Source organism: Aristolochia californica, unplaced genomic scaffold, assembly GCF_029961685.1.
Source record: "Aristolochia californica isolate CCGP_79_NKW_82.1479 unplaced genomic scaffold, dmAriCali1.0.hap1 SCAF_2, whole genome shotgun sequence".
Taxonomy (NCBI): Eukaryota; Viridiplantae; Streptophyta; class Magnoliopsida; order Piperales; family Aristolochiaceae; genus Aristolochia; species Aristolochia californica.
In genome coordinates this window covers 34,557,997-34,702,175 of record NW_027181881.1, presented here as the reverse complement: position 1 = coordinate 34,702,175, position 144,179 = coordinate 34,557,997, and the positions used below count along the sequence as shown (strand labels likewise).

Here is a 144,179-nt window from a genome sequence, read left to right as displayed (position 1 = left end):
ATTCCAAAAGAACTGTATGCACCAAAATAATTCCCGTATACTATCTTGAATTCTCTGGCAGCCACATTTGCAAAAGAAACCTTCAAACTTTTATCCTTCTATTCCCATGTAGGAAATCATTCAATCTCACCCCCCGACATGCCATTTCCGGCAATAACATTTTGGGCCTTGTTACCGGCAATTGGAAATTCATGAACATAGACATGTACCTTCTTGAAAGTCCCATGAACATAATCAAGTTCATATAAAACAGCATCAAGAACATTCTCATCCTCCAAGAAAATCCCAGCAAAATCTTTGACGTTGTCCACCTCCCTTAGGAGTTCCACTCTGTGAGCTGATGGGGTACATTCATCTTGGTCATCTTCGTCCCCGCAAAATCTATGCAAGAATGCATCCTCCGACATGAATGGTTTCAGATACGTATCAACCTCCCAAGGAAATTCTCCATTCCTATCAACTGTATGCTCTGGATGGAGATGATTGAGCAGATCCATAGTATTCTGGAACGTGAGCCGACAAATCCAACATCTAATTCGCAATATGAACTCGTCACTCTGAACAGCCTCTCCCAAAACCCGTGAGACCAACTGTGGGATAAATTTGGCTTTGAAGGTGGATCCAATATCATAAACTTGGTCCATTTGATTCTGAATAATCAGTAGTGGGTGCAGCAGCAGCACTGTTGGCAACACTGGATTCTGCAGTGCCACAGCCGCAAAATCAGGAGCACCCAGTCGTCCTCCGTGAAGGATTTCACCCAGTAACTCAGAGAAGATCGCTGTCATCTCCTTGGCAATCCCTGGATCCTCGTTGTAACTCTTCCATTGACCACCGGTTTGTACATTTGGACCACCCCGAAATCCTTTTTCTAAATCAACTGAGAGAGGATTTTTACTGGTGGAAACTACATTGGAAGTCGATTTCTCATCCTCTACCTCCGACTCACCAAATTCCCTAGTCAAATTTGCTAACAGCCTTCTCCTAACAGAGAATCGATAAATCTTGTTTCCTTTCTGACTCTTAATTGAAGAAGGTGCTGATTCTGCTCTCGCCAGACTTGGTCTTTCTTGACCTGAAGAACCCTTTTTTTCTCCATAGAGAAAGTGGTCATTGTGGCTGCCATTAGAGGGATTGTCGGTGTGGTTGAGTACTCTCCATATCTCATTCCAGTAACTATCCGGTAAAGAGTTAGGGGAAGCTGAACCAGAAGAAAGACTGCAACCTCTGGAAAATGTGGGCTTCACTGCACCAGAAATACTGGAGGAAAGAGATGAACAGGTATTAGCTTCCAGTGTTAGAGCTTGGAATGACTGTGCCTTGTCTATAACTTTCTTCATGTCGACATTCTCAGGGAAATTCATTAACGCTGGAGACATGTAGGACCATTTTCTGTTGTAAGAAGAGAGGATCTTAACTGCAGAAGCAATGAAACAGCCAGTGCTGCAATGAATGCTCCTCGAGGAGATGTTAAGACAATAAACTGGAAACTTGCAAATTCTTTCAGCTGCTCAGCATCTATGCTGTCATCCATGTTCTTCAAGTACATGTTAGGGTACCTGTCTACAATCTCCAGATTATTCTACTCAAACCTTCCCTTCAATCCCATCTCTCTTACTGAATTCTGCAGAGCCTTCCCAAAATCCCACTCCTTGTCATCAAAGTGTTTTCCATGAAGGCCCTCAACGGCAAGAGCAGCTGCAGTTGCATTGTCAAAATTAACCAATCCAAAACATGGGAATGTCTCATTGCTGTCTCGCATTACTACAGACATGGGACCCCAAAAATAAGCCCTTCAACAGTTAGAGCAGCTGCTGCCGCCTTCTCAAAATTGACGTGCTTATAATACAGGAGCATCCCATTAAGCACAATTATATATAGGACATTCAGCCTGCTGGTGAACTCGTTAAGAGAAAAATTAAATAGCTGCACAGTGTCAAGTGGACAACGAACATATGCACTGGTGCTGTGCGCAGCAACAGAACAACCAAGCCACCCGAAACAAAAATTCAGAAGTCCCCAAAAAAAAAAAATTCAATGGATTCTGGCATCCTCCAAAAAATTTCATCTCGAACTGCATACCCCCAATCCGAACTTCCATCAATTGGCCATTGATTCTCTGCTTCACGACACAGAGAACTTTCGTTTCTAATTTTCAAGCAGCGTTGCTACTGTTCAGCCCCTTTGAGCCACATCAATGCCCTGAAAGACATGTTTTGATCTAAAAATCGAAGGAGTTTCCGAAGCTTACCCCCAATTGCAATGAAGATGGTTCCCCGTTGGACTGCCAAGAGAGAGATTGTGATGGAGAGGTGGAGGCCGGAAGTCCAATCCCATCGAACTTGTTTCCGACGGCACCGATAGAGCCTCCTTGGTGTTCGGTGGCGAAGGGCAGCCCTTTGGGGCTTCGCCTCCTGTGTCCTAGTCGGAACCGTCGCCAGAAGATTTGCTAGCCGTGAGTAGAAGTGGTTTGAGTTCGAAATTTTTGTGTCCCATTGCCCTGCTCTGGATTTTTACGTGGGATGTTCCTGCTTGGAAATTTCCCTTATCCCCAATTTCGGAATTGAGGTCTCCCCCAAATTGTTCAGTGCCGATGATTTTGGAATTGCCCCTGTTCGGATTTGTATTACTTCCCCACTATTTGGCTTTGAATTTCTCTACGTCTTCGGTTCGGAGAGACGCACGGCGTCCATTGGGAAAGGACTTGATGCCGAACCCCATTCTAAAGAGACAGAGCGCTCGCTGATTGTTGGCGTCTCCTACCCATCCGAGACAACGTCTCAATCGGCTACCTTTAGTTTGGTGTGTATTTTGTGCTCAGAAATATTGGAATTTCCCGGCCCTTGGCCTTTATGCTCGTCTAAAATAGCGTTTGAGTCTTCTGCACATATGTCGTGATCGGAGATTTGAGGTCGTATGACCTTTTCGGCGGCCATTTGCTTCCTTACAAGAAATTTTTTTATGCAATTTGCACGCCGTTCCCATATTTTTTTCTCTTCAATGCCAATCCACCGCATTTATCTCATTTCTCTGAGCATCACCATCCATTCTTCTAGGGATATTTCTCTGTGCATCGCCATCCATTCTTCTGGGGATATAGAATGGCTTATTGTGTTCACGCTCTGATACCAGTTGTTAGGGTCCCAGATCTGACACAAGAATTCGTAGGGATTCATAGGGAGGAAGAAGAGAAAACGAAGATCAAGCCAAAGGGAAGCTTGAAAATATTAGAACTCGTAAGCAGAACTCCAAGCCTATTTAACCTAAAATTAACCTAAATCAATGCTTCCCTTTCTCATTGCTCTTACCCCTTAAATAGGGGTGACATCAAGTCGAGCCGAGCCCGAACCTTGTTCGAGCCATGCTTGATTTAAATATTTTGAGCCGAGCTTCGAAGCTCGGCTCGAACCTCATGTTGATCCTAAAATTGTTATCGAGATCGAGCCCAAAAATTTTAACCGAGTTCGAGCTGAGCTCGAGCTTCAACATACATTTCAAACTTTTCAAAATATATATATAAAATAAATTTTATATAAAATTATGCATATATTTTACATAAAATTGGGCATAATTTTTATATATATAATACATGTACAAGATTGGGTATGACCTCTACATAAAATTGAGCATAATCTATGTATATCATACTTATATAAAATTTGGCATGACCTCTACTTAAAATTGGGCATAATCTATATACATAATACCTTCATAAACATTCCATAAAATTGTCTATACATTCCATAAACACTCCATGATATTGTTTATACACTCCATACACTCTATAAAATAGTCTAAACACTCCATACAATGCATAACATTATGAATAAACTCCATACAATAATCAAACACAACAAAATTAAATGAAATGTCACTATCAATTTACAATCACCCAAATAAAAACTATAAATCCTTTAAATAAAATCCTATTACTATTAGAGACTTACTATAAAATTACAAGAAATATTTTAAATTTTTCTTAGGAAAGTTAAATGGACCTTTTATTACCTTTTCTAAGGAAACAAATAAAATTGATAATTAATCTAATATATTATTATACTTATCGATAAATTTTTATTCAAATAAAATGTCAAACACAAAATTGCTATGAAAATTGCCTCATGCTAAAAGTATTATACCATCAACTGTCAAATACTTATTCAAAATTTTTCTGTACGGTTTTCGAGCCCATCTTGGTAAGAAAATCTTACTTTAAAAATTATATGATTTTTTAACAAGAATTTATAATTAGAAAAATATTTTCAAAAAACATGAGGCACTAATTTTCCCTATATTTCTACTAAAAATGTCATTTTCGACATTTATTGAAAAAACCACTAATAGTCTCTAGAAACGTATTTCTACTAAAATATCTTTTCAATTTCTTCAAGAGCATTTAGGAAGGGACAAAGAGTTTTTTTTTTCCTTGTTTACGATCTCGCACGTAGGGGTGGGTTCGAATAAATTATATATAACATTATGCATACATTTAAAAAAAATAATGATAGGGGAGGTTCAGGATTGAATTTCAATAATGGATTAAAATGCACCAATATTAATCTTTTTTACTCCATTTGTTGTCTAGCTTGTTTTGTAATTTTTGAATCTGGCCATAAATTTACTATGGCCTCCTTAGTGCCCCTAGATGAAAATTTATATTCTAGGAAAAACTAGAAATATTTTCCCTATGATACATATTCCCAAAAAAACCTTTAAATAAAATCCTATTACTAATAGTGACTTATTAGAAAATTACAAGAAATATTTTAAAATTTTCTTAGGAAAGTTAAATGGACCTTTTATTGCATCTTCTAGGGAAATAAATAAAAATTAATAATCAATCTAATATATTATTATACTTATTGATAAATTTTTAATCAAATAAAATGTCAAACACAAAATTGCAATGAAAATTGCTTCATACTAAAAGTATTACAGCATCAACTGTTAAATACTTATTCAAAAAATTTCTATTCGGTTTTCTACCCCATCTTGGTAGGAAAATCTTACTTAGAAAATTATATGATTTTTAATAAGAATTTTTAATTAGAAAAATATTTAAATAAAACATGAGACACTAATATTTCATTGAAACTTATTTCTATAAAATGCATTTTTAATTTTTTTTCAAGAGCTATGAGGAAGGAGAGTTACTGGTTCAGGTTTTTCACCGAGACGATGCGGAGGGAAGGGGGTTAAGATGTCGGGGAGAACCTGTCACTGGGAATGACGGCTGTGACAACGACGACGGAAGCAGCAGTGACGGAAGCGGCGAAGATGGAAACAGAGGTGATGACGAGGAGAGGAAAAAATCGAAGGAAGAAATCAAACAAACATCCACATAGGTGGCCGGCGAGCAGCTGTCGACAGCGGTAGAGGCGGCGACAACAGCCGACGGGAGGGGCTCGACGGTGACGAGGGGAGGAAAAAAATTTCCCCCCTCGCTCTCGCTCATGCTCCCCCGCTCCTGGCTCGATACCGATCCCGACTCACCTCGAGCAGGCTCGCGATCCGACGAAGTGAACCTGGCTTCGGTCGAGCTCGGCTCGTTAAGGTAAACAACCCTATTTCAAAGCTCGAGCTTGACTTGAGCTCGATCGATAACGAATCGAACCGAGACAGCACCGAGCCGAACTCGAGCCACTCGTGAGTCGGCTTGGTTCGAAGCCACCCCTACCCTTAAATAGGGTCCCTGATAGGGTTCAATATAAAATATTACAAAAATACCCCTACAAATGAAATATTCCAAAAATACCCATATGGCCTAAAACCAAAATAAATAAAGTAAATTAAAGAAAAACAATAAAAATAATAATGTTATTGTGTGCGTAGCACTCGCCCATGAACCGCTCCCGAATCTGGTTACCGATCGAGGTGCTTAATCTTTTCAACGTCACCGATCACAAGAAAGACATCCACCATTATGGTAGTCTGTTATGCATGCAATAATATTATTAAGTTATTTAGAGTCTAATTAATTATTTTTCTTTGATTTACTTTATTTTATTTTAATTAAAGAATTAATAGGCCACAAGGGTATTTTTGTAATATTTTATCTTGAACCATGTAAGGGTGAACCCTATTTAAGGGGTAAGAATTATGAGAAAAAATAAGTATTGATTTAGAGTAAAAAAGCGTTTTGAGTTCTCCTCAATGAGCTCAGAAGTGTGCGTTCTCCTCAAAGAACCTAAGGTTTTCAAGCTTCCCTTCGGCATTGATTTTTTTTATCTCTTCTTCCCTACAAATCGTTGTGTTAGATCCGAGACCATAACAACTGGTATCAGAGCTGCGTAACATGGGGAATTACTGCAATGGGGAATTAAGAGAGTTGCTGATATGAGGGCTGATTGCCCACGGAGAGGCATAGGCAGAAAATGAGAGAAGGTTTGATTAGATCATGCAACAATTGGATCTAATCCCAATTATTAAGTAGAAACTCCAAAGAATCAAAAGGGCAATGGCAGCAATGCGTGAAGGGGCCGTAGTGTAGAGAAACGTCTTGGAGCAAAAGTCACGAGCTGATGCTGTCTTGAATGGGAGGAAAAGCCACGACCAAGAAAAATTAACAATTTCCGCGTAGGGAAATCAAGAGCCGAAGTCCAGCAGCAGGGAGCCAGGAAATCCAAAATCAGTCTAAAACCTCGAATCCAAAATCGTCCAAAACCTTGTCGGAATTGACTTGCTCGGGCCCTGTTTGTGGAAAATTTTCATTCAGGTGGGAGTTCTGAATATGAGAAGGTAGCCAACGTGGGAAAAATTGGAGATGAAAATTTTTTGGGTATTCTGGTAATGATCGAGAGAATTCTATGGGGGATGAATTATTTTTTGTGGTTGGTTTGAATAGTAGGATGAATTATTTTTCTATGGCTGTTATTACAGTGCAGAAAGGGGCTCCAATAGATAGACGGGTTGGAGATAATCTAGAGGAGATAAGAAAAAGGGAAGATGACAAGCAGTTGTATGATGAAATGCCTGGCAGAAAGGGGGAGTACAACAATTCTCTACTTAGTAGTTAGGGTTTTTTTGGAAAAGGTGAAAACTATGATGTGGGGGATGATTTTTATTACTATTGATGGTATTCTGTCATCTGCATTTATGGTTGAACTCCCGGTGGCTTCACCTATATTTGCATCATTGGCAAAGATCCACAATCCATTTAGGCTTATTGGGGTTGGATTACCAGTCTGGACTTTAGTTGTAGCTAGTTGTGGTTGTTCATTTGACTTTTGGTCCATTGCCATATGCCACATGTTGGTTGGCTTTTGAGAAGCTTTATTTATAAGTCTTGCGGCTCCATTTATTGATGACAATGCACCTAAAACTCAGAAAACAGCTTGGCTTGGAATATTCTTCATGTGTATACCAACGGGGTGGCTTTTTGATTAAACCTTTGCAGTTGAAAGGTTTTGCTTCATCTGGATAAAAAATAGTGTTGGAACCTATGGAGAGTGGTGTTATAGAAGTTCAAGATGCTAATACACCTAAGGACACAATTGATGGTGCTGAGGAACGTTTTCCCTTATCAAGATGGACAGCTTGTGCTTACGCTCATGGGTTCTTCAACTAATTTTTTTGTGCTGCGACTGTGGCACTGTAGAAACCAGTGCTGACAACACTGTGAGTAGAAGCAGTAGTGACTTATGAAGCACAATTATCTGTTTTTGTGGGCACGATAGATAATCCTCTGCAGGATGTAGCTAATTCTGGCCGAAAAGGGGCAGCAGCAAATGTAATTACTGTTCTTATTGCATGTGCCATTCGTGGAGCTCTTGAGACTGAGATGATGCTGAAATTTAAAATTGTTGATGCTATTGCAGTGAAGAAAGGTGCAAAACATCATAAAATGCAAACTGAGAGTCAGGATTTGGATGCAGCAGGTGTCCTTCGTCATTTTGGAAAAAACTGACTGTTTGTCATCAGTGGCAAACTTGGGTCCTCCCGTGGAACAAGGGACTGTTGGTGGCACTGCATTTCCTTCATCTATGAATGTGGAGGAGGAGAATGTGTGCTGCAATGGGAACAAGGATAACATGCATGAACATGTAAGTGGTCATGACACGGTAGAGTTGCATGAAGCAAATGTCCTTTTGACTGCTGTCTACAAAACAGTGCTGCCAGACAGCCAAGAAAACAATGCTGCTGTGAAAATAGTGCAGAATCCAGTCCTGAATACAGTGGCAGTGCAGAAAACTGTGCTGAAAACACTAGTAGTGCAGAGCACACCGCTGCTAATTTAGATGGGAGGTGCAGAGAACATTTTGCACTCTATTTTAAGGGGAAGGCTTCAACTTGCCAAGACCATGAATCCCAACTTCCTTCCTGCTGCTATAGCAATTCACCAGAGCGCACTAATTGCTCTTCATGAGTCCTATCAACAGAATTACAGCAACGTTGCTGCTACCAACTCTAGAGGCGACTGGCCCTTCCTAGAGGCTATTATTTATATGTTATGTATGCAGCATGTTGGCCAAGGTGGTGAACTTGGCCGGGCTCCGCCGACTGAAAAATAATGACTACAGGGTGGCTGTTCTCAATACAGCAAAATATGCACCTAATAGGCCACCTGAAGAGGCTCATGGGTTCTTCCACAATTTGCTGTCTGCAGCCACGTTAGATCGTCATGGATACTTAGACGACGCTGCTGGTTTTCCAGCCCATGTTGGCACGCGGGTTTACAGGATGCAAGCATTCTATGCTGGTTTCCCAGAAACGGTGCCCATCATAACTGTGAAACAGCGAGGTTCTTCTAGCCTTCTGGCTGTTACCACTGTTACTTCAGCTATACAAGCTGGCTTCGATGACATAGGAATGGGAGCTGGATTAGATTCGATGACTGCATATACTATGGCATGGGAAGGCTCAATCCACCCTATGATAAAGAATTTCCAGCAAGCTCCAGATTTTCTTCCTCTGGGTATTATTTCTGAATATGTTCTTCAACGAATTGGTGTCACCAGGCAGCAGCAAGACCACTCTGCTGTTCTTTCCCAAAAGCATGCTGCTGCAGCAACTACATCAGTGGCTACAAAGATCATTGACACTAATAATCAGGAGGAGAAAAATGTTGTGCTTTCTATGGATGATGGCTGCCTTCATAATGTATTTGTGTCCGACTGGGTGAAGCAGAAAACTTTTTTCAAGAAGGATGGCACGACCACTGCTGGTAACTCGAGCCAAGTAGGTGATAGTGCTGGTGAAATCCTCTTTATTGGAAGCTTAGTTTCAGAGCAAAAGACATTACCAATTCTGGTGTATTCAGGAATTTTACTGCTGTTGGTGTGGACCCTTCTGTATTGGCCATAGGTCCACCTATGGCAATTTCTGTTGCGGTGAAGGCACTGTATGTATTGGGGTGTGCTACAACAAGTGATGTTGGCAGTGTCGGTAAAAAAAAATTGCTTCTCGGGTGGAATGTTCCAGTTTTATCATCCAAAGGGCTGACACAGATACTGCGAATGCTACTTGGAAACAGGTGGAGACATCGGCAAGGGCAAGCAAACTCTACCTTCGAGCTTGAGGACAAGTTCTTTCTCCCAGGGGCTGTAATGTTATGAATGCAATAACATTATTAAGTTATTTAGAATCAAATTAATTGTTTTTCTTTAATTTACTTTATTTTATTTCAGTTAAAGAATTAGTAGCCCACAAGGGTATTTTTTTAAAATTTTATCTTGAACGTTGTAAGGGTGAACCCTATTTAAGGGGTAAGAGTAATGAGAAAAACAAGTAGATTTAGAGTAAACAAGGGTTTAGAGTTCTCCTCAACGAGCTGAGGAGTGTGCATTCTCTTCAAAGAACCTAGGGTTTTCAAGCTTCCCTTCGGCTTGATTTTCTTCTTTCTCTCTTCCTCCCTACAAATCGTTGTGTTAGATCCGGGACCATAACATAGTCACTGGCTCCATACCGAGTGGTTACAGGCTCTTCTGAAAAAGAAATTGGTCCAAGATTCAAGTGCTTTTGTTGCGACTCGTGAATCATGATCTTGTACACTTTGGCAGCTAGAGATTTTGGCAAGAAGGATGAGCTGGATCTGGAGATTGGAGAAATGTTGTTGTGGATATTCATGGCGATCCTGCTACCATTTATGCAAAAGTCTAAGTTTTCGCTATTGTTGCACGAAGCCCAGTAAGCTTTAAGGCCACGTTGGAGAAATGAACTGACATCAACGTCTGTTACAATGTGGGACCCACCATGATGCACAAGATGGTGGGACCCACCATGAGGACATGGGATGCCAAGAAGAGTTCTCATCCAAGTTAGCACGAGTTAAGAAGATAAGAAGCACAAATTGAAATGAGTTAGAAGACATGAAGATCAAGTGGGACCCACAAAGATACCACGAGTTGGAATCTTATCAATATGAGCTGGAAGATCACGTGGGACCCACAAGGATAAGACCTCAAGCTCACCTCCTCCCTTATTTCCATATTATTGAAGAATATTTACAATTCTACTTATATTAGAACTCTATTAGATTGTGTTATCCTTTCAAGGTAGACTTATCTTAGAGAGTTAGAGTTGGAATGTAATTAGGAGATTTAAAGGTTAATTGTATAAGGACTCTATCACTTACTCTACTATAAATAGAGGTGTTGTAATTCGGAATTAATCAAGCTCTACAATTTTTTCTTGAGTAAATCTCTCTCTCTTTGCTTGGTGCACACCTTGTTCCTCTTCTCTTCTTCTCTCTACCCGAGAGCCTTCTTCCCCTTTTCTCCTTTTTTTCTTTCTCTCTTCCCTTGCTTGGAATATTGGAAAAGGGATCCTAAATTCAACATGGTATCAGATCATTAAATTTAGGATCCTACATAAAAAAGGAATGCTCTGAGAATATATGATCAACAACACTCATAGAAGGCTCCTTGTGAAGGAAGATTTAAAGGCTTGAGATACGTTTCCTTCATTTTTTTTTATTTCATGTTACTGGTTTCAAGATTTAGAAGATGATTTAAAGCTGAGTATGTAAATATTTTTCATCTTATGAGATTGTGGATATGAATGCCTCTCGATCTAGAAGAACCTATCAAAGCAGTTTTGTCGGTTTGGAATTTCTGTTAACTAAGACCAGCCCATGATCAGATTGTTGAAATTTTTTTTGTGGAAACAAGATTCCCCTGATATAGAAGATTTATATTGAGTCCATTATCAGTGGTTATTTACTCAAAAAAAATCAGAATAATGATTGTTTAACATCAATGCTAAAATTCTCCATGCACCAAGTTGTTTGAAGAATACTAGTTGGATATTTTGATTAGACTTTTTTAGAGAATTATTTTCGTTGAAGGGCCTATTATTGATAAAGGAAATGTGAGTAGCAAAGGTGGTATACTCAGAATTACCACAATACCCTTACGAAGGGTATCAAATTTTATGAGTTGGTCAACATCGATTCGGAGGTTTCTTATAATAAATGACCTACTTGGTTATCTCACCAACCGTGGACCACCTGTTGATCAAGAGGACATTTTTTATAAAAAAAATGGTTAAAAAATGATACCATTGTGATTAGTTGGCTAATTAAAATCATAGAAAAATTGTGGAAAGAAAGCACTCACTATGGGAGATATGGCCACTCTATCGATACATGCTATTACAAGGAAAGGAGTTATAGTGGAAAAAATGGTCACTATGGATAAATATGTTATAATGCCAACAAACACTCAGACATTTTTCCTGGATAATTGACTCAGGAGCCTCCGAGCATCTTACTGGTAACGGACATTTATTACATTCTGTATCTTCGTGTCTTTCACATAAGTTTGTTACCATAGCTGACGGTTCTCAAACCAAGGTTCAAGGGAAAGGATCCACTTCCGTTACACCATCACTTCCGCTCAATGATATTCTATTTGTTCCTACTTCCCTTTGAATTTATTATCTGTTAGTCAGCTGACAAAGTACTTTAATTGCTCTATCACCTTCTCACCCACTTTGTGTGTATTTTAGGATCTTATAAGGAAGCAGGTGATTGGTGGAGGCCATGAACAAGGGGTGTTATACTACCTAGATGTGCCAAAAATAAATACAGTTTCCACTAGTGAAAATGAGACAAGGCTATGGCACAACCAGTTGGGACATCCATCTTCACAATCTCTTCATTATATGTTTCCTACTCTTAAAGTCAGGTCTGAGTTTCATTGTGAAGTTTTTCAACTGAGTAAACATCAAAGGAGTATATACTCACCTCGTCTAGAAGTCAAAAGTATTACTCCATTTTTATTAATTCATACCGATGTATGGGGACCCTTGAGCGTCTCAAATATTTCTCAAGTCAGGTATTTTATTACATTTATTAATGATTTCACTCGTACCACTTGGTTGTTTCTTTTTAAGGAGCATTCTGAGATACCATTGATTTTTAAGTCTTTTCATACTATGGTACTCACTCAGTTTGGTCAGAACATAAAAATACTTTGTTCTGATAATGCCAAAGAATACATTTCCAAAGAACTTGACTCTTTTTGTCAAGAAAATGGCATTATCCATCAAACATCATGTGCCTACACTCCTCAAAAAAATGGTGTAGCCGAATGGAAAAATTGTCATATTCTTGAGGTAGCTCGAGGTTTAATATATGCCATGAAAGTTCCATACTTTTATTGGCCTCATGCAATCCTGACCGCATGTTTTCTTACAAATCGACTACCATCTTCCATTCTTGGTAATAAATCTCCTTACTCTATATTATTACCAAATGATGATCCCTGTTCACTGCCCTTGACAATCTTCGGGTGTCAATGTTTTGTCCATATTTCCTCCCCAAAACACAGTAAACTTGATCTTAAATCTATCAAGTGTATCAATCTAGGATACTCTCGTACACAAAAGGGCTATGTTTGTTATAATCTCACTCTTCAACGTTTACTTGTGTCCAGGGATGTCACATTTTTTGAAGAATCTCCATACTATTTTGACATTGCACCTCCAGGTTTATCTTCAGTACCAGGTTCTCCTCCACCGGTTGTGCCCCATGCTATAGAAACTTCTCAGCCCCTAGAAACACCGACTGACACCACACCTGCTCAGTTTACGGATCCCACTGCGGTAAATCCATCTTCTCCAATTGTTTTTGGCCCACAATATGATACTCGTCCTATCGCACAAATATAGAACCCAGATCATGCACCATACCCTCTATGTCTCATCCCATATCAAATTTTGTGTCTCATCATCATTTGTCCCCTGCATGTTGTCAATTTCTCTCTGCTATTTCTTCCATATCTGTACCACAGTCCTATCAGGAGGCTCTCAAACATTCAGGGTGGAAGACAGCAATGGATGAAGAAATGCAGACCCTTTATGAAATTTCGAGATGGGCTCCAGTTCCACTTCCATTAGAAAAGAAACTTGTTGGTTGGAAATGGGTGTTTACTGTGAAACACAATCCGGATGGATCTATGGCTCGGCTCAAGGCTCGCCTCGTGGCTAAAGGCTATACGCAATGTTATGGAATTGATTATGAAGAAACCTATTCTCTGATGGCAAAAATGAACTCGGTACATGTGTTATTATCTCTGGTAGCTAACTCTGCCTAGCACGTATATTAACTTGATGTGAAAACTTCCTTTCTGAATGGGGACATCAAAGAAGAAATTTATATGCAACAACCTGGGTATGTGGTTGAGGGGGAAGTCAGTATGTTGACTAAAAAAATCTCTGTATGATCTAAAGCAGTCCTTCGTGCATGGTTTGAGAAATTTAGTCAAGCCCTCATATGGGCAGGATTTTATAGATGCTCTGGAGATCACTCAGTTTTTATTAAAAACACACATAGAGGGAAGGTAATTATGGCAGTATATGTTGATGATATCATTTTAACGGGTAGTGATTCTGAGGCCATCCAGGAAACAAAAGAAAAAATATGTGCTGAATTCAAGACAAAGGATCTTGGACTACTCAAATATTTTTTGGGTATTGAAGTATTACAATCCAAACATGGGATTGTGCTATCCCAAAGGAAGTATGCCCTAGATCTACTGGAGGAGATAGGAATGCTGGGATGCAAACTAGCAGACACACATTACATGGAGAAGCAAGAAGCAAAATGTAGTAGCACTGTCCAGTGCTGAAGCAAAGTACAGAGCCATGGCACACACTGTTACTAAAATCCTATGGATAAGATCTCTTCTCACTGAATTGGGATTCTACAAAGATGTTCCGATGGATCTATATTGTGATAATCAAGCAGCTATACACATTACATCGAATCGAGTCATTGTTATGGTCCCTAGCCATGGATCTAGTAACTTAGTAAGGTACTAATGAATCCAGCACTGTCTGAGGGTTCTAGATCACGTAACTGTGAAATGAACTCTCTTTTCTTCTCTCTTCTTCATTATACTTGGAAAAGAGTTTCCTTTTCTCAATTATAGGTATAACCAAGGGATCAAGGGACATTTAGATAGCCCATGCATAAAACCTCCCTTGTAGGATTCACATCAAGATACAGGGTTTCCCTAATATGCCAATACTGATCATGCACGTAAAAGAATAAAATTATAACCTTTCTCTACTCGGAAAGGAGTGTAGGATTACCTCTTTGACGTAAACACCAGTCCAACAACCTGAAGGTCTCCTTCTTGCAGCAAGACTCCCCGTAACCCTTTCCCTCTTTTTGATTTCTGAGAAAGAGGTAGGGTTCCTCTTCTAGCTCGGGAAAGAGAGTAACTCTCCTCTCTTCTCTCTCGATCACACCAAATCTCCACCAATGTAACTCCAAGAACAATGCACGTCAAGGACTCAAAGATAGGAACTCGACAAGGGATCTCTCTAGTCTAAATTACTCTAATTTAAGACTTGCTTTATTTCATTTTCTTTAACTCTTAAATAGTGTATTGCAAGTCATGATAGTTTAGGGCTATCAATCCCAACTATACCCTTACGTCCAAGCTTATTACATAATCAATGAAAATTTAACTAAAAGAAACATAAAGAATGAAAGTTAAATTAGATGACTCGGTGAGTCATTGTCTCGTCCTCTGAGTGACTCGGTGAGCTATTGAGTCCATAACAGTCTTCCATGAAAGAAAAAAGCATATTGAAGTGGACTGCCATTTTATACGAGAAAAGTTTCAAGTGGGTCTTTTATCTCTAAAGCATATATCATCACAAAGTCAAGTTGCAGATATTCTCACCAAGCCAGTCAGTCATAAGATTATGTCTACCATCTGTAGAAAGTTGGGCATCTACGATATTTTCTCACCCCCATCTTGAGGGGGAGAATTACAATGTGGGACCCACCATGATGCACGAGATGGTGGGACCCACCATGAGGATGTGGGATGCCAAGAAGAATCCTCATCCAAGCTAGCATGAGTTAAGAAGATAAGAAGCACAAGCTGAAATGAGTTAGAAGACTTGAAGATCAAATGGGACCCACAAAGATACCACGAGCTGGAATCTTATCAATATGAGCTGGAAGATTACGTGGGACCCACAAGGATAAGACCCCAAGCTCACTTCCTCCCTTATTTTCATGTTTTTGAAAAATATTTAGAGTTCAAATTATATTAGAACTCTATTAGATATTGTTATCCTTTCAAGGTAGACTTATCTTAGAGAGTTAGAGTTGGAATGTAATTAAGAGATTTAAAGGTTAATTATATAAGAACTCTATCACTTCCTCTACTATAAATAGAGGTGTTGTAATTCGGAATTAATCAAGTTCTACAATTTTCTCTTGAATAAATCTCTCTCTCTTTGCTTGGTGCACACCTTGTTCCTCTTCTCTTCTTCTCTTTACCCGAGAGCCTTCTTCCCCTTTTCTCCTTTTTTTCTTTCTCTCTTTTGTTGCTTGGAATATTGAAAAAGGGATCCTGTTGATTTTCAGGACTCCATGAATTTAGCGCATGGAGAAAAAGGGAAAGAAACCCATTGGGAGAAAACTAGAGGAAGAAGGGTTATGGAATTTGATTGTTCCTTACCCTCCCCCTGAAGCTCTATTTATAGATTTATGAAACTACTATATTACTATTATACCCTTGAACTTAGGGTTTAGGGTTTAGAGTTTTAACCCTGGAACTTTAACATAATTACATCAATACCATCTCTATGAGATGACCCTTTATTTATCATCCTGCCATCAATGTATGTGGACCTATGGGCCTTCTCCTTGATCTATGGGCCTTGAGCCCGTCTTCTATTTCTCCTGGATGCATGGGTCTTCCTTGGTCTTATGGGCTTGGGTCCATATTCTAATACACTTTGATATGTGTGCCTTCCTTGATCGTGTGGGCTTGGGCCCTGTCTTCCAACACTCCCCCTCAAGCTGGGGGTGAGAGAACGACATGAACTCCCAGCTTGCTGCAAATGATGTATAAAATATTTCTTTCCAACACTCCACCTCACGCTGGTGCTCTCATTTATGAGGCTCAGCTGGTATAATATCATTGAGAGTAAATCACTCCTAGCCACGAAGACATTGCTCTGAAGTGTCTACCTCCACCACCGTGTCCCTCAACAGGACAACGACTTTCAAGTGGTAGAGTAAAATATGATATTAATGGGGGGAAGTAACATAAATATAACAATAAGTTCCTCTGTCAAGGACTTCCAACCACAAAAAACTGATATTTTTTATGGGGATGAAGTTCCTCTGTCATGGACTTCCAACCAAAAATATTTTGATATTTTTGACAGGATAAAGTTCCTTCGTCATGGACACCCAACCACAAAAAATTGATATTTTTGAAGGGGTTGACAATAAATATAACAATAAGTTTCTCCGTCATGGACTCCCAACAAAAAAAAATTGATATTTTTTAAGGGGTTGACAATAAATATAACAATAAGTTCCTCCGTCATGGACTCCCAACAAATTTCTTTTTGATATTTTTGACTGGATTGACATTAAATAATGGTATGAGGCTACCTCTTCTTCAATAATACTGTCTCATCAAAAGAGACACAATAGTAGCAGCTTAAATGGGTTTGGCTTGGACCCACTTAACACGACCCAAAACAATTCTTGTAAAATAACCTATAAAATAGTCCAATGCACATATCTAGACCAAATAATATGATGACCAAGGAATAATCTATCAATTCTTAAAAAAATATTAATCCAGCCAAAAAACAAATTTACCGAGTAACGGCAAAATGTTTGGCATGCAATCCGAGGCAAAAATTAAGTGGCCCAAGTAAGGTTGACCCAAACCCGAGTTGGTATGGGTTGACTCGGTCTGAAACGAAAGAGTGGTTGGCTGAGTTAACTCAGCACTGGCTTGACTCGGGCGGGCTGAGTTGACTCAGGTGAGTCCGGGTTGCATACGTTTCCTAAGTTAGGAAACATTTAATTTTTAAATAGTAACATTGTCTTCCTCCCTGCTTTCGGCAGAAACATTGCTTGGAAGAAACTCCAGAGGAAAGTTTCCATTCCTCTTCTTCCCCGACGCAGAGCTAGTGCTGAGCATAAATGGGACAACAACGAGAGACTTCCCAAAATAAATCAATCCAGAAGATTAGTTTCCAAAAAATCTGCAGAAGAGCTTTCCAAATAATTCTTTTCGAAGATAGCCTAGCAGTAGAAGGAACTCGGATGATTTTCCGCGATGTTCTGCCAACCAACAAAACGGAAACAGTAGACAAATAGAAAAATCCAACAGAGACTCTTCCTGATTGACCGCCATAATGTTTCCAAATGGCAGACTCATACAACGAATCGGGGGGACAAAATAACAACAACGCTAATAGCGATTTCTAGCCGAGGGAGCAGGACAGGTTCCTTCCGCTCGCTAACATGAGTCTAATCATGAAGAAGGCGCTGTTGATGAACGCGAAGATGTCCAAGGACTCCAAGGAGACGGTGTAGGAGTGCGTCTCGGAGTTCATTAGTTTCATCACCGGGGAGGCTACCGAAGAAAGCCAACAGAGAAAGCAGTCCCAGCTAGCAAACATAACACGAAGAGACAGAGCTAGATCTTTCCGAGTAAAGGAAGGGCTAACGAAGGTATGACAAGGCCGATTATTTTCCAAACAAGATTTATGCATTGATGGCAAATCAACAAAGACCAAATACCAGCCTTTCCGACCAATGATAAACTCCCGTCAGTAGCAGAGACGGTCGGATCCAACAACGAGCAAAGATATGCAAGACAACAATAATAACTAGCAAGAAGAGAAGAAGACAAAAAAAATTAAGGAACTAGCAATTGCTCACGAAGAGAGTAGCAATAGAAAAAAAGGATCAAACAGAAAAAAAAAAAAATATCAACTATGGAAAAAAAAACACAACGGAGAATGATCCTGAAAAACCATAGCAGGAGTCTTGAAAAATCGAAGCTCTGATACCATGTTGAATTTCAAGACTCCGTGAATTTAGTTCATGGAGAAAAAGAGAAAGAAATCCATTGGGAGAAAACTGGAGGAAGAAGGGTTATGGAATTGATTGTTCCTTACCCTCCCCTTGAAACTCTATTTATAGATTTATGAAACTACTATATTATAATAATACCCTTGAACTTAGGGTTTAGGGTATAGGGTTTTGTGGAATTTAGGATCTCATGAAAGGAACTTTAGATCAACAAGGAAGAAGAAGAAGAAGAGAGAAGGAGAGGAGAAGAAGAAGGACGTGGAAGGAGAGAGTTTGGATTAAGGGAAAAGAGGTTTGCGTCAAAGTGAAAATGAGGGCTAGACGAATTTGTGGAAAGAGGGGAGAGTGCTTCAATGCTCTACCTCTTAGCCAATGCCTTTATTTATAGTCATTACAATGCCCTTAGGGCTACAACTTGTTGAAATAAAAAACATAAAAAAAACACATATTTACACCTCTATGCCATCTTTAAGTGAAGTATCATAATTCACACATGTGAAACTCCTTTGACGTGTGAGTTTCTTGCCTTGAGCTTGTGGGCTTCAGCCCATCTTCCAACACTCCCCCTCAAGCTAGAGGAGAAAAGACATAAAAAATACCCAGCTTGCCACATATAAACGATAGGATTTTAGATGTAACAGGTTTAGTGAGAATATCAGCTACTTGCTCTTGAGATGACACATGTTTGAGAGAGATTATTCCTGCTTGAAACTTCTCCCATATAAAATGACAATCCACCTCAATATGTTTAGTTCTTTCATGAAAAACTTGATTTGAAGTAATATGAATGGCTGCTTGATTATCACAATGCAGACCCATGGACCCTTTTTTATCAAAACCTAGTTTGGTAAGAAGGGTCCTGACCCATAAAAGTTCACTAACGGTATGGGCCATAGCACTGTATTCGGCTTTGGCGCAAGATCTTGCAACCATATTTTGCTTCTTACTTTTCCATGTAACCAAGTTTCCTCCAACCAAAGTACAATATCCTGATGTAGATTTTCTATCAACAGGTGATCCAGCCCAGTCTGCATCTGAGAAGCCTTCTATATTGAAGTGCCCATGTTTTTTATACATCAAACCCCTTCCTGGAGCTCCTTTTAGGTAACGTAATATTCTCTCTAAAGCTTGCCAGTGGGTAATTTGTGGTTTGTGCATGAATTGATTCACCACACTTACAGCATATGATATGTCTGGTCTAGTTACCGTGAGATAAATCAGTTTTCCCATGAGTCTTTGATATTTGCCAATATCAATATCTTCTTCATTTGTGGCACATAATTTTACATTTGTATCCATAGGTGTGTGAACTGGTCTACAACCCTTCATTCCTATTTCTTCAAGGAGATCCAAGACATATTTCCTTTGAGATAATATTATCTCATGTTTGGATTGAAGAACTTCTATACCCAAAAAATATTTAAGCATACTAAGGTCTTTAGTCTTGAATTCTTGACATATCATCTTCTTCACCTCTTGTATGCTCAAAGCATCATCACCGGTTAAGATAATATCATCCACATATACGGCCAATAATATTTTTCCTTTGAACGTATATTTATAATATACGGAAGGATCAATCGAGCACTGATGAAAACCAAACCATAGAAGCGTTTGACTAAATTTATCAAACCACGCCCGAGGGGACTGCTTAAGCCCATATAAATATTTTTTTAAATGGCATACTGACTCCCCCTCAACCACATAACCAGGTGGTTGGACCATATTTCCTAACTTATATCAACATTTAAAAAAGCATTTTTAACTTCCAATTTATAGACGGGCCATGAGGAGTTAGCAGAAATAAACAAGATGATGTGTACCGAATTCAATTTTGCAACAAGAGAGAAAGTCTCCTCATAATCTATCCCACAACACTACGTATAGCCCTTAGCAATGAGTTGATCTTTAAGACAAGCAATCGATCCATCCGGATTATATTTTACTGAAAAAACTCATCTACAACCAATCGGTCTTTTACCTTTCGGGAGAGATGTTAAGGACTAGGTTTGATTTTCGTTTAAGGCATGCATTTCTTCATCCATAGCCGCCTTCCATCCTGGATGCCTCAGAGCCTCCTGATACGACTATGGAATTGAAGTAGAAGAAAGAGACGCAAGGAACTGAAAACACTCGGAAGACAAGCGATGGTGAGACATAAAATTTGAGATATGATGTGAAGTAGTACAAGAACGACATTCCTTTCTTAAAGAAATAGGCCAAGTATCAAATTTAGGCCCATACAGAGGAGGAGAAGGACTTACCTTTGGTGGATCCGACAACTCCACAGGTGAAGATACGGCCAGTGCATCAGGGGATGGGTTAACTTCAAGATTAAAAGGCACAAGCGGACAAGGAGTAGTAAAAGGACAAGTCCATCCTGGAGGACCATCATGGGAGGAGTAGAAGGAGGTGTCCTCAAAGAAAGTCACATCCCTAGAGATAAACATCCTCCAAAGGGTAGGATTGTAACAGACATAACCTTTCTGGGTGCGAGAGTACCCCAAAAAAATGCACCTCATAGACCGAGGATCAAATTTATTTTTATGTGGGGATGCAACATGAACAAAACACGTACATCCAAACACTTTCAAAGGAAGAGAAAAAGGATCTTCACCATTAAATAACATAGAGTAAGGAGTTTTATGATGAAGGACTGATGAAGGTAACCTATTAATAAGAAAGCATGCTGTAAGTATAGCATGAGGCCAATAGAAATTGGGTACCTTCATGGAGTAGAGGAGGCCCAAAGCAACTTCAAGAGGATGACGATTCTTCCTTTCAGCAACACCATTTTGTTGAGGTGTATAGGTACATGATGTTTGATGAATAAGCCCATTACTCTCACAAAATGATTTGAATTCATGAGACATGTATTCCTTAGCATTATCAGATCTAAGAATTTGAATTTTTTTTCCAAATTGTGTCAAGACCATAGCATGAAAATTTTTAAACAAAGGAAGAAATTCTGAACGCTCTTTAAATAAATATAACCAAGTCTCTCGAGTAAAATCATCAACAAAAATGAGAAAATATTTAACTTGAGAAATATTTGAGACACATAATGGTCCCCATACATCAGAATGTATTAGCTCAAAAGGAGCAGTACTTGTAGTTGTAAGACGAGGAGAATATGTACTCCTAATATGTTTACTTAATTGACAAACCTCACAACTGAAAATAGAAAGTTCTTTTAAGGACGGAAGCAAAGAACGAAGTGAAGGGGTAGACGGATGACGAAGTCGGTTGTGCCAAAGTTGGGCCTCGGATGTAGTGGATGATAATGCAGCTAATGGTGGAAGAGTGAAGTAGTACAAACCCCCCTTTTCATGGCTGCCACCAATCACCTGCTACGTAGTGAGATCCTGAAATATACAAGAAGATGGTGAGAAGGTGATAGAGCAATTTAAATGTTTGGTTAATCGACTAACCGAGAGCAAATTTAAAGGAAATTGAGGGACAAACAAAACATCGTGAAGGGGAATAGATGAGGTAAGAGAGGAGGAACCTTTGCCAAGGACCTTGGTTTGGGTACCATTACCAATAGTAACAATTTTTTGACGATAACAAGGAGACAAGGACTGCAACAAGTGTTTGTTACCTGATAGATGTTCAGAGGTCCCGGAGTCGATGATCCAAGAGGAAGAGGAAGAAAGCATACTTGAGGCAATAGTAGTGGCAGCAGTAGATGATGAGGGAATAGATGATTCCATGAAGGACTTCATTTTCTGAAATGCAACATAGTCTTCAGTAGTAAGAGTCACATTTCCAGAGGATGATTCAGCCTTATCTTCTTGTTTCTCAACGCTAACAGAGACTGGGTTAGCCGTGGTCCAATCAGGCTTGCCATGAAGTTTCCAACAGGTTGCCACAAGGTGGTTTTGACCACCACAGTAAGTGCAAATTTGAGGCTCAGTACGGGAAGAATTTGGACCCGTTCTACCACCTCTATTTTCAGCCCCTCTCGTAGTTCGACCCCCTCTCATATTTCTGCCCCATCCGAGGTATGAGGAAGAAGTACCCCGATTGCCGGAGAACATCGCCGATGGGGCATCAATAGGAGAAGGAGGGGATGGATCTGGTATCCAAAGTAATGTAGCACTAATCTCATTGAAGGATGGAAGAATAGAAGAACTTAGAAGTTGAGTTTTGGCAACCTCAAGGTAAGGTTTAATATTCGATTAGCAAATGGCTGCTGCCAAAGCTTCTCGTTGTCATTCTTGAACGGCAATATTAGTGGAGCACGACTGAGCTAGTTTCCATTCTTGGAGAAGGCCTCAAAACTGTGCTAAAAATTCGTGAATATTATCTCCAAGTCTCGTATGCAACATATTTTGTAAGACATCATATATTTTTTGTAATGATGCAGTACTTGAGTAAAGCTTAGCACAAGTGTCCCATATGTCCTTGGCGGTTTCCAAGTGGACCATATTGTTGGCCACATGCTCTTCCATGCTATTGATGACCCAACTTGTCACCATGTTATCATCCTTAACCCACTTGTGGTAGGTCTCATCTTCTTCATCAATCGGAGGAGAAAATTTAATAACGTGGCTTAAGAGGTCATGAGTAATAAGAACCCTCCGAACTGATTGTGACCAGCTCATGTAATTGGAGAGACAACTAAGTGGAATTTTAGTAATATGGAGTATATCACTCTTATTACTGTTGTGTCCACTCTCCATGATGAGGAAAATCAAATGTGGAGGTCAAGGTAAGGGGCCTTCTTTGTAGAACAATTACTCAATGTAATTTGAAGAACCCGTGGACCAAATTAGTAACCAAAAAAGAGAACAAGAACCAATTTCTTTCACAAGAGCAAGCACCAAATTATCAAAAAATTTGTGCCTTTAGCAAGTGAGAATAACATCCAGCCATCACTCAACTCCTCTTGTATTCTTAAAAACAAATAGAAGAAGGTAGATGCAACCGATTAGGCCTTAATCCAAACTCCAACACAAACAGACAGATAGACAAAATATTTAGAGAAGATTTAAAGGCAAATCAAGATACTTGGAAGAAATTTATCTTCAACTCATGGGATACTTCAACGTAAAAAAAAATTCAATTGTTGAAGTTCAAAAGGAACTACAAAGGGTAAATGGCTTCTGGAATTTCACCAAACATATAGTGGGCATCCAACAACATAACACAAACCCATGAGCAACATTAAGTAGGAGAAGTTACAACAACATGTGCTGGAAATCTACCTCAAATGACATTGATCCAAGTTACATAAAGGTAATTGAATCTCACCCATCAATCTTAATAAGACGCAAACAATAAATGATCTTGATCACATTGTAATTAATTTACAAGAAGATCAAGATTATAACATCAATTTAGTCATAAAAATAAATCTTCACAATATATAAAAATTTATCTTGACTTGATGTGATTCAAAGTTCAAGAAGTAGAAAAAAAAAATTAAAGAGGAGTATGTAAATAAGGAAAGGAAATAAAATGTAAATAAGAAGAGAATGAACTTATCTCTTCAGGACTGAACTCCTTTTACAACTTCTTGAACAGATTCCATAATAACTTCATCAAGAGATATCCTACACTCCTTGCTCTGATACCATGTGGAATTTAGGATCTCATGAAAGGAACTTTAGATCAACAAGGAAGAAGAAGAAGAAGAGAGAAGGAGAGGAGAAGAAGAAGGACGTGGAAGGAGAGAGTTTGGATTAAGGGAAAAGAAGTTTGCGTCAAAGTGAAAATGAGGGCAGGACGAATTTGTGGAAAGAAAGGAGAGTGCTTCAATGCTCTACCTCTTAGCCAATGCCATTATTTATAGTCTTTAGAATGCCCTTAGGGCTACAACTTGTTGAAATAAAAGACATAAAAAGAACACATATTTACACCTCTATGCCATCTTTAAGTGAAGTATCATAATTCACACATGTGCAACTCCTTTGACATGTGAGTTTCTACCCTTGAGCTTGTGGGCTTGAGCCCATCTTCCAGCAGGTTTTAACCCTAGAACTTTAACATAATTACATCAATACTATCCCTATGAGATGACCCTTTATTTACCATCCTGCCATCAATGTATGTGGGCCTATGGGCCTTCTCCTTAATCTATTGGCCTTGAGCCCGTCTTCTATTTATCTTGGAAGCATGGATCTTCCTTGGTCTTATGGGCTTGGGCCCATCTTCTAATACACTTTGATATGTGTGCCTTCCTTGATCGTGTGCACTTGGGCCTTGTCTTCCAACATATCCTAAATTCAACAATGTCTTTGACTTAAATGGTGGGGGTAGCGGCCTCGTTTGCAATATCATAATGTTCTTGCCTATGGCACCAGCCACTATCGTCATTATCATCATGATGGGGCATCACCTTTGCAAAATCCATCAAGTTGAGTTAAAGCACAAAGATGGATTCAGTGAGGGATGGGTCGACTAGGAGGCGACCTTCGGCGACTGTGATGGGTTTCTCCGAGAAGCCATCCATTCTCTCCCAGGGCTGTAGAGAATAGAGGGCACTAATTTTTTGGGCAATCCTGCTGCTGTTTGCTAGCATCAGAGTGGTGTTTTTTGGTGTAGTAGTTTCTGATATGGTACACAGTAAGCAGAGCTCCACCACTGCCAGTGAAGGCACGGTCGACGAAGGGGCTGACGGTTGTGGAGCTTGAGAAGCTACCGGTGTCGGAGGGAACGAAGATGGAGGAGACTGAGTCTGCAGTTTGCTTGGATGCGGTCAAGCAAGGAAAGATGGCTCGCCTTTTGCCATTGTTGGAAGATGGGCCCAAGCCGACACGACCAATGAAGGCCCACAAGTGCAACTATGTTAGAAGATGGGCTCAAGCCCATACGACTAAGGAAGGCCCATACACCCAAAAGATGTAGAAGACGAGCTCAAGGCCCGTAGATCAAGGAGAAGGCCCACAACCCCATACAATGATGGCAGGATGGTAAATAAAGAGTCATCTCATAGAGATGGCATTAATGTAATTAGGTTAATTTTCCAGGGTTAAAACCCTAAACCCTAAGTTCAGGGGTATTATTATAATAATGTAGTTTGATTAATCTATAAATTGAGCTTCAGGGGAAGGGTAAGGATCATCAAGTCCATAACCTCTTCTTCCTCCTGTTTTCTCCCGATGGGTGTCTTTCTCTTTTTCTCCAACATAGTATTAGAGCATTGATTTTCAGAATTCACAGGTATGGTTTTCAAGATTCCAGACCATTTTTTCTTTCTGATATTGATAGTTATTTTTTATAGTTTTTGGAATTGGTTTAGAATTCATTTTTTTATTTTATTGGTCGTTACGTTCTCCTACTGCATACTAGTTTTCCCTGTAACTGAGTTGAGCCGAGTTGACTTGGCATAACAGCATCATACTAGGGTCGGATTCAAAGCCCTTTTGTTTGCACTGCTTGCGACTGACGCGAGAAGGCAGAGCCACCAGCTCGAACTACTTTTCCTTCTTGTTGCCATCATGCTTCTAATTGCCATCACTTGCTTTGGCAAGGTTGTGAAGCTGGCCGATTTGTCGCCACAGAATTGAGCCATGACTGGGAAGAAAGCTTGGAAGATTGATTTGTATTACCTTCGGGACATAACCTGATGGAAACTCTCTGGTGATCTTGTTCGGTGATCTGTTCTATAAATCAACTTGATTGGTTTGGCAGGATCCTATGGAAACTCTCTACTAGACTGATATTATTTTTGGAAGTTCTCCACTAGCAACCGGAGCTGGAAAGTTCTCATCGTTGTTTCCATCTGAAGCTTGAAAATCAAAATAGTATTAGACATAAACATACTTTCCACGTCTCTTATGTCGATGTGTGACTCGCAAAGAATGCCATATATCTCGTGTCTAAATAACACAGTGATGAAATGATCTACTCTCGATGATTTGCAAGCATAAATGAGATATGATGACAACTAGACCATTTGAGAGACGCTTTCTCAAAATTTCGTTGTGAGAGTTCTAAACTGATCTGCCTCAAAAACAAAGGCTTGATTTCTTCACAAGATCTGAAGAAAGATAAACCACTTTGCTGTGTAAAAAGAGAAGAGATGGGACAGTAACAAAGAAAACTTCTTATCTGGGTACCCGGATTTCAAAAACTGTAGTGAAGAACTCCAATTTGTGTACCAAAATGCTAGCCAACAAAATTTTTGAAACAAAAGATGAATTTTGAAATGATGGTCTATGGGGGAAGAGTAAGTAGTAGCAGCAGCAAAGGCCCGCCAGCATCAAACTCCTTCTATACCCCTCAATTCAGAGTCTTCGGACTACAGAGTGGGTAGTCGATGCAGTTTGACTCAGACAAAACAAGACTCAACCTTGACCAGATTCAGATCAGACTCAAACTCGGACCAAACCAGACCAGACAAGACGCACCCTGGACCAGATTCAGACAAGACTTGACTTAGACCAGACTCGGCTCAGACCAAAACTCGACCTGAACTAGATTCGGACCGGACTTGAGTCAGACCTATCCCAGGTCATCGAGATGTATATATCATGCAAAGACAAGATGGGGTATTTGAACGATGATTTCCTTAAATCTCCTTTACTCGTGGTCGAGTAGACCACAAGAATGACTGAAGCTTTGAGAAAAGCTTCAACCCTGACCTTGACCACCAACATTACTATTACATATATTGATGGCAATGACACCTCCCAAATGTATGATCTGCAGTGACATGTGACACCGGTGACTATCTTGAAAAATTGTACAATTATCTCGAGGGCCTAAGGCGTGGAATAGATTTCCGCCGATCGAACTCGATGGAGCGCTGAAGAAGAGCAGATATATGATCTAGACCATATCTGACCATGGAAAAAAACCTTTGAATCTAAAATAATTTTATTCCCATTTCTTAAATCTAAAGATTAGTTAGCTGACATAATTACAAAAGCAGTCTGCAGTAAAAATTCATACAACTCACTTGGCAAGGTGGGCATCTGAGATCTATACGCACTAACTTGAGGGGAACAGTTGGCATGAGATCCTCCGTAACACCAACTTTGGAAATGATCTATGAGACCAGAATTAATATGGTGGATTTTTACATGAGTCCCACATAAAGAGGTCTCAGTTTAAAGATGTTTTAGTTATGTTAGTTTTCTATTTAAGTTGAGTTATTTAATTACGTTAGGACTTATCTTTAATTGTTAGATTTGGGAGTAATTGGGACACGGGTAGTTTAATTGTAATTAGATTCTACTAATTTCCTCTATTATAAATAAGGCTTCATGTACTCATATTAGATCAAGTCAATGAAGTCTTTCTCTTTTCCATAAATTCAACATGGTGTCATAATAAGTTCTATGAGTAGACTCGGTCAACCCACTAAGATAATGTGATCCTTTTTTGATCTATTATCTCTAGCAGTTTAGGTTCATATCTATATTTTTTTCTTTCTTTGACAGAAATTCCCATTCTTTCTCCCTATGTTGTGCTTCCTAATGCGAACCCAATTTTGAAATCTCTCGCCTTTTAGTCAAAATCAGATGCCTTTCTCCATCGCATCAGCCTCATCGGCCGACCGATGCCTCTCGCCTATGAACCGCTCCTGGATCTTGTTATCTGTTCAATGTCTCCTACAACAAGAAAGACGTCCACCATTACAGTAGTCGTTCTCTCCATACAGAGTAGTTGCGGGCTCTTATGAAAAGGAAATCAGTTAGAGATTCAAGTGCCTTTGGTGTGACTCTTGAATCGAAATCTCGTACTCTTTGGCAGCTGGAGTGTTCTGTGAGAAGGACGAGCTGGATCTAGACATTGGAGCCATGCTATTGCGGATATTCTTGGTGATCTTCCTGCAAAAGTATGTGTTTTTTTGTTTCTACACGAAGCCCAATAAACATTAAGCCACAACGGAGAAATGAACCAACACTAACGTCTTCGACTTTAGTGGTGGTAGTAACCGCCTCATTTGCAATATCTTAATGTTCTTGCCTACGACACCAGCCACTGTCGTCGTTGTCGTCCTGAAGGGGCTTCCCCTTTGCAAAATCCAACAAGATAAGGTGAAGCTCAGAGATGGATTTGATGAGGGAAGGGTCGACTAGAAGGCCACCTTTAGTGACGATGATGGATTTCTCTGAAAGACATCCATTCTCTCCCATGTCTATAGAGAATGGAGGGCGCCAATTTCTTGGGCGATCCTGCTGCCATTTGCTGGCATCGGGGTGGTGTTTGTTTTTGTGTACTTGTGTTGGATATGGTATAGGTGTTAAATTGGGTCCAAGGCCCAACCCAAAACGACTATCCAACTTAGGAAACCTCTTTTCCTGCTAATAAAATCAAGATCTTTGTACTCAGTAATCCATGTGGGACTATTCCTTAACATTCCCCCTCACGTGTAGACCCTCTTTTGTGGCTCTACAAGTGGATAATTTAGGAGTAGGCAGTTAGGTGTAGGTCTTCTTTTGTGGCTCTGCAAGTGGATAGTTTAGGTGTAGGCCCTCTTTTGTGGCTCTACAAGTAGATACTTTTTTAGATGTAGGCCCATATAAGAGAACCTGGCTTTGATACCATGTGGAATTTATGGAAAAGGGAAATACATCATTGACTTCATTGACTTATTATAATCAGAGTACATGAACCTCTTTTTGTAATAGAGGAAGGTTGTAGAGTCCAATTACAATAAAACTACCTTTGTCCCAATTACTCCCAATCTCTAACACTTAAAGATAAGTCCTAGCATAATTAAATAACTCAATATAGATAAAAGACAAACATAACACATAACTAAAACTAAAACTCTTCTAGGTCATGACATACGATAAAGATACCTTTGTGAGTCCTTCTTGATCTTCCAACTTATATGATAAGGATGCTAGCTCATTGTTATCATGGTGGGTCATACTTTTTATGTTCATGGGCCCATCTTGTGGGCCTTCCTGGGTCATGTGGGCTTGTGCCTATATTCCAAAACTTCCCCTCAAGCTGGGGGTGAGAGAACAACATGAACTTCTAGTTTGCTGCAAATGATGTATAGAATCTTTTTGTATAAAATGGCACATCTTTCAATATGCCTTCATCTTCCAACACTCCCCCTCACGCTGTTGCATCCTTCTATGAGGCCCTACTGGCATAATGTAAGTGAGAGTAAAAATCACTTCTAGCCAGTAAGACCTTGCTCCATACTCCAGTCCTAATGCTGCATGTAGGGCACACTCCATCCTTTGTAGGTAGTGTGTCTATCGGCATTGCTCTGAAGTGTCCACCACCGAGTCCCTCCATAGGACAACGACTCACAAGTGGTAGGAGTAATAAAAGCCAATACAGGGGGGTAGTGTGTTTATTTATAATGGTGTCCCAATCAGGATAACGACTCTCATGGTATCCCAATCGTGATATTTTTTAGAATTAAATTTATCATGGTGTCCTAATTCGGGCACCGACTCTCATGGTGTCCCAACCGTGATATTTTTGAGAGTCACATAAATTATGGTATGAGAAAAAGGTACTGAGGGCACCTCTTCTTCAATAATAATGTCTCGTCCAAAGAGACATAATAGCAGCAACTGTAATGTAACACGACCATCTTCCAACACATATAACACGAATCAAAATAATTAACCTTGTAGAAGGACCCGTGAAATAATCATAATCCGAAATAAATATTTTTTCTTAGATGCAGAAGCTTCATCTTTTGTTTCCCCCCCCCCCCCCCCCCCCCCCCTTTCTTGAATATTTTGGTCACATAAAATTATCCACAACATATGGAATAAAATACCTCTTTCTTGTACTTTTTCTACTTCTCCCCCTCAAATTGGGATGGAATGGCAATGATCCCAACTTGAACCAAATATCAAAGATGTAGTAATAAGCCCAAATAATAGAGGTATTGTAATATGCCCTTAAAGTAGGGAGAAATGAGATATTTTCTTGATATAGCAACTCAAACAGTGATGCAAAACAATCACCTTAAATTCGAATTTTTCAATGCAACAGGATACCAACATGACCTTTAATTCTTCCAATGCGAATATATATTAAAATATAGATCAGATTGACATGAAATTTTTTCCTTTTGTAACTAGAATTAAATACCTTTCATCCAAGTATAAATTATCTTCATAAAATATAAATATAATAAGATAAATAATCTGATAGATTTCGATCTTTGTCATCTAGCCGAATTAAGCAATGTTTCTCTTTTTTTACAGCATGACCATTGACTCTTCCAAGATCAATATCTCCTTATAAAAAACTCAGATCGAGAATTGCTTGAATAGGTAAGAAAATATACTTACATATATTTATTTTGATATACAATTCTCCATATAAAGTCTCTTTCTTGATAGCATAAAATACCTCGAAAGTTGAAGCTTTTTGCTGCTGCTCAAACCTCTTTTGCAATATGACCTTTTTTTGTTTGAAATATAGATTTATCTTTGTAGATAACTTAGATAAAAAAAATTTTGAATAGGTAAAAGAATATAATTATAAATATTTATTTTGATTTATATTTCTCCATATAAATTCTAGATCTTGTGAGCATAAAATACCTCAGAATCTTAAGCTTTCTGCTGCTGTAGAACCTCTTTTGCAATCTGCTCTTCACTCATTCAAATATCGATATCTCTCTGTAGATAACTCCAATTTGAAAAATCATTTTTCCTTGGAAAGTACACTTAAATATCTTTCCTTAAATATATAATTTTCAATATGAAAATCTCGTTATAGAGGTTAAAAATGCAAAGAAAACTACAGGTGTAGGGACTAAAAAATAACTATGAACCTAGACTTAGGGTTTAGAATTTAGAGAAAAGGATCTCATTATCTTTGTGGGTTGACCAAGTCAACTCACAAAACCTGCTCTGATACCATGTTAAATTGGGTCCAAGGCCCATCCCAAAATGACTAGCCAACTTAGGAAACCTCTTTTCCAGCTAATAAAATCAAGATCTTTGTACTCAGTAATCCATGTGGAACTATTCCTTAACAATAGATAAGTAGAGCACCGCCGCTACCAGTGAAGGCACGGCCGATGAAGGGGCTGAGAGCTGTAGAGCTGGAGAAGCTACCGGTGTCAAAGGAGACGAAGATGGAGGAGGCCAAGTGCATAGTCTGCTTGGATGCGATCAAGCCAGAACAGACGGCTCGCCTTTTGCTGTCATGTAACCATGCTTTCCATGTCTCTTTTGTTGATGTGTGGCTCGCAAAGAAGGTTGTTGGAATATTTTTTTGTATCGACCGGGCCAGTCCTTGTATAAGATCCGTGGGGTTACTTTCCTAAGAGGTTCAAGCCTTTTATAGCACTGGTTTCTACATGGTATCAGAGCAAGGAGTTTAGGATCTCTCTTCATGGAGTTATTATGAAATTTGTTCAAGAAGTTGTAAAAGGAGTTCAGTCATGAAGAGATAAGTTCATGCTCTTCATATTTACGTTTTTTTTTTGTTTTCCTTTTCTTATTTACATACTCCTTTTTAGTGTTTTTCTTTACTTCTTGAATTTTAAGTCACATCAAGTCAAGATAAATCTTTATATGTTTTAAAGATTTATTTCTATGACTAAATTGATGTTATAATCTTGACTCTTTGTAAATCAATTACAAGAGTGAACAAGATCATTTGTTGTTTGCATTTTATTAAGATTGATGGGTGAAATTCAATTACCTTTATGTAATTTGGATCCATCTCATTTGCGGTAGAATTCCAGCACATGTTGCTGTATCTTCTCCTACTTAAGGTTGCTCATTGTTTGTGTTATGTTGTTGGATGCCCATTATATGTTTGATGAAATTCCAGCAGTTATTTACCCTTTATAGTTCCATTTTTTTTAACTTCAACATTTGAATTTTTTTTTTTTACGTTGAAGTCTCCCATGAGCTGAAGATAAATCTCTTCCAAGTGTCTTGGTTTGCCGTTAAATCTTCTCTAAATTTGTGTCTATTGCTCGTTTATGTTGGAGTTTGGATTAAGGCCTAATCGGTTGCATCTACTTTCTTCTCTTTGTTCTTATGAATACAAGAGAAGTTGAGTGATGGCTGGATGTTATTATCACTTTCTAAAGGCACAAATTTGTTGATAATTTGGTACTTGCCCTCATGAAAGAAATTGGTTATTGTTCTCTTTTGTTGGTGACTGATTTGGTCTACGGGTTCTTCAAATTACATTGAGTAATTGTTCTTTGAAGAAGGCCTTTTCCCTAGACCTCCATATTTTACTTGCCTCATCATGGAGATTGGATACAATAGTAATAAGAGTGATATACTCCGTATTACTAAAATTCCACTTAGAGGTCTCTCCAATTATATGAGTTGGTCACAATCGGTTCGGAGGGTTCTTATTACTCATGACCTCTTGAGCCACGTTGTTAAATTTCCTCCTCTGATTGATGAAGAAGATGCGTCCTACCACAAGTGGGTTAAGGATGATAACATGGTGATAAGTTGGCTCATTAATAGCATGGAAGAGCAGGTGGCCAACAATGTGGTTCACTTGGAAACAACCAAGAACATATGGGACACTTGTGCCAAGCTTTACTCAAGTACTGTTTCATTACTAAAAATATATGATGTCTTCCAAAACATGCTGCATATGAAACATGGAGATAATATTCATGAATTTTTGGCACAGTTTTCAGGTCTTCTTCAAGAATGGAAACTAACTCAGCCATATTCCACTGATATTGTCGTTCAAGAACAACAAAGAGAAGCTTTGGCAGCAGCCATATGCTTATTGAATATTAAACCATACCTCGAGGTGGCCAAAACTCTACTTCTAAGTTCTTCTGCTCTTCCATCCTTCAATGATATTAGTGCTACATTACTTCGGATACCGGATCCATCCCCTCCTTCTCCTATTGATGCTCCATCGACGATGTTCTCTGGCAATGGGGGAACATCTTCCTCATCCTGAGGAGAGGGTAGAAATATGAGAGGGGGTTGAACTAGGAGAGGGGCTGAAAATAGAGGTGTTAGAACGGGTCAGAATTCTTTCCGTACTGAGCCTCAACTTTACACTTAGTGTGGCCGTCAGAACCACCTTGTGGCATCATGCTGGAAACTTCATGGCAAGCTTGATAGGGCCATAGCTAACCCAGTCTCGGTTAACGTTGAGAAAAATGAAGATAAGGCTGAATCATCATCCGAAAATGTGACTCTTACGGGTGAGGACTATGCTGCATTTCAGAAAAAGAAGTCCTTCATGGAATCATCTATCCCCTCATCATCTACTACTACCACTACTATTGCCTCAAGTATGCTTTCTTCCTCTTCTTCCTCTTCATCTTGGATCATGGACTCCGGGGCCTCCGAACATCTATCAGGTAAGAAACATTTGTTGCAGTCCTTATCTCCTTGTTATCCTCATAAATTCATTACTATTGCTGATGGTACCCAAACCAAGGTCCTTGGCAAAGGTTCCTCCTCTCTTACTTCATCTATTACCCTTCAAGATGTTTTGTTTGTTCCTCAATTTCCTTTAAATTTGCTCTCGGTTAGTCAATTGACCAAACAATTAAATTGTTCTATCACCTTCTCATAGTCATCTTGTGGCTTTCAGGATCTCACTACGAAGCAGGTGATTGGTGGCGGCCCTGAAAAGGGGGGTTTGTACTACTTCACTCTTCCACTATTAGCTGCATTATCGTCCACTACATTTGAGACCCAACTTTGGCACAACCGACTTGGTCATCTGTCTACCCCTTCACTTCGTTCTTTGGTTCCATCTTTAAAAGGACTTTCTAATTTCAGTTGTGAGGTTTGTCAATTAAGTAAACATGTCAGAAGTACATATTCTCCTTGTCTTACAACTACAAGTACTGCTCCATTTGAGCTAATACATTCTGATGTATGGGGCCCTTTATGTGTCTCAAATATTTCCCAAGTTAAATATTTTGTCCTTTTTGGTGATGATTTTACTCTAGTGACTTGGTTATATCTATTTAAAGAGTGTTCCAAAATTCTTCCTTTGTTTAAAAATTTTCATGCTATGGTCTTGACACAATTTGGGAAGAAAATTCAAACCCTTAGATCTGATAATGCTAAGGAATACATGTCTCATGACTTCAAATCATTTTGTGAGAGTAATAAGCTTATCATCAAACATTATGTACCTATACTTCTCAAAAAAATGGTGTTGCTGAGAGGAAGAATCATCATCTTCTTGAAGTTGCTCGGGGCCTCCTCTACTCCATGAAGGTACCCTATTTCTATTGGCCCCATGCTATACTTATAGCATGCTTTCTCATTAATAGGTTACCTTCATCAGTCCTTAATCATAAAACTCCTGACTCTGTGTTATTTAATGGTGAAGATCCTTTTTCTCTTCCTTTGAAAGTGTTTGGATGTACGTGTTTTGTTCATGTTACATCCACACATAAAAATAAACTTGATCCTCGGTCTATGAGGTGCATTTATTTGGGGTACTCTCGCACCCAGAAAGGTTATGTCTGTTACAATCCTACCCTTTAGAGGATGTTTATCTCTAGGGATGTGACTTTCTTTGAGGACACCCCACCCCCTTCTACTCCTCCCATGATGCTCCTCCAGGATGGACTTGTCCTTCTACTACTCCTTGTCCGCTTGTGCCGTTCAATCTTGAAGTGGATCCATCCCCTGAAGCACGGGCTGTACCTTCACCTGTGGACTTGTCGGATCCACCTGAGGTAAGTCCTTCTCCTCCTATGTATGGGCCTGAATTTGATACTCGGCCTATTGCTTTAAGAAAAGAATGTCGCTCCTGTACTACTTCGCATCCTATCTCAAATTTTATGTCTCACCATCGCTTGTCTTCCGAGTGTTTTTAGTTTCTTGCGTCCCTTTCTTCTACTTCCGTTTCGGAGTCGTATCAGGAGGCCCTGAGACATCCAGGATGAAAGGTGGCTATGGATGAAGAAATGCATGCCTTATGCGAAAACCAAACCTGGTACTTAACATCACTCCCCAAAGGTAAAAGACCAGTTGGTTGTTGATGGGTTTTTTTGGTGAAACATAATCCGGATGGATTGGTTGCTTGCCTTTAAGCTTGACTGGTTGCTAAGGGCTATACACGGTGCTATGGGATAGATTATGAGGAGACCTTCTCTCCTGTTGCAAAATTGAATTCAGTACACATCATCTTATCTATTGCTGCTAACTCTTCATGGCCCGTCTATCAGTTGGATGTTAAAAATGCTTTTTTAAATGGTGATATCAGTGAGGAAATTTATATGGTTCAACCACTTGGTTATGTGGTTGAGGGGGAGTCAGTATGCAGGTTACAAAAGTCTTTATATGGGCTTAAGCAGTCCCCTCGGGCTTGGTTTGACAAATTTAGTCAAACACTCCTACGGTTTGGTTGTCATCGGTGCTCAGTTGATCATTCCATATATTATAAAGATATGGTCAAAGGGAAAATACTATTGGCCGTATAAGTAGATGATATTATCTTAAACGGTGATGATGCTTTGAGCATACAAGAGGTGAAACAGATGATATGTCAGGAATTCAAGACTAAAGACCTTGGTATGGTTTAATATTTTTTGGGTATAGAAGTTCTTCAATCTAAACATGGTATAATATTGTCTCAAAGGAAATATGTCTTGGATCTCCTTGAAGAAATATGAATGAAGGGTTGTAGACCAGTTGACACACCTATGGATACAAATGTAAAATTATGTGCCACAAATGAAGAAGATATTGATATTGGCAAATATCAAAGACCCGTGGGAAAACTGGTTTATCTCACGGTAACTAGGCTAGACATATCATATGTTGTATGTGTGGTGAGTCAATTCATTCACAAACCACAAATTACCCACTGGCAGGCTTTAGAGAGAATATTACGTTATCTAAAAGGACCTCCAGGAAGAGGATTACTGTATAAAAAACATGGGCACTTCAACATAGAAGGCTTCTCAGATGCAGATTGGGCTGGATCTCCTGATGATAGAAAATCTACATCAGGATATTGTACGTTGGTTGGGGGAAACTTGGTTACATGGAAAAGTAAGAAGCAAAATATGGTTGCGAGATCTAGCGTCGAAGCAGAATACAGAGCTATGGCCCATACCGTTAGTGAACTTTTATGGGTCAGGACCCTTCTTACTGAACTAGGTTTTTATAAAAAAGGGGTCCATGAATCTGCATTGTGATAATCAAGCGGCCATTCATATCACTTCAAATCCTTTTTTTCATGAAAGAACTAAACAATTCTGGTGGATTGTCATTTTATACGGGAGAAGTTTCAAGAAGGAATAATCCTTCTCAAACATGTGTCATCTCAAGAGCAAGTAGCTGGTATTCTCACTAAACCCGTTATATCTAAAATCCTATCGTTTATATGTGGCAAGCTGGGTATTTATGATGTATTTTCTCCTCCAGCTTGGGGGGGAGTGTTGGAAGATGGGCTCGAGCCCACGAGCTCAAGACAAGAAGCCCACACATCATAGGAGTGGCATATATGTAAAATATGGTACTTTCCATAAAGATGGCATAGAAATGTAAATATGTGTTCCTTTTTTGTCTTTTATTTTATCAAGTTGTAGCCCTAAGGGCATTGTAAAACTATAAATAAAGGCATTGGCTAAGAGGTAGGGCATTGAAGCACTCTCCTCTCTTTCCACAAATTCATCCAGCCCTCATTTTTGTTTTTGACATAACCCTCTTCTCCCTTAATCCAAACTCTCTCCTTCCTCGTTCTTCTTCTTCTCTTCTCCTTCTCTCTTCTTTTTCTTCTTCTTTCTTGTTGATCTAAAATTCCTTTAATGAGATCCTAAATTCTACACTTTCCAAGCCTTACATTCAACCTAAGATATCGAGCTCTTTCAGCAATTATTTTTTTCATCCTTTCTGTCACACTATTCTGTTATGGTGTCTTGCGTACTGTGAAGTGTCTCTTAATCCCATGCTACTCACACAACTCCTTTAACTTTGAATCTATGTACTCAGTTCCATTGTCTGACCCGAGGCATTTAATCTTCCACCCTGTCTAGTTTTCTACTTCAGCTTTCCACAACTTGAACTTGGTAAACGTTTCTGACTTGTGCTACATGAAGTACACCCAATCCTTTCATAAGTAGTTATCAATAAAGGTCATGAAATACAAGTGTCCTCCTCATGATGCTACTCTTACTGGCCCCCATATATCTATATGAACATAGTCAAGAATCCCCTTTGTCTTGTGTGTGGCTGCCTTGAACTACACCTTATTCAGTTTCCCAAGAACAAAAAACTTGCAGAAATCAAGTTTGCATGTTTTAACAACCTTCAATAGATTTCTCTTATGAAGATCCATCATCCCATGCACACCCATATGACCTAACCGCGCATATGCTATAAGACTGTACAAGCAGACTCAGACTCTAAAATTGGAACTCCACCAACAACTGTGGTACCTTGTAGTGTATAGATATTTCCTAATAGTTTTTGCCCCTTCATCACTGTTAAGACACCTTTACTCACTTTCATTACTCCACTAGCAGACTTGTAACTATACCCATTACAATCTAAAGTGCCCAATGAAATCAGATTCTTCCATAGATCCGGTATATGTCTAACATCACACAATGTTCTAACCACACCATCAAACATTTTAATTTTGACACTCCCTATTCCAACAACTTTGCATGAAGCATCATTACCCATCAGAACAGCTGCAAAGATTACTAACCTGTAGGTGTGAAACCAATCTTTGTTGGGTGTCATGTGATAGAAGCATACTGAATCCAGAATCCAAGAATCTGTGAGATGATCTAAACTGGATGAAACAGAAAGCATATCCCCGTGACCACTCTCTGAGCCTTCTTCTTCGACTACATTTGCAAACTTTGGTGGACCCTCTTTGTTCTCTGCATTCCCTTTCTTTTTCTCTGGATAGTCTCATTTTATGTGCCCCTTTTTTTCGCACATCAAACACATTATATCCTTCCTCTTCCTGGATTTAGATTGAGATTTGTTGTTACTTGATCCACTCCGAGACTTGTTTCTTCCACGTTCCTGGTTAACCTTCACCACAAGTCCTTCACCTTGTGAAGTCTCATCATTAGTTTTCTTCCTATGATGGAAACCTAATAGAGCACTTGTGATATCCTCCAATTCAAGAGTTTCTTTTCTCCACATCAGAGTCGTAACAAAATTTTTTACACAGGAGAATTTGGTAGGGAATGCAATAACATTAACGCCTTGTCTTCATCTTCAAACTTCACATCAACCCACCTCAACTCACTAATGAGCTGATTGAAAACGTTGATATGTTGACTCAGATCTGAGCCCTCTGACATCTTAAGATCATATAGTTTCTACTTAAGATAGAGCTTGTTCATCAACAACTTGGACATATACCAACTTTCTAGTTTCAACCAAACTTCCACTGGTGATTCCTCATCCATGATGTGATACATCACATCACCAACTAGACAAAGCCAAATAGTCTCCACAACCTTCACTTCCATTTCTTTCCAATCCATATCATTCATTCTTACCGGTTGTTTTCTGTATAACGCCTTCAACATGCCCTACCTCACTAACAAGTCCTTCACCCTCCTCTACCATAATCCAAAATTCCCAATTCTGTCAAACTTTGTCATGTCAAATTTTGTAGAAGAAACCCCAAACATCATAGCCGATCTTGGGCTTTGCGTCGAAGGCCTGGATTTCGAGCACTGCGTCTGCACTAAGAAGCCTCGGCATCTATGCAGAAGGAGGCCTCATCAGGTGCGCACAAAGTGCGTCTGATGAACTAGACGGATGCACCTGCGGATTGATAATCTCGATAGATACGCCAGATGCGTCAGATACTCCAGATGTGCCCCCATGATTTGCCAATTTCTGATTTCTAGAAGAGAAGATTTCCCACTTCGAATGATTTTTTTCACGACGGGGTGAGATGGTATTCGTCGTCCACGGCAGCGATGGTAGTACTCCAACAAAAGTAAATTCAACCATGTTATGATATTTCCCCTAAATTAGCACATTTTTTTCACATTTGAAAAAAGGTTGTTAATATACTCTGGAAAGTTGGAGTAGAAAGTGAAACCAATGGAGAAAATTACAATGCATAAGTGGTTAAAGGAACTTGGTTGATATTCACTTCACCAAGAGAAAGTGATCTCCTACATTCTTCATAAAACTAGAGAAATGAAAAGTCCATACTGAGAGGTGGAATTGCACATTCCATCTTCATCTATCTAATGATTGACCATGATCATTAGATACGTCATGGTAAAGAGGCACACCAGAAGAGAGGAGGTGGAAGCCCTCCCTCTCCTCCCAGACAGTATTTAATGGTGTAGTACATTCATGATTTCCTTCCTTAACTCAACTCACCATTACTACATTTCTCCTGACAGCCTCATCATAAATCCATTTTATTATTGAATTCATCATACACTTCCCTTAGGTTTACACTAACACCAAAAAGTAAATTCTATAAAACTTTCCATAAGACATGCTAGCATAAAAAAGTAGACTCCCCAGTAAATGTAGATCATCCGAGAAAAAAGAATACTACATAATGATTTGATTGTTTGCGTACCTTTACCAAATTGAGAGTAGGACATACAACTTTCTCCATTGAATTGAGAGCAGACTCACCTATTAATCTTACTCAGCAAAGTGTCCATACGATCCCTGAAACTTTTAGAGGCTCCCAATTCCAAATGACTGGAAATCAACTTAGCTGCAGAGATTTAGCATAATTGCTAGTGATAGAAGCAGCCAACTCTCAAATCTTTGAATCTACTTTTTGGAAACTAATCTAGGGTAGTGGCAGGATTCCTGTTTTATTAAAGAGGGTAAAGGTTTGGGCCAACTACATGATTTTAGATATCATATTAAAAAAAAAAAATTAAAGGAAGTGGTGCTTACATGTCTATTAAAGTATTTGGAAGATTTTATGAAAGATGCCATTTGTTAGGTTTCTAGTCATTTGTGGAGGGATAACATGAGCTTTTAAAAACATTTGAGACATGTCTATACCTATTTTCAAAAACACATGGTATTTGGAGGTTTTACAAAACATTCCACCTCGAATTTGACAAACTCACTTTTGCCTATATCTTAGTTTCAACTTGGTTAAGAGGAGTTTATGATGTCAAAGAATATGTTTGACCATCTTAAGATGTGGAGGGACAACACGAGCTTTTACAGACATTTGAGACATGTCTATACCTATTTTCAAAAATGTTACAATGTGGGGCCCACCATGGTGCTCGAGCTGGTGGGACCCACCATGATGCTCGAGCTGCTGGAACCCACCATGAGGACGTGGGACATCAAGAAGAGTCCTAGAGTATGTGGTACACCAAGAAGAGTCCTCACCCAAGTAAGCACAAGTTAAAGAATCAAGAAGCTCAAGCAGAATTGAGTTAGAAGACTTGAAGATCAAGTGGGACCCACAAATATCTCACGAGCTGTCATCCTTATCAAGATGAGTTGGAGGATCACGAGGGACCCACAAGGATAAGGCTATGATCTGGCTTTCTCCCCTATAGTCAAGTGAAGAAATCAAGAGTTCAACTCATATTATGCTTCTAGTAGTTTGGTTTAAAGAGACTTATCTTAGAGAGTCAGAGTTGGAATGTAATTAGGATTGAAAGGCTAATTGTATAAGGACTCTACCTCCTTCTCTAATACAAATAGAGGTGTTGTAATTCGGAATTAATGAAGTTACACATCTCAATCTCGAGTTACTCTCTCTCTCTCTCCCTTTGCTTGGCACAACTTCTCTTTGCTCTTGTATTTTTTCTTCTCTCTACCCGAGAGCTCTTCTTCCCTTTTATCTTTTTCCTCTCTTCTTTATCTTGCTCAGAATTATGGAAAAGGGATCCTAAATCCAACATGGTATTTAGGATCCTTCATCAAAGGAATGCTCTAGAGAAGTGATGATCAACACCACTTAAAGAAGGCTCTTTATGAAGGAAGAACACAAGCCAAGAGATAAGTGTTCAAATTTTTTTTTTTATGCTAATAGTTTTGGAATTTAGAAGATGATTCAAGGATGAATATGTGAATGCTTTAATCTTATTATGTTATGGATATGCATGCCTCTCTATCTAGAAGGAGCTATCAAAATAGTTTACCGGTTTGGAAATTCTATTTATCGAGACCAGTCCATAATCTGATTATTGGAATTTTTTTTTTTGTGGGATAAGAGTTCCATGATATAGAAAAATATTATTGAGCCTCTTATGAGTGGTTTTTGGAAAAAAAAAATAAGAATCATAATTTAGCATTGATGCTAAATTTTCCCATACATCGAGTTGATTGAAGGAGTGCTACTTGGTGTTATTATTAGAATTTTTTTTTTTAAGAAAAGCCTATCATGGCTGACAAAAATATGAATAACAAAGGTGATATACTGAGAAACACCACCATACCCTTACGTGGGGTATCAAATTTTATGAGTTGGTCCACATCGGTTCAGAGGTTTCTTATAACAAAAGACCTACTTGGTCATCTCACTACCAGAGGACCACCTATTGATGAAGATGATATTTTTTATATGAAATGGCTGAAGAATAATACTTTGGTAATTGGTTGGCTAAAAAATAGCATGGAAGAACATGTCTCTAGTAATGTTATTCATCTTGATACTGCTAAATAAATTTGGGAGACATGTGCTAAACTATACTCATGCCCGGATACACTACATAGACCCTATGATATTCTCCAAAGAATGTTGAATACTAAACAAGGAGAAAATATTCATGAGTACTTGGCCCGCTTTAGAGGCTTTCTTCAAGAGTGGAAGTTAGCTCAGCCCTCAACCACTGATATTTCTATCCATGATAAACAGAAGGAAGCCTTAATTACTACTATTTTTCTTGCAAATATTAAACCTCATCTTGAGATTGCCAAGAGTCAACATTTGAGTGCTTCTGCTGTCCCAAAGTTTGATGATGTGTGTGCAACACTACTTCGTATTCCAGACACTTCTTCCTCCACTACTGATGTATCATCCGCTACGTATTTTAATCATAGAGCTGACCGCGGCTAAGGCCAAGGTAGAGGTTATAGACGGGGAGAGGAAGAGGTGGAAGGACTGGTGCTAGCAGAACAGATAATACCAAATGTACACATTGTAAATTTTTTGGCCACACTATAGATCAGTGTCGTTACAGGGCATGGACTTACTGTGGAAAATATGGCCATTATAAAGAAATATGCTATAAAGCAAATGAAAAGTCAGAATTGACAAGGGCGAATCAAGCCTTTATGAGTGATACAAAAGAAGAACATCCCACAACAACAACTGCACAAAAAATATTACTGACGAAGAGTATGAGCTATTTCAAAAAATGAAGACCATTAGGTTCTTCTCCTAGTTCCTCTACAACTACTATTGCCACTACCACTTCACGTACGCTATCTGCCTCATCTTCATCCTGGATAATTGATTCAGGAGCCTTCAAGCATCTTACAGGTAACAAAAATTTATTCCATTCTCTATCTCCGAGTCTTTCACACAAGTTTGTTACCATAACTGACGGTTCTCAAACCAAAGTCCAAGGGAAAGGTTCCACTTTTGTCACCCTATCACTTATGCTCACTGATATTCTTTTTGTTCCTAATTTTCCTTTAAACCTATTATCTGTTAGTCAGATTAAAAAATATTTTAATTGCTCGGTTACCTTCTCACCCACTTCATGTGTCTTTCAGGATCTTGTAACGAAGCAGGTGATTGGTGGAGGCCATGAATAAGGGGGGCTTTACTACTTGGACATGCCAAAAATTAATATGGTTTCTACTACTTAAAATGAGACATGTTTAAGGCACAATCGATTGGGACATCCTTCTGCATTGTCTCTTCATTATATGTTTCCATCCCTAAAAGTCAGGTCAAATTTTTGTTGTGAGGTTTGTCAATTGAGTAAACATCAAAGGAGTACATACTCTCCTCGTCCAGAAGTCAAAAGTGACCCTTCATTTTTGTTAATTCATACTGATGTTTGGGGCCCTTGAGTGTCTCTAATATTTCTCAAGCAAAATATTTTATTACTTTTATTGATGATTTCACTTCGAACTCTTGGTTGTTTATCTTTAAGGAGTGTTATGAGATACCATACATTTTTAAGTCATTTCATGCTATGGTACTCACACAATTTGGTCAGAAAATAAAAATTCTCCGGTCTAATAATGCTAAAAAATATATTTCCAAAGACCTTGACTCCTTTTGTCAAAAAAATGGCATTATCCATCAAACATCATGCGCCTACACTCCTCAACAAAATGAAGTAACCGAACGGAAAAATCATCATATTCTTGAGGTAGTTCGAGGTTTGTTATATGCCATGAAAGTTCCATACTTTTATTGGCCTCATGCCGTCCTTATGGCTTCATTTGTTATTAATCGTCTACCATCTACTATTCTTGGTAATAAATCTCCCTACTCTAGATTATTACCGAATGATGATCCATTTTCATTACCGTTAAAAGTCTTTGGATATCTTGTTCATAACTCATTACCTAGACAAAGCAAACTTGATCCTAAATCTATCAAGTGTATTTTTTTGGGATACTCTCTCACAAAAGGGTTATGTTTGTTATATTCCTACTCTTCAACGTTCATTTGTGTCCATGGACAAAACATTTTTTGAAGACTCCTCATATTATTTTGATAGAGCTCCTCCTAGTCTATCCTCAGTACAAAGTTCCCCTAGATCGGTTGTGCCTCATGATACAAAGATCATTCAACCACCAGAGCAAGTGGTCGACACCACACCTATCGAGTTAATAGATCCACCAGAGGTAAGTCCTTCATCTCCGACTATTTTGGTCCTCGATATGATACTCGCCCTATTGCTATACGGAAAGAACCTCGATCATGCGCTCAACCTTCTACTTCTCATCCTATTTCCAATTTTGTGTCTCATCATCACCTCTCACCTTTATGTTGTCGGTTTCTTTCTTCTATTTCCTCCATATCTGTTCCACAGTCATATCAGGTGGCTCTACAAAATCCAAGGTGGAAGGCAGCAATGGATGAAGAAATGAAGGCACTTAATGACAATCATACATAGTCATTGGTTCCTCTTCCCATAGATAAAAAAACATGTTGGTTGCAAGTGGGTTTATACTATCAAACACAATCCGGATGGGTCCATTGCACGACTGAAGGCTCGAATGGTTGCAAAAGTTTATATTCAGTGCTATGGAATTGATTATGAAGAAACCTTCTCTCCAGTGGCAAAAATGAACTCGGTATGTATCTTATTATCTTTGGCTACCAATTCATCATGGCCAATATATCAACTACGTGTAAAAAATGCAATTCTAAATGGTGATATTAAAGAAGAAAATTACATGCCACAACCACCTGGGTATGTGGTTGAGGGGGAGTCCGTATGCCACCTTAAAAAATCTCTATAAGGTCTAAAGCAATCCCCTCGGGCATGGTTTGAGAAATTTAGTCAAGCCATCAGACGGGCCGGTTTTCACGGATACTCTACAGATCACTCAGTATTTATTGAAAATACAGCGAGAGGTAAGTTGATTCTAGTTGTATATGTTTATGATATTATTTTAACTGGAAGTGATTCTGAGGGCATTCAGAAAACAAAGGAAAAAATATGTGCATAATTCAAGACGAAGGATCTTGGATTACTCAAATATTTCTTGGGTATTAAAGTGTTACAATCATGACATGGGATTGTCCTATCCCAAAGGAAGTATGCTCTTGATCTACTACAAGAAACATGAATGATGGGATGCAAACCAACAGACACTCCTATGGACGCAAATACAAAATTATGTGGAGGCACTTGAGAATATGTAAATATTGGAAAATATCAAAGACTAGTGGGACGACTTATTTACCTATGTGTAACAAGGCCAGATATTTTTGACACAGTAAGTGTGGTAAGCCAATACATGCACAAACTACAACTTAGTCATTGGCAAGCACTTGAAAGAATACTACGATAACTAAAAGGAGCTCCTGGAAGGGGGATTCTATATAAAAATCATGGTCACTTCAACATCGAAGGATTCTTAGATGCAGACTGGGCTGGATCCCCAGATGACTGGAAGTCTACTTCGAGATTTTGTACGATGGTTGGAGGAAATCTGGTTACATGGAGAAGCAAAAAGCAAAATGTAGTAGCATGGTCGAGTGCAGAAGCAAAATATAGAACCATGGCACACACTGTTAGTCAACTCATATGGATAAGATCTCTTTTCACTGAGTTGGGATTCTACAACGAAGTTTCAATAGATCTATACTATGACAATCAAGCAGTAATACACATTACATCGAATCCTGTCTTCCATGAAAGAACAAAGCATATTGAAGTGGATTGCCATTTTATATGAGAAAAGTTCCAAGTTGGTTTCTTATCTCTGAAACATATATCATCACAAAATCAAGTTGCAAACATTCTCACTAAGCCAGTCACTCACAAGATTATGTCTACCATATGCAGCAAGTTGGGCATTTGTGATGTCTTCTCACCCCCAGCTTGAGGGGGAGTGTTACAATGTGGGACCCACCATGGTGCTCGAGCTGGTGGGACCCACCATGAGGTCGTGGGGCACCAAGAAGAGTCCTAGAGGATGTGGTACACCAAGAGGAGTCCTCACCCAAGCAAGCACGAGTTAAGGAATCAAGAAGCACAAGCAGAATTGAATTAGAAGACTTGAAACTCAAGTGGGATCCACAAAAATCTCACGAGTTGTCAACCTTTTCCAGATGAGCTGGAGGATCACAAGGGACCCACAAGGATAAGGCTATGATCTGGCCTTCTCCCCTATACTCACGTGAAGAAAGCAAGAGTTCAACTTATATTATGCTTCTAGTAGTTTGGTTTAAATAGACTTATCTTAGAGAGTTAGAGTTGGAATGTAATTAGGATTGAAAGGCTAATTGTATAAGGACTCTACCTCCTCCTCTACTATAAATAGAGGTGTTTTAATTCAGAATTAATGAAGTTACACATCTCAATCTCGAGTTAGTCTCTCTCTCTCTCCCTTTGCTTTGCGCAACCTCTCTTTGCTCTTTTATTTTTTCTTCTCTCTACCCAAAAGCTCTTCTTCCCTTTTCTCTTTTTTCTCTCTTCTTTCTCTTGCTCGGAATTATGGAAAAGGGATCCTACATCCAACAAAAAACATATGGTATTTGGAGGTTTTACAAAAGATTCCACCTCGAATTTGACAAACTCACTTTTGTCTATATCTTAGTTTTAACTTGGTTAAGCGGAGTTTATGATATCAAAGAATATGTTTGACCATCTTAAGATGTGGAGGGATAACATGAACTTTTACAAACATTTGAGACATGTCTATAGCTATTTTCAAAAATATATGGTATTTGGAGGTTTAACAAAAGATTCCAACTCGAATTTCACAAACTCACTTTTATCTATATCTCAATTTCAACTTGGTTAAGAGGATTTTAACATATCAAAGAATACGTTTGACCATCTTATGATGTGGATGGAAAATACTAGCTTTTACATACATTTGAGACATGTCTATACCTATTTTCAATAACATATGGTATTTGGAGGTTTTACAAAAGATTTCACCTCGAATTTGACAAACTTACTTTTGTCTATATCTAACTTTTAACTTGGTTAAGAGGAGTTTATGATATCAAAGAATATGTTTGACCATTTTAAGATGTGGAGGGATAACACAATCTTTTACAGACATTTGAGACATGTCGACACCTTTTTTCAAAAACACATGGTATTTGAAGGTTTTACAAAAGATTCCACCACGAATTTCACACACTCACTTTTGTCTATATCTTAGTTTCAACTTGGTTAAGAGGAGTTTATGATATCAATGAATATGATTGGCCATCGTAAGATGTGTGCCTTTGCGCTGATGCACATACTGTGAAAAAGATTTACATCATAAGAAAGATCTATCCATGTATATGTATGATATTGCAAGGCACCAACAACTTGTCTGTATTCTGAAAGATTTTGTAAGAGCTAGCCATCCTTAGAAGATGAATGAGTATTGATAGCAATGACAAAATGAGGTCTACGACGGTGAACCAAGGCTGACGGATCAGCCAAGACCAGAGTTCAAGGTCTGGTTTTCCCGGGGATGGAACCACCTCGTCACTAGACTGACGTCACAACCCAACAGAGAGCACTCAGCTCTGATGGTGGTGGACAGAACCACCACAATCTCTAGGGACTTACGGTGTAGTCCAGACAGAGAGCTTCACGCTCTCTGGTTTCTCAACGAGGGAGATGAAGAGATTTCTGGAATGGAATCCATTGCCTTCCCTTCTTTATTTTTCTATTTAAACTTAGGTCTTAGGAAGCTTATTACATAATAGCCCATGGGCCCAATACAATGCCACCCAGCCCATTAAGCCCTATTTAATTACCCTATGTACATAACACAAATTATACAACTAGTATTAACATAAAATCTATCTAATATACATCCCAATATATCGTAACATCCTGCCTCAAATTGATGTTGGTGAGTCAACCAGCAACAATTTGCCAACCAGAAAATTATGCCGGGGTTGAGACAATGCTTTGGTGAAGACATCAGCCACTTGAAGATCCAAAAAAATGTATGGAAGAGATATTACCAGGTGCTCCAAAGTGTTGTGGATAGAGTGATAGTCAACCTCAATGTGCTTGGTGCTCTCATGGAAAATAGGGTTGGCAACAATCTGAATAGCACTCTTATTATCCGCATGAAGTGGTGTAGGTGAGGTCTGAGGAAACTGAAGCTCAACAAGAAGACCGCGGAGCCAAATAACTTTAGAACATGCAGTAGACATGACTCGATACTCGGCCCCGGTGGATGACTTGGACACCCAGTCATGTTTCTTACATTTCCAAGAAATCAATGTATCCCCTAAAAACATACACCAGCTTGTAGTAGAATGATGGGTATCGGGGCACCCTACCCAATCAGCATCACTATATGCAACCAATTGTAGCGCGGAGCTTGTAGGAAAGAATAATTCACGAGTAGGAGAACCTTGCAGATAGCGGATGATGCGTCGAACTGCCGCAAGATGAAGGTGCCGAGGAGAAGACATAAACTGATTGCCCTAATGAACAACATAGGAGATGTCCGAACGAGTAGTGGTCAAGTATATGCAACTCCCAACCAGTCATCGATAGATAGTAGGATCATCAAGAAGAGCCCCTTCATCTTTCTTGTATTTGACAGTGACCTCCATAGGAGTAACAACCGAAGATGTGTCCTCCAATCCAGCTAGAGTAATAAGATCTTGAATATACTTATGCTGGTTTAAGAAAATACCGTTGGGTCGGTGGTGTACCTCCAGCCTTAAGAAGTATGTGAGCTGGCCAAGGTCCTTCATATGAAAGGTGGCATGCAACACCTGTTGAAGCTTGGTAATCAAGCCATAGTTAGTGCCATTAATGATGATGTCATCCACATAAACCAAGAGAATGACCATGCCCACGACACACTTATCATAGAAGAGAGAGGAAGCATACTGACTCTGTGTAAACTTGTGGAGAATAAGTGTGCCGCAAAAATCAAGCTCGAGGAGCTTGCTTAAGTCCATACAGAGGACGGCGTAGCTTGCAGACATCTTTAGGAGAGGAGTTAGTCATACCCGAGGGGAGCTTCATGTAGACATCTTCCTGTAGGTCACCATGTAGAAAGGCATTCTTCACATCCATCTGATGTAGTGGCCAGGAGTGGGAGGCTGCAATGGCTAATATAGTGCAAACTGTGGTCATCTTGGCAACTGGCGCAAATGTTTCCTCATATCAATCCCATATTCCTGGTTGTTCCCCAGGGCTACAAGGTAGGCTTTGTACCAATCTAACGATCCATCTAAACGCAGCTTGATAGAGAAGACCCACTTACTCCCAAGAGGCCGAATAGCAGGGGGCAAGTCACAATGTCCCAAGTGTGATTCTCCTCTAGCACTTGTAGTTCTGTTTGCATTGCCTTTTGCCAACACTCATGTGCCATAGCCTGTTTGTAGCAAAAGGGAATGGAAATAGAGGATAAAGTAGCCGCAAGTGATACAGGGGAGGGGAAACCATACGTATCAGGAGGGAAAGAAGGACGAGTAGACCTGTGAAGAGTGATGGGGATAGGAGCAGAGGGATGATCAGGAGTAGGCACCAAGTTGGGATCGGAAGGGAGCAGTGATGAATTGGTGCAAGACTCATCAAAGCTAGGCAGACTAGATAGAGATGCAGATGGTAGTGTAACTTGAGATAGAACGAAATATTGATTTTCAAAGAAGACCACATTCTGATAAATATGAACTCGATGCGCCTGGGGATCATAACAAACATAGTCTTTTTGAGAAATGGCATACCCAAGAAATGCAAACATAACTGATTAGGTTGTAAGTTTATGTCGTTCATGATCAGGTAGATGCACAAAACAAACACAACCAAATGTTCTAAGATCAGTGTATGACAGAGAATAACCAAATAAGTTAATGAATGGAGAAACATGATTCAAGGTAGGCGAGGGCAGGTGATTGATTAAATGAACTGAGGTAGAGAATGCTTCACACCAAAAACAGGGAGGAATGGATTATTCAAGTAGAAGGGTACGGACCATATCAAGAAGGTGACGATTTTTCCGCTCAGCAACCCCATTTTTTTGCGGTGTCGAGGGACAACAACGGTGAGAGATAATGCTTTTGCTTTGAAGAAAATCCTGGAATTCAGTAGACATGTACTCATCTTCAGAGTCAGAGCGCAGTATCTTAATGTGAGCAGAGAATTGTGTTTCAAGAAGCACAAGAAACCTCTTAAAGACAACAAAAACTTCATACTTAGCCCGTAAGAAGTAGACCCATGTAAACCGCCTAAAGTCATCAATAAAGGTAACAAAGTACTTATATTGCACATGGGAGACAACAAGAGCAATTCCGCAGATATCACTATGAATAAGATCAAAACAGTGGGAGGCATGCAAGGCATTATGAGGAAATGGTAAAACTTTACTTTTGCCAAGTTTGCATGATGAACAGTCAAAAGAAAGATCAAGAGAGGTGCATGTTTGACTGCCTAATAAACCAGACTTAAACATTGCACAAAGAACGTCCGAGTTTGGGTGGCCTAGACATCTATGCTACATCTTAGTGCCAGAGCTAACAACATTACATACAAAAGAAAGTATAGGAGTACGGGGAATAATGGTGGATAGAAAAATTTTAAGTGGAAATAGCCGTCCCACTTTAGGCCCTCGTGATCACCTTCCCCAACACTTGATCTTGTACGACACAACTAGAGCGAGAGAACTGAACATTACAATTTTTATCAACCAGTTGACCAACGGACAAAAGGTTTGTCGATAGGTCAGGAGACACAAAGACATCAGCTAAGGAGGGGGAGAGATCACCAATAGCATTGATAGGCCTCTGCCATCAGCACTGTTGATGTGAAGGTTTCCATCGTACTTTTTGACATTAGAAAGAGACACTACATTGTTGGTCATATGGTTAGAAGCACCGTAATCAAAATACCATGGCTGAGTAGAGACTTTCTGCTTACCTGAGAGACAAAAAGTAGAAAAGACAGATATGATCATCTATTGTACCATTTCAGGAGTGAGTGTGTTTAAACTTGCAGGTGTTGGAGGAATAAGAATTGTAGTAATCAGGACGGCAGTCGGCAATGCTGCAGAACTAGAAGTACCAGTGGAGGCATGATAAGTCATATTCTTCTTCTTTTCATGGTGAATAGGGCAAGCTGATATGAGATGACCCAGCCTCTTGCAGTAGTTATAGGACTTGTTGGGGAATTCCCGAGCAAAGTGATCATATGACTTGCAGTGGAAGCACTGGACAAAACTCATGTCCCAACCCTTATTTTTCCCTTGTGCTGCATAGGCCACAGGAGCAGAGGTATCAGCCTGCACTCGATGTTCCATGCCAGCCTGAGTAGCAATGCACTGCTCCTCCCTAAGAAGTTCACTCAAACAGGCATCCAGAGACGGCACTAGATGACGATTCATCATATGTGAACGAGCAATCTCAAATTCTGGACAGAGCTTCATCAAGAATTGATCCCTCTTACTGATTCCATATACGGCTTGGATTGTAGAGAGAGCAACAACTGGGACGTTCTCATAAACAATATCTGTATATTCAGCCTACAGATTTTGGAAAGCCGAAAAATATTCTTCAATGGAATGTCTTCCTTGCCTGAAATATTCCATTTCATATTCGACTTGAAATCGCCCGTTGGGCCGTGTTATTTTGATGATAAACCTTGTGGAGGTAATTCCACTTATCCGTTGTAGTTTTGTAGAGCCTCAGATTAAGGACTAGATGAGAATCAATGGATCCAATTATCCAGGTCATGACCATAGCATCCATGGTGGTCCATTCTAACAACACTTCAGCCTCGCGAGGTGTCGGATCACACCCATCAATAAGACCCCATAAATCTTTTCCCATGACAAATAATTGAAACTAACATGCCCAGGCACTGTAGTTCTTACCCGTGAACCGAAAAGGAAGGAAATCTAACTCGTCCGTTGATATACCACCCCGCTAAAAATTTCAGATTTACCCCTACTGCTGCCAAAAATTCCAGATCTACCCCTGATGTTGCTGAGAATTCCAGATCTACCCCCACAATATCAGAAACTTCCAGATCTAGCTCCGCTGTTGCTGAAAATTCCAGATCTACCCCGATAATTTCAGAAATTCCACATCTACCCCCCATAATTTCAGAAATTCCAGATCTACCCCCACACTTTCCAAAAATTCCAGATTTACCCCACAGTTTCTGAAAATTTCAGAAACCACCTTATGCACATAATATCAGCCCAGAAATCCAAGCTCGGAGAGAAACACCCACCTGGCCATTCACCTTCCCGGAAAGAATCTGTCACCCCACCCCTCTGAGCTGAGTCGTCAGATGGAAGCTCGTCGGACAGAACTTCTTAGAATAGGAACTCTTCGGATGGAGTGAGCTTGAGCTCTAAGCTCACGTTCAGCACAGGGAAGTTGAACCACTAAGTTCTTATACCATGACAAAATGAGGTCTACAATGGTGAACCAAGGTTGACGGATCAGCCAAGACCAAAGTTCACAGTCTGGTTTTCCCAGGAATCGAACCACCTCGTCACGAGGCTGATGGCACAGCCCAACAGAGAGCACTCGGCTCTAATGGTGGTGGACGGAACCACTACAACCTCCAGGGACCGATGGCGCAGTCCAGACAGAAAGCTTCACATTCTATGGTTTATCGGCGAGGGAGACGAAGAGATTTCTGGAATGGAATTCATTACCTTCTTTATTTTTCTTTTTAAACGTAGATCTTAGGAAGCTCATTACATAACAGCCCATGGGCCCAATACAATGCAACCCAGACCATTAAGCCCTATCTAATTACCCTATTTACATAACACAAATTATACAACAAGTATTAACATAAAATCTATCTAATATACATCCAAATATATCATAACAAGCAAGAGATGTAGAGCAAGGTTTACTATTCTACATATTAAACTTCACCAATAACTGAGAAACATACTTTGATTGAGTTAGAAGCAAATGATAGTGCTGGCAAAATCTCTTTTCCAAGAAAATAATGCAACTGAGCAAGATTTTTGATAGGAAACTCGTGTTGAAGAGTGGAAATCAAGGCTTGTAACAAATAGGAAGAGCTGCCTATAAGCACAATATCATACAAATAAAGGAGGACCAAAATCATTCCTTCAAATGAATTCATACATAAACATGGAGGGATCAGCTGGGTTCTCTTAGCAACCAAGTTCTTGAAGAAAGCTTGCAAACCTATTGAATAATGCCTAAGGAGCATATTTACAGAGCTTTTTTCAACTTGAAAATTTAACCCGGATGCTGGCAATGTAAAAAGCCATGTTTTGTCTCATGTATACCTCTCCATTCAGATGACCTTGCAAAAATGCATTTTTGGCATCCACTTGTTCAAGAGGCTACCACTTCAATAGTGCATTGACTAGTACGACATCCACTCATCATAATCAATTCCATGTTGTTGCTTATATCCTTATGCAATGAACCAGATTTTAAGACATTCTCCATTGACATTTGCATTTTTTTTTTTAACTTAGACACCCACTTGCAGCCAAAGACATTGCTAGAAGCTAATGAGGGAATCAATTCCTATGTATGATTTTTTAAGGGTATTGTAAATTAATCCACCCAAGTATATTTTGAAGAAGAGGAACATATTCTTCAGCCATGGCTGCTCTCCAAGCAAGATCATTAAGTGCCTCACAATAGCTCTTGGATTCAAAAGGAAGATCTAAAATAGAATCTGCCACTAAGGGTATTGTAAATTAATCCACCCAAGTATATTTTGAAGAAGAGGAACATATTCTTCAGCCATGGCTGCTCTCCAAGCAAGATCATTAAGTGCCTCACAATAGCTCTTGGATTCAGAAGGAAGATCTGAAATAGAATCTGCCACTAAGGATGAAACGGCAGAAAAGGCTAGTCTCACTTTTGAAGGAGTAAACACAGGATGAAGTCTAGTAGAAGATGAGATGGGTTGGACTTGTGGCTTAACGTGGATCCATCACTAGGTTGAATAGCTTTAGCTGGACCAGCACTATGCAGATTCAAACCAGCCTCATTATGTGGACATGATGATGAAGTAACCACATGTTGTTGATGATAATCAGCAGGAAGAGACTATTGCATAAAATCAGCAGACAGAACATTTGAATTTTGAATAATAACCATCTCATTTTGTGGATTCAGAGCATTCTGATTCTCCATGAAGAAGGAGATAAAGTAGTTGTTGCTGTAACTGGAATAAAGTAATGAGATAGACCAAGATTCTAGTTGTCTCATGCCAAATTACAACTTCCTACTAATTAAAGTACCTTCCATAGACAACGCTGTTTGGACCATGAAGTGGTTAAGTCTCGCTGCTTCATGCTAGGATCAAACAGAATCACCGTATGGAAGTTGCCATCACCAGCATGAGCAATGACCGTACTGGTGTTTTAAAAGATATGGATATAAAAAAGAGAGAAAAAGAATAAGAAACTCTATCAAGTCTTGGAGAGCAGACTGTTAGTATGTTAAGAAACAGCCAGTCTAAAACTCATGGGCACACCTAAATCCCTGTAAAATAGCAAAGAAGGGAATAATCGCGGGTCCAGACAACCAGATTCAAAAAGATTCATTACGGAATAATTGTTTGGAGTGTTATCTGTTAAGACTTACAATTGGATGATCTGAATGTTATGTGCTCTTCTTTGTATATTACTTATATGGTACTAGCAGCATATAGGCTCACATGTCTCACTCTTAATTGCAGTAAATAACAGGAAAGGTGTGGGTAGGAATCATAAGATCAGAACAATATGTCTCCTTGCATGCAAAGGGGAAGTTGGTTCCACTACCCATTTTCTCTAAATGAGAATATTTGCTTTCTGCATGTATTTCAGATTTCAAAAGTGTAACAGCCCCTGAATCTGAAATGTCAAATTCATAGAAAGAGAAAAATACTAGCATTTTATTAGTGATCAAGAAAACCCATACCAGACCAGTGGTGAAGCCTCAAGCTCTTTCTTCGAAACAGATATGCATTCTGCTAATCTTGACACGGAAATGCAAACATTCTGTAAAAAAAAGATTGGTGGAAGGACCAAACAGAGAAGTCCTTCAATAATAATGTCTCAGCTGATTCTAATAACGAACAACTTAAAACATCATCCACGTTCTATTCCCTAAAAACTTTTAAAGTGAATGAACCTTCCACACAAATCCAGCTAACCAAAATTAAAAAAACGAACATATTAGGAAATGAAGCAAGCTGAATTGAGAGACAACTTACACTAAAAAATCAACGCGACGTCCAACAAGAATGCAGCCTTCACGTATAAAATTGGATAAAAAATCAGAGAGAGAGATAGAAAGAGAGAAGTAAAGTAAAGAAATGATTGATGGAGAATCGATGCGTGTGCATTTCAGCACCTTTCGAGTTCAAAGACCAAAACAAGCGAGAGGAATTTGGTGAACGAAGGCTCGGGATTGGTTTTGCATCAGATGCATCGCCTTCACTGCACATATAAAGTAATTTGAAGTTGCCAACATTAAAACTTCCCGCCAGACTGCTACAAGTTTGTAGTCGATGGCCCGCGGTGTACTAGTTTCGATGGTTTGTTTAACGAAGACCATAAGAAAAGATTTGACGATAAATGACTTAAATAATAGGGGAGACATCAAGTGGAGCAAAGCTCAAACTTGCATGTGTTCGAGTTTGGTTTGATCTGAATACTTTGAACTCCATCTCCAACTCAGCCTCGAGACTAAAATTGAAATCAAACTCAAGCCAAAGAATTTTAATCAAGTTTGAGCCTGAGCTCGAGCCACGTTCGAACTCTAACCTACTTTTAAAATTAAAAAAAAAATTAAAAATTATAGAAATAAATAAAGAGAATATATTGATGTGGACTTAGTACCATTGAAATTGCAGGTCTTAAATAGGCTAACGAACTTTTTGATTAAGCAGGATGTTGAGGATGGGTGCAAGTTTTGATACGCATACGTCGTGACAATAACGCGGGCCCACACTATTTTTCCTGGCATAATAGTAAATAAGGTTACCTCGTTAGACTATTTCTTATTCTTTGTGTCTCACACCTCATAGAATAAGGGATATACATTTTAAGAGTGTCAAATTCACCTATTTATTTATTTTATTTATTAATTATTTATTAAAAATAAATTAAATTAAATTAAAATATTTACTTGGTTGATCATACCCAATAGCCTGGTTACTCAATTATTTTAAAGGTATATAAGAGTAATTTAGTAAAAAATTAATATAAATTATAAAAAAAGTCTTCCACAACCTTTTAATTTTTAATAGTGTGTACAGGACGCATAGCTACTAGATGTTTTGGTGAGTTTTTTAGAGTGGTATTTTTTAGATTACTCGATTGTATGAATTTTTCTAAGTTTTTGAGATTGTAATAGATTTCAAATTTTATTTTGATATTTATTCATTTATTTACCCAATTACTTATTTTATATTAGGTAACGGAAAAAATAAATGGAATATGGAATAAGTATAAAATAATCTGGTAAAACGATATACAGAATATGAGATGGCATAGTCAGATAAAATAGAATTTTATCTATATATAAACATAATGTAAACTAAATAAGCTACTTTGTTCCATTTATATACCATCTACATTCTTAATTCTCACACTAATTTTCCAGGTTAAAATAATTTTTTGAATGATAGGTCAATTTGTGACTTTGAGATATGTTTTGGTTTAGATGTTATAAGTTAGGGTAGTTGATCTTATATATATGGGTGACTTTAATTATGTCTCATATATTGAGAAATGACTTTATTTTTCTCTATAGAAAATTTCTAGATAAAAATAATATAGACATCTTATATGACATTTAATCCTATTAACAATTTTATTGGCAAGATTATATTTGTTTGTTAGATTTAATTCATAAGTGTACTTGTCATTGAGACGTGCATGAATGGACAACCATGATTTTGTTTCATGTTGAAACCTAGATTATAGAATCTACAAGTTTGGATAACCATGTTTTACTCTCATGCCGAGATACAAATTCGAAAACTCCAAGTTAATTTGTTGGCCTTAACATGAATAATTTTTATATTTTACCATTTAAAAATATAGATAAAATATTATAACCATAAGTTGTGACATTTTATTTCATTAGGAACACTAATAGTGTTATACTTGTTTCTTAGAATTATTTATCAGTCCATCTTTGAAAATGTTCAACTTCAAAAGTCCCATGTAAAAATATGATAAGCCCTAATCAAATTTCAAGGTTGCCTTTTTAAATTTAGCTTAATTTTCAAGCCACCAACTAGGAAAGAGACTATCTGTTGAAACAGTTTTTGGTGACCTATAAATTTTGTATGCAAGGTTATTTAGCTTCAATTAGGTAGGGAGCTTGTCAAAGTAATCGGGTTTTCAGAAACTCAACCCCGCTCTTACCCTACAATAAGGCTTCAGTTTCAACCCCATCTTAATCCTACCCCACAAAATTTTGTCCCTTCTTTTGCCCAACCCTTCTCAATATTACACTCAGCCTAACACAACCTATAAGGTCATGAGAGACACCCGTCCCACATAAAAGTAGTCAAATTGGTTGACTTCACCATTGAACTTGTCTCAATTCCATCATTTTCGACTACAAAAACTTTTGTATAGGCCATTGTTAAATTATTTTCTAGGTCAATTTCAAAGGGCTGAAAATAAAGGGGCATACCAATTGGAGCTTAATCGAGATTAAAAGATTTTTTAAATCATTTTCATGTTAACTGGCATAGACCAGTTGAACCCACATAAAAAAATTAGAAAAATTTGCACAAGAAAAGAAAATTAAATCCAATTCTAATCAGTTAAAGATTTGTTCTTGTCAAATTATGGATCTAAATCAGATTTAGAATATATAGAAGCTCAAAATCTCCCTATAAACAATACTTGAGCATCAATAAATTTTCTTCAATTTATTGTCTATTGTTTTGAATCACATTAAATTTTCCAGTGATCCCCTTGTTTTTTTAAAAAAAATTTTAAGAACCAAAGCATTAGAATTCAGGTTTGATTTATTTCATTTTTTTTTATCTTGAAACAATTATTTTATTTTTTTATTTTATGCATTTTATTTTAATATCTCATTTCAACTAGAGGGGAATACTATTTTTTGAATGTTTTGGTGATAAAAAAAAAAATCACTCCATTGCAAATTTTTAGACACTTAAAAATAAATGCATTTGAAGGTTTTAACTTGTTGCTCTAGTTTGTCACCAAGGTGGCTTGAGTAAGTGGTGGAAGCAATTGAAGTTTGTAAAATTCTTGCATTAAAAGTCTAAGCAACTCAAGTGATCCAGTTTCTATCGTCACAATAGTGTTTTACATGGTTAAGGTTATTCTACAACATCTTGCTCCCTTGAATATGATGTTAAGATAGTTTGATAAAAAATAGATCTTTCTGGGAAATTGATACGCCTTTTAGGTTGGAACTTTGAAAGAACCCTCCTAAAGACCAAATTGAGAAAGAAGATAGATCATACAAGCAAAGTGAATTGTTTTCCAAGAAAACTACACACACATACACACAAAGGAACCCCCCTAAAGACCAAACTGAGAAAGAAGATAGATCATACAAGCGACGTGGTCCAAGAAAACTACACACACACACACAAGTTTGTTAAGCGTTTGTGATAAAAGTTTAATTGACTCAAGTTATCAAGTTTTCGTCATCACAATTTTGTTTTTAAGGGTCAAGGTGATTCAAGATCATCTTGCACCCTTGAACATGATATTAGCGTAATTTGATGGAAAATGAGTCTTTCATGGAAAATAGTACATCTTTCAAGTCAAATTTGAAGGAACCTTCCTAAGGCCCAAATTGAGAAAGAAGAGAGGTCATGGAAGCAAAGTTCTCGTTCCCATGGAAACAACTGATTTCTAGTACCTCTTAATAGGATCCTCTTTACACACACACTCACACACACACGAGTTTGTTAAGTGTTTGTGATAAAATTCTAATTGACTCAAGTTATCAAGTTTTCACCATCAAAATTTTGTTTTAAGGGGTCAAGGTGATTCAACATCATCTTGCACCCTTGAACATGATATTAGCGTAATTTGATGGAAAACAAATCTTTTAGGGAAAATAATACATCTTTCACGTTGAATTTGAAGGGACCTTCCTAAGACACAAATTGAGAAAGAAGAAAGGTCATGGAAGCAAACTAAACTAGTTGTATATAACCAACTCTTCTCTTTCCCACGGAAATAATTGCTCTCTAGTTCCTATTAATAGGATCCTCTTCAGCTTTGAATAAAATAAGAGGAAGAATGTTAGACAATAAAATCAAGGGGGCCTGCATCATGAAGATGACGGCCTGATGAGCCTACTAATAGGAGCATTCTTCCTATTACAGTCATGGGGGGAGAGGAATCCTTGGGTGATATGTAGTATTTTATGTTAGTATGGTCTATAGAAAGTACAATAGAATTTAGATTTTGTGTTAGTTAACTTTATGGCAAATGCGGATGGAATTTATTAAAAAACTAGATTGATGATAAAATAACTAAGAAAGAGGCATTCGTCCTATTATAAGTCATTATATATTAGAAATTCTTTTAATTAATTCAGATAAATGTGGTATTGACTATCTTGGTTATAAAATAATTTCTTAAATTCATAAAATTATTTTAAATCATAAAAATAATGAAGAATTCAATTCACATTAATGTTATATAATTAAAGTATTCAATTAATCAAAATTAAATAGAAATTATGTAAATTTATTTACAATTATAATATGATTTTCAATTAAATAAAAATAATCTTAACTTTTTAGATGGTCGATGAACTTGAATACCTAGGAAGACATCTAGAGAACTTAGACTTTTGACTAAAAAAGTATCATACAAGGATTTTTTGTAAGTTCTAACGAGTGATGTCTTATTTGAACACAAAGAAGGAGATATAAATAGTTAGAATAAGAATGATAACAAAAAAATAAAGGATCTACTTTTCTAGTTTGAAAACCAAAATAAAGTAAAAAATCACTAAATAGAGCATACCAAACTCGAAGTGCTTGTTTAAGACCACAAATAGCTTTTTTTGAGCCTGCATACATGATATGGAAAATGTGAACTTTGAAACCAAGAGGTTGATGCATATATACTTCCTTGCAAGAGATTTGAGAAGGAAAACATTGTTTACATCAAATTGAAGTAATGACCAACTATAATAGAGGGCTTGGGTAAGAACTACTTGAATCATTTGAGGACAAACCATAGGACTAAATGTTTGATCATAGTCGATTCCTGGAAGTCGCCTAAGTCCTTGAGCTACAAGATGAGCTTTGTATTTTTGGACAATTCCATCCTTGTTGTATTTGGTTCAAAAATTCCATTGAGATCCAACAACACGCATATCAGATTGTTTAGGAATGAGTTCTCGAGTGTTATTTCATTGAATAACATTGTATTCTTCTTTCAACGCATCATGCCATTGGGGAAGTGATTGTAGGAGATTCTTGAATAGTTAAAGAAGTTTGTGGTCGGTCCCTCATCTGAATGATAGTAGGAGAACTTGTTCTAGAAGATCCTTGATGTGGTTGAGATACATCCATGAATGAGAATGTCCCCCTTTTGCATGGCTTGCATGAGCGAGGTGGATGTCTCCTTTGCATTGCTTTGCATGGGTGTGGATGTCTCTTCTTGTTGATTTTCCTTGGGCATGACTTCTTTGTTAATACTTTTTTGTATAGGTTGAGGTTGTGTAACTGATTCACCTAGACCAATTTTTTTTCTATTTCCATAAGTATAATGAAGTATATAAATGAAGTAATATGTTTTTTGTTTTATTTAGTTTTAATGGAAAGGTTATTCTCAAAAAGAACAATGAAGTTAGTAAATTATACCTAAGATTACTTAAGGATGAGCTTATCATTGATCCATATTTTGGATTAAAAAATAGTGTTCCATGATGTATAACATCCAACGTGTCTCAAATTTCAAGGGTACAATTACATTAAACATCTTTGGGCATAACAATCCTACAAACAAGCATACATAATGTGTAAAGTCATTTACACTTTGAATTTTGGGTGATTTAATATGATGTCCCAAACTATATGTTTAAAAAATCTCTCTCTAAGATATTATAATTTTTGAGCTCGACTGCCATTGTTTACATACTGAGTGGATCTAATAAACACCATAATTGAATTCTCTCATAGAAATCCTAATTTTGTTAAGGGGTGAAAGGTGGGTTTATTATATAGATTTATAAAAAAATTTTAAAAATTTAAATTGTTTAAGTGATTATCTTATTAATGAATAGTTACATATATATTTTTAAAGATTAGTCACACATGGATCAGTGAATACACGGAAAGATTTTTGAATTTGTGTAGTAATTTTGGAATAGGATCATTTGGGTTTAGGGTTTTGGTTTTAAGAACCATTTTGAGGTGGTACTTTTTTAGGAAATGCAGCTTATATGAAATTGCAGACGGCGGTATATTGGAGGCTTCAATTGGCTTCCTCCATAGCAATGTCATCGGATAGAAAAAAGACTCCTAGCTATTTGATGAATCAAAGTCGGGCAGGCTATTTCAAGGTTCCAACCAACCCAACCCTCCTTGTTTTGATCAATTTTTGTAGTGGAAACTAGGCCCCCATTGTTGAAAAATTGAAAGCATCGGAAGGATGAAACCCCCTTGACTTTTGAGTGTTTATTTTGTCTGGAGCCGTGTGAGTTGCCTCTTCACAGTTACTGACGCATTTATGCATTTTGAGTTGTTGTCCTCTTAGGGTTATATCATCGTGGTGCTTTTTCAAATAGGGATCAATTTAGAGGAATTCAATCTCTCCAATAGCTTAGAGCAACTGTTCAATGCATGTTTTTCTGTTTTAAAAAATAGTTCTTGTGATTATACAAACACTGGATAGTTTGAGGGTATCGAAAAAACCAATCAAAATGGAAATGGCAAAAGAGGAAACTTTTATGTAAAGGAGCAATTGGGGCCAAGGAGCACGGTCAAGCATTCCTCCTCTTCCCAAAAACAGTTCTGATTTTCAAAAACTACCAGCTCTTCCTGTCCGTATAATTGCACCTACTCGGTTCTCCACTCCTTTCAGTACTATGTAACAAATAGACGAGAGTCATATGATTCAAAATTGTTTCTATTCAAGAAAAACTTTACACAGACTCAGGAGGCAACTACTGGCATCACCAACAATGGAGAAGCCCTTTCACCTTCGCTAATCCCAAATGAAGATGAGCTTTCAAGAGGTTGAATGCTGACTGCTAAGCGATGAACCGTCGACCGTGCAAACTAATGAAGAGAGAGTTATTGATGAGTTAAATCAATGACCTTCTCTACCAATAGTCAACAATATTCTTGTGGAAGACCAAAATATATCCATCAATTTCAGCCTAAACATTTATTAAAGCAGAAATGCAAGATATTAGATACGATATATTGTATCAATTCTCCTAAAATCCAACCATTATCTAAAACTACCAATACTATATACACATACATCATTAGACACATTTGCTGAAAGAGGATCCAAAGCTCTTACCTTAGATAGGAACTTCCAGCAACAACAATAAGCCTCAACACATCTTCTCAACTGCTGAACCAATTTTTGGAGACATCTCATGGTGGAGACATGGAGAAAGCTTCAACTTTGGCCTGGACCTCGAGATATGTTGAAGAGATGCAAAACCTCCTCATATTTAAGGCAAAGCAGGGAGGGGGCGGGGGGGAATCTATTTATGATTCGTGGTTACCAATTAGAGTCATTACCTGCCATAGAAACATTGTGCTAGCTTGTTAGCTAGGTGGATTTCCACATTTGACTTCCTATGTTCCCAAAGAAGAGTCATTCCATGGTTGTACCACTTATTGCCAATTAATACTTGCCAGGAAAACATAAAATGAGGACTCTTAACTGTTTCTCTTTCAACTATGAACAAACATTTTCAAAATGGGATATTTGCCCACTTGCTTATAGGCATCTTTTATTCCTCCCCTACTCTCCTGAATACCTTCGGTGGGTTGGAAATGGATCAACATGCTAACTCATCAACAATTATTCTAACAATCAAAATCAAAATAAAAGATAATCGGTCATCCCCGAACTCTCTTAATGGACATCTACATCTTACTAGGTTGGGATTGGATTATGAAAGCATTCATCATTACTAAAAGTTAAGCAAAATCATACATAGGAAAATATTAGGAGATGAAGTAGATCGGTCTCTGGTCGTGTACTCCGCATTTCTCATAGAGAGAGGGGAGTTGTTCTTTCTTTTTAATATAATTGTTTTTAATTTTTTTTAAAATTTTTATATAAGGCTGCTCCATGAGGTTTCTATAGGAAAATCTATTGAATCAGGTTTGTTGATTTTCAGGAATCCAGGAATTTAGCTCGTGGAGAAAAAGGGAAAGAAACCCATTGGGAGAAAACTGGAGGAAGAAGGGTTATGGAATTGATTTTGCCTTACCCTCCCCCTGAAGCTCTATTTATAAATTTATGAAACTATAATATTACAATAATACCCCTGAACATAGGGTTTAGGGTTTTAACCCTAGAAGTTTAAAATAGTTACATCAATGACATCTCTATGAGATTACCCTTTATTCACCGTTCTGCCATCAATGTATGTGGGCCTATGGGCATTCTCCTAGGTTTGTGGGCCTTGAGCCCGTCTTCTATTTCTCTTGGATCCATGAGTCTTTCTTGGTCTTATGGGCTTGGGCCCATCTTCTAATACACTTTGATATGTGGGCCTTCCTTGGGCGTGTGGGTTGGGGCCCTATCTTCCAACACTCCCCCTCAAGCTGGGGGTAAGAGAACAACATGAATTCCCAGCTTGCTACAAATGATGTATAAAATCTTTTTTTTGTATAATGTGTCTCCATCTTCCAACACTCCCCCTCACGCTGGTGCTCTCATTCATGAGGCCCAGTTGGTATAATATCAGTGAGAGTAAATCACACCTAGCTGCTAAGACATTACTCTGAAGTGCCCACCTCCACAGGACAACGACTCTCAAGTGGTAGAGTAAAATATGATATTAATGGGGAAAAGTAACATAAATATAACAATAAGTTCGTCTGTCATGGACTTCCAACAAAAAAAAAATTAATATTTTTTAAGGGGATGAAATTCTTTCGTCATGGACTTCCAACCACAAAAAAATGATATTTTTGACGAGGATGAAATTCTTCTGTCATGGACTCCCAACCACAAAAATTTGATATTTTTTATGGGGATGAAGTTCCTCCACCATGGACTCCCAACTACAAATAAATTTGATATTTTTGATGGGGATGAAGTTCCTTTGTCATGGACTCCCAACCACAAATAAATTTGATAATTTTGACGTGGTTAACAATAAATATAACAATAAGTTCCTCCGTCATGGACTCCTAACCAAAAAAAAATTGATATTTTTGACTTGGTTGACAATAAATAATGGTATGAGGCTACCTCTTCTTCAATAATAATGTCTCATCAAAAGAGACACAACAGTAGCAGCTTAAATGGGTTTGGCTTGGGTCCAATTAACACGACCCAAAATAATCCTTGTAAAATCACCCATGAAATAATCCACAACACATATCCGTATCAAATAATATGCTGACCAAGGAATAATCTGTCAATTCTTAAAAAATAATAATCTAGCCAGAGAAAAAGTATATCGAGGTAGGTTGACCTGGACCGAGTTGGTCTGAGTTGAATTGGTCTGGAAAGTGCAGAAGTAGCACTCTCTGTCCGCGGGGAAGGGTGGTTCTTTGCTCGCTGGTCTGAGTTGACTCGGGCAAGTCCGAATTGGCAGAACACGAGCGGGCCAGGGCACTGATTTAATTCAAGTTTCCTAACTTAGTGGGAGTTAGTCAACAAAACGGATTTTTGAAGTTCATGTTCATCTCCAACATGAAGATCATGTCAGTCATCTACATGAACTTCATCTTCGCACTTGGTGTTAGTGTTGACGACTTCATGTGCACTAGAAAACAATTTCCAATGTTAGTGCCCCCAACATGAGAAAAACATAAAAAACAAGAGAATCCCTAAACCCTTACAGTACACTTAATTACAACATAATTCTTAAACCCCAAATTAGGTAAAACAACCATTATTACTACACGAATAAGTTATTTAATGTATAATTAAATATATTAATATATTTATTAATTGAATTAGATATTTTATTGTGCATTAATATGGTAATTACATGAGCCAATGAAATACGCACATGATTAATTACAAGTAATAAATAAATAACGTTATAAATAAAAATATGAAAGTAATACGTTTAGTTATTAATTTATTAATAACATATGATATACATTAACCTAAAAATGAATGATTTAAGAGAAAAAATTGATCTAATCATAATTTTAACACACTATATATTTGTACATAATATATTTTATATATTATTAATTAATAATATACTGTCACAAAATTTAAAACCATTGGTTTAATTAATTATAGCAATGGGATAATTAAACGAAAATAATTTATCAAATATTTATTTTAACAATATTTTAATTATGACTATTAAATCACTATTTAATATAGTAATTATAAAATAAAAATATTAAATAAATAAAATAATTATTTTATAAATAAAAATTATAAATTAGTGATTTTTACGACAATAGTTTAATTTTCCCTAACTTAGGAAAAATTAAACCATCATCGATGATTTTACTTGTTTCTCTTGGATATTTCTTATGCATCGAAAATCAGACTTTTATTCTATTTATGTTCAATTTTGTATTATGGTGAGAACCCATTTTTCCACTCACATTAAATTTTTTTGCTCTAATTCGGGTGGTGAATATATGTCATCATTATTGAATGATTTTCTTAAGTCTGAGGGCACTATTCATCAGTTGTCTTGTCCTTATACGCCTCAGTAGAATGGTGTTGCAGAATGCAAACATCGTCATCTTATTGAAACTGCTCGGTCTTTACTACTCCATGCATCTGTCCCTTCTAAATTTTGGGGGGAAGCCCTTCATACTGCCACTTATTTGATTAACTGTATTCCTTCTTTTGTTTCTGGCCGTATCTTACCTTTTGAACGGTTGTATGGTGTTCGTCCTACCTATGAGCATTTACGTGTCTTTGGTTGGGCATGTTTTGTTTTATTACCCCCTTCCTGTCACACTAAATTGTCTGCAAAATCTGCATTATGTGTGTTTCTTGGTTATGGTTTCGGTCAAAAAGGATATTGATGTTATCATCCCGAGTCTGGTAGACATTTGTTTCTCAAAATGTTAAGTTTTGGGATCAGTTCTTTTACTTTCGCATTCCCTTGTGTACTCCTATTTTGCATGATACAGAATTGTTTCACATTGATCCTTTTGTGTCTGATGAGCCCCATGATGACAAATTAATTAGTTACCATCCGTCCACTGATTCACCACTGCATCCTGAGTGTTCTCCTCATTTACCTATTGTTTCCTCTGACTTACCTGCTCCTATGGTGCCTCTCCCTCTCGACTCTCTGGACTCTTGTGATCTGCCTTCTACCACACCTCGCGTTTCCACTCGTGTTCGTCATCCCCCTTAGAAGTATAGTCCATCTTCATCTTTTTTCGCTTCCACCTATTTGAATTTTTTGTCTAAGATTCACTCTTTTGTTGAGCCTAAGTCATACAAGGAAGTTGCATCAGATGCAAATTGGCGACACGCCATTAATGATGAGCTTACCGCTTTGCACCAAACTGGTACGTGAGAGTTAGTTCCCCTTCCTCTAGGTAAGCATGCTATTGGTTGTCAATGGATTTTCAAAGTAAAAACTAAGTCTGATGGTACACTTGAGCGATACAAAGCTCGGTAAGTGGCTAAAGGATACTCACAAACCGAATGACTTGATTATGATGAGACATTTGCTCCTGTTGGTCAAATGAAGACAATTCGCACCTTGATTTCTATTGCTGATGTTCACAAATGGCATCTTCATCAAATGGATGTTAAGAATGCATTTTTAAATGGTATTTGGCCGAGGAGGTATATATGCGGCCACCACCAGGCCTTCTTTATACTTCTGGTCATGTTTGTCGTCTTCGACGGGCTTTATATGGTCTCAAGCAAGCTCCTTGAGCTTGGTTTGAGAAGTTCAGATCCTCTTTGATTCGTCTTGGATTTGTTGCTTCAAATTATGATCCTGCCATGTTCATTCGTAAAACTGTTGTGGGGCATATTATGGTTCTTCTTTATGTTGATGATATGATTGTGATTGGTGATGATGATAATGGGATTGCAGACCTTAAACAACAACTTCATTCTATGTTTTAAATGAAGGATCTTGGGTAGTTACGGTATTTTTTGGGTATTGAAGTTGCCTATTCTCCTAAAGGTTATATTTTGTCTCAATCGAAATACACCTCTGATGTGCTCAGTCGAGCAGGATTGACAGATGATCTGATTATGGACTCTCCTATTGAACTCCATCATTGCCTTAGCCCTACAGATGGTGAATTGTTATCTGATGGTACACGATCCAGAGAAGTAGTTGGTTCACTTGTTTACTTGACCGTAACACGTCCTAACATTACCTATGTTGTTCATGTGGTTAGTCAGTTTTCTTCCGCACCACGTACAACACATTGGACGACCATTCTCCATATCTTACATTACTTACATGGCACTTTGCATCATGGTTTACTTTTGTCTTCCGAATCTGATTTGATTCTCACTGGTTACTCTGATGCTGACTGGGCTGGTGATCCGACAGATCGCAAATCTACTACAGGGTATTGTCACTTTGTGCGACATCACTACGTACAAGACTCTCACCTTGCCCCATGTTTCCTTCACATTTCAACTTGTGGATGTCTTCACGAAATTGCATACCACTTCTCGTTTTCTTCATCTCATAGGAAAACTTATGTTACTTGCCTCGTCATAAGTTTGAGGGGGGGGGGAGGGTGTGATAATGTAAATAAGTTTATGTAGATAGGGCATTTTTGTGTTTTTCTTGTCTAAGGGTATACTTGTCATTTTCTCCTGGTGTTCTATATAGGGTTTCTGGTGAAACATAGTGAAATGGTTCTGACTTTTACAGAATATAGAAAACACTCTGATCTGAAAAATCAAAGTAATTTACATAACCATCTTAAGATGTGTGCCTCTGGGCTGATGCACATACTGTGAAAAAGATTTACATCATAAGAAAGATCTATCCATGTAAATATGTGATATTGCAATGCACTAACAACTTGCCTGTATTCTGAAAGATTTGGAAAGAGCTAGCCATCATTAGAAGATAAATGAGTATTGACAGCAAGAGATGTAGAGCAAGGTTTATTGTTCTACATATTAAACTTCACCAATAACTGAGAAGCATACTTTGATTGAGTTAGAAGAAAATGATAGCACTGGCAAAATATCTTTTATAAGAAAATAATGCAACTAACCAAGAACTTTCATAGCAAACTCGTGTTGAAGAGTGGAAATCAACGCATGTAACAAATAGGAAGAGCTGCCTATAAGCACAATATCATACAAATAAAGGAGGAACAAAATCATTCCTTCAGAAGAATTATACATAAACATGGAGGGATCTAATGGGTGCTCTTAGCAAACAAGTTCCTGAAGAAAGCTTGTAAACCTATGGAATAATGCCCGAAAAGCATATTTGCAGAGCTTTTTTCAACTTGAAAATTTAACCCGGATGATGGCAATGTAAAAAGCCAAGTTTTGACTCATGTATACCTCTATGATCAGATGTCCATGCAAAAATGCATTTTTAGCATCCACTCGTTTAAGAGGCCACCCCTTCAATTGTGCAATGACTAGTACGACATCCACTCATCATAATCAATTCCATGTTGTTGCTTATATCCTTATGCAATGAGCCAGGTTTTAAGACATTCTACATTGACATTTGCATTTTTTTTACCTTAGACACCCACTTGCAGCCAATGACATTGCTAGAAGCTAATGAGGGAATCAATTCCTAAGTATGATTTTTAAGGGTATTGTAAATTAATCCACCCAAGTATATTCTAAAGAAGAGGATCATATTCTTCAACCATGGCTGCACTCCAAGCTGGATCATTAAGTGCCTCACAATAGCTCTTGGGTTCAAAAGGAAGATCTGAAATAGAATCTGCCACTAAAGATGAAACTGGAGAAGAGGCTAGTCTCACTTCTGCTAATCTGGACAAGGAAACACAAACATTTTGTACACAAAGATTGGTGGAAGGACCAAACATCAAACAAATACATCAGTGATACATCATCCATAACAAAGAGTTTTAATTGGAGTCACAAATATTGTGTTCAAAAAATATTTGTAAGAGTACTTCCTTTTTTGTTGAATTGGCTTTCTTACTTGGTTGTGCATGTTTTTCTTTATTACCCCCTTCCTGTCACACTAAATTGTCTGCAAAATCTGCATTATGTGTGTTTCTTGGTTATGGTTTTGGTAAAAAAGGATATGGATGTTATCATCCCGAGTCTGGTAGACTTTTTGTTTCTTGAAATGTTAAGTTTTTGGAACAGTTCTTTTACTTTCGCATTCCCTTGTCTACTCCTGTTTTGCATGATACAAAATTGTTACACATTGAACCTTTTGTGCCTGACGAGCCCCATGATAACAAATTAATCAGTTACCATCCGTCCACTGATTCACCACTGCATCCTTAGTGTTCTCCTCATTTACCTATTATTTCCTCTGACTTACCTTCTCCTATAGCGCCTCTCCCTCTCGACTCTTTGGACTCTTGTGATCCGCCTTCTGCCACACTTCGCGTTTCCACTCGTTTTCTTCGTCCCCCTCAGAGGTATAGTCCATCTTCATCTTTGTTCTCTTCCACCTAATTGAATGTTTTGTCTAAGATTCACTCTTTTGTTGAGCCTAAGTTATACAAGGAAGCTGCATCAGATGCAAATTGGCGAGACGCCATTAAAGATGAGCTTACCGCCCTGCACCAAATTGGTACTTGAGAGTTAGTTCCTCTTCCTCCAAGTATGCATGCTATTGGTTGTAAAATGATTTTCAAAGTAAAAACTAAGTCTGATGGTACACTTGAGTGATACAAAGCTCGGTGAGTGGCTAAAGGATACTCACAAACCGAATGACTTGATTATGATGAGACATTTGCTCCTGTTGCTCAAATGAAGACAATTTGCACCTTGATTTCTATTTCTGCTGTTCACAAATGGCATCTTCATCAAATGGATGTTAAGAATACATTTTTAAATGGTGATTTGGCCGAGGAGGTATATATGCGGCCACCACCAGGCTTTCCTCATACTTCTGGTCATGTTTGTTGTCTTCGATGGGCTTTATATAGTCTCAAGCAAGCTCATCGAGCTTGGATTGAGAAGTTCAGATCCTCTTTGATTCGTCTTGGATTTGTTGCTTCAAATTATGATTCTGCCATTTTCATTCGTAAAACTATTGTGGGGCATATTGTGGTTTTTCTTTATGTTGATGATATTATTGCGACTGGTATGATGACAATGGGATTGCAGACCTTAAACAACAACTTCTTTCTATGTTTGGAATGAAGGATCTTGGGTACTTGGGGTATTTTTTGGGTATTGAAGTTGCCTATTCTCCTAAAGGTTATATTTTGTCTCAATCGAAATACAACTCTGATGTGATCAGTCGAGCAGGATTGACAGATGATCGGATTATGGACTCTCCTATTGAACTCCATCATCGCCTTAGCCCTACAGATGGTGAATTGTTATCTGATGTTACACGATACAGAGAGGTAGTTGGTTCACTTGTTTACTTGACGGCTGTCCTGACATTACCTATGTTATTCATGTGGTTAGTCAGTTTTCTTTCACACCACGTACCACACATTGGACGGCCGTTCTCCGTATCTTACGTTACTTACGTGGCACTTTGCATCATGGTTTACTTTTGTCATCCATCTCTGATTTGATTCTCACTGGTTACTCTGATGCTGACTGTGTTGGTGATCCAACAAATCGCAAATCTACTATAGGGTATTGTATCTTCCTTGGTAATTCTTTGATGGCTTGGAAGAGTAAGAAACAATTAGTTGTCTCTCGGTCTTCTGCCAAGGTAGAATATCGGGCTATAGCAACCGTTGCTGCTGAGTAAATTTGGTTTCATCGATTACTTGAAGAACTTGGCTTCCCTCAACTGTCTGCCACACCTATGTTTTGTGATAATCAAAGTGCCATTCATATTGCCAAGAATCCTGTTTTTCATGAGCGTACGAAGCATATTGAGATCGATTGTCACTTTGTGCGACAACACTACTTACAAGACTCTCTCAACTTGCCCCATGTTTCCTTCACATTTCAACTTGCGGATGTCTTCACGAAATCGCATACCGCTTCTCGTTTTCATCATCTCATAGGAAAACTTATGTTACTTGCCCCGTCATAAGTTTAAGGGGGGGGGGGGGGGGGGTGTTAATATAAATAAGTTTATGTAGATAGGGCATTTTTGTCTTTTTCTTGTCTAAGGGTATACTTGTCATTTTCTCCTGGTGTTCTATATAGGATTTCTGGTGAAACCGAGTGAAATGGTTCTGACTTTTACAGAATATAGAAAACATTCTGATCTAAAAAATTAGAGTAATTTACATGATCATCATAAGATGTGTGCCTCTGGGCTGATGCACATATTGTGAAAAAGATTTACATCATAAGAAAGATCTATCCATGTAAATGTGTGATATTGCAATGCACCAACAACTTGTCTGTATTCTGAAAGATTTGGTAAGAGCTAGCCATCTTTAGAAGATAAATGAGTATTGACAGCAAGAGATGTAGCGCAAGGTTTACTGTTCTACATATTACACTTCAACAATAACTGAGAAGCATACTTTGATTGAGTTAGAAGCAAATGATAGTGCTGGCAAAATCTCTTTTATAAGAAAATAATGCAACTAACCAAGATCTTTCATAGCAAACTCGTGTTGAAGAGTGGAAATCAACGCATGTAATAAATAGGAAGAGCTGCCTTTAAGCACAATACCATACAAATAAAGGAGGAGCAAAATCATTCCTTCAGATGAATTATACATAAACATGGAGGGATCAGATGGGTTCTCTTAGCAACCAAGATCCTGAAGAAAGCTTGTAAACCAATGTAATAATGTCTGAGGAGAATATTTACAGAGGTTTTTTCAACTTGAAAATTTAACCCGGATGATGGCAATGTAAAAGGCCAAGTTTTGACTCATGTATACCTCTCCATTCAGATGACCATGCAAAAATGCATTTTTGGCATCCACTCGTTTAAGAGGCCACCCCTTCAATAGTGCAATGACAAGTACGACATCCACTCGTCATAATCAATTCCATGTTGTTGCTTATATCCTTATGCAATGAGCCAGGTTTTAAGACATTCTACATTGACATTTGCATTTTTTTTACCTTAGACACCCACTTGCAGCCAATGACATTGCTAGAAGCTAATGAGGAATCAATTTCTAAGTATGATTTTTTAAGGGTATTGTAAATTAATCCACCCAAGTATATTCTAAAGAAGAGGATCATATTCTTCAACCATGGCTGCACTCCAAGCTGGATCATTAAGTGCCTCACAATAGCTCTTGGGTTCAAAAGGAAGATCTGAAATAGAATCTGCCACTAAAGATGAAACTGGAGAAGTGGCTAGTCTCAGTTCTGTTAATCTTGACAAGGAAATGCAAACATTCTGTACACAAAGATTGGTGGAAGGACCAAACATCAAACAAATAAATCAGTGATACATCATCCATAACAAAGAGTTTTAATTGGAGTCACAAATATTGTGTTCAATAAATATTTGTAAGAGTACTTCCTTTTTTGTTGAATTGGCTTTCTTACTTGAGAGGATTTCCAAACTAGGAGAATTGCATACTACCACAAAAATTCTCAACTATAAGTGGTCATTTTCTTTAGAATTGGGTATGTTGATTTTCAGGACTCTATGGATTTAGCCCATGGAGAAAAAGAGAAACAGACCCGTTGGGAGAAAACAAGAGGAAAAAAAGGTTATGTACTTATATCCTAACCCTCTCCCTAAAGCTCAATTTATAGATTGACCAAACCATAATATTACAATAATACCCCTAGAACTTAAACTAATTACATCAATGCCATCTCTATGAGATGACTCTTTGCTTACCATCTTGCCATCACTATGTGGGCTTGTGGGCTTTGTCCTTGGTCTGTGGGCCTTGGGCCTATGTGCTACATCTTTTAGATGTGTGGGCCTTCCTTGGTTTTATGGGTTTGAGCCCATCTTCTAATACAATTGGATATGTGGACCTTCCTTGGTCATGTGGGTTTGGGCCCATCTTCCAACACTCCCCCTCAAGTTTGGGGGTGAGAGAACATCATGAAATCCGAACTTACTGCAAATGGTGTATAGGATATTCCCATATAAAATGGCAGTCCTCCATATCTTCCAACACTTCCCCTCAAATTGGTGGTCTCTTCTAGGAGGTCTAGCTGACATAATATAAGTGAGAGTGAAATTACTCCTAGCCATAAGACATCGCTCCATACTCCAGTCAAATGGTTTATATTGGATATTGGGCACACTCCTATCTTCTGTAGGTAGTGGATCTATAGGCCTTGCTATGAAGTGTAATAAAACTTCTCCATCATCGTGTCCCTCCACACGTTACCGACTCTCAAATGATAGGAGTAATAAATGCCAATTCAGGGGGTAACGGGTAATCACTCGGAAGATAATATTCTGGGACCACCATATGCTTTCTTCTTCATCAGAATAACCAATGCTGACAACAGTCAGCTACTGAGAAGTCTTTCAATAATAATGTCTTAGCCGAATAGACATAATAGCAACAACTGAAATATGTTTGGGTCATCATCGTGCTCCATCCTGCGTTCAAACCCCTCTCTTGTTTAAAACCCACAAATATTTAGAACATAAGCTTCCCTAAGCTAACTTTTCTTCTTTGGATTTTCGCTGCGGTCAAGGTTTTCATTCAATATGATTTTCCTTAACTTTGCAACTAGAACTGCCCAAGAACAGATTCACACTCTGAAATGTTAAAATAGATTCACAAAACTTGTGTACTGGATCACTTAATTTGGATTAATTTTATACCACACTTAATACACAATGCTTATTCTTGACTTTTAGGGTTTTCAGCAATAATTTTCAGCTAAAATGTTCAGTCAATCTACCTCCAAAGATAAGAGAAAGAAACAGTGCAAGACATAAAGTCACTCACCGACAAGATAGAGTTAGATAGAATTAAGTTGCTATTTATCATAAGCTCATGATCTGAGCGACTTCTTTGTTTAGTTTGACGTAGCATTTGAACTGTGAACTAATGAGAGCACTAACTCCATATACCTTCACCAGGAAATAAGAGGGAAAACTATAATGATTTATTAAGACATAACCTGAGAATATACGTGCAGCTACCACATGTAAATGGACTTACAAATTTGCACATTAAAATGTCGGCAACCACTACTGAGGCATACACAACTTGTTCATTTTGGTTGAACATGCCAGCCAATGAAGTCATTCCAGCCAGGAAAGAGGAAACCTCATAGAATAGAAATTTCATGATCTAACAGCAATAGTCGGAAAGGAAGTCTCAAATAACTGTTCTGCTGCTTATTTTCAAGGGAAATAGAACCACGCGTATAGCATTAGTAGGTTTCATTCATGCAAACTGGAAACAGTTTCAACTTTGGCGGCCTTTGTCTCATAAGGGAATTAGACTTGGAATTTTAGGTCGGTCGGGATGTGGTTTAACAAAATCTATATACACTATTAATTTGTCTTGTGGTTTCAATGTCATTTATTTTAATCTATAAGTTCAATAAAAAAAGGATGACCAAATCCAGGAGAAGTTTCAAAGAAAATAAATAACGAAATCAAGTTTAGGTAAAGAGCTGCACACAAATCCAGCTAACCAAAATTAAAAAAATGAACTTTATTTTTCTCTATAGAAAATTTCTAGATAAAAATAATATAGATATATTATATGACATTTAATCCCATTAATTATTTTACTGGCAAGATTATATATGTTTGTTAGATTTAATTCATAAGTGTTGTCAGTGAGACGACAACCATGATTTTGTCTCATGTTGAAAGCTTGCTTATAGAATCTACATGTTTGGATAACCATGTTTTAGTCTCATGTCGAGATACAACTTCGAAAAATCCAAGTTAATTTGCTGGCCTAAACATGAATAATTTTTATATTTTACCATTTAAAAATATAGATAAAATATTATAACCATAAGTTGTGACATTTTATTTAATCAGAAACACTAATAGTGTTATACTTCTTTCTTAGAATAATTTATAAGTCCATCATTGAAAATGTTAAGCTACAAAAGTCCCATGTAAAACTATGATAAGCCCTAATTGAATTTCAAGGTTGCCTTTTTAAATTTAGCTTAATTTTCAAGCACCAACTAGGAAAGAGACTATTTGTTGTAACAGTTTTTGGTGACCTATAAATTTTGTATGCAAGGTTATTTAGCTTCAATTAGGTAAAGAGCTTGTCAAAGTAATTGGGTTTTCAGAAACTCAACCCAGTTCTTGCCCTACAATAAAGCTTCAGTTTCAACCCCATCTTAATCTTACCCCGCAAAATTTTGTCCATTCTTTTGCCCAACCCTTCTCAATATTACACTAAACCTAACATAGCCTATAAGGTCATGAGAGACACCCGTCCCACATAAAAGTGGTCAAATTGATTTACTTCACCATTGAACTTGTCTCAATACCACCATTTTCGACTACAAAAACTTTTGTATAGGCCATTCTTAAATTACTTTCTAGACCAATTTCAAAAGGCTAAAAATACAGGGACATACCAATTTGAGTTTAATAGAGATTAAAAGATTTTTTAAATCATTTTCGTGTTAACTTGCAGGGACCAATTGAACCCACATAAAAAAATAGAAAAATTTGTACAAGCAAAGAAAATTAAATCCAATTCTAATCAGTTAAAGATTTTTTCTTGTCAAATTATGGATCTAAATCAGATTTAGCATATATAGAAGCTCAAAATCTCCCTCTAAGAAATACTTGAGCATCAATAAATTTTCTTCAATTTCTTGTCTATTTTTCCGAATCACATTAAATTTTGTGTGATTTTTATCTCCCTTATTTATTTATTTTAAGTACAAAGCATTAGAATTCAAGTTTGATTTATTTAATTTTTTTTTTGAACCAATTGTTTGATTTTTTTAAATTATGCATTTTATTTTAATATCTCGTTTCAACAAGCCTAGTGAATTGTTGTCCAAGAAAACTACTCACACACACACACACACACAAGTTTGTTAAACGTTTATGATAAAAGTCAAATTGCTTCAAGTTATCAAGTTTCGTCATCACAATTTTGTTTTAAAGGGTCAAGGTGATTCAACATCATCTTGCACCCTTGAGCTTGATTTTAGCGTAATTTGATGGAAAATGAGTCTTTTAGGGAAAATAATACATCTTTCAAGTCAAATTTGAAGGAACCTTCGTAAGGCCTAAATTGAGAAAGAAGAGAGGTCATGGAAGCAAAGTTCTCGTTCCCATGGAAACCACTGATTTCTAGTACCTCTTAATAGGATACTCTTCACACACACACATACACACACACACGAGTTTTTTAAGTGTTTGTGATAAAAGTCTAATTGACTCAAGTTATCAAGTTTTCGTCATCACAATTATGTTTCAAGGGGTCAAGGTGATTCAACATCATCCCCTTGAACATGATATTAGCGTAATTGATGGAAAACAAATCTTATTAGGGAAAATAATACATCTTTCATGTTGAATTTGAAGGGACCTTCCTAAGACCCAAATTGAAAAGGAAGAAAGGTCATGGAAGCAAACTAAACTAGCGGTATGTAACCAAATCTTCTCTTTCCCATGGAAACAATTGCTCTCTAGTTCCTATTTTTTGAATTTAGGATCCCGTTTCCATGTTCACGAACAAGAGAAAGAAGAATGGAAAAAAGAGAAAAGGGGAGAAAAGCTCTCGGGTAGAGCAGAAAAAATAAAAAAGAAAAGAGTGAGCTGCGCCAAGCAAGGAGAGGGAGAGAGAGAAACAACTTGGGATTGAATGTGTAACTTGATATATTTCGACTTACAAGACCGCTATTTATAGTAGAGGAGGAGGAAGAGTCCTTATATAACTTATCATTCAATCCTAATTACATTCCAACTCTAACTCTTCAATATAAGTAAGTCTATTTAAACTAAACATCTAGAAGACTAACTTGAGTAGAACTAGGAGTCCTTTATTATTCACGTGCACATAATGGATAAGCCAGCTTGTGGCCTTATCCTTGTGGGCCCCTCATGATCCTCCAGCGCATCTTGATAAGAGTGTTAGCTCATGAGATCTTTGTGGGTCCCACTTGATCTAGAAGTCTTCTAGATCAATTCAGCTTGTGCTTCTTGATTCCTTAACTCGTGCTTGCTTTGGGTGAGGACTCTTCTTGGTGTCCCAAGTCCTCTAGGATTCTTCTTGATGGCCTACGTCCACATGGTGGGCCCCATATTGTAACACTCCCTCTCAAGCTGGGGGTGAGAAGACATCATACACGCCTAGCTTGTTGCATATGGTAGACATAATCTTGTGAGTTACTGGTTTGGTGAGAATGTCTGCCACTTGATTTTGTGATGATATGTACTTCAGGGATAAGAGACCAGCTTGGAATTTTTCTCTAATAAAGTGGCAATCTACCTCAATATGCTTTGTTCTCTCATGGAAGACTGGATTCGAAGTAATATGTATTGCTGCTTGATTATAATAGTATAGATCCATTGGAGCTTCTTCATAGAATCCCAATTCAGTAAGAAGAGATCTTATCCATAAGAGTTCACGTATAGTGTGTGCCATGGCTCTGTACTCTGCTTCTACACTTGAACGAGCTACTACGTTTTGTTTTTTACTTTTTCACGTAACCAGGTTTCCTCCACCCATCGTGCAAAATCCAGAAGTGGCTTTTCTATCATCTGGAGATCCGGCCAAGTTTGCATCTGAGAATCCCTCAATGTTGAATTGGCCATGTTTTTTTTATAGAGGAGCCCTCTTCCAGAAGCTCCATTTAGATAACATAGTATCCTCTCAAGTACTTGCCAATGACTAAGTTGTGGTTTGTGCATGTACTGACTTACCACACTTACTGCATATGAAATGTCTGGCCTCGTTACACACAGGTAAATGAGTCGTTCCACTAACCTTTGATATTTGCCAATATCTACATCTTCTCCAGTGCCTCCACATAATTTTGTATCTGCATCCATAGGAGTGTCTACTGGTTTGCATCCCATCATACCTGTTTCTTCTAGTAGATCAAGGGCATATTTTCTTTGGGATAGAATAATCCCATGTCAGGATTGTAGGACCTCAATACCCAAAAAGTACTTCAGCAATCCAAGACCCTTCGTCTTGAATTCAGCACATATTATTTCTTTTATTTTCTGAATGCCCTCATAATCATTCCCAGTTAAAATAATATCGTCAACATAAACAGCTAGAATCACCTTACATCTTGCTGTGTTCTCAATAAATACTGAGTGGTTTGCAGAGCATCTATAAAAACCCGCTTTTAAGATGGCTTGACTTAATTTCTCAAACCATGCCCGTGAGGATTGCTTTAGTCCATATAGAGATTTTTAAGGTGACATACGGACTCCCCCTCAACCACATATCCAGGTGCTTGTTGCATATAAATCTCTTCTTTGATATCACCATTGAGAAATGCATTTTTGACATCCAGTTGATATATGGACCAAGATGAATTAGCTGCCAACGATAATAATATACGTACCGAGGTCATTTTTTCCACTGGAGAGAATGTCTCATCATAATCAATGCCATAGCATTGAGTGTAACCTTTTTACAACCAGTCGAGCCTTCAATCATGCAATGGTCCCATCCAGATTATGTTTGACTGTATAAACCCACTTGCCATCAATGGGTTTTTTATCTGTAGGTAGTGGAACCAGAGACCATGTGTGATTATCACTGAGGGCGTTCATTTCTTCATCCATTGTTGCCTTCCACCTTCGATGTTGTAGAGCCTCCTAATATGACTGTGGAACAAATATGGAGGAAATAGAAGAAATAAAATGACAACATAAAGGTGAGAGGCAATGATGAGACACAAAATTGGAAATAGGGTGAGAAGTAGAAGGTTGAGTGCATGATCGAGGTTCTTTTCTTATAGCAATAGGACGAGTATCAAACTGAGGACCAAAAATGACTGGTGGTGAAGGACTTACCTCTGGTGGATCAGATAACTCAGCAGGTGTGGTGTCGGCCACTGGCTCTGGGGGTTGAGCAATCTCTGTATCACGTGGCACAACCGGTCGAGGAGAACTTGGTACGGATGACATACCAAGTGGAGTGCTATCAGAATAATATGAGGAGTCTTCAAAAAAGTTACATCCCTGGACACAAATAAATGTTTCAAAGGAGGACTATAGCAAACATAACCCTTTTGTGTGTGAGAGTATCCCAAAAAAATACATTTGATAGAGTTAAGGTCAAGTTTGCTATGTCTAGGCAATGTATTATGAGCAAAACATTGACAACCGAAGACCTTCAATAGTAATGCAAATGGATCATCATGTGGTAATAATTTAGAGTAGGGGGATTTATTCCCAAGAATGGTAGACGGTAGATGATTTATAAGAAAACATGATGTAAGGACAACATGGGGCCAATAAAAATATGGAACTTTCATGGCATATAATAGACCTCTAGCTACCTCAAGAATATGACAATTTTTCTGTTCGACTACACTGTTTTGTTGAGGAGTGTAGGCACATGATGTCTGATGGATGAGGCCATTCTCTTGACAAAATGATTCAAGGTCTTTTGAAATATACTCTTTGGCATTATAAGACCAGAGGAATTTTATTTTATGACCAAATTGTGTGAGTACCATCGCATAAAAATATTTAAAAATAGATATTTAAGAATAGATGATATCTCATAAGGCTCCTTAAAAATAAATAACCAAGTTGTGCGAGTGAAATCATTAATAAAAGTGATAAAATATTTGGCTTGGGAAATATTAGAGACACTCAAAGGCCCCCAAACATTAGTATGAATCAATGGAATATTACTTTTGACTTCTGGACGAGGAGAGTTTGCACTCCTTTGATGTTTACTTAACTGACACACCTCACAACTGAATTCTGACCTCATCTTAAGAGATGGAAACATATGATGAAGAGATTGTATGGAAGGATGTCCCAACCGATTGTGCCATAATAGTGTCTCATTCTCAGTAGTAGACACCATATTGATCTTTGGCATGTTCAAGTAGTTGAGCCCCCCTTGTTCATGGCCTCCACCAATCACCTGATTCATTATAAGATCCTGAAAAACACATGAAGTAGGTGAGAAGGTAACTGAGCAATTAAAATATTTTGTAAGCTGACTCAAAGAGAGTTAGTTTAAAGGAAAAGAAGGAACAAAAAAAAAATCATTGAGCGGAAGTGATAGAGTAACAGAAGTGGAAACTTTTCCTTGGACTTTGGTTTGAGAAGCCTCAATTATGGTAACAAACTTGTGTGAAAGACTCGGAGATAAAGAATGTAATAAAGTTTTGCTACCTGTAAGATGCTTGGAGGCTTCTGAATCAATTATCCAGGATGAAGAGGAGGCAGATAGCATACCTAAAGTAGTAGTGGCAGAGGGGCTAGGAGAAGACCCTAGCATGGTCTTCATTTTTTGAAATAGTTCATACTTTTCATCAGTAATAACCTGGGATGGTCTTGCGCATCACTTATGCGGGCTTGATATGCCATTGTCGAATCTGACCTGTCATTAGCCTTATAGTATATTTCTTTATAGTGGTCATATTTACCACAGTAGGTGCATGCCCTGTAATGGCACTGGTCTATAGTGTGGCCCAAAAATTTACAATGAAAACATTTAATATCATCTATACTGCCAGCAGTATAACCTCTTCCACCTCTTCCTCTGCCCCCTCTATAACCTTTTCCTCGGCCTCGGTCGCAGTCAGAGGATGATCCTCTATGATCAGAATATATAGCGGATGACACATCAGTAGTGGAGGAAGTGGTTTCTAGAATACGAAGTAATGTTGCATGCACATCATCAAATTTTGGGACAACAGAAGAACTCAATAGTTGACTCTTGGCAATCTCAAGATGAGGTTAACATTTGCAAGACAAATAGCAGTAATTAATGCCTCCTTTTGTTTATCCTGGATAGAAATATCAGTGGTGGAGGGCTGAGCTAACTTCCACTCTTGAAGAAAGACTTTAAACCGGGCCACGTACTCATGACTATTTTCTCCTTGTTTAGTATTCAACATTCTCAGGAGAATATCATAGGGTCTATGCAGTGTATCAGGGTATGAATATAGTTTAGTACATTTCTCCCAAATATGTTTAGCAGTGTCAAGATGAATAACATTACTAGATACATGTTCTTCCATGCTATTTATCACCCAACCAATTACCAAAGTATCATTCTTCAACCATTTCATATAAAAAATATTATCTTCATCAACAGGTGGTCATCGGGTAGTGAGGTGACCAAGTAGGTCTTTGGTTATGAGAAACCTCCTAACTGAGGTGGACCAACTCATAAAATTTGATACCCCACGTAAGGGTATGGTGGTGATTTTCAGTATATCACCTTTGATATTCATATTATCATTAGCCGTGATGGGGTCTTCAAAAACTTCAAATAATAACACCAAGTAGCACTTCTTCAATCAACTTGGTATATGTAATATACAATCAATGCTAAATTATAATTTTTTTTCTTTAGAAAACCACTCATAAGAGGCTCAATAGAAATCTTTTATACCAGGGAACTCATATCCCATGAGAGAAAAATTTTCAATAATCTAAGTATGGACTGGTCTTGGCAAACAGAATTTCAAAACCGATAAAAATGTTTGGATAGCTCCTTCTAGATAGAGGGGCATGTATATCCATAACATAATAACATGAAAGCTTTCACATATTCATACTTAAATCATCATCTAAATTCGAGAACCAATAGCATAAATTTTTTTATTTTGAACACTTATCTCTCGGCTTGTGTTCTTCCTTCATACAAGAGCCTTCTTTTAGTGGTATTGATCATCACTTCTCTAGAGCATTCCTTTATCGAGGGATCCTAAATATGTTGCTCTGATACGATGTTGAATTTAGGATTCCTTTTCCATAATCACGAACAAGAGAAAGAAGAAAGGAAAAAAGATAAAAGGGGAGAAAAGCTCTCGAGTAGAGCAGAAAAAATAAAAAGGAAAAGAGCGAGCTGCGCCAAGCAAGGAGAGGGAGAGAGAGAACCAACTCAGGATTGAATATGTGACTTGATATATTTCGAATTACAAGACCTCTATTTATAAGTAGAGGATGAGGAGTAGAGTCCATATACAAATTATCATTCAATCCTAATTATATTTCAACTCTAACTCTTCAATATAAGTAAGTCTATTTAAACTAAACAACTAGAAGACTAACTTCAGTAGAACTAGGAGTCCTTTATTATTCATGTGCACATAATGGATAAGCCATCTAGTGGCCTTATCCTTGTGGGCCCCTCATGATCCTCCAACGCACCTTGATAAGAGTGCTAGCTCGTGAGATCTTTGTGGGTCCCACTTGATCTTCAAGTTTTCTAAATCAATTCAGCTTGTACTTCTTGATTCCTTAACTCGTGCTTGCTTTGGGAGAGGACTCTTCTTGGTGTCCCAAGTCCTCTAGGATTCTTCGTGATGGCCTACATCCACATGGTGGGCTCCACATTGTAACACTATTAATAGGATCCTCTTCAGATTTGAATAAAAGAAGAGGAAGAATGTTAGACATTAAAATCAAGGGGGCCTGCATCATGAAGATGAAGGCCTGATGAGCCTATTAATAGGAGCATTATTCCTATTAAAGTCATTGAAGGGGGGGGGGGGGGGGGGGGGGGGGGGGGTGGCACGGATTTACTATCCCTTTAGAATGTACAATTTTATGTTAGTGTGGTCCATAGAAAGTGCAATAAAATTTAGATTTTGCATTAGTTAAATTTATGGCAAGTAGGGATGGAATTGATTAAAAAACTAGATTGTTGATAAAATAACTAAAAAAGAGGCATTCGTCCTATTATAAGTCATTATATATTAGAAATATTTTTAATTAATTCAGATAAATCTGGTATTGACTACTTTGGTTATAAAATAATTTCTTAATTTCATAACATTATTTTAAATCATAAAAATATATGAAGAATTCAATTCACATTTATGTTATATAATTAAAGTATTCAATTAATCAAAATTAAATAAAAAATTATGTAAATTTATTTACAACGATAATATGATTTTCAATTAAATAAAAATAATCTTAACTTCTTAGATGGTCGATGAACTTGAATGCCTAGGAAGACATCTAGAGAACCTAGACTTTTGACTAAAAAAGTATCATTCAAGGAGTTTTTGTAAGTTCTAACGATAGATGTCTTATTTGAACACAAAGAAGGAGATATAAATAGTTAGGATGAGAATGACAACAGAACAATAAAGGATCTGCTTTACTAGTTTGAATACGAAAATGAAGTAAAAAATCACTAAATTGGGCATAGCAAACTCGAAGTGTTGTTTAAGAATGTAAATACCTTTTTTTGAGCTTGCATACATGATCTGGAAAGTGTGAACTTTCAAAACCGGGAGGCTGATGCATATATACTTTCTTCCAAGAGATCTGAGAAGGAAAACATTGTTTACATCAAATTGAAGTAATGGCTAGCTATAATAAAGGGCTTGGGTAAGAACTACTCGAATCATTTGAGGACAAACCACATGACTAAAGGTTTGATCATAGTTGATTCTTGGAAGTTGTCTATGTCCTTGAGCTACAAGAGGAGCTTTGTACTTTTGGACAATTCTATCCTTATTGTATTGGGTTCAAAAATTCCATCGAGATCCAACAACACGCATATCAGATTGTTTAGGAATGAGTTCCCAGGTGTTATTTCATTGAAGAACATTGTATTCTTCTTTCATCGCATCATGCCATTGGGAAATGATTTTAGGAGATTCTTCAATAGCTAAAGAAGTTTGTGGTCTGTCCCTCATCTGAATGAGAGTAGGAGAACTTGTTCTAGAAGATCCTTGATGTGGTTGAGATACATCCATGAATGAGAACGTCCCCCTTTGCATGGCTTGCATGAGCGAAGTGGATGTCTCCTTTGCATTGATTTGTGTGGGTGTGGACGTCTCTTCTTGTTGATTTGCCTTGGGCATGACTTCTTTGTTAATATTTTTTTGTATAGCTTGAGGTTGTTTAACTGATTAACCTAGACCAATTTCTTTTTCTATTTCCATAAATATAATGAAGTATATAAATGAAGTAATATGTTTTTGTTTTATTTAGTTTTAATGGAAAGGTTATTCTCAACATGAACAATGAAGTTAGTAAATTATACCTCAGAATACTTAAGGATGAGCTTATCAACGATCCATAATTTGGATTAAAAAAATAGTGTTCCACGATGTATAACATCCAACATATCTCAAATTTCAAGGGTACAATTACATTATGCATCTTTGGGCATAACAATCCTAAAAACAAGCATACATAATGTGTAAAGTCATTTACACATTTTAATTTTGGGTGATTTAATATGATGTCCCAAAATATATGTTTAAAATTTCTCTCTAAGATATTATAATTTTTGAGCTCGTCTGCCATTGTTTACATACTGAGTGGAGGTGGTACAATTACATTATGCATCTTTGGGCATAACAATCCTAAAAACAAGCATACATAATGTGTAAAGTCATTTACACTTTTAATTTTGGGTGATTTAATATGATGTCCCAAAATATATGTTTAAAATTTCTCTCTAAGATATTATAATTTTTGAGCTCGTCTGCCATTGTTTACATACTGAGTGGAGGTAATAAACACCATAATGGAATTCTCTCATAGATATCCTAAATTTGTTAAGGGGTGTGGTGTCTTGAAAGGTGGGTTGATTATATAAATTTATAAACTTTGTTTTTAAAATTAAAATTTTTAAAGCGATTATCTTATGAGAGAATAGTTACGTATATATTTTTAAAGAATAGTCACACATGGATAAATGAATACATGGAAAGATTTTTGAATTTGTGTAGTAATTTTGGAATAGGACCATTACGGTTTAGGATTTTTGTTTTAAGAACCATTTCGAGGTGGTAATTTTTTAGGAAATGCAGCTTATATGAAATTGCAGGTGGCAGTATATTGGATACTTCATTTGGCTTCCTCCATAGCAATGTTATCAGATAGAAAAAATACTCCCAGCTATTTGATGAATCAAAGTCGGGCAGGCTGTTTCAAGGGGCTGACCAATTCAACCCTCCTTGTTTTGATCCATTTATGTAGTGGAAACTAGGCCCACGTTGTTGAAAACTTGAAAGCATCGGATGGATGAAATGCTCTTGACTTTTGAGTGTTGATTAGCATCTGCAACCGCGTGAGTTGAGTCTTCACAGTCAGTCGACTCCTTTATGCGTTTTGAGATGTTGTCCTCTTAGGGTTATATCATCGTGGTGCTTTTTCCAATAGGGATCAATTTATAGGAATTCAATCTCTCCAACAGCTTAGAGCAACTATTCAATAAATGTTTTTCTGTTTTGAAAACAGTTCTTGTGATTATACAAACACTGGATAGTTTGAGGGTATCGAAAAAGACAATCAAAAAGTTAATGGAAAAAGTGGAAACTTTCATGAAAAGGAGAAATTGGGGCCTAGGAGCACGGTCAAGCATTCCTCCTCTTCCCAAAAACAGTTCTGAATTTCATGAACTACTGGCTCTTCCTGTCCATATAATTGTACCTACTTGGTTCTCCACTCCTTTCTGTACTATGTAACAAAAAGATGATAGTCATATGATTCAAAACGGTTTCTATTTTCAAGAAAAGTTTAGTCAGACTCAGGAGGCAGCCCCTAGCCTCGCCAACAATGGAGAAGCCCTTTCACTTTAGCTAATCCCAAATGAAGATGTCCTTTCAAGAGGTTGAATGCTGCCTGCTGAGCGATGAACCATCGACCGTGCATACTAATGAAGAGAGGATTATTGATGAAGTGAAATCAATGACCTTCTCAACCAATAGGCAATGGTAGTTTTGTGGAAGACCAAAATATATCCATCATTTTCAGCCTAAACATTTAGATATGATATATTTTATCAATTCTCCTAAAATCCAACCATTACCTAAAAATACTGATACTATATATACATACATCATTAGACACATTTTATGAAGGAGGATCCAAAGCTCTTACCTTAGATAGGAACTTCCAGCAACAAAAATAAGCCTCAACACATCTTCTCAACTGTTGAACCAATTTTTGGAGATATCTCATGGAGGAGACATGGAGAAAGCTTCAACTTTGGCCTGGACCTTGAGAGATGTTGAAGAGATGTCAAACCTCCTCATATTTAAGGCAAAGAGGGGGGGAATCTATTTATGATTTGTGGGTACCAATTAGAGTCATTACCATCCATAGAAACTGTTATGGACTCCATAGCATCACAAGTTACCAACAGGCGTAGGAATTAATGAATGTGTTTTTCAATTTCCATGTAATTGTTTTTGGTTTGGTTTTATCTTTGGTTTGGGTTGGTTTAGCATTTATTGGTTTGAACCCTTGACCCAAGGGATCTTTAGTGTTTTGGACCTCAACCCTATTTAAGGGGACGGCTAGGGTAATGAGAGATATGAATTGAGTCTACTTTAGCTAGAGTAAATTAGATAAACAGGTCAAGAGCTCCTTCAAGCTCTCTCCCTTTTTTTCCCCAATTCTTTTCCGAAATTCAATCTCCATCATTCCCTCATTCCATCTCAATGTCAAGCAAGGTAATGGAAGGAAGAGAAGAGAGGTGGGTGACAAGATCCATGACTCGTGAGGATCCTAACAACATGGTATCAGACAGGTCCACCCTCGGTGATTCCTCTTCTCCAGAGGACATGTATGTCAAGTACTTTCAGAACTTCAACAACGATCCACTCTTCAAGGTACTGAAATTTCTCACATCAATAATACATTACATACACTGGAATCATCTCCCCAAACAGTCATCCGGCAACTTGCTGCACTTCAAGCACCAACGCCACCACCAACCACCAATTTTCAACAACAACCAGTACATCAATAACAATTCATGCCACCACCAAATCCACCCCTGCGCCAACCACTGGTTCCCATGGCTACTTTCATCCATGGTTCAGAAGTACTTTAAACTTAACTTTCCTACATATGATGGCTCTAAAGATCCCTTATTGTAGTTCACGAAATGTGAACAATTCTTCTATCATCAACAAATAGTGGAAATGGACAAGGTTACTTTGGCCGCCTACCACCTGCTCGATGAAGCGCTCATGTGGTTCAATCACTACCGAAATGTCCATTCCACTCAGGATTGGCTGCACTTTAAACATGCTTGCCAGTTGAGGTTTGGAACTCCAGCTAGCAGTAACCCAGTGGGGGAATTGATCAACTATAAACAGACAGGCACCTTAGAAGTTTACCAAAAAACGTTCCAAGAAAGGTTGGCCCGAGCTAGTGAATTTGTTCCTCCTCACCTACATGTTCAGATTTGTAATGGTGGATTGATAGAGGCGGTTAGATTGGAAGTGGAATTACTTGGTCCGACAGATTTGGACTCAGCAATGAATTATGCCAGAGCTGTGGAACACAAACAGAGAGTTCTAAAAGAGTCTTTACACCGAAAACCATTTTGGAACAACAGAACACAAGGTACTGCATTTGGTCCACGTTTTGGGTCTGCCCCTAACCGAGCAGATCAGTCTACCAGTGTGCCTCCACACACTCTGCCACACAAATTTTTGACTAAACAGGAAATGGAAGCTAGAAAGGCCAAAGGCCTATGTTTTAATTGTGATGAACAATTCCTTCCAGGTCATACCTGTAAACGCTTATTCAGTATTAAACTGTTGGAAGAAGATTCAGAAGAGCTTCCTGAACATGAATTTGTTGAAGAGGTACAACAAGAACCAGAGCTCTCCCTCCATGCCATGCATGGCCTGCGTAATTCTAACACCATGCAGGTAAAGGCCAGGTTACATCATCTCATGCTACTTGCTTTAGTTGATTCGGGCAGCACACATAATTTTATAAGTGAACCAGCCGCACAACAATTGGGATTGGGCATTCAACAGCAAAGGGGACTCTCGGTTTCAGTGGCCAATGGGGCTAAAATTGCAAGTGTGGGTTTATGTGCAAACACACCTTTAACCATTGAGGGACATTCATTTCAAGCAGATTTACTAGTTATTCCCTTGGGGTCAAATGGCTTCAGTTATTAGGACCTATATTATGGGACTTTCAGGCTTGGACTATGACCTTTACAGCACCACAGGGTCAGATTACATTACAAGGTATTATGGCACAGGTCCCTAACGCACTTCACACTTTACAGCTTCAGCACAATGGTGATGGTCAGTTAGCTCCTTTACTTACAGCATTTGCGGATTTATTTAATGACCCTACGGGTCTACCACCAGTGCGTCACTGCGATCACCGCATTCGTTTAAAGTTGGGAACTGATCCAGTAGTGGTGCGGCCTTATCGTTATCCACATATACAGAAATATGAAATAGAAAGACAGTGCATGCATATGCTCGCTCAAGGCATGATCCAGCCCAGTCAATCTCCTTTTTCCTCACCAGTGTTACTAGTACATAAAAAGGATAAATCATGGAGGTTTTGTGTCACTATAGGAAACTCAACTTGCAGACAATTAAAGACAAGTTCCCCATTCCAGTAGTGGATGAATTGCTGGATGAGTTACATGGTGCTACAATTTTTACCAAATTAGATTTGAAATTGGGCTATCATCAAATAAGAGTTCACCCGACAAATGTGGAGAAGACTGTATTCCATACACATCACGGTCATTTCAAGTTCCTTGTCATGCCCTTCGGTCTCTCCAATGCACCCTCCACCTTTCAGGCCCTCATGAATGAGGTATTTTCATCACTTCTGCGCAACTATGTGTTAGTCTTTTTTTATGACATTCTGGTCTACAGCAAAAATTGGGAAGAACATCTCCACCACCTTAATCAGGTACTTACCATTCTACGCTCTCATCATTTGGTTTTGAATAAATCAAAATGCTCTATGGGTACATCTGAGGTGGCATATTTGGGCCACGTCATATCAGCTATGGGCGTGAAAGTTGACCAAAGCAAGATACATGCAATAACAGATTGGCCGATTCCCACCTCCATCACAACATTAAGGAGATTTTTGGGCCTAGCAGGATATTACAGAAAATTTATCCAATCTTATGGCCAGATAGCAGCACCACTCAACAATCTTCTAAAAAAACATGCCTTCCATTGGTCTTCGTCAGCGGAACAGGCCTTTCACCTGTTAAAAGAGGCCTTAGCCTCAGCGCCAGTCCTACAATTACCAAATTTTGAGGAAGACTTTGTGGTGGAATGTGATGCATCCGTGGGAGGTATAGCCAAGGCTGTCCAACATTGGCGACCTTATCTCTGGGGATGACCATTTCTCATTCGTACAGATCATTTCAGCCTCAAATATCTTCTTGAACAACGCCTCACCACATCACCACAACAGCATTGGTTAACTAAACTCATGGGCTTCGATTTTACGGTTCACTATAAGCCAGGTAGTTCGAATTTGGGGGTTGATGCTTTATCACGTCGGGATCATTCAGCCACACAAGTTTATGCTATCAGTCACCCATGTTCACTGGTATTAGATTCTATTCATGAGGAAGTACATCAATATAGGATATTCAACAGGGGACAGCAGCTCCTCATTGGATGATTCAGGATCATTTCATACTCTACAAAAAAAGGATCTTTATGCATCATACGTCCCCACTTCTTCACACCATCCTGTCCTCTATCCATGATAGCACACATGAGGGTCGACAGAAAACATATTTCCGAATCAGTCGGGACTTTTACTGGAAGGGAATGAAGAGCACAATTGCTGATTATGTAGCTGCTTGTCAGATTTGTCAACGAAACAAGGCCGAATCTTTAAGTCCAGCAAGCCTACTGCAACCTCTGCAACTACCGTCTCAAATCTGGTCCGACATTTCCATGGACTTCATTGTTGGCCTTCCCGTTTCATCAGGTAAATCTGTGATATTCGTTGTCGTTGATCGGTTTTCAAAATATGGTCACTTCATTGTTTTGGCGCATCCATAAACTGCTGCTCAGGTCGCTGAATTATTATGGACAACATTGTCCGATTACACGAAATTCCCTCATCCATTATCAGTGACAGAGATGCCATTTTTACCAGTATGTTTTGGAAGGAATTATTCAAATTACAGGGCACCCTGTTGGCATTTTTGTCTGCATATCACCCACAAACGGATGGACAAACAGAGGTTGTCAATCACACGATTGAAATGTATCTTCGTTGTTTTGTGGGGGACGCACCTAGACGGTGGGTGAAATGGCTTTCTTGGGCAGAATTTTGCTATAACACATCTTACCACACAACACTGGGAACTACACCTTTCAGGGTCGTTTATGGCAGAGATCTACCTCGTCTGTTACCATATGAACCAGGGGCATCCAAAGTGGTCACTTTGGACCAAGCGTTAGTTGAAAGAGACGCTATGCTCATTGAGGTATGCACTCATCTACAGGAGGCCCAACACTCTATGAAACGCTATTACGATAAGAAGCACCGAGAGGTATCTTACTTCCCTGGAGACTATGTGTGGTTAAAGCTTCAGCACTACCGCCAGCTGTCTATGACTGCATCCAAGTGCCATAAGCTACCTCTAAAATATTATGGTCCATTTCAGATGTTGGACAAAATTGGGCCCGTGGCATACCGCTTGCAGCTACCACAGGATTCAAAGATCCATATTGTATTTCACGTCTCCCAATTGAAGCCCTTCCAGGGTGACTCGCCCCTACTGCACACTCCACTGCCGCCACTACATGAGGGCAGAGTCCTCTCTATTCCAATTCAGGTGGTAAATGCACGCCACATTCAAGGTGATTGGGAAATTCTCGTCCAGTGGGCAGATGCTGACCCCAGCGACACACATGGGAGCCGTTATCAGCATTTCGACTCTTATATCCTTCCTTCGAGCTTGAGGACAAGCTCTTTCTCCAGGAGGGGGTGATGTTATGGACTCTATAGCATCATGAGTTACCAACAGGCGTAGGAATTAATGAATGTGTTTTTCAATTTCCATGTAATTTGTTTTGGTTTGGTTTTATCTTTGGTTTGGGTTGGTTTAGCATTTATTGGTTTGAACCCTTGACCCAAGGGGTCTTTAGTTTTTTGGACGTCCTCAACCCTATTTAAGGGGACGACTAGGGTAATGAGAGATATGAATTGAGTCTACTTTAGCTAGAGTAAATTAGATAAACAGGTCAAGAGCTCCTTCAAGCTCTCTCCCTTTTTTTCCCCAATTCTTTTCCAAAATTCTCCTTTCCGAAATTCAATCTCCATCATTCCCTCATTCCATCTCAACGTCAAGAAAGGTAATGGAAGGAAGAGAAGAGAGGAGGGTGACAATATCCATGGCTCGTGAGGATCCTAACAGAAACGTTGTGCCAACTTGTTAACAGGGTGGCATTCCATAGTTGTACCACTTATTGCCAATTAATACTTTCCATGAAAAGATAAAATGAGGGATCTTAGCTGTTTCTCTTTCAACTATGGAAAGACATTTTCAAAAAGGGATATTTTCCCACTTGCTTATTGGCATCTTTTATTCCTCCCCTACTCTCCCGAATGCCTTCGGAGGGTTGGAAACGGATCAACATGCTAACTCATCAACAATTATTCGAACAATCAAAATCCAAATAAAAGATAATCGGTCATCCCGAACTCTCTTAATAAACATCTACATCTTACTAGGTTGGATTGGATTACGAGACCATTCATCAGTACTAAAAGTTAAACGGAATCATAAATAGGAAAATATTAGGAGAGGAAGTAGATCCATCTCTGGTCGTGTACTCCACATTTCTCGTAGAGAAGGGGGAGTTGTTCTTTCTTTTTAATACAATTTTATCTCTGCGCCATGAGGTTTCTATTGGAATCAGATTCATCCTACATAAACCTGATTATCTTATCAAAGCAACTTAATAAACTATCTTCATAGAAAATATGGATTAATGTTTCAATTGTCAAAGAGAATACCTAATGTCATTATGAAAATTCCCATCAATAATATACAACAACTTACTTTTTTTAATTAGAACCAAAAGACTTCAAGGTGGCCCTTAAGGATGTTTATTAGATTGAAGCAATGTAAGAGAAACTAAACTAGTTCACTAGGAGCAAGGTTTGGGACTTATTCCCTTATTGCTCCTAGATTATTAGATAAAATTGGCAGTTAAAAACAAACTAGATAAAATGTGTAAGGTAGTTAGGAATTGTAAGGCTAAATTAGTAGCTCAAGGATCTTCTCAAGAATAAGGTATTAACTACGATAATACATTTGACCATGTGGATAAATTGGAAGCCATTAGAATTTTTCTTGCTTTTGCATGCTTCAAGGATTTCACACTATATCAATTGGTTGTGAAATCAACATTTCTAAATAGTCTAATAGAAGAAGAAATATATGTTGCACAACCCCCAAACTTAGAAGATGCCACAAAACCAAACCATGTGTTTAAACTTTTGTAGGCTTTGTAGGGCTTGAAGCAAACACCAAGAGTATGAAAGGCTTAGTGAGTTTCTAATTGCTGATGAACATTTTAGAGGAAAGGTTGACACCACGTTGTTTATTAATAATAGAGGATCTCACAACCTAGTTATCCAAATTTATGTTGATAATATTGTGTTTGGTTCTACAAATGAATAAGTTTGTAAATTATTCTTTGAATGCAAAGTGAATCTGAAATGAGCTTCAAGGTGTAGACATGGAGAAAGCTTCATATATAGGCTGGACCTCGAGAGATGATGAAGAGATACCTAACCTCTTAATATTTAAGGCAAAGAGGGGGGAATCCATTTATGCTTCGTGGGTACCAATCAGAGTCATTACCTGCCATAGAAACGTTGTGCCAGCTTGTTTGCTAGGTGGCTTTCCACATTTGACTTCCTATTCCCCCAAAGAAGAGTGCCACTTAGTTCCAATTGATACTTGCTAGAAAAGCATAAAATGAGGGCTCGTAGTTGTTTCTCTTTCAACTATGGAACCCAACTCCCCCGAATGCCTTCAGAGGGTTGGAAATGGATCAATATTCTAACCCATCAACAATTATTCGAATAATAAAAATAAAATAAAAGATAATGGGTCATCCCTGAACTCTCCATATGGAAATCTACATCTTATTATGTTGGGATTAGATTACTATAGCATTCATCATTACTAAAAGTTAAGTAGAATCATAAATAGGAAAAATATCAGGAGAGGAAGTCAGTCCCCAGTCATACACGCCGCATTTCTAGTAGAGAGGGGGGGAGTAGTTCTTTCCTTTTAATAAATAATTATATTTTTCATCCATTTTTAAAATTTATATGTTAGGCTACTCCACGAGGTTTCTATGGGAAAGTCTATCTAATCAGATTCACCCTACTTAAACTTGATTATCTTATGATTTTATTTGAAAAATATCTTCATAGAAAATATGCATGAATGTTTCAATATTCATAAAGAATACCTAATGTCATTATGACATGTCAAATTAATTAATAATGCATCAAGAAAGGAGTTTGATCCCTAATTGTATACATCGTGCCACTTGTACAAACAAGGAGGGAGAATTGTCGCTGCGGTTTTATGTAAAATTTGTTTTAAAATTATTTTAAATATATGACGTCGATAGCTTCACAAGTTTTTTTCTTATAAATTCTATTGAGCTGGATCCAGAGTACGTAAACCACATTATCTGATCAACACAATTTAATGGACATGCCTGTTAAAACTTAAGCAACAATGGTAGGATTAAGGAGGAGCTTCAATGCACAACAACAAGCCTTCAACCGTCAAGAGAGGAAAAAATGAATTATTTTATTGAATTCGATGTGTAGAGGTTAGAGTACAAGGACTTATATAGTTTTTCAAAGTCCCCAAAAAAAAGGAAATAAAGAGGTCTAAAATGCCACATATTGAGGTGTCTTAGTGTCATATAGTGTTATGGACTCCATAGCATCTAGAGTTACTACTAGATGTAGGGGTTAAATTATGTCATTTCCAGGTTTATGCAAATAGCAGGGTTAGATGTAATTTTCTTTAATTTGATGGGCCATTGTGTGGCCTTTGTTTGTATGCGTCATCCCTAATCCTCTTTTATAAGGATGACGGGTTCTTGAATGAAGATTAAGCATTGATCAAAGTAGATTAGCCAAGAGGTCGATTCTCTCTCTAACGAGGTCCAAGGTGTGAGCTTCCTTCGAAAGTTCAGTGTCTCACAGCCATAGGGCATTCCAAGAATTGTAAAGCCTCAACGACGCAGCCCAATCTGGAACCAAGAGGAGATCGTCGGGTGACAAGATCCATGGTGAGGGAACTTAACGACGTGGTATCAGATAGGACCACCATCGGCGACTCATCCTCTCCCACGGATTTCCGTAATTCTATTGAGGAAGTTTGGATTGAATCACAAACTCAAATCACAGCAATTCGTAATGATAATGCAGCACTCCGAAATGAAATTCAGGAAATCAAGGAGTCTCTTCTCCAAATAAATCTTCGAATGGGTGAATGGTTTGCAAGGGATGCTCCTCTTCCCGGAAGTTCCAACAAGCCTACTAACCAGCCATCTCTTCACCCACCCCAAAGCCTCCTATGCGTCCAGCACATCCTATTCCAGGGGGGCTCACGGCAACAACAATTCCACCGTGCCTAGGTATACCAAACTCGACTTTCCCACTTATGATGGGTCTTCCAACCCTCTGATATGGTTGGATCGGTGTGATCAATTCTTTTGGAATCAAAGAACCCAACCTAAGGACAGGGTTCCTTTAACTTCCTTGCACATGCTCGACGAAGCGCAGTTGTGGTACCATCAATTTAATTATAAACATCACATCTATGACTGGGAAATTTTTAAAGATTATTGCATGTTGAGGTTTGGTCCACCAGCCCAAAGTGACCCTTTGGGAGATTTGGTCAATCTCAAACAAACGCGTTCCATAGAGGTTTATTAGAAACAATTTCAGGAACGGCTGGCGCGCGCCAGTAGGTATGTGAATCTGACTCAGTATGTTCATTTGTTTACTGCTGGACTAGTAGAACCACTTCGCCTAGAAGTGGAATTACATGACCCCGAACTTCACACATGCTATGAATTTGGCACGTACACTAGACACCAAGCAAAGGGTTATGAAAGAATCTTTGGGGTGTAGACCCCCATGGCCAGGCCGAGTGGCTACTGGAGCCCCACAAACACTTAACTCCCCTCTGCACCAAGGCTCATATCCCTCCCATTCCTCAGAGGCAACCAAGTCAACACCACCAGCACAATACATCCGATGCCTTTCCAAATCAGAGATGGAACAGAGAAGGGCAAAAGGGCTATGTTATAATTGTGATGAGCAATACCTGCCAGACACTTATGTAAACATCTATTTTGGTTAGAGGTGGAGGATTCAGAGGATAGCTGTTATGGACTCCATAGCATCACGAGTTATCAACAAGCATAGGAATTAAATTATGTCAATTTCCTTTTAATGTAATTCCATTTGGTTTGGTTTTGTTTAGATGTAATATGGCATGAACCAATTGACCCATGGGTCTAATTTGTAATTCCTTCCTCAACCCTATTTATGGGGACGTCAAGGTGAAGGAAAGCAAGTATTAAGAAAATTAGAATTAAACAGGTCAGATTCTCCCTCAGAGGTCTAGGTCGGATTCTTCCTTTGAGGTCCAGGTTGAGCTTCCTTCAAAGCTCAATCATTCTATTCCAAATTCCACCATTCCACATTCTAGAAACAAGAATCCTCTTCCAGCGTCAAGATTCAATATGGAGGGAAGAGAGGAAAGAAGGGTGACTCGATCCATGGCTCGGGAAGAACCTTACATCTTGGTATCAGACAGGCCCACCCTTGGGGATTCCTCCTCCCCTGAGGATTTGCAACAATTATTTGAGGACAAACGTTCAGGCTCAATCCCTGGACGAAGTGCGTCAGATCACATTTGACCAATGTGAGGCCATCAAATCCATGGACGCAGCAATCCAAGCCCTCCTCCGGAGACAAGACGACAGTGGACTTCGCGCGCCACCACCGGCAGTCTACTATCCACCGGCCGACCATCATCACTACCAGCCACCACCACCTCCTCCACCACCAATGGCCATAACAATCCCCATCTGGGACCTGCTGCACAGGGACCAAATACGGTTCCCAGGTATTTCAAACTCGATTTTCCTACATCTGATGGGTCTAAGGACCCCTTGATTTGGTTAACCAAGTGTGACTAATTCTTTTATCAGAAAAAAACACCGGCGGATGAGAAGGTTTATTTGGCGCATACCACATGCTCGATGAAGTGCTCCTATGGTACCACCAATTCCGAAATGACCAATTGGTTCAGGATTGGGCAACCTGTAGACAATCATGCATGATGAGGTTTGGTCCTCCAGCTAGTAGCAATCCATTCGGAGAATTAATCAATTATAAATAGAAAGGATCACTAAAGGTGTACCAAATGACCTTCCAGAAACGTTTGACCCGGGCTAATGAGTTTGTCAGTCACTCCCAGTATGTTCACATCTTTACTGCTGGTTTGACAGAAGCTCTGTGGCTGGTAGTTGAATTACATGGTCCTACAGATTTGGACCACGCTATGAATTTAGCCAGGTCAATTGAGCATAAGCAGCGAGTTCTGAAAGATTCACTAGTCAGAAAACCAGGTTGGCTAGGAACGCACAATGCCACTTCGCCAACACCATATTCTGGGCCTCCACATTTTGGAGCTAGTGCAGGACCGCGACTAGAAAGTTCTAACTCTATGCCACCAGCTCCTTACTTCAAAAAACTGAATAGACAGGAGATGGAAAGGCCAAGGGCCTTTGTTTTAACTGTGATGACTAGTATGTCCAGGGTCACATATGCAAAAGATTATTCAGTATATGTCTGTGGGAGGATTGTGAGGACATACTACAAGAGGAAGAGATTGTGGAGACAGACCAAGAGGGTCCAGAGATTTCACTTCATGCCATGACTGACCTGCACAGTTCTAACACCAAGCAAATTAAAACTCAGTTACATCATCTACAATTACTTGCTTTAGTTGACTCTGGCAGCACGCATAATTTCATCAGTCAGCCAGCGGCAGAACAACTTGGGTTAGTCATCCAGCAGCAGACAGGCCTGTCTGTCTCAGTAGCCAATGGGGCTAAAATTACCAGTGTGGGCATCTCTCCAGCCACCCACTTTGATATTGAGGGACACTCCTTTATTGCAGATTTCCTGGTGATCCCATTGTCAGGATTTGATTTGGTACTTGGAGTTAAATGGCTCCAACTATTGGGGCCTATTTTATGGGATTTTCAGGCTATGACCATGACCTTCACAAAGGACCACCATCAGATCATATTGCATGGCACCCAAGCACCAGTGCCCTGGGCACTACAAACTGTTCAAGTCCATAACACCGACAACTGTAAGTTATCTCAATTACTTACAGACTTTGAGGATATATTTAATGAACCTACTGATCTTCCGCCTATTCGGCACTGTGGTCACAGTATCCATTTGAAAACAGGCACTGAACTTGTCGTGGTGCGGCCTTATCATTACCCCCACTTATAGAAGGATGAGATTGAAAGGTAGTGCAAAAATATGCTCGCCCAGGGAATTATTCAGCCAAGCAGGTCTCCTTTCTCCTCCTCGGTATTACTGGTCCGCAAGCATGATAAGTCGTGGAGGTTTTGTGTGGATTACAGGCAACTGAACGCACACACCATTAAAGACAAATTTCCCTTACTAGTGGTGGATGAGTTGCTAGATGAGTTATACGGTGCTACTATATTTACCAAGCTAGATTTGAAGTCTTGCTATCATCAAATCCGCGTTCATCCATCAGATGTGGAGAAAACTGCGTTCCGCATGCACCACGGTCATTTCGAGTTCCTCGTGATGCCATTTGGTCTTTCAAATGCGCCTTCCACATTCCAGGCCCCCATGAATGAGGTATTTTCCTATCTCTTGAGGAAATATGTTTTGGTATTTTTTTATGATATTTTGGTGTATAGCAACAATTGGAAGAGCATCTTTAGCACCTTCACCAGGTATTTACTCTTCTCCGCTCACATCATTTGGTTTTAAATCAGTCCAAATGTTTTATGAGTACCTCAGAAGTGGCATACTTGGGTCATGTTATTTCAGCAGTAGGGGTGAAGGTTGACCAGAGTAAGATTCAAGCTATCACAGATTGGCCTCCTCCCACCTCCATTACAGCATTAAGGGGATTTTTGGGCCTCACTGGGTATTACAAGAAATTTATCCGCAGCTATGGCCAGATTGCAACACCGCTCAACAACCTACTCAAGAAAAAGGCCTTTACCTGGTCCGAGACATCGGCTCATTCCTTTCAGCAGTTGAAAGAGGCATTATCATCCGCACCGGTTTTGCAGCTACCGGACTTTGATGAGTCCTTTGTGGTGGAAAGTGATGCTTCAAGGGGCGGTATTGGTGCAGTGTTACACCAACAAGGACACCCGATCGCTTATTTTAGCCGCCAGCTTGGCCAACACCACCACAAGTTAGCAGCTTATGAGAGGGAACTGATCAGTTTAGCGAAAGCAACAACATTGGTGGTTTTATCTTTGGGGGTGCCCATTTCTAATTCGCACCGGTCATTGCAGCCTCAAGTATCTTCTCTAGCAGCACCTCACTACCTCACCTCAGCAGCACTGGTTAAGTAAACTTATGGGGTTTCACTTTACCGTGAAGTATAAACCTGGGAGTTTGAATGTGGGGGCTGATGCTTTATCTCACCAGGATATTCCAGAGCCGCAATTACATGCCATCAGTCAGCCAAGAGCTCTCTTGTTGGATTCTATTCGGGAGGAAACACATCGGTACCCGGAAAATATTGCCTTATATCATGAGATTCAGCAGGGGAGAGCCGAGAAACATTGGACGGTTCAGGATAGTCTTGTCCTCTTCAAAAACCGGATTTTTCTACACCACTTATTCACAACATTCTAGCCTCGTTCCATGACAATACACATGAGGGCCGACAAAAAACATATTTCCGGATCAGTCGGGATTTTTATTGGAGGGGTATGAAGCGCAGTATAGCCAATTATGTGGTGGCTTGTCAGATTTGTCAACGGAATAAAGCGGAATCACTATGTCTAGCAGGTTTGCTCCAACCACTTCAGCTACCGTCACAAGTCTGGTCAGATATTTCCATGGACTTCATAGATGGCCTTCCCTCGTTGTCCGGGGAATCTATTATATTTGTAGTGGTTTATCATTTCTCAAAGTATGGCCATTTCCTCCCTCTGGCGCATCCTTACACCGCAGCTCACGTAGCTCAGCTCATTATGGATAATAGTATCCGGTTACATGGGATGCCTACCTCCATTACCATTGACAGAGATGTCATCTTTACCAGTAAATTTTGGAAAGAACTATTCAAGCTGTAGGGCACAACATTAGCATTCTCTTCGGCCTACCATCCGCAGACTGATGGTCAGACCGAGGTCATCAACCAAATGATTGAGATGCATCTTCGTTGTTTCATGGGCGACTCACCTAAACGGTGGGTTAAACGGCTCGCCTGGAGTGAATTCTGTTACAACACCTCCTACCACAGCGCACTCGGAACTACCCCATTCAAGTTAGAATATAGTAGGGACCCGCCTCGACTTTTATCGTATGAATCAGGTGCCTCCAAGGAGCCACTTTAGACCAAGTGTTAGCTGAAAGAAACACCATGCTCACTGAGGTGCGCACTCATCTCTTGGAGGCCCAAAATACTATGAAATTTTATTATGACAAGAAGCACCAAGCAGTCTTCTTTTCTCCAAAAGATTATGTATGGCTGCATCTCCAACATTCTCGGCAGCTGTCACTGACAGCCTCCAAATGTCACAAACTCTCTCTGAAGTATTATGGTCCCTTTAAGTGATGGACTACATTGGCACAGTTGCCTACCGCTTGCAGCTTCCGCCAGAGGCAAGGATTCACATTGTGTTTTGCGTCTCCCAACTGAAGGCCTTCCAGGGTGACTCTCCCTTGCTGCACACCCCTCTGCCCCCACTACATGAGGGACGTGTCCTTGCTACTCCAGCACAGGTGTTACAGGCTCATCGCATTCAGGGTGATTGGGAGATACTAGTGCAATGGGCTGATGCCATGGGAGCCCTTAGCAGCTTTCAGAGCCCTCTACCCCTATTTAGAGTTTGAGGACAAAATCTTTCTCCAGGAGGGGGGTGATGTTATGAACTCCATAGCATCACGAGTTATCAACAGGCATAGGAATTAAATTATGTCAACTTCCTTTTAATGTAATTCCATTTGGTTTGGTTTGATTTAGATGTAATATGGCATGAACCAATTGACCCATGGGTCTAATTTGTAATTTCGTCCTCAACCCTATTTATGGGGACGTCAAGGTGACGAAAAGTAAGTATTAATAAAATTAGAATTAAACAGGTCAGATTCTCCCTCAGAGGTCTAGGTTGGATTCTCCCTCTGAGGTCCAGGTCGAGCTTCCTTCCAAGCTCAATCATTCCATTCCAAATTCCACCATTCCACGTTCTAGAAACAATAATCCTCTTCCAGGGTCAAGACTATGATATTTGGTTCAAGCTGGGTTCACTGCCATTACCTCCTAGCTTGAGGGGGAAAAGTAGAAGAAGTACAAGAAAGAGGTGTTTTATTCCGTATGTTGTGGATAAGTTTATGTGACCAAAATATTCAAGAAAGGGGGAGCACAAAAGATGAAGCTTGTGCATCTAAGAAGAAATTTGTATATCCGATTATTTCATGGGTTCTTTGACAAAGTTTACTATTTGGTTCGTGTTATATGTGTTGGAAGATGGTCGTGTTATATTCAGCTGCAACTATTATGTCTCTTTGGGACATCATTATTGAATAACTGGCCTCATGTCATCATTTATTTTACCCCGTCAAAAAGATCAAAATTGTTTGTGGTTGAGAGTCCACGACGGAGGAACTTCATCCTCGTCAAAAAGATGAAAATTATTTGTGGATGGGAGTCCACGACGGAGGAACTTTATCTCCGTCAAAAAGATGAAAATTATTTGTGGTTGGAAGTCCATGACGGAGGAACTTCATTCGTGTCAAAAAGATGAAAATTATTTGTGGTTGGGAGTCCACGAAGGAGGAACTTCATCCCCGTAAAAAAGATGAAAATTATTTGTGGTTGGAAGTCCATGACAGAGGAACTTTTGAGTAAATCAACGTTATCACCCCCCTCCCCCCCCCCCCCCCCCCCCCCCCCCCCCTCCCCTATTATATGTCTCCTACCACTTGAGAGTCGTTGTGTTGTGGAGGGACACGGTGGTGGACACTTCAGAGCAATGCCGATAGACACACTACCGATAGCAGTGGAGTGTGCCCTACCTCCAGCATTAAGACTAGAGTATGAAGCAATGACTTACCAACTAGGACTGATGTTTAGTCTCACTTATAATGCCGCAGGGCATCATGGAAGGACACAACAGTGTGAGGGGGAATGTTGGAAGATGAAGGCATATTGGAAGATGTGCATATTGGGAGTTCATGTTGTTCTCTCACCCCTAGCTTGAGGGGGAGTGTTGGAAGATAATATCAAGCCCAAACGACCAAGGAAGGCCCACATATGTTAGATTATTATAAGATGGGCCACATGACCAAAGAAGGCCCACAAGATGGGCCCAAACCCATAAGAAGTAGGACCCACAATGATTACCAAGAGCTGGCATCCGTATCACGTAAGTTGGAAGATCAAGAAAGACTCACAAAAGTATATTTATCTTAGGGTCACGACCAAGAAGAGTTTTAATTTAAGTTATATTTGTCTTTTATGAATATTGAGTTACCTAATTATGTTAGGACTTACCTTAAGTGTTAGGGTTTGGGTGTAATTGGGACAAGGGTAGTTTTATTGTAATTGGACTCTACTACCTTCATCTATTATAAATAGAGGTTCATGTACTCTGATTACAACAAGTTATTGAAGTCAATGAAGGATTTCACTTTTCCATAAATTCAACATGATCCAAGCACCCTACGTGACTCCCTTCGTCGTCGCTCAACCTGGAAGCTAGAGGAGATCGTTGGGTGACTCGATCCATGGCTTGGGAACTCAACAACCAGATTCGAACAAGACTTGACTCAGACCAGACTCGACTCGGACCAGATTCGGACTAGACTCGACTCAGACCAAGACTCGACTCGGACTAGATTCGGACCGGACTTGAGTCAGACCTATCCCAGGTCGTCAAGATGTATATCTCAGGCAAAGACAAGCTGGGTATTTGAATGATGATATCCTTCAATCTCCTTTACTAGTGGTCGAGTCAACCACGAGAATGACTGAAGCTTTGAGAAAAGGTTCAACCCCAACCTAGTCCACCAACATTACAATTACATATATTGATGGCAATGACACCTCCCAAATGTATGATCTACAGTGACATGTGACACCAGTGACTATCTTGAAAACTTCTACAATAATCTCGAGGGCCTTAGGCGTGAAATAGATTTCCGTCGACCAAACTCAATGGAGTGCTGAAGAAGAGCGGATATATGATCTAGACCATATTTGACCATGGAAAAAAACCATTGAATCTAAAATAATTTAATTCCCATTTGTTAAATCTAAATACCAGTTAACAGACATACTTACAAATGCCATATGCTACAAAAATTCTACAACTCACTTGGCAAGTTGGTCATCTGAGATCTATACATACCAACTTGAGGGGGACTATTGGAGTGAGATCCTTCATAACACTACCTTTGGAGATGATCTGAGGATACCCTGTAAAAAAATATCACGGTTTGGAAACCATGACGGAGGAACTTATTATTACATGTATGCTATACCCCCTTGAATTGGCCAACTGGGCCCCATGGAAGAGAGCACTAGTGTGAGGGGGAGTGTTGGAAAATGGGAGGACTGCCATTTTATACAAAAAGATTCTATATGTCATTCGTAGCAAGCTAGGAGCTCATGATGTTCTCTCACCCCCAGCTTGAGGGGGAGTGTTGGAAGATAGGGCCCAAGCCCACACGACCAAGGAAGGCTCACATATCTAAGAGTATTATAAGATGGGACACACGACCAAAGAAGGCCCACAATATGGGCCCAAGCCCATAAGAAGTAGGACCCACTATGATTACCACGAGTTGGCATTCTTATCATAGAAGTTGGAAGATCAAGAAGGACTCACAAAGGCATCTTTATCTTATGGTCACGTCCTAGAAGAGTTCTAGTTTGAGATATGTTTGTCTTTTATTTATATTGAGTTATTTAATCATGCTAAGGCTTATCCTTAAGTGTTAGAGTTTGGGTGTAATTAGAAAAAAGGTAGTTTTATTGTAATTGGACTCTACTATCTTCCTCTATTATAAATAGAGGTTCATGTACTCTGATTATAACAAGTCAATGAAGTATTTCGCTTTTCCATAAATTCAACAGAAACTTTTCGAATAACATAAACTTTCAGACCAAGGATCCCGCAGTAGCAGTAGGGAAAAAAGGAAACTTCAGAGACCAATTTTGGAGTTTCAAAAATATCATCTTCCCGTGTCCGAAGGATGCAAAACAAAGCTGGAAAAAGGCAATTCAGCGTCATCGTCATCCCGTGGAAACCATGCAGTTGGAAAAAAAAATTTCTCTCGGGTTCGGAGTCGTCTTTTCTGGCGACGGAAAAAAGACCGTGGCTGATCATCTTGAGAATACTCCTCTCTGTATCCGCTCTCATGGATTTTTTCTTCAACACAAACTCCTTGTCGATGACCTTCATGGCGTAAAAACGGCTCTCCGAGCTCCAGAGGCAGCAAAGATGAACGTGACCAATGTCCCCGCTACCGATGTGGCGGACAAGCTTGAAGTCTTTAAAATAGAGGTCGTCCTTCCACTCGACGGAGGTGGATCGGTTCACCACCCATCCCAAGTCCGATGAGCGGTGAGGCTTCACGTAGAGACTTTTCGGCGGCGAAGCCAGCGGAATCTTAAAAACGTCAAAAGATAGGCAACTGAAACTACTGTATCGATCACTGCTACTCATCAAACTTTTTCTGTGGATATGTGACTGATATCATCTCTCTCCGACGGGATGGAGCAGGTGAACACCAAAGCTGTCTATGATGAAATAGGGGCTTTATGAAGAAACAACAGTAACATGCTTTCTGGGTGAAGAGCCAGTTGCACCCAATGATCAAATTTTGCAACAGGAACAACTAGCAATAAAGTGAGCCACCATCAAGAAACAATTGTCGTCAGGCTGGAGTTTCTAATGAAAAGAAAATAAAAAAACATAGGATGGAGGAGACTCCGATGATGAAGATCAGAGCAACAAGAGTTGTTGGGATCACGAGTTATTAGAGGATATGAGAATAATCCATATAATAGAGAATAATCAACCATACTGAAAAATATGAGCAAAGAAAAGAAAAAATAATAAAGAATTTCTTTGAATTTGAAAACTAGATGGGAGTCCTAAAAATCAAAGCTCCGATACTATGTTGATTTTCAGGACTCCATGAATTTAGCTCATGGAGAAAAAGGGAAAAAAACATATTGGGAGAAAACAGGAGGAAGAAGGGTTATGGAATTGATTCTTCCTAACCCTCCCCCTGAAGCTCTATTTATAGATTTATGAAACTAAAATATTACAATAATACCCCTGAACTTAGGGTTTAGGGTTTAGGTTTTAACCCTAGAACTTTAACGTAATTACATCAATGCCATCTCTATTAGATGATCCTTTATTTACTATCCTGCCATCATTTTATGTGGGTCTATGGGCCTTCTCCTTGATCTATGGACCTTGAGCCTGTCTTCTATATCTCTTGAATCCATGGGTCTTCCATGGTCTTATGGGCTTGGGCCCATCTTCTTATACACTTTGATATGTGTACCTTCCTTGATCGTGTGGGCTTGGGCCCTTTCTTCCAACATAGAAGAATCACAAGAAAGATGTATTTTATTCTATATGTTGTGAATAACTTTATGTGACCAAAATATTCAAGAAAGGGGGAGCATAAAAGATGAAGCTTCTGCATCTAAGAAAAAACTATTTATATCGGATTATGATTATTTCATGGGTCCTTCTACAAGGTTTATTATTTTGGTTCGTGTTATATGTGTTGGAAGATGGTTGTGTTACATTATAGTTGTTGCTATTATGACTCTTTGGATGAGACTTTATTATTGAAGAAGAGGTGGCCTTTGTACCTTTTCTCATACCATAATTTATTTGACTCTAAAAAATATCACGGTTGGGACACCATGAGATTCGGTACCCGGATTGGGGCACCATGATAAATTTAACTCTCAAAAATATCACAGTCAGGATACCATGAGAATCGGTGTCCGGATTGGGACATCATTATAAATAAACCCACTACCCACCTGTAATGGCTTTTATTACTCCTACTACTTGAGAGTCATTGTCTTGTGGAGGGACACGGTGGTGGACACTTCAGAGCAATGCCGATAGACACACTACCTACAGAAGATGAAGTGTGCCCTACATCTAGAATTAGGACTGGAGTATGGACCAATGTCTTACTAGCAGAGCCTCATAGAAGGACACAATAGTGTGAGGGGGACTGTTGGAAGATGAAGGCATATTGGAAGATGTGTCATTTTATATAAAAAGATTTTATACATCATTTGTAGCAAGCTGGGAGTTCTTGATGTTCTCTCACACCCAGCTTGAGGAGGAGTGTTGGAGGATAGGGCCCAAGCCCACACGACCAAGGTAGGCCCACATATCCAAGAGTATTATAAGTTGGGACACACGACAAGGGAAGGCTCATAAGATGGACCCACTATGATTACCACGAGCTGGCATCCTTATCATAGAAGTTGGAAGATCAAGAAGGACTCACAAAGGCATCTTTATCTAATGGTCACGTCCTAGAACAGTTCAAGTTTGAATTATGTTTGTCTTTTATCTATATTGAGTTATTTAAATATGCTAGGACTTATCTTTAGGTGTTAGAGTTTGGGTGTAATTGGGACACAGGTAGTTTTATTGAAATTGGACTCTACTACCTCCTCTATTATCGATAGAGGTTCATGTGTTTTGACTATAATAGGTTAATGAAGTCAATGAAGTATTTCTCTTTTTCATAAATTCAACCGAAACCAATAGGAAGAGGAGTTTGATAAAAATGTTTGCAAGCTAGTTGATAGTATAAATGTGATGCACTTGAAGACATCCCATGGTTAATTTTTCATGAATAAAATGATAGTTTATGCCTATTTTTCAGCTGTGAGTGTGAAAAATTGGGTTGTGACATAAATTTTTAACACTTAAGTTATCACATAGAAGAAATGGAGGTTAGGTGAAACATATATGTAAATCTTTCAGAAGAAATTGAATCCATGTTATTTTTTCACATGTAGAAATGAGTCCCTATCTGTCGTTTCATTGAAGAGCATTGTATTCTACTTTCATGGCATCATGCCATTGGGAGTGTAAGAGCAAGTTATATGATATAGGCTAAGATGAATGTGTGACTACATGAGCTTGAAAAGATGAGGTAGCTGCCTTACATTTTGCTCTGGTCATCATAGGGTGATGGTTAGGTATTTTAGGTAGAGGATGAGATGAATAAGGTGGGTAAAAAGGAAGACCAATTTCAATATAACCAGAAGGTGGTGAGGAAGTTGGATAGGGTGTTGGACTTGGTAATTTTTTAGAGATTATTTTTTTATAAGGCTGAAGGGTTAGGAACATAGATTTTGTAAGAAGTTGATAGTAAATGAGTAGTTGAAATTGTGGATGTTTCGTCTAATGGTTTGATAAAATCATTAACACTAAGAGGTTAGTAAGTAATTCTTAATTTTTTAGATAATCTATATGGAAAATGTCGAAGAGAAAGTATGGAAGAGTCTTACATGACTCTCACAATAAGAAGTCTTATAGAGCCACAATTATTATGGAAGGAGGTCTCACAGAAGAGTTTAAGTTAAAAGGTGTTTTAGTTATGTTATTCTTCTATTTATGTTGGGTTATTTAATTATGCTAGGACTTATCAATAAGTGTTAGATTTTGGGTGAAATTGGGACAAGGGTTGTTTAATTGTAATTGGACTCTACTACTTTCCTCTATTATAAATAGGGGTTCATGTACTCTAATTACATAAAGTCAATAAAGTTTTTCTCTTTTCCACAAATTCAATAGAAAACATGATTCATAAAAAACAACATGTTGAGTGATAAAAAATGTTGAGTGATGGACAAAAACATTGGTAAACTTTATAAGGATCATGATACCCAAAAATAAAAAAGAACGGGATCCAACTCTGCCAAATTGATGCCCGTATCACCAATTGCCCAAGACCTCAAACTACTGAACCTTGGATTATAGGAATTCACTAAAACATCATTCATCCTAAGTATATTTTTTGGGATAAGCGTCCCTGGAGCTGCCATGAGATCAACCAAAAACTCCCTATAGAAAAACCGAAGTATTAACAATTGAAGGCAAAAATGAACTATATTAAAGATACTGGAAGATAAGAAATACTGATGTTATAAAAATTACCAAATTTATAAGAATGCATGATATTTTTTTTTAAAAGCAAAAGTAAATACACAATGTCTAGATATAACAAGGAGTATCAATAAGAAAAACATTCAATAGAGTAGACATAAAAGGAGTAGCATGCAAACATCTTAATAGAGGCGGAGCCCTATGATTCTATAATTTTGAAAACTTTAGTGACCTCCCATTGTATAGTCCTAACCTACTACATTATCAGTCTTCAACTACCTTGACCAATTAACTATATGAAGCCCCTATGTTGAATGCAATATGGTATTGTGTTTGAATAAACAGTCAATAATTCAACAATTTAAAAGTAGAACCAACTGAATGTAGAGCAAAGCATTCATATATTCATCTAGCCTTCTTTCTTCGTAAGTTTTTCCATTTTTACCCCTTTGGATAATGAGATAGTTTATAGGATAATAAGGAATCAATAATGTAGAGCGAGGAAGTCCAAATTGCTTTATAAATAAAGTGAAAGAATTCAATAAGACGAGATGTTAGTAACAACTTCTTAATTATGGCAATAATTTTCAGGATAGAAGATGTGTTAGAATTAAAGCCTAACCAAATAACTAGCAACTTAGGAGGTTTATTGTTCAACATTTAAGCCAATAGCACTTCTTAACTCTTATCAATGTGGGACTATTCCCACACAACAATATGAATGATTACTAACGGAGAAAATGAAAGCACCTTAATTAATAGACTATAATGGGAACCATCACGTCATCATTAAAAGGTTTATGAATTGACTTGTGAAAAGCTGCTTTCATGAATCTGGCAGCTTTTTTTTAATGAAAAGAGCATGCAAAAAATTAGTTTACAATGATTCAACAACAAAGAAAAGGACAAGACATGAAACAGATCTCAAAAGGTACAAAATCACTAGACACACAACATAACCTTTCATTATCCGACTTTATAATTGTTTACATACAAGTCCAGGCATATTTTGGTTATTTATGATATTTTCCACATTATATTTTTCTCTTTTTTAGGGCTATTACATAGAGAATGTTGAATTTTATCTCTACTTACATTTTCAGTCAATTTAGACATGTATTTTAGGAGATGTAATTTTGAGTATTGAGGGGTATTTTGTCCTTTTATAGATTTCCACTTAAACCCTGATTGTAAAGAAGTTGGACAGGCCTTTCTGGCTTGGATTCCAAGGTGGCAAAGTTGGTGATCTTCAAAAATTCTTTTTCCTCTTTTATTTTCTCCCCAAATCACATATTTTTCATTGTATCAACTAGTAACGCAAGTCTTGGCCAGGTTTCTTTCAATTTTATGGATCTTCTCTCCATTTTTAGCAATCTCCTTGAAGGTTTTTCCCTTTGGACTGGTAGGGTAAAGTTTCCAATTTTCTCTTTTCTTCCTACGTTAGCCTATTGGAAAATGATTATTACTTCTATTTTATTGATTGTTGAGATTTAGAAGTGTTTGATGATCCAAATCAGTGAAAATTTCTCAAAATCTCCCTGCAACATCAACCCAATGCTTGCATCATCCTAGTTTCTTGCAATTAGGTCATTCTTTCATCGATTTATTTTCTCAATTACTAAAATTGAGTGAATTGGGTGGTGAATTGCCCTAATTGAATTTGGTGTAGGCCCACTTGAAGCGTATAAATTTGGGGAAAGTATTTCCCTTTGGTTAATTGATGCTCTACTGTACTGAATTGTTGTGTTTGGTGATATTTAGTGGCTGATTACAGTACATAGATTGTTGTCCAGATGACTACAAAGAGCTCAGATGTGAAATTCTCTCAATCTATTCAGATAACTAGAATCCGGTTGAATGGATGGAATTATGTAAATTGGTTCAGATGAGTTTTGATGTATTTGAGGGCTATAAGAATGGCAAAATATATAACTGATGATCCTCCGGTGCCTGTTACTGAAGATTGGGTGGCAAAAGATAATTTAGTAATGACCCGGTTGGTCAACAGTATGGAATCCAGATTTAATGACCAGATTTTGAGTTGTAGTACTGTTAAGGCAATGTGGACTACTTTGGCTTTCATTTTGTCTCATGAAATTAATTTGTCAAGGATCTATGAGTTATATGTGAAGTTTTTTAATATGAAGCATGGAGGTAGATCAATGATAGATTATTTCACTGAGATTAGGGGACTACAACAGGAGATTAGTACATTCCATCCTTTTACTACGACATTCGTAAGAAAGAAAATCAGATTCAAGTAGCCCAGTTTTTGGATGGTTTGGGGCTTAAGTATGATGCTATTAGAGCCCAATTGTTGGTCAATGAGGATGTGACCACCTTGAGCAAGCCTTTAATAAAGTTCTACGAGTTGAAGGTGGAGTTGTAAATAAGAATGAGTCAGGTCAAACTCTTTTAGAAGTAACTGCTCTTAACCTTTAGTCTTCTACTAGTTAGTTTCATAGTGGTAATGTTGGAAGCAGGCCCAAGCCCACACGACCAAGGAAGGCCTACACATCCAAGTGTGTTAGAATATGGGCACAAGCCCTAAAGATCAAGGACGGTCCACATATCCAAGAGATGTGGAAGATGGGCTCAAGGCCCTCAGACCAAGGAGAAGGCCCACATGCCCATCCAATGATGACATGAAGGTAAATAAAGAGTCATCTCATAGAGATGACATTGATGTAATTAGTTTAAGTTCTTGGGTATTATTGTAATTTTATATTTCTATCAATCTATAAATTGAGCTTAGGGGGAGGGTTAGGACACAAGTCCATAACCTCTTCTTTCTCATGTTTTCTCCTAATGGGTCTCTCTCTCTTTTTCTCCATGAGCTAAATCCATGGAGTCCTGAAAATCAACATGGTATCAGAGCATTGATTTTCAAGACTCGTACTTATGGTTTCATTTTAGAATTCCAAATATTTTTTTTCTTCTCGTTATCTTCTTCCATCCTTAATGAAAACAAAGCATGATAGATTTTGATGCCTACGATCTTCATTCTATCCTAAAACAAAGCTTGTCTCCCTAGATGTGTCCCATGGTCTGTGAGTGTGCTTGCCTGGAGGTCCATAACCATATTTTGTTTTAGTGTTGGTGTAAATGGGTCTTGCACGTTGAACCATTAAAGTGCTACCTTCCTTGTCTTTGTTTCTGAAACCTGTTTCCTTTTTTACCATCACCATCTTAGCTACCTCTCTCTTCATCTATTTCTTCTTCTGGTAGAGTACTGCTCCTTCGAAGATGGGAGGTCTCATGGCTAGAAGTTTCCCTCTGTGGCTCAACGGATTGGAGGACTTTGGTCATGCAAATGAGCCCATCAGAACTTTCTTTACTTCACCTGAAGTCATAAATGTTGTCTTGTCCTTTTCCTTATGCGCCCTCAACTCCTGTCACTTGCAACTATAGCATTGTGACATTAGACTTTGGATGGCGTCTTTCATATTGGAAATACACAAATCGTGCAGCAGCGACACTCGGCCTGCATGGGGTAGAAAAACTGCATCGATTGACCGGCGTGCAGTCTTTGAAATGTTGCCACTCTGGAAGGAGCAAAGCTGGCTTAGAACAGACTCCAAACAGAAATAGCGGCTACCTATTACTCTGAAGAAAAACCCACCCTAGGAACTAGACAGCATCAATTGGCCATCATACGAGAGACTTTGTTTCCTCCTAAATGGCACTGACGTAACCGATGCAAAAGCCATCACTGAGGAGGAATTCAAGTTCCAAACAGAGCCCATCGTTGGAATTTTTTCCGAAGCATGTCTGCCACTGGACTGATTTATTTCCGGAAGTCTCTTGCTAGTTTGTCTCCTTGCTCCAACTCCATTGCCATTTATAGAGATTCATCGGTTGCTACTATTATCTTTATTTTTCGGAAAGTCTCGTGGTTGTCATCCCAAGATTTCCTGCTATCAGATAGTATCTCCATATCTGCCATACCTGTTGAGGAAACTCAGATGGAAACCCCTTTGATAGGTATTCTCCCTAGCCATGGACGCTTCTTTTTTGGTATTTCATTTTTCGGCTGCTACTCCGGGATCTTCAGTTCAATCATTGTTGTCTAGCTTTGTTCGGAAGTGAGGAAGAAGAAGCATTGTTGCCAAATTCCCTAAGTTAGGAAACGGTGTTTAATCGAGCACCGATTTTTTACTAAGACCAAGACCGGGCCAAGTTAACCCCACGACCCTTGGGTTAATTGCTTCTACTTCTTCCTGCTTGGGTTAACTCAAGCCAACTCAATCCAGGTCAACTTGGTCTGGGTCAACTCGGATTCGGGTCAACTTGACTCGGCCCACTTATTTTCTCCCTCTGTGATATGTGTTTGGATCCTGGTTTGTATACCTATTTCTTTCGTGACTTGGCTATATTGGTTTAATATTTGACTCGGCTCAACTCGGACCCTTTTCTCCGATTGGATAATTATCTTGTATTATTATTCGGTTCCAACATACTATTTGGTGCAATGTCCTTATTTAGTGATGGACTATCTGTGGATTATTTTACAGGTGATTTTTAAGGATTATTTGGTACGTGTTATTGAGCCAAGGCCCATTTCAATTGCTGCTATCGTGTCTCTTTGGCTAAGACATTATTATTGAAGGACTTCCCAGTTGCTAACTATTGTCAGCATTGGTTATTTTGATGAAGAAGAAAGCACATGGTGGCCCCAGATTATTATCTTCTAGGTGATTATCCGTTATCCCCTTAATTGGCATTTATTACTCCTACCATTTGAGAGTCGGTGTCCTATGGAGGAACACGGTGATGAAGGGGTTTTATTACACTTCTGAGCAATGCCTATAGACCCACTACCTAAAGGAGTGTGACCGACATCCAGGATGAGTTATTTGACTGGAGTATGGAGCATGTCTTAAGGTTAGGAGTGATTTTACTCTCAGTTATATTATGCCAGCTACGCCTATTGAAAGAGACAACCAGCATGAGGGGGAGGGTGTTATGGACTCCATAGAATCCCAAGTTAGCAACAGACATAGGAATTAAATTATGATATTTCCCCTTGCATGTATGTTGAATTTTGTTTGGTTTGGTTTGAATGTAATTTTGCGTGAACCATGTGACCCATGGGTTTGAGTTATAATTTCGTCCCCAAACCTATTTGTTTGGACAAAGAGCTGAATGATGATTAAGCATTGAATCATTTAGTTTTAGCGAGGTCGGATTCTCCCTCAGAGGTCCAGGTCGAGCTTCCTTAGGGCTCAATCCATTTCCACCATTACACGTTCCAAGAACAGGAGTTCTCTTCCAACGTATCTGGAGGGAAGAGACGGAAGAAGGGTGACAAGATCCATGGCCTGGGAAGATCCCAACATCTTGGTATCAGACAGGTCCACCCTTAGGGAGTCCTCTTCCTCAGAGGATTTGTGTCAACTGATAGAGCAAAATCATCAAAGCACATAGGCTCAATATCAATCCATTGACGAGGTTCGTCAGACCACTGCTGACCTACGTTCAGCCATGGCAGCCATGGATGCATCAATCCAGCTCCTCCTCCGGCGACTGGAGGACAGTGGGCTTCGAGCGCAACCGTCGGGAAGCTATACACCACCGGCAGAGTACCACCCACCACAACTGCACCACCCACATTCCCCATTGGGACCTCACGCTACTACCCCTAATTCGGTTCCCAGGTATATGAAATTGGACTTCCCTACATTTGATGGGTCTAAGGACCCCTTGATCTGGTTACACCGATGTGACCAGTTCTTTTACCATAAAAAACACCGGCGGATGACCGACTCCAGTTGGCCGCATTCCATATGCTCGATGAAGCGCTTCTATGGTTCCACCAATTAAAAAATGAACATCTGGTTCTTGATTGGGATGTATTTAAACAATCTTGCATGATGAGGTTTTGTTCTCCAGCAAGTAGCAATCAGTTGGGCAAATTGGTGAATTTGAAACAGACTGGCACAATTGAAGTGTACCAAAAGATCTTCCAGGAACGCTTGGCCAGAGCCAGTACCAATGTCAAGCCCTCTTTATTGCCGGCTTGACAGAGGCCCTATATCTGGAGGTTGAATTACATGAACCTAGAGATTTGGACCAGGCTATGAACTTGGGTAGGACAATTGATACTAAACAGCAAGTTCAGAAGGAATCCCTAGTTTGAAGACCAGCTTGGCCAAGCAGGGCGACTACCACTGCACCCTCACCCTATTCAGGGCCTCCACGTACTAGACACAATGCAGCTCCACGTGCAGAGAGTTCTTCCTCCACGCCAACAGTACCATACATAAAAAAATTGAATAGACAAGAGATGGAACATAGGAGGGCAAGGGTCTTTGTTTTAATTGTGATGAACAGTATGTCCAGGGTCACATATGCAAGATATTATTCAATGTGCTTCTCTATGAGGATACTGAGGAAATACTCCCAGACGAAGACAGTGTTGAGACAGAACAAGATGCCCCAGTGATTTCACTCCATGCCATGACTGGCATGCACAGTTCCAACACAATGCAAGTTTGGGCCAAGTTGCACCATCAACAGTTACAAGCCTTAGTTGACTCTGGCAGCACACACAACTACATAAGTCAGCCAGTAGCAGAATAGCTTGGGTTGGTAATCAAGCAGAAAATAGGCCTCTCAGTCACAGTGGCCAATGGGGCCAAAATCGCCAGTGTGGGTATCTCTACAGCCACCCGCTTTTGTATTGAGGGCCACTCCTTTATTGCCGATTTCTTGGTGATTCCACTGACAGGATTTGATTTGGTACTCGGAGTTAAATGGCTCCAGATGTTGGGGCCTATCTTGTGAGATTTTTAGGCCCTGACCATCACCTTCATAGAGGGCTAGCATCAGATCACCTTGCATGGCACACATGCTACTGTTCCCTGTACACTTTAGGCAGTTCAGGTCTAGAGCCCCGACCACTATAAGTTATCTCAATTACTTACAGACTTTGAAGATTTATTTCATGAACCTACTGCTCTTCCGCCTATTCGTCATTGTGATCACCGCATCAGATTGAAACTGGGGACAAAACCTCTGGTGGTTCGGCCTTACCGTTACCCCTACTTATAGAAGGATGAAATTGAGAGACAGTCCCAAAATATGCTCGCCCATGGAATTATTCAGCCCAACATGTCTCCTTTCTCATCCCCGGTGTTACTGGTAAAAAAACATGACAAGTCCTGGAGATTTTGTGTGGACTACAGACAGCTCATTGCTAACACAATTAAAGACAAATTTCTCATTCCCGTGGTAGATGAGCTGTTAGATGAGTTACATGGTGCCACTATATTTACAAAGCTGGACTTGAAGTCAGGTTATTATCAGATTAGAGTTCATCCTTCAGATGTAGAGAAGACCACGTTCCTTACGCACCATGGGCATTTCGAGTTCCTAGTGATGCCCTTTGGTCTCTCCAATGCGCCATCCACTTTCGAGGCCCTCATGAATGAGGTATTTATCTCTATCTTACGAAAATATGTTCTAGTCTTTTTTTATGATATATTGGTGTATAGGAAATATTGGGATGAGCACCTTCAGCACCTTCACAGGGTATTTACTCTCCTACATTCACATCATTTGGTTTTATACAAGTCCAAATGTTCTATGGGCACACCCAAGGTGGCATACTTGGGCCACATTATTTCCGCAGTTGGGGTGAAGGTTGACCAGAGCAAGATTCAGGTCATCACAAACTGGCCTCCTCGCATATCCATCACAGCGTTAAGGGGATTTTTGGGCCTTGCTGGTTATTACAGAAAATTTATTCGCGGCTATGGACAGATTGCAGTGCCACTCAACAATCTCCTCAGGAAAAATGCTTTCAGCTGGTCCGAGCCAGGGGATCATTCTTTTCAGCAGTTGAAGGCAGCCTTATCTTCAGCGCCGGTTTTTCAGCTACCGGACTTTGATGAGTTGTTTGTAGTGGAATACGTTGCTTCGGGCAGGGATATAGGTGCAATGTTATAGCAACAAGGCCACCTGATCGCTTATTTCAACCGATAGTTTGGCCAACACCATCACAAACTCACGGCTTATGAAAGGGAATTGATCAGTTTAGCTAAAGCCATCCAACATTGGAGGCCCTATCTCTGGGGGTGCCCATTTCTTATTCGAGCCGATCATTCAAGCTTGAAGTATCTTCTTGAGCAGCGTCTCACCACCTTTCCTCAGCAGCACTGATTGAGTAAACTGAGGTTTGACTTTACCGTTGAGTATAAACCTGGTAGTCTGAATGTGGGCGTCGATGCCTTGTCTCGTCGGGACATTCCAGAGCTACAATTGCATGCTATCAGTCATCCCAGAAGTCTTTTGTTGGACTCTATTAGGGAGGAGACACATCAACATCCAGAACTCATTGCCTTATATCATGATATTCAGCAGGGGACCTCGGATAGCCATTGGACGATCCAGGATCGTCTTATCCTGTTCAACAATAGGATTTTTCTTCACCCCACCTCGCCACTCATTACCAGCATCTTAACCTCTTTCCATGATAGTACACCTGAGAGCAGACAGAAAACATATTTTCGCCTCAGTCGTGAATATTTTTGGAAGGGTATGAAGAGAAGTGTAACAGAGTATGTGGCAACTTATCCAACGTGTCAACGGAACAAGGCCAAATCATTAAGTCCAACAGGGTTGCTCCAACCTCTTCAGCTACCGTCACAGGTATGGTCAGATATTTCTATTGACTTCATTGATGGCCTTCCCACCTCTTCAGACAAATCCGTTATATTTGTAGTGGTTGACCGCGTCTCCAAGTATGGCCATTTCCTCCATTTGGCGCATCCCTACACAGCAGCTCATGTGGTTCAGCTCTTCATGGATAATATTGTCCAGTTACATGGGCTTCCTGCGTCTATTACCAGTGACAGGGATGCCATCTTCACTAGTTTGTTCTGGAAAGAACTCTTTAAGCTGCAAGGCACCAAATTGGCGTTCTCTTCCGCCTACCACCCGCAAACTGATGGACAGACCGAGGTGGTCAACAGGACGCTTGAGTTGTATCTTCGTTGTTTTATGGGGGACTCACCTAAATGGTGGGTTCAGTGGCTGGCACGAGCCAAATTCTATTATAACACATCCTACCACAACGCTCTCGGCACTACTCCATTCAAGGTAGTGTATGGTAGAGATCCGGCTCAGTTTTTATCGTATGAACCAAGTGCATCCAAGGTTGCCACCTTGGACCAAGCTTTAGCAGAAAGGGATGTCATGCTGAGTGAGGTACGTACTCATCTCCAGGAGTCCCAACAAGCCATGAAACTCTATTATGATAAGAAGCACCAGGCCGTCTTCCTCTCTCCAGGGGATTATATGTGGCTATGTCTCCAACATTACCGACAGCTTTCACTGACAGCCTCCAAACGTCACAAACTCTTACCAAATTATTATGGGCCCTTTCAGGTGCTGGACCGCATTGGCACAATCACGTACCACTTGCAGCTTCCACCAGAAGCCAAGATCCATAATGTGTTTCATGTCTCCCAATTGAAGGCCTTCCAGGGAGACTCCCCATTCCTATACACACCTTTGCCACCGCTACATGAGGGTCGGGTCCTTTCTACTCCAGCGCAGGTGTTGCAGGCTCACCGCATTCAGGGCGATTCGGAGGTTCTAGTGCAGTGGGCTGATACTGACCCCATTGACACTACATGGGAGCCCTTAGCCGCTTTCAGGACTCTCTACCCCTCTTTCGAGCTTGCAGACAAGCTCTTTCTCCAGGAGGGGGTGATGTTATGAACTCTATAGCATCCCGAGTTATCAACAAACGTAGGAATTAAATTATGCTATTTCCCTTTACATGTATGTTGAATTTGGTTTGGTTTGGTTTGAATATAATTTTGCGTGAACCATGTGACCCATAAGTCTGAGTTTTAATTTCGTCCCCAAACCTATTTATTGGGACAAATAGCTGAATGAAGATTAAGCATTGAATCATTTAGTTTTAGCCAGGTCGGATTCTCCCTCAGAGGTCCAGGTCGAGCCTCCTCAGGGCTCAATCCATTTCCATCATTACAAGTTCCAAGAACAGGAGTTCTCTTCCAGCGTCAACAGCTAATCTGGAGGGAAGAGAGGGAAGAAGGGTGACAATATCTATGGCCCGGGAAGATCCCAATAGAGGTTTGGAAGATATGGTGGACTATCACTTCAAACAGGAAGATCCTATTGTCAAGAAGGATTCCCGACAGTGAAGCAAGACCACAGAGTGGCGACGGCCAGAGTTCACACTCTGGTTTCTCAGGAGCTAAGATGACATTCATCAGACAGTAGCTGACGGTACAGTAAGAGCTCTAAGCTCTTACGGCGGTGAATGGAACCACCACCACCTCACGGGATGGACCGAACAGTACAGATGGTGAGCATCATGCTCTCTGGACTCTCGGCGAAGAGGACAGCGGGTGAAGATGAATAGTCTCAGAAAATACTCTCTTGCCTTTCTCTCTCCTCATTAGCTATTTAAGCCTAGGTTTAAGAGGTTAGTACATAATCCAAATTATCCAACAATTATAATCAAAAATTCTATCTAAATTATAATGCAAGATATCGTAACATCCCCCCTCAAATTGATGTTGGTTAGTCAATCAACAACAATTTATCAAACATAAAATTATGCCGCGGTTGAGACAATGCTTTGGTGAAGACATCAGCCACTTAAAGATCCGAAGAGATGTACGGAAGAGATATTATCCGGTGCTCCAAAGTGTCACAGATAGAGTGAAAGTCAACCTCAACGTGCTTAGTGCGCTCATGGAAAATAGGATTGGTCGCAATCTGAATAACACTAGTATTATCAGCATGAAGGGGTGTAGGGGAGGTCTGAGGAAACTGGAGCTCAGCAAGAAGACCGCGGAGCCAAATAACTTCATAGCACGCAGTAGACATGATGCGATACTCCGCTTCGATAGATGACTTGGACACCCGGTCCTGTTTCTTACATATCCAAGAAATCTGTGCATCCCCTAAAAACATACAACAACCTGTAGTAGAACGACGGGCATCGGGGCACCCTTTCCAATCAGCATCATTGTATGCAACCAATCGAAGCTCGGAACCGGTAGGAAAGAAGAATCCAAGAGTAGAGGACCCGCTCAGATAGCTGATGATACGCCAACCGTAAGATGAAGGTATCGAGGAGATGACATAAACTGACTGACCTGATGAATTGCATAGGAGATGTCCGGATGAGTAGTGGTCAACTATATACGACTCCCTACCAAACGGCGATAGAGAGTCATATCTTCAAGGAGAGTCCCTTCATCTTTTTTTATATTTGACATTGACCTCCATAGGGGTAGCCACAGAAGATGTGTCCTCCAACCCAGCGAGTGTAATAAGATATTGAATATACTTATGCTGGTTTAACAAAATACTAGTGGATTTGTGACATACATCTAGCCCAAAGAAATACATGAGTTGCCAAAGATCTTTCATATGAAATGTGGTATGTAGCACCTGTTGCAGCTTGGTAATCAGTCTATAGTCAGTGCCAGTATTAATGATGCCATCCACATAAACCTGAAGAATGACCATGCCCGCAGCAGACTTATGATAGAAAAGAGATTAATCATACTGACTTTTTGTAAACCTGTGGAGAATAAGTGTGCCACGAAATTTCTCAAACCAAGACCGGGGGGACTTGCTTAAGCCCATAATGAGGACAATGAAGCTTGCAAACCAGATCAGAAGAGCAGGTAGTCACACCCGAGGGGAGCTTCATGTATACATTTTCCTGGAGGTCACCATGGAGAAAGTCATTCTTCACATTCATCTGATGCAGTGGTTAGGACTGAGAGGCTGCAATGGCTAATATAGTATGGACCATGGTCATCTTGGCAACCGGCACAAATGTTTCCTCATAATCGATCACATATTCCTACCTGTTCTCCAGGGCCACAAGGCGGGCTTTGTACCTATCCAATGATCCATCTGAACGCAACTTGATAGAGAATACCCATTTACTCCCAAGAGGCCGAATAGTAGGAGGGCAAGTCACAATGTCCCAAATGTGATTTTCTTCGAGCGCTTGTAGTTCTGTTTGCATTGCCTTTTGCCAACATTCATGTGTCATAGCCTATTTATAGATAGAAGGAAAGGAAATAGAAGACAAAGTAGCTACAAGTGATACAGGAGAGGGGAAACCATACCTTGCAGGAGAGTAAGAACGACGCGTGGATCTGCAAAGAGTGATGGGATCAGGAGCAGCGGGAAGATCAGGAGCAAGCACCAAGTTAGGATGGGGAGGGGGCATCAATGCATTGGGGTGAGGCTCATCAAAGCTCAGTAGGCTAGACATAGATGCAGAAGGCAGTTTAACTTGAGAGGGAAAGAAATATTGATTTTCAAAGAAGACCACATTCTGAGAAATACAGACTTCACACACCTGGGGATCATAGCAAACATAGCCCTTTTGAGAAATGACATACCCAAGAAATGCACACATAACTGATTGGGTTGTAAGTTTATGCCATTCATGATCAGGTAGATTCACAAAACAAACATAACCGAACGTCCAAAGATCAGTGTAGGATGGAGAATAACCAAATAATTTAACAAATGGAGAGACATGATGCAAGGTAAGCGAGGGCAAGCTTTTGATTAAATGGACGGAGGTAGAGAGAGCTTCACACCAAAACCGAGGAGGAACAAATGATTCAATGAGAAGGGTGCGGACCATATCAAGAAGGTGACGATTTTTCCGCTCAACAATGCCACTTTGTTGTGGTGTCAAGGGACACGAACGCTGAGAGAAAATGCCTTTTCTTTGAAGAAATTCCTAGAATTCAACCGACATGTACTCGCCTCCAGAGTCAGAGCATAGTAGTTTAATGTGAGGAGAGAACTATGTTTCAAAGAGTGCAAGGAACCTCTTAAAAATGACAAAAACTTCAGAATTAGCCCGTAAGAAGTAGACTCCGGTAAATCGACTAAAATCATCATTAAAGGTGACAAAGTACTTATTTTGTGCATGCGAGACAACAAGAGCAATTCCCTAGACATCACTATGAATAAGGTCAAAGCAATGGGAGGCATGTGAGGCATGATGAGGAAATGGTAGAACTTTACTTTTTCCAAGTTTGCATGATGAACAGTCAAAATAAGTATCAAGAGAAGTGTAATCTTGATTGCCTAATAAACCCGATTTAAATGATGTATGGAGGACAACCGAGTTTGGGTGGCCTAGACGTCTATGCCACATCTTAGTGCCAGAGCCAACAACATTACAGGCAAAAGAAAGTACAAGAGAACATGGAATAAAGGTGGAGAAAAAGACTTTAAGTAGAAATAGCCTGCCCACTTTAGGCCCCTTCACTATCACCTTCCCCGATGATAGATCCTGCACAACATAGCCAGAGCGAGAAAATTGAACATTACAATTTTTATCAACCAGTTGACCAACAGATAGAAGGTTTGTCAATAGGCCACGGGACACAAAGACATCAGTTAAAGAATGAGAGAGATCATCAATAGCACTGATAGGCAGAGTGTTGCCATCAGCAGTGTTGATTTGCAGGTTGCCATCATACTTTTTGACATTTGAAAGAGACACTACATTGTTGGTCATGTGGTTAGAGGCACCAAAATCAAAATACCATGGCTGAGTAAAGATTTTCGGATTAACTGAGATACCACAAGTAGAAAAAGCAGATATGATCATCTATTGTACCATTTCAGGAGTGAGAGTGGTCAAACTTGTAGGTGCTGGAGAAATCGAAAGTGAGTGACGGGGACGGCAATCGGCAATGCTGCAGAACTAGAAGTACCAGTGGAGGCATGATAAGTTGTATTCTTCTTCTTCTCAGGGCGAGTAGGGCAAGTTGTGATGAGATGACCCGTCTTCTTGTAGTAGTTACAAGACTTCTTGAGGCATTCCCGAGCAAAGTGACCATATGCCTTGCAGTGGAAGCACTGAACATAACTCATGTCCCGGCCCTTAATTTTCCTTTGTGCTACATAAGCCACTGGAGCCGAGATACCAGTTTGGACTCGATGTTCCATCCCGGCCTGAGTAGCAAGGTGTTGCTCTTCCCTCAGAAGTTCACTCAAATAGGCATCCAATGATAGCATTGGATGACAATTCATTAGATGTGATTGAGCAATCTCAAATTATGGACGTAGCTTCATCAAGAATTGGTCTCGTTTACGGGTTTCATGTATGACTTGTACTACATAGAGAGCAGCAACCAGGACATTCTCATAAACAATATCAGTGTAGTCTGCCCACAGATTTTGGAAGCCCAAGAAATTTTCTTCAATGGAACGTCCTCCTTGTGTGAAATTTTCCATTTCATATTCGACTTGAAATAGCCGCGCCACGCTGGTTTGGTGATAAACCTTGTGGAGGTAGTTCCACGTATCTAATGCAGTTTTGTAAGGCCTCAGATTAAGGACTAGATGAGGCTCAATGGATCCAAGTATCCAAGTCATGACTCTAGCATCCATGGTAGTCCATTTTGACAACACTTCAGTTCGCGAGGTACCGGATCACTCCCATCAATATGACTCCATAAGTCTTTTCCCATGAGAAATAGCCAGAACTGAAATTCCAAAACACTATAGTTCTTACCCGTGAACTGAATAGGAATGAAATCTAACTTGTCTGTTGACATGTTAAGACCAAAATTTTGCTGAGAGTTTCAAAAATACCACCCATCGGCCAACAAATTCCAGGTCTACCCCTACAATTTCAAAAATTCGAAATATGCCCCCTCAATTTCAAAAATTCCAAATCTGCCCCCATAGTTTCAAAAAATTCAAAATATGCCCCCAAAATTTCAAAAAGTTCCAAACCGGCGCCCACAATTTTTGAAAATTACAGAAACTACCTTATGCAAATAATTGAATTTCAAACTTAGGAAAAAAATTTTTGGACAATGTCGAAAAAAAACTAACGTGTCCGCTCTTCTTTTCCGGCGAGGGACACTCGGAGATCGAACAGAGATTCTGACCACTCCTCTGAGCTCAGACTTTGTTTTCCAACCACCCCCGAGAGCTCTGCCAAACTCTGAGTTTTTGGACAACAGCTCGTCAGACAGAGGTTCGACAGGCAGAAATCTCTTCTGGTGGAGGTGATTTGATAACTCTTCGGATGGAGCCAGCTCTAATACCATTTCAAGAAGGATTCCCTACAGTGAAGCACGACCACATAGTGGCGACGGCCAGAGTTCATGCTCTTGTTTCTCGGGAGCGAAGACAACATTCATCGGACAGCAGTTGACGATCCATCGAGAGCTCTAAGCTCTTACAGTGGTGGACGGAACCACCACCACCTCACGGGACTGATAGAACAGTCCAGATGGAGAGCGTCACGCTCTCTGGACTCTTGGCGAAGAGGACAGCGGGAGAAGATGAAAAGTCTCAGAAAATACTCTCTTGCCTTCCTGTCTCTTCTTAGCTATTTAAGCTTAGGTTTAAGAGGTTATTACAAACTGGCCCATGGGCCCAATACAATGCCTACTCTAAATACCATATTTACATAATCCAAATTATACAACAATTATAATCAGAAATTCTATCTAAATTAAAATTCAAGATATCGTAATACCTATACACCATTTGCAGCAAGCTGGGCATTCATGATTTTCTCTCACCCCCCAACTTGAGGGGGAGAGTTGGAAGATGGGCTCAAGCTCACACAACCAAGGAAAGCCCACACATCCAAGAGATGTGGAAGATGGGCTTTAGGCTCACAGACCAAGGAAAAGACCCACAGGCCTATACGGTGATGATAGGATGGTAAATAAATATTCATCTCATAGAGATGGCATTTATGTAATTAGATTAAGTTCTATGGGTATTATTATAATATTATTGTTTCATCAACCTATAAATTGAGCTTAGGGGGAGGGTTAGGACACAAGTCCATAACCTCTTCTTCCCCCTATTTTCTCATAATGGGTCTTTCTCTCTTTTTCTCCATGAGATAAATCCATGGAGTCCTGAAAATCAACAAGTAATAATAGAGGAAGAGGTCGCTCTTACTCTACCCATCATCGTGGCCAAAAATGATTGGGACGATTGAAATTGCAGTGGAAATTTTGGTAAGCCTACCAAGGCCAATTCTATAGGCATAGATAAGGAGTCCTCACACACTGGATCCTATGAGGATAATCCGTAGCTATTACAATGACTGGGTCAACTGATTGCTTCATCTACTGCTTCTCAAATTACCGAGAATCCTTCTTCCTCAGCGAGTGCCACGATGGCAAGTATAGGGATGAATGCACTGAATGTGTCTCATTCCCCTTCTTGGATCATTGATTTAGGAGCTTCTACACACATATCAATAGGAGAAGGAGAAGAAGAGTCTGGAATGCAGAGTAATGTGGCACATAGATCATCAAAGCTGAGAATAGCAACGACGCTAAGGAGTTGACTTTTAGCAACTTCGAGAGATGGCTTAATGTTTGCTAGGTAAATGGTAGTGGTTCTTGTCTTGGACAGAGATATCGGTGGAGGTAGACTGAGCTAGTTTCCATTCTTGAAGAAGGCATCTAAAATGAGCCAAATATTCATGGACATTCTCTCCTTGTTTAGTTTTGAACATTCTTTTGTGAATATCATATGGCTTGTGTAAGTTGTCATAGCTAGAGTACAACTTATCACATGTCTCCCAAATTTGTTTGGATGTCTCGAGATGAATAAAATTATTGGAGACAGGTTCTTTCATGTTGTTGATGAGCCAACTAATTACAAAAGTATCATTTTTTAACCCCTTAGTATAAGAAAAATCCTCTTCATCAATGGGTGGCCCAGGTTTGGTGAGGTGACCAAGTAGATCCCTTGTTATAAGGAACCATTGAACTGATGTAGACGAGCTCAAGACATTTGATATCCCTTGCAAGGGTATGGTAGTAATATTGAGGGTATCAATCTTGTTACCCATGTATTGTTCAGCCATAAGAGGCAATTCAAGGGTAATAATGTACTCAGATTTGAAGTAGCCTAAGTACGCTGCTTAGAGATTAAGGCCAGCCAAGACTAGCTCGGGTAGATGGGAGGAGAACCCAAGCTTATCAAGTCTTTAGGCAAGGAGGGAACCCTCTTAGGCCAGTCAACTTGCTGACCAAAAATTTATATAAATAATTCTCTTGTCTTCCTTGTAGAGAATAGAAAAAATCAAACAATAAGCTTGAGATCAAGTAAGGTAAGGTAGCAATTCCGAATTAGATCTTTCCAAGATCATTCAGAAAATATATTTGACTCCATCTTGGGATAAACCAGTATATATTCAGTTCTTCATGAATTGGGCAAAATATAATTGATAAAAAAATAAAACAAAATCAGGCCTAATCAAGAAGATATTGTAAACTCTTTAGACACAAAAATCTTTCTTCAAATGGATTGGCGTCAACTAGCCACTTCCTTTCTTATTTTATGCTTGATTAATTTTATGTAAAACACAATATCTGAAGCTTTATTTTCCAAGAACAATCATCCACCTCGTGGCTTTAAAAAAAATCTCCAAAAATTCACAAAACCGAGTAGAGTTCTTCAAACAACTCGATTAATGGAGAAGCTTAGCATAGAAGTTAAGTAATTAGATTTCTGAAATCCAATATATAAAAAAACCAGTCATAATAGGCTCAATATTAATTTTATTCATTAGGAAAATCTTGTTCCCACAAAATTATAACGTTTTATGCAGAAAATCTCAACATAAACCGATTTTCAACCAAGAACTTGCAAACTGACAAAATTACCTTGGTAAACTTCTTCTAATCCGAGATGCATAAATATCAATAATTTCATAAGATGAAGACAGAAATAAAATCATCTCTGAAGCATCTTTTAAAGATCCAAAAACCAAGAGCATGAAGTAATAATAATAAGAATGAAAAATTTATCTCACAAACTTCAATCTTACTTCACAAAGAGCCTTCTATGAGTAGTTTTGATTATAACTTCTTAGAGCATTATTTTGATGTGGGGATCCTAAATTTGATGCTCTGATACCATGTTGAATTTAGGAACCCATGATTGAAACCTCGAGCAAGATGAGAGAGAGAGCCGGGTAGAGAGGAGAGAAGAGAAAAGAGAAAAAAAATTAGGCTAGAGAGAGATTCTTCATGAGTTGAGAAGTGGAGATCTTGATTAAACCTCAACTAAGACCTATTTATACTATTTTCATTACATATTTAGAGATAATATAAAATCCTTAATATCCCTAATTACATCAATCATGATTTTCCAAATCTACATAAATCAAGGGCAGATAAATCAAGGAAGATTGCCAAATCTTCCAACTCATGTGATAAGGATGCCAACTCATGTGATGCCTCATCATGCCACCTCATGTGATCAAGTTGAGTCCCACCAGCTCGTATGACCATGGTGGGTCCCACCTTGTAACACAAACTAACGACAACAATAAAAATAATCACGAAAGAAGGAAAAAATAATGCACGTGAACAAAACAACAAGATTTATACCGACCCAGCATAGGGCATCGATTAGGCTCCACAACTTAACACAAGTGTGTTAGAAGATGGGCTCAAGCCCATAAGATCAAGGATGGCACACACATCCAAGAGATGTGGAAGATGGTTTCAAGACCCACATGCTCATGTGGTGATGGTAGGATGGTAAATAAAGATTCATCTCATAGAGATGGCATTGATGTAATTAGTTTAAGTTCTAGGCGTACTATTATAATATTATAGTTTTATCTATCTATAAATTGAGCTTAGGGGGAGGGTTAGGACACAAGTCCATAACCTCTTCTTCCTCCTGTTTTCTCCTAATGGGTCTCTCTCTCTCTTTTTCTCCATGAGCTAAATCCATGGAGTCTTGAAAATTAACAAGTAATAATAGAGGAAGAAGTCGCTCTTACTCTTCCCGTTGTCGTGCCCAAAAAATAACCGGGGGATAAAAAATGCTCGAGAAAATTTGGTAAGTCTACCAGGCCTAACTCTATTGTCACAGATAAGGACGCCTCCTCACACACTGGATCCTATGAGGAAATTCAGTAGTTATTATAGGGACTAGGTCAACTGATTGCTTCATCTACTTCTTCTCAGACTATTGAGACTCCTTCTTCCTCAGCGAGTGCCACAATGGCAAGTATAGGTATGAATGCATTGAATGTGTCTCATTCCCCCTCTTGGACCATTGATTTAGGAGCCTCTCCACACATGTTAGGTATGCCCTCCCTATTTCGGTCCATTAGTCAATCTCATTCATATTGTCGAGTTACTTTAGTTGATGGATCCACCTCTCCCATATGGAGGGAGGGTCCATTTCACACTACTCCACAAATATTCTTAGATTCTGTTTTATTTGTACCAAAGTTTCTAGTTAATCTCTTTTCAATGAGTCATATAAAAAAATCCTTAAACTATTCAATAACCTTTTATCCTACTTCTTGTGTTTTTCAGAACTCGTAGACGAATAGAACGATTGGTTCAGGACATACTAAGGGAGGGCTCTACATTCTAGATGATGTATCTATTTCTCAAGCTGTATATTTCATTATTGCAGATTCTTCTTACTTGTGGCATATGCACTTGGGACATCCCTCACCAACGAAATTGCGTTAGTCATTTCCTTCTTTGCCAACCGATATTCATTTTATTGTGAATATTTCCAGTTGGGAAAGCATCGTCGTTCCATTTTCCAATTTAGTTCTAGTCAAAGCACCAAGTTGTTTGAATTAGTCCACTCTGATGTATGTGGTCCATGTCGGGTTCCTAGTCCATTTGGTTTTAAGTATTTTGAGTCTTTCATTGATAATTTTAGTAGATTCACTTGGGTATTCCTCAATTTCATCAATGAAATAAAAAATCAATTTGGTGTCCGTATTCATGTGCTTCGTACTAACAATGGTTTGGAATATCTTAAACATAAATTTTTAGCCTTTTTTTCATGGTTTTACCCATCAAACATCATGCCCTTATACACAACAACAAAATGGGGTGGTTGGACGTAAAAATAGAGATCTTCTTGAGGTTACAAGGATACTATTACTACATAAGAATGTTCCTAAATCTTTTTTGGGAGATACAATTGAGCTTCATGCTATTTGGTTAATCGTATGCCCTCATCTATTTTGAGTGTTTAAGTTCCTCATCAGGTTTTAAAGTCCAATTGTAAATTCTTTGATATGGCTCCTCTTATTTTTAGATGTACTTATTTTGTTCATATGTTTGGAACTTCGGTTGATAAGTTGTCACCTCGGTATGTCAATATTCTCGTCAACCAAAAGGGTACAAATGTTAAGATCCTATCAATGGAAGATGTGACCTTCTTTGAATGTATTCCTTATTTTTCATCATCTACTGAGCTTCCAGTATCACTATAATCTCCTTCAAACTGTCTAGTTCCTATTGTAGTTTTGGTTGTACTAGCTTCATCATGTTCTTCATTGCCTCTTCACATTTACAGTCATCACTTTCGTGCTTCTGTAGTGCCTCCAACAGTTACCCCTATGGATTTCTCCTCTCATGATCCACCAGCTTCCTCATTGATTGTAGATCTTATTGCCTTTGATTTGGACTTGCCTATCCATCTTAAAAAAAGTATGTGTCTTGTACTTCTCATCCGATATCCAAATATGTGTCTCTTGATTGTTTTGTCCCCATCCTTCAAGTCACTTTCTATGTCATTGTCTACTTCCCATATACCTCATTCAATGTAGGAAGCATTGTGCTCCTCAGAATGAAAACAAGCTATGGATGATGAGAAGAGTGCTTTGGTGTCTCAAGGAATATGGTTTCTATGTGATCAACCTATAGGAGAAACTATTGTGGGGGTGTCAGTGGGTTTATACGATTGAATATAATGTTGATGGCTCTATTGATCAGTCCAAGGATCAGCTTGTAGAGAAAGGGTCTACGCATACTTTTGGAGTTGATGTCTTTGAGACATTATCTCCTATGACCTGACTTACTTCGATACGAAACTTAATAACTGTGGTTGTTAATAGGGTTGGCCTCTCTTTCAGCTCAATGTGAAGAATGCCTTTCTATATGGTGATCTACATGAGGAAGTGTATATGGAGCAACCTCCAAGTTATGCTGATAAGTGAGAGAAAAGAAAGGTGTGTAAGCTGCGGAAGGCTATTTATGGACTTAAACAGAGTCTACCGGCCTGGTTTGAAAATTTTAGTGATGTGGTACAACAATTTTGGTTCTATAGGAGCCATTGTGATCATTCAATGTTCCTACTAAAAAGGAAAACAGTAAGGTGGTTTTTGTTGTCTATGTAGATGACATTGTGTTATTTGGTGATGATCTTGATGGTATGATAGACGTTAAATAATATCTAGCCACACATTTTCAAACAAAGGATTTGGGCTCTTCAAATACTTCCTTTGAAGAAGTCGTTCGTAGCAAACGAGGAATTGTTCTTTCTCAGAGAAAATATATATTGGATATGTTACAGGAGAATAGTTTATTAGGTGGTAAACCCATAGACACCCCCCATCAAATTAATCATAATCTATATAACACCAAGGATCCTACACACAAGGATAAAATTCAATACCGAATATTTGTAAGTAAATTGATCTATGCAATAATTACCACGATGGATATCTCATTTGTAGTGGGAGTTGTGAACCCATTCATGGAAAATCCTCAAAAATTCCATTTAGAAGTTGCTCATAGGATTTTGAAGTACTTGAAGGGTGCACCTGGAAAAGGTCTTTTGTATACTCAGAATGGAAAAGTTGATTTACTTGGGTATTTTGACACCGATTATGCTAGGTGTAAGATGGAAAGACATTCTATGTCAGGCTACTGTTGTTTTGTTGGAGGCTGTCTATTAAGCTAGAAAATTAAGTGTTAAGCACCTAGCCAATACTACCCAAAAGACCGACCTGTTAGGAGCGGAAGGCATAGGTCCTTAACCCAAGGACCATAACAGTACACCCCGCCCTCCCGAGCCGACGACCACGACGGCCTTAACACAGCAACGGGGACCGGGTCAGGAGCCCATACTCCTTTACGACGCCCCTCCAAGGGCGTCCAGTCCACCTGCGCACGTGGGGACTCGAAGTCGAGATGTAGCGCCTGCTCTGATACCAAATGTTAAGCACCTAGAAAATACTACCCAAAAGACCGGCCTGTTAGGAGTAGAAGGCATAGGTACTTAACCCAATGACCATAACATTAAGAAACAGATAGTTGTTGCTAGGTCCAGTGCAATGGCCGAGTATCGAGCAATGGATCATACACTTAGTGAGCTTATGTAGATTAAGTTTGTGCTTCTTGAGTTTGGTTTTATGTTACCAGATAACCATGCAACCATTTTAATTGCCAACATCCCTGTATTCCAAGAGATAATGAAACATATAGAGGTTGACTACTACTTAGAGATGTAGTTATGCAAGGGACGGTGGTAATTCCTTATGTAAAGTTTTCAGACCAGTTGGGATATATATTTACCAAGTCTTTAGGAAAACGTGAATATGTATCTATTAGTGACAAACTAGGATTGTTTGATTGATGTGGACTCAATAGCACACCGAGACACACAACGAAGGAGGCAACAACAACTCACTCAATAGGATTTATTTCTTATACTACTTTGAGTAGGATTTATTTCTTATATTGTTTTAAGTAGGTATTATTTCTAATTACTTTTATATATAGGGGCATTATGGGAATTATTGTAACCCTAAAACTCCATGACGTGATCTATTTGAAGGAAAGAAAGAATGAAATAGGTAAGCTTTGACATTTTAGAATAACCTAGTGTAAACAAGCTGAGATCACCTCTTCATCTCAAGTTTGGGGTTTACTCCAAAAATCCATCTTCATCCACCTTCATCCTCCATCGTCCATAGCTGGAAGAGGAGCTTCCTGCCCCTTTTCCAAGCCCAAAGAGGGGTTCTTCCCTCCTTCTCAGCATCAACACTTAGCAAGGGTTCTAACCCTCTTGACGAGTGGAAAAAGGAAGGGTTTTCTGGTTCTTCCATGTGAAGGTCTGGTGCATCCCTTCCTAGCTTGGAAGCATCATGAAAATCTAGCATCCACGCCCACCAAGGTGAGCCAAGAGCTACACATAAGCTAGGCCTTCAATCCTAGCACGAGCAGCAACCGAACCTGGGTTGAAAACCTGGTTTCTGGGAGCAACAAAAGGTATTTCTACCAGTCCTTTCTCTATGTGAATTAATTCAATTCTAGTTATACTTTAGCACTAGAGTGGATACATCAAAAGGGAAATTTATCACGTGTGGAAGATCAATCAAAGAAGGGGGCTTTAACCCTCCTTATCGAGTCCAGCAACTTGGTACAAGTGCAGGATTCTAAAATCCCAAGCTGTGTTACTCGATCCATGACCCGGGATTGTAACATTGATATATACTCTCCTCCTTCAAGGGGAGTGTTAAAGTACAAGTCCATGGGTATTTTTGTCATTTTCCATATTTTTCACATTATATTTTTCTCTAATAGTATGGCTATTAGATAGAGAATGTCTTATTTATTTCTAGTTAAATTTGCATTCAATTTAGACACTTATTTTAGAATATATGTAATTTTGAGTATTGAGGGGTATTTTTGTCCTTTTATAAAAATTCACTGAAACCCCAATTATATGGAAGTTGGACGGGTATTTTTGGCTCAAATTCCAAGGCAGCAAAGCTGCTCCTCTTCCAAAAATCTTTTTCCTCTTCTATTTTCTTCCCAAATGACATATTTTTCAATAATGTTGATTGTATTGTCATCAATCCCAATGTAGTGACTTCTTTTAACCAGCCTACCAGGAAGACCAATGTGATATGCCATAACCTGCACTCAAAGAGTAAAACAAATAACTTAAGTATTTCAACCTGATATTCTTGATACATTCATCATCATTAAGATTAAGCAACTTTTTCCCATTTTACTTTAAAAATCATTTCAATTTTCTCAAATAATAAAATACTAAAATTATTTCACATTCCATCTGGACAAAAAGTAACATTCATGCTAAATAACTAGCTTGCTACTTGGATAAGGCAGCAAAAATATCTAATCAAAACAAAGAGTTACAATGTGGGACCCACCATGGTTACACAAGTTGGTGGGACCACCATGAGCTGGAGAGGTGTCAAGAAGAGTCCTAATACAAAGTGGCTCTAGCTAAGAGATAAGGAACATGTGTGATTAAAGACGAGTTAGAAGTTGAGTTAAAGTAGTCTCTTAAATAGATAATGCAATCTTATTATGATAGGCTTATCTTGTAGAGTTCTAGTTGGAATGTAATTAGGAGTCCTAAAATTACTTGTACATGGACTCTATCACCTCCTCAACTATAAATAGAGGTGATTGTAATTCGGAATTCATCAAGCAAGTTTTCTTATTTTTTTTCTTCTCTCTCGTGTGAAGTGTTCTCTATCTACTCTCTCTTATTTTCCTTCTCTTCTCTCTCTACCCGAGAGCTCTTCTCTTTTTCCCTTTTTTTTCTCTCCCCCCTTGCTCGAGGTATTGCTCATGGGGTCATAAATTCAACATGGTATCAGAGCTACCAATGTAGGATCCCCATTATCCTCTATGAAGATATGATTAAAAGCTGCTCATAGAAGGCTCCTTATGTTGAAGTTCAAGAGATAATTATTTATTTCTGATATTATCAATTTTATGGTACTGGTTTTCAGTATTAAGAGGTGGTTTAGAGATGTCCTTATGAATGCTTTCATCTTATAAAATTATGAGAATTTATGCATCTTGGATTATCTTTGATTAAAAGTGATTATCAAGGACGTTTTTATCGGTTTGCACAATAGTTTGACTGAGACCAGAGCATATTGGATTTTTTTTATAAATAAGTGGGAAAAAGATTCCTGAATAAAGAAGGATGATTTTGAGCCTTATATGAGTCATTTTCCATTAAAATTAATTATATAGCATTTATGCTAAGCATCTACATTAACCGAGTTGGTTAAAGCCTTCTATGTAGTCATATTTTGATTACTTGATTGAAGAATTATTTTACTTGATTTGCCTACTATGGATGAAGATAATATGAGTCACAAGAGTTTCATACTCAAAATCACTACTGTACCCTTACGGGTGGTATCAAATTTTATGAACTGGTCGACATCGGTTCATCGGTTTCTTATCACCAAGGACCTAGTTGGTCATCTCACCAACCGTAGACCACAAATTGATGAAGATGATATATTCTATATCAAATGGTTAAAGGAGGATACATTGGCTATTAGTTGGCTTATCAAAAGAATGGAAGAACATGTCTCCAATAATGTCATTCATTTAGAGACAACTAAACAAATTTGGGAGACATGCGCCAAGTTGTATTCAAGCTCCGACAACTTACAAAGGCCATATGATATTTTACAACGGATGCTTACCACCAAACAAGGAGACAATATACATAAATATTTGGCTCGCTTTCAAGGCTTTATTCAAGAATGGAAACTTTCCCAGCCAACCTCTTCAGATATCTTTGTCCAAGATAAACAGAAAGAGGCTTGATAACTGCCATATGCCTTGCTAACATTAAGCCGCATCTTGAAGTTGCTAAGACTCACCTTCTTTGCTCTTCCGTAGTTCCCACTTTTGATGATGTGTGTGCAATAGTTCTTTGTATTCTAGACGCTTCTCCCTCTACTACTAAAATACCATCCGCTATGTACGCTGGACATAGGGGAACACCATCTGACCAAGTCCGAGGCTGAGGCAGATTTTATAGAGGAGGAAGAGGAAGAGGTGGAAGGAGTGATTTTGACCGAACAGATTGGAAGGAATGCACCTATTGTAAGGGATATGGCCACACTAGATATACATGTTTTCTCCTGAAAGAATGCTCTATATGTGGTAGATTGGGGCACTGTCGCGAAAGATGTTATAAAGCTAATGAGAATAAGGCCAACAAAGCCTTAGTGAGTGATACAAAGGTAGAGCAGTCTACCACAACAACTCCAAAACATACTTTTACTAATGAAGACTATGAACTATTCCATAAAATGAAGACCATAATGGGGTCCTCCCCAAGTACTACTTCACCAACCGCTGCCACCACCTCTTCAGGTATGTTTTCTGCCTTCTCTTCATCCTGGATAATTGACTCAGGAGCCTCCGAACATCTTACAGGTAAGAGACATCTATTATACTCATTCTCTCCATGTCTTTCACATAAATTTTTTACCATTGCTGATGGTTCACAAACTATAGTTCAAGGGATAGGATCCAGATCTATTATACCATCACTTCCGCTCATTGATACCCTTTTCGTTCCTACTTTCCCTTTGAATCTTTTAATGGTTAGTCATCTCACCAAACATTTTAATTGCTCTCCACTTTCTCACCCACTTCATGTGTGTTTTTGAATCTTACAACGATGCGGGAGATTGGTGGTGGCTATGAACAAGAGGGGTTCTACTACCTGGATGTGCCACAAATAAATACTGCATCCACCTATGACACTAAAACCAGGTTACGGCACAACCGGTTGGGACATCCGTCCACCCAATCTCTTCATCATTTTCTTCCAAAAGCGCGGTCAGACCTTCATTGTGAACCATGTCAAATGAGTAAACATCAGAGGTCTACATACTCACCTTGTCGAGAAATTAAAAGTGTCTCTCCTTTTTCATTAATTTATACTAATGTATGGGACCCTTGACTGTCTCCAACATTTCTCATGTGAAATATTTTATTACATTCATTGATGACTTCACTCGTACCACTTGGTTATTTTTGTTTAAAGAGCATTCTGAAATACCATTGATATTTAAATCTTTTCATGCAATGGTACTCACTCATTTTGGGAAGAAAATTAAAGTCCTTCAGTTGTGATAATGCCAAAGAATACACATCAAAATATCTTGACTCATTTTGTCATGAAAATGGCATTATTAATTCGACATCATGTGTCTACACCCCTCAAAAAAATGGTATAGTCGAACGAAAGAACCGTCATATTCTTGAGGTAGCTCATGGTTTACTATATGCCATGAAAGTTCCATATTTTTATTGGCCGCATGAACTTCTTACCACATGTTTTTTTATAAACTGGTTACCGTCTTCCGTTCTTGGTAAAAAATCTCCCTACTCTCTATTATTACCTGATGATGATCCCTTTTCACTGCTTTTGAGAGTCTTCGGCTGTCAATGTTTTTTCCATATTTTCTCCCCAAAACATAGTAAACTTGATCCCAAATTTGTGAAGTGTATCTTCTTAGGATACTCTCACACACAAAAGGGTAATGTTTGCTATAATCCCTCTCTTCAACGTTTACTTGTGTCTCGGGATGTCACATTTTTTGAAGACTTTCCATATTATTCTGATTATGCTCCTCCAGGTTTATCTTCCGTACTAGGTTTTCCTCGACCGGTTGTGCCCCGCGCTGCACAAACTACTCAGCCCTGAGAATACGATGCTCATCCTATTGTTGTTAGGAAAGAGTCCAAATCATGCACCATGCCTTCTACTTCTCATTCCATAACAAACCTCATCATCGTCTATCCCCTGTTTGTTGTCAATTTTTATCGGCTATTTATTTTGTATCTATACCACAGTCCTATCAGGAGGCTCTCAAACATCCAGGGTGGAAGGCGGCTATGGATGAAGAAATGCAGGCTCTTTATGAAAATCAAACATGGGCTATGTCCCCCTTTCTTCAGAAAAGAAACCCATCGGTTGCAAATGGGTATTTACGGTGAAACACAATCCGAATGGGTCTGTGGCTCAGTTGAAAGCTCGCCTTGTTGCTAAAGGCTATACATAATGTTATGGCGTTGATTATGAAGAAAACTTCTCTCTAGTGGCTAAATTAAACTCGGTACATTTGTTATTATCTTCGGCAGCTAACTCTTCCTAGCAGGTCTATCAACTTGATGTAAAAAATGCTTTTCTAAATGGGGATATAAAGGAGGACATTTATATGCAGAAACCACTTGGGTATGTGGTTGAGGGGAGTCCATATGTCGACTACAGAAATCTATTTATGGTCTCAAATAGTCACCTCGTGCATGGTTTAAAAAATTTAGCCAAACACTTATACGGGCCGGATTTTATAGATGCTCTGGAGATCACTCTGTCTTTATTAAAGACACATAGAAGGGCAAGGTAATTCTAGCCATATAAGTTGATGACATTATTATAAATGGCAGTGATCCCGAGGGCATCCAAAAGACAAAAGTAAGGATATGTACTGAATTCAAGACAAAGGATCTCAGACTGCTGAAATATTTTTTGGGTATTGAAGTACTACAATCCAAACATGAAATTATATTAACTCAAAGGAAGTATGTCCTTGACCTACTGGAGGAGACCAGAATGCTGGGATGTAGACCAGTAGAAACTCCTATGGACTCGAATACAAAATTATGTACAGGTACTGGAGAAGAAGTAGATATCGGAAAATATCAAAGATTGGTGGGAAGACATGTTTATCTCTACGTAAAGAGGCCAGATATTTCATTTGCAGTCAATGTGGTAAGTCAATATATGCACAAACCACAACTCAGTCATTGGAAAGCACTAGAACGGATATTACAATATCTGAAAGGAGCACTAGGAAGAGGTCTCCTCTATAAAAATCATGGATACTTCAACATCGAAAGATTCTCAAATGTAGACTGGACCGGATGCCCAGACGATAGAAAATCTACTTCAATATTTTGTACGATGGTTAGAGGAAACTTGGTTACACGGAGGAGCAAGAAACAAAATGTTGTTGCAAGGTCTAGTGTAGAAGCAGAGTACAAACTGATGGCATACACAATCAGTGAACTCCTACGAATCTAATCTCTCCTAACTGAACTAGGTTTTTATAAAGAAGCTCCTATGAATCTATAGTGCGATAATCAGGTTGCAATTCACATCACATCAAACCCAGTCTTCAATGAAAAATCAAAGCGTATAGAAATAGATTGTCACTTCATAAGAGAAAAATTCACTGCCGGTATTTTATCTCTCTAGAATGTATCTTCACAGAACCAGGTTGCAGACATTCTCACCAAACCAGCCCTTTTCAAAACTTTTTTAACCATTTGCAGTAAGTTGGGCATCTACGATGTTTTCTCACCCCCAGCTTGAGGGGGAGTGTTACAATGTGGGACCCACCACTGCTACACGAGTTGGTGGGACCCACCATGAGCTCGAGAGGTGTAAACAAGAGTCCTCATACAAAGTGGCTCTAGCTAGGAGATAAGGAACATCTGCTGGAATTAATTAGAACATTTGAAAATAGTGGGACCACAAAGATACCACGAGCTGGTATCTCTATCAACATGAGTTGGAAGATCATGTGGGACCCACAAAGATAAGATCATGAGGTGGTTTCTATCTTGTTTCACGTTAAAGAAGAGTTAGAAGTTGAGTTAAAGTAGTCTCTTAAATAGATAATGTAATCTTATCATGGTAGGCTTATATTGGAGAGTTCTAGTTGAAATGTAATTAGGAATCCTAAAATTACTTGTACATGCACTCTATCACCTCCTCAACTATAAATAGAGGTGATTGCAACTCGGAATTCATCAAGCAAGTTTCTTATTTCTTTTTTTCTCTATCGTGTGAAGTGTTCTCTCTCTACTCTCTCTTATTTTCCTTCTCTTCTGTCTCAACCCGAAAGCTCTTCTCTTTTTCCTTTTTTTATTTCTCTCCCCTTGCTCGAGGTATTGCTCATGGGATCTTAAATTCAACACAAAGAACTAATAAATACCTCTCACAAGGCATTTTTAGATGAAAACCTATGGCTTACCTTGAAAAGAAGAGCACGATGACGTGAAAGACCAACATTTAAGCACCCAATAGGCAACACACTTGTATGAAGTGAAGTGTGCAAGTCAATAGTTCTTTCCATCGACCTCGCCAGCACATCATTGGCATCCCTCACAAGCCCATCCATATGCTCTGTAACTAAGTTAACAATCCTCTGCACTAGAATACTAACTTGGGTAACAAGGCAGTCCAGTTGGATGTAGTGTGCAACTTGCAGCAACTCTTCAAGAGCAGGATCAATTGCTCAATTGACAACAACTATTTCAAAGCCAAGATCTCCATGTTTCCCTTGAACCTCTACAAGTAAAGGCTTCTTTCCCTGGCCCGTAATATTAGTAGAGAATCCATATATGTCATAAAAACCATTTGTGACCTTCTCATCATAATCAAGCACATTGTAATCTTGGTGAGGCCAATATGAACACAACAAGATCAAAGATACTCAAAGTTTAAGTAGAACAAGTAAAAATCCTAGAATGCATAGCGAACAAATTTGAGCAAAATGTATGAATACGAAACCAGATTTTACTATTCACTAAGTATGACAGATTGAAAATTTTCTTTTTGAATCATCAGCAATATCATAGCCTTATCCCAACTATGAAGATTTCATCATCTTCCATTTCATTAAAGACTTGTATCAGGTAAGTTTGATGCCTTCTAAAGTCTTTGCCACAACTCACATAATTTTTGTTGCAGCAAAATTTCAACTCATATTCAGCTACAACTTCACATTCTGGTGTCTTCAATATACTTCAAGATGACATGTTTTGAATACAATTTTATGTTTGCATTTTGGAGATTTTGAAAGAATTCTATTATGTTTTCATATAAGTAGTCTAAAATGTGATTAATCATTTCATGAATAGCTTTCCGTCATAAGACTGACAAATCCCTTCAATAACTCTAAAGTTGAAGCTACTAGTTCTACATTGGTAGATAATTATAATCTCTTCAAAGAGTGCCCTATAAAGATGATTATAACTTATATTTGTATATCCACAATAGGTTCACATTCTATTGGAAGGCATTGCCTAAAAATGTATGGGATACCACAAAGTGCCACCACATTAAGTGTGGATCAGAGCCTTCGAGATGCATGACTTCGATCGCTCACACAAGCCAAAATTGACAATCCCACTAGATTCCCAATAAAGTGTGTACAACCAAAACCATAATACCCACAGAGAACAAACACAATTCCAATTACAAACTTCCAAAGAAACCCTTATTTTTCCAAAAAAAATTGCAATCAATAACCGCCCAATATTGCCTCGACATAGGTTCCGTGGTGTCCTCCTTTTGCCACCCCGAATTCCGGCAGCCCAGGCTCAAGAGAGTGGTAGGTCGGATCTGATCGGAGTCCAGATCATCCCGAAAGTCCAAATTGGAAGCATTGATTGCCATGGCAAGCTGCACCTGGAACTCCGATGACGACGACCAGTAATTCATCCAAATGGCTGGGGCGGGAGGCCAGGAAGCGGCGGGCGGGGCGTGGGCGGAGGCGGCCGTGTGGTGATTAGATGTGAATGTGGGAGAGGGAGAGGGAGAGGAAGTGGAAGGCACTGTTGGCATGAGATCCTCCGTAACATGAACTTTAGAGATGATCCGAGAGACCAGAATTTATATGGAGGAGTTTTACAAGAGTCTCACAGAAGGAGGTCTCACATAAGAATCTTAGTTGAAAGGTGTTTTAGTTATGTTAGTCTTCTATTTTTGTTGATTTATTTAAGTATGCAAGGACTTATCTTTAAGTGTTAGAGTTTGGATGTAATTGAGACAAGGGTAGTTTAATTGTAATTGGATACTACTACTTGCTTCTATTATAAATAGGGCTTTGTGTAATGAGATTAGATCAAGTCAATGAAGTTTTTCTCTTTTCAATAAATTCAACATGGTATCAGAGCAAGTTCTGTGAGTTGACTTGGTCAACCCACAGAGATAATGTCATCCTTTTCTGATGAATTATCTCTAGCAGTTTAGGCTCCTATTATCTTTTTCCTCTTTTTTCCAAAAATTCCCGTTCTTTCTCCCTATGTCGTGCTTGTATTGCGGACCCGATTTTAGAAGCTCCCACCATTTAGTCAACATCAGATGCCGTATCAATTATGTTACTGACTGACGCTACATATTTCCTCATCGGCCTACCTACGCGTTTCGCTATTACGGTCCCCGATCTGACACAAGAATTCGTAGGGATTCGTAGGGATTTGTATGGAGGAAGAAGAGAAAACGAAGATCAAGCCAAAGGGAAGCTTGAAAACCCTAGAACTCGTAAGGAGAGCTCCAAGCCCGTTTAAGCTAAAATTAACCTAAATCAATGTGTCCCTTTCTCATTGCTCTTACCTCTTAAATAGGGTCCCTGATAGGGTTTAATATAAAATATTAAAAAAATTCCCCTATAAATGAAATATTCCAAAATTACCCTTGTGGCCTAAAACTGAAATAAATAAAGTAAATTAAAAATAATAATAATAATAATATTATTGTGTACATAACATTACACCCCCCTGAAAGAACGAGCTTGTCATCAAGCTCGAAAGTAAGGTCTATATGTCGACGTCTCCACCTGTGTCAAGTAACATCCGCGATAGCAATGGCCGCCCTCTGGACGCCAAAACTAGAGGATTCCCTATAGATTTCGTCCCAACTTTATCGGCAACGAGCCTTGCAGAAGAGATGGCAATCGGCTCCCTGAAAGTCAATATTGTCTAGGACCAATGTGGCGTTGATTTGTATGGGGAAGTGGATAGGACAACTGGCATTTCATTACAGTCTCAAACCATAACAAAATTCTGCAACACTCCCCTGAACCATCAATCTTCGGCTCCAACTCAAAGCTAGAGGTGAAGTCGACATTACTAGACTCCCATGTCACCAGATCAAAGGTCTGGACGCTAGTTCCACCTCTCCCAATTCCAGCAACAAACCTAGTTGCAAAATCAGGGAGAATGGCCCCAACTTGAGCTGCAAATAAACTCAGAATTCCAGTACCACAACCAACATCCAGAACTGTGGCATGGCTCATGAGAGAAGGATTATTCAGAATAGCTGCCCTTTAAGAATCTGTCCTCACCTTGTCGCTGATCATCTCTCTGTGAATTCCAAAAGAACTGTATGCACCAAAATAATTCTTGTATACTATCTTGAATTCTCTGGCAGCCACATTTGCAAAAGAAACCTTCAAACTTTTATCCTTCGATTCCCATGTAGGAAATCTTTCAACCTCACCCCCGGACATGCCATTTCCAGCAATAACATTTATGGCCTTGTTACCAGCAATTGGAAATTCATGAACATAGACATGTACCTTCTTGAAAGTCCCATGAACATAATCAAGTTCATATAAAACAGCATCAAGAACATTCTCATCCTCCAAGAAAATCCCAGCAAAATCTTTGACGTTGTCCACCTCCCTTAGGAGTTCCACTCTGTGAGCTGATGGGGTACATTCATCTCGGTCATCTTCGTCCCCGCAAAATCGATGCAAGAATGCATCCTCCGACATGAATGGTTTCAGATACGTATCAACCTCCCAAGGAAATTCTCCATTCCTATCAACTGTATGCTCTGGATGGAGATGATTGAGCAGATCCATAGTATTCTGGAACGTGAGCCCACAAATCCAACATCTAATTTGCAATATGAACTCGTCACTCTGAACAGCCTCTCCCAAAACCCGTGAGACCAACTGTGGGATAAATTTGGCTTTGAAGGTGGATCCAATATCATAAACTTGGTCCATTTGATTCTGAATAATCAGTATTGGGTGCAGCAGCAGCACTGTTGGCAACACTGGATTCTGCAGTGCCACAGCCGCAAAATCAGGAGCACCCAGTCGTCCTCCGTGAAGGATTTCACCCAGTAACTCAGAGAAGATCGCTGTCATCTCCTTGGCAATCCCTGGATCCTCGTTGTAACTCTTCCATTGACCACCGGTTTGTACACTTGGACCACCCCGAAATCCTTTTTCTAAATCAACTGAGAGAGGATTTTTACTGGTGGAAACTACATTGGAAGTCGATTTCTCATCCTCTACCTCCGACTCACCAAATTCCCTAGTCAAATTTGCTAACAGCCTTCTCCTAACAGAGAATCGATAAATCTTGTTTCCTTTCTGACTCTTAATTGAAGAAGGTGCTGATTCTGCTCTCGCCAGAATTGGTCTTTCTTCACCTGAAGAACCCTTTTTTTCTCCATAGAGAAAGTGGTCATTGTGGCTGCCATTAGAGGGATTGTCGGTGTGGTTGAGTACTCTCCATATCTCATTCCAGTAACTATCCGGTAAAGAGTTAGGGGAAGCTGAACCAGAAGAAAGACTGCAACCTCTGGAAAATGTGGGCTTCACTGCACCAGAAATACTGGAGGAAAGAGATGAACACGTATTAGCTTCCAGTGTTAGAGACTGTGCCTTGTCTATAACTTTCTTCATGTCGACATTCTCAGGGAAATTCATTAACGCTGGAGACATGTAGGACCATTTTCTGTTGTAAGAAGAGAGGATCTTAACTGCAGAAGCAATGAAACAGCCAGTGCTGCAATGAATGCTCCTCGAGGAGATGTTAAGACAATAAACTGGAAACTTGCAAATTCTTTCAGCTGCTCAGCATCTATGCTGTCATCCATGTTCTTCAAGTACATGTTAGGGTACCTGTCTACAATCTCCAGATTATTCTACTCAAACCTTCCCTTCAATCCCATCTCTCTTACTGAGTTCTGCAGAGCCTTCCCAAAATCCCACTCCTTGTCATCAAAGTGTTTTCCATGAAGGCCCTCAACGGCAAGAGCAGCTGCAGTTGCATTGTCAAAATTAACCAATCCAAAACATGGGAATGTCTCATTGCTGTCGCGCATTACTACAGACATGGGACCCCAAAAAATAAGCCCTTCAACAGTTAGAGCAGCTGCTGCCGCCTTCTCAAAATTGACGTGCTTATAATACAAGAACATCCCATTAAGCACAATTATATATAGGACATTCAGCCTGCTGGTGAACTCGTTAAGAGAAAAATTAAATAGCTGCACAGTGTCAAGTGGACAACGAACATATGCACTGGTGCTGTGCGCAGCAACAGAACAACCAAGCCACCCGAAACAAAAATTCAGAGGTCCCCAAAAAAAAAAATTCAATGGATTCCGGCATCCTCCAAAAAATTTCATCTCGAACTGCATACCCCCAATCCGAACTTCCACCAATTGGCCATTGATTCTCTGCTTCACGACACAGAGAACCTTCGTTTCTAATTTTCAAGCAGCGTTGCTACTGTTCAGCCCCTTTGAGCCACATCAATGCCCTGAAAGACATGTTTTGATCTAAAAATCGAAGGAGTTTCCGATGCTTACCCCCAATTGCAATGAAGATGGTTCCCCGTTGGACTGCCAAGAGAGAGATTGTGATGGAGAGGTGGAGGCCGGAAGTCCAATCCCATCGAACTTGTTTCCGACGGCGCCGATAGAGCCTCCTCGGTGTTCGGTGGCGAAGGGCAGCCCTTTGGGGCTTCGCCTCCTGTGTCCTAGTCGGAACCGTCACCGGAAGATTTGCTAGTCATGAGTAGAAGTGGTTTGAGTTCGAAATTTTTGTGTCCCATTGCCCTGCTCTGGATTTTTACGTGGGATGTTCCTGCTCGGAAATTTCCCTTATCCCCACTTTTGGAATTGAGGTCTCCCCCAAATTGTCCAGTGCCGACGATTTCGGAATTGCCCCTGTTCGGATTTGTATTACTTCCCCACTATTTGGCTTTGAATTTCTCTACGTCTTCGGTTCGGAGAGACGCACGGCGTCCATTGGGAAAGGACTTGATGCCGAACCCCATTCTAAAGAGACAGAGAGCCCTTGCTGATTGTTGGCATCTCCTACCCATCCGAGACAACGTCTCAATCGGCTACCTTTAGTTTGGTGTGTATTTTGTGCTCAGAAATATTGGAATTTCCCGGCCCTTGGCCTTTATGCTCGTCTAAAATAGCGTCTGAGTCTTCTGCACATATGTCATGATCGGAGGTTTGAGGTCGTATGACCTTTTTGGCAGCCATTTGCTTCCTTACAAGAAATTTTTTTACGCAATCTGCACGCCGTTCCCGTATTTTTTTCTCTTCAATGCCAATCCACCGCATTTATCTCATTTCTCTGAGCATCGCCATCCATTCTTCTAGGGATATTTCTCTGTGCATCGCCATCCATTCTTCTGGGGATATAGAATGGCTTATTGTGTTCACGCTCTGATACCAGTTGTTAGGGTCCCAGATCTGACACAAGAATTCGTAGGGATTCATAGGGAGGAAGAAGAGAAAACGAAGATCAAGCCAAAGGGAAGCTTGAAAATATTAGAACTCATAAGGAGAGCTCCAAGCCTGTTTAACCTAAAATTAACCTAAATCAATGCTTCTCTTTCTCATTGCTCTTACCCCTTAAATAGGGGTGACATCAAGTCGAGCTGAGCCCGAACCTACCTATGGTCGAGCCATGCTTGATTTAAATATTTTGAGCCGAGCTTCGAAGCTCGGCTCGAACCTTGTCTCGATCCTAAAATTGTTATCGAGATCGAGACCAAAAATTTTAACCGAGTTCGAGCTGAGCTCGAGCTTCAACATACATTTCAAACTTTTCAAAATATATATATAAAATAAATTGTATATAAAATTATGCATATATTTTACATAAAATTGGGAATAAATTTTATATATATAATACATGTACAAGATTGGGTATGACCTCTCCATAAAATTGAGCATAATCTATGTATATCATACTTATATAAAATTCGGCATGACCTCTACTTAAAATTGGGCATAATCTATATACATAATACCTTCATAAACACTCCATAAAATTGTCTATACATTCCATAAACACTCCATGATATTGTTTATACACTCCATACACTCTATAAAATAGTCTAAACACTCCATACAATGCATAACATTATCAATAAACTCCATACAATAATCAAACACAACAAAATTAAATGAAATATCACTATCAATTTACAATCACCCAAATAAAAACTATAAATCCTTTAAATAAAATCCTATTACTATTAGAGACTTACTAGAAAATTACAAGAAATATTTTAAATTTTTCTTAGGAAAGTTAAATGGACCTTTTATTACCTTTTCTAAGGAAATAAATAAAATTGATAATTAATCTAATATATTATTATACTTATCGATAAATTTTTATTCAAATAAAATGTCAAACACAAAATTGCTATGAAAATTGCCTCATGCTAAAA

General features: G+C 39.0%; 1 protein-coding gene across 1 annotated transcript; it reads right to left on the bottom strand.

The window, feature by feature from the left end:
• Positions 1 to 48,301: 48,301 nt before the first annotated feature.
• On the bottom strand, positions 48,302 to 48,751 carry LOC137955000 (uncharacterized mitochondrial protein AtMg00810-like). The gene has a single exon (XM_068801888.1). It carries the CDS (start codon positions 48,749 to 48,751, stop codon positions 48,302 to 48,304), a length of 450 nt encoding a protein of 149 aa, XP_068657989.1.
• Between the last annotated feature and the right edge of the window lie 95,428 nt (positions 48,752 to 144,179).

What these genes read in the sequence shown, in the direction of transcription:
- LOC137955000 (XM_068801888.1), bottom strand. Translation starts at nt 48,751, where the DNA reads ATGTCTGCAAGCTACGCCGTCCTCTGTATGGACTTAAGCAAGCTCCTC.